Source organism: Dermacentor silvarum, chromosome 6 (assembly GCF_013339745.2).
Source record: "Dermacentor silvarum isolate Dsil-2018 chromosome 6, BIME_Dsil_1.4, whole genome shotgun sequence".
Classification (NCBI taxonomy): Eukaryota; Metazoa; Arthropoda; class Arachnida; order Ixodida; family Ixodidae; genus Dermacentor; species Dermacentor silvarum.
The window spans coordinates 100,357,807-100,481,279 of NC_051159.1; the positions used below are offsets into that span (position 1 = coordinate 100,357,807).

Genomic DNA, 123,473 nt, shown 5'->3' on the forward strand with positions numbered 1-123,473 from the left:
TGAACTGTAAGCGTTCCACAGCAAGCTGGCAAAATTTGAGCGCATTCAGCAGGGTAGAAAATTTCTATTTGAATTTTTTTAATTGCAGTAGAATTGTACAGTAGTCTGGCAACACTGACACCTGCCAAAATGAAGTGTGTTCTGCATGGTCAATGTGTGCTGCATATGCATGCTTTCGTTTTCGTATGTGTGGCTTAGCGATCAGCCTGAGATAGTTTCTGCAGGCATTATCTTGTTTGTGGCCATTCTTATCGCGCAAATGGATCGCTATAAAATACAACTGCAACACCTTTGCTGCATCATTGGGTGCCCGAGCAAGGAGAGTCTGGCATGTGCACACATGGTTTTGGAATGTTTTCAAGCAGACAACACGGCAGTGGCCCCCAACTTTTTGACATTAGTCAAGCCGTGCCAAAATGGTGGTTGCTGTCAGTTCGAGAGCTTACAGGCAGCAATTTCAGATTGAAATTTTATGATAAGATACGCACTGAGTTTTCTTTTGTGTGTGTAACCATAAAAGCCCCTCTACTCTCAGTTACAATAATAAACTGAGAGTAGATTGATGATCATGGTCATAGCCCCTTTATTTGGTTATCATTCAATGACTACTGGGGTTTCCTGGTCATCCTTGTCACCTCTGGAGGCCTCTATCCGGAACTTATCGCACCTCTCAAACACCTGTTCATCAGAGATGCTTTCTGAGACATCTCCGAAACACCTTAGTAATTAGCACCATTGGCGAGTTCTTGAAGAATTAGATCTTGGTACTGATATGAATTGGTTTTCACTTCTTTGATGTCTGGGCTCCTTCCGGTCCTGCGAACTATTTCCAAACGAAGAAAAGAATGCATGGTTTGCTGCTGGCTGTAGCAGCAGCTCCAAACTGAGTTTGAAACCTCGACAGAAAAATAAAAAGAGAGACTGCTCCACACTGTTAGGGATAATCGATTGTCCGTGAGCAAAAAATCGGAACGACATGCCTCCACAAGTGTGATTGCTTGTATGATTCCACCGGGATGGCAGCCCAGCCTGTCACCATTTGATAGTTTTGCATACCCACCAACTGTCCCAAAGTTTCCGTAATGTTTGCAAATTTTGGCCCATTCTATGATTTTGCTAATGTTGCATCAAATTTTACAAAAAAAAAATAAATCTATTTGCAATAGCAGTTTTAAGGTGTCTAAAGATGGGGCGGCGAAGATTGCAAAAACTGCATGCAAAAAAGAAATTGTGATGGTAACTGCACCACCCTTTTTTACCACCCCAAGATACCATATATGGCATTGTGGCAAGCATAGTCCTCTATTTACTTTTTAGTTCCTGTGCCTAAGATTCCACAGTATCGCAGTGATAATGCTGGGGATCCTGTACAGTGCTTACAGTAATGCTGAATGTGTATGGGTATTTAATACTACTGCAAACAATACCTGTTCTTTGGTCTTTGGCCATACTCTTGCAAGTATTCTAATAGTGAAGGGACACCTGGCGGTACTTTCCTTTTGCAAGTTTATTCAAACAAGCTCTTTAAACAGGCGAAATCGGCATCAGCAAAGTCACTGAAAAGGTCACTGGGATGTAAAAACAATGTGTTGCTTGTCATTCTCGGCTGTTCCATGTTTGCTGCTGCTTGTGTGCCACATTTAGAGATAAATCATTGTTAATAAATTGTGTATGCATCTTACAAAATGTGGTTGCTCAAGGCAAACTGGGGAAAAAAATGCATTCTATTACCCTCTCCTGGTGTTGTGTCTGAAGGATTTTTATGAATTTTATGAATAAGATTGGCAGGTATGGTTCTGAATACAAAGTTTCAGTGCTGCTTTCTTCTGTTCCAGTGTGCTGGATGAGGAGCTCTTCAAGGCATGTGGTGGCCTCACAGCACACAAGTAAGTTATGAACATGCAGGATCAGCGTTACTTGCCACCTTACTAACATAAAGAACTCATTAAATGAATTTCCTAATGCAGCATTTGGGATGAAAAATGTTTGACCACTTATCCTTGCCACTGAGAATTGTCTCAGTGTAGCTTTCATCCTTTCTACTGTGCGAAAAATGACTTTTCGGAATGGGATGCATGGCTATGTTTGAATGAAGGCTGTCTTTATTTAAAGTGTCAGAAAGAGACACTTAATTTACAGTAAAGGTAGGGAGGACAACCTGAGTAGGTGCACTGTTGCCTGCTACTCGGCACAGGAGAAGAGGAAATGGGAGCAACCGGAGTGATGAATGGTGACAAGGAGGATGGAAAGAGGGAATGCAAAAGTTCATGACACAGTAGCTGTACTAAAGTTGTGGTGTCCCCAGTCATCTGGCATGTAAAAGTTCCAGCAAGGCTCTCGCTGTCTGCCTTGCAGTTGCGTTTCTGACCGAGGTTGCCTTTCAGTGCTTGCTAGGAAACGAGCTGGCACCCATTGTCCCTGCAAACACAAATACAGTCATTAGTCAATTTTCTGCACACCCTAGGGACTGCGAAAAATGTCCGAAAAAGTTAATGCTTGCCTTTGACTGCCTTCGTGGCGCCGCTAACAAAACCACCTACTGTGGAAGAAAAACTCACAGGATATTTATTTTTTCTCTTGCATTCTGCAGGCAACTCCTCTACCGATATTTGAGCAGCTCGAAGCATTCTCCTGGGGGCAGGCCAGGGTTGTTACTGCAGGTTTTGCAGAAAAACACAGTTTCCTTCCTGCCTCCGTTTGTTTTTCGGTCGCTACAAGCAGCACAGTCCTTGCTGCTTCGGCCTGGGAGCTTGTAGATGAAATGGCTCCTCCCATCTAGCCTTTCCTCGCACTCCTTCCGCGCAGACGGGCCTCGCTTTTAGGGGCGAAGCACCTTAGGGCCGAGCCTTGTCCCTCATAGTCCGTAGCTCTGGTTGGCATGGAGACCGCTATGTATGTATGTATAAGCATGTATACATATATACAGGGTGTTTCGGCAAACACTTTCAAAAATTCGTAAAGGTTGCCTCTGGCAGATAGCACAATTCTAGTTCATGAACTGGTCTACTCGAAGAGGCGGACATTACTTGCACAAGAAATTGAAATGCATAATCGAATAATTAACAAAAATCACTAATTAATTAAGTTTTTAACTAATTACCTGATGGCGCATATTGCAATTTACAAATTGTAGCCGTGGAGTTCGCAAGGCGATCCATCCACTTGGAACGAATTCTCGGGATTACATCAGTTTCGGGATATTAATTCCCGAACTTTGCGGCGAAATGCATTGGCGTTCCAGTTAGTTCCTTAACAAAACGTCGCTTTATGCATTGAAGCACAAACTTAACTGGAACGTCAATGTATTTTTTCGCAACGTTCGGGAATTAATATCTCGAAAGTGGTGTCATCCTGAGAATTATTTCCAAGTGGATCTGCCTTGCGAACTCCATGGCTACAATTTGTAAATTGCAATGTGGGCCATCGGGTAATTAGTTTAAACCTTAATTAGTGAATGTTTGTTAATTAGTCGATTATGCATTTCAATTTTTTGTGCAAGTAATGTCCGCCTCTTCGAGTAGACCAGCTCATGAACTAGAATTGGGCTATCTGCCACAGGCAACCTTAAATAAATTTTGAAAGTGTTCGCTGAAACATCCTGTATATATGTATATGTATAGTATATGTACGCCAAGCTCCGGCTTCCGGAAGCGGAACCGGAAGCCGTCTTCTACTTCCGTTTCCACTTGCGGTTCCGCTTCCGGTTCCACTTGCGGTTCCGCTTCCGTTTCCACTTCCGGTTCCGGAAGCCAGCTTCCGGAGAACGCTTCCGGCGTTTTTCTCTCTCGTCCGTAGCTAGGGGCGCTGCGGTGCACAAGGGCGTTCGTTCCTGATGCGTGCTCTCTTTCTCGTCCGTAGCCGTGCGCTCTCTTTCTCTCTCGTTCCCGACGCGCACTCTCTTTCTCTCTCGTCCATAGCTGTGGTTTACCCAAATGATCCCCCGGTGCTTCGCCCACTCATCATCATTCACTTCGTGGATATGCGGTGCTTTTTTTTTTTTTGGCTATAGCCCTCACGTCACCCACCAGCTGTAGGATGAGGTTGTGGCGGTACTGCTGGTGTCGCTGTTCTTTATCACCATGATTCTGCAGCTGTGTGTGCCTAAAAATAAAGCTATTGACAAAGGAAACCCCTAGAAGCTTTCACTAAATGCACCACCGTAAAACACACACGGTGAAAATGTGGTCATGCTTCTCAGCGAACCGCGCTGCACGTGCAAGTGAGAACGCTCTGGTATCCTGAAGCCATGCTGAACGTTCTGCTGCACCCTAGTGCAAAGAGAAGTAAACTTCAACAAACAAAGTTTATTTATCCCTCAAGAGATGGCGCATCGTGTATACAAAGAATGCGCACGAATCGCAGTGAGAAAAACCGCGAAATTTAACCCCCAAACACCCTTGTCGGGCGGTGCCCGACAGTGGACCGCTACGGCCGTGTTGCGTTGTCAGGCCCTGCCCGACAACGAACGGCAAAAGGTTAAGGAGTACATACTGTGTCCCATGACTATGGCCCCTTTCCACTCTTGGTATGCTTCACCGGAATACATCACGTACACTTCACTGCATAACACAGCTATATTGCGGCAATGCTGACTTTTGGGAACCAGCATTGCGCAATGTTTGACCCTCACTGTGCTTTCTGCGCTTCGAAGCCATCGGAGAGAATGACAAAGGTGGAGTCTGCACCATTGCTGACGACGGCGAATTCTTTCAATGAAAAACATGGCAGCGAACGTCGAAGAAGCCTAGCCTAGCGTTGGCCTAGCGTTTCCAGAGTGGAGGTTATGGCTGCCAGTGGATCGCCATCCAGGAAGCGCTGGTTCGAGGCTGAAAAATAAAAATTACGGCAGAACTCTTCTCACTGTCGATGGTAATGTGAATAGCAATCAAGCTATGTAGCGACAGATTAGATTCTTGAAGGCAAGTATATTTAACACATGTAGTGGTAATTCTGAGACTTTCATTGCTTTGGCTATATGCCACATACTCCGATATCGTTCCACTTTGCTATGGCACTCACTTGCGAAGGTTGCCCATGAGCATGGCGGCATTGACGCCAACTGTATGACAGCAACGCAGTGACGATGGAATGATATCGATATAATGGCAAAGGCATATAACGATAACGGCGCATGACGATGATAAGATGTCGATCCTTAAATTATGACGGTGGTATAATGGCGACAATGAGATGACGACGATAGCATGAAGATGACGGTATGATGACAACCAGATGAAGATGCGGAAATGAGAACGATGGTTCGGCCAAGACGGCATGACAATGCCGGTCTGACAACAGATGCATGATAGCGTCTGTGTGATGACTATGCAATGACAACCATGCCATGACAACGGTGGCATAATCACGATTGAATGATGACAGCATGATTACAACAAAGTGACGTTAATGGATCGACGAATTTGGTTTGACGACAGTGGGATGACAATACCGAATTGATGATTATGATGAAATGGCAGCATGACGATGATGGCATGACGACTTTTGTATGACGATGATGGCATGACAGGAGTCGCATGTCGAAGTTGCAATGATGACAATGGAACAACCACGACGGTATGACAGCAAATGCATGACGAAGACGATAGAGTGACGACCATGGCATGAGGACAATGGGATGACAATGAGTGTATAATGACGCTGGCATGACGGTGACTGTATTATGAAAGCTGTATGAAGACAATGGCGTGATGACTACGGCGTGAGGAGAGTCAGAGGACGAAACTGGAGAGACGATGATGGCGTGATCACACCAGCATTACGACGGCAGGCGGGTGGGCCTCAAACGGCTGAAGCAGGCAATAAATGCCATTCGCATTAATAAAATGGCAGGGATGGTGGCTTCGATTAATGATGTTTTGGACCTGAAGTCATGACAAAAAGTCCGGAATATCAGACGGCGAAGTGTTTTAGCATCAGAAATTCCAGACGTTCTTATACATTGGCCCTACGGGGCATGTGGCAGTGTCGCGAAGGCATTCTAAAATTGGTTGTTGACTGTACACAAGGTTCTCAGCATGACCTTTGTGGACATTACTGCAAGGCGATGCATGCTTGGAGATAAATGCCTTGCACACATAATGTGTCACTTCCTTTGTTTTGCCACGGGTGTCACCTTCTACTTGGGAGCCGGAGGGTTGCACACAGGCGTTACCCTCGTTGGAGGAGAGATATGAGTGGCAGCACAGCAAACAAGGATTTAATATGCACAAGATTGGGAAAAGTACGAGGCACCCAACACTAAAACCATAACTCAACCAAAATGCTGACTCAATACTAAATACAAAACTCCGACTAAATACAAAACTACCAAAAGCACTATCTCGGTCTCGGAGCCTGACTCCGTCTTAATGTCTCTAAGTCAGTCTTAGCCCTGACTCATCAAAGTCTGGCCACCCTAGACTCGGCCTAACTGCGACGTCACAATGCAGAATTGCAGGTTCTTACGGACCGTCGGTTAGAAGTTCCTCTCGTCGAGTCCATGTCGTATTCATTCGGGGTTTCGCTGATGCCGTAAGGGCTGAAGATTCGCGGTTCCATCGACCTGACCAAATACGTAGCTGGTGCCCCGAAAGCCGCCGCTGACGTGTCAATTGCCTGGTTAGGCTTCACGAAGCGTTCTTCGCCTTTCGCCGATCTGCACGGCGACCCGGTGTCACGGTGATTATCGGTTGATTGGGCTCGGCCGAGTAAGAGGGATTCTTGCGAAGAGGACCGGAACCACCGTGAGCTGCAGCAGCCAGTCCCAGGAGCTACGTCTGAACGTCTCAGAGGTCTACAGCCACGCCTGGGCCTTGACAGCGTCACGAGCTTCGTGGCCGGGCTCTCCGCACTCCCGTCGTCAGAGCATAGCTTACGAAGCGACCTTCCAGTCCAAGAGCCACATCGATAATCATGTTTCGTCGCATCTCCCTCGCAGATTACACCTCGGTTCGCGTTCATGCTGAGGCGTAAGGCATTGTGGGAGAAATGAGCGCTGTGTCGCGTTCAGCTCGCACACTGCAGGCTCGGGTATCCTGGCTGCCATGACTACCACTGATGGTGCGCACGCACTAAAAAAAGGTTTCTTAGCTGTGGTGTCATGCCGGGCCAAAGAACAACAGCATGTTCTTTTTTGTTGCTTGTTACATGAGCCACGCAAGCTGCGTAGCACTGATTATGATGGAGCATGACATAACTCACAGTGATGAAGATGGCGCTAAGATGGCGCTACATACATGTTGTGATCTGATTTGTCCCATGTGAATCCATGGAATCCCATGTGAAGATAGCTGCAGCACATCATCAGACCCTTATGTTTCTTTTCTGTTTAGCTGTAAATTTAGGATGGTTTTGTGATAACCTTGTGATTAACCTTCATGAACCTTCTGACATCACTGCACCTGTGTGTGGTGGCATTGCTGTAAATTTTTGATGACCTTGAGATAACCTTTTCTTTAACCTGTGGGAACCTTGTGATGCCACTGCACCTTTATGTGGTGGTATTCTCGTTCATCACTCTCAAGGACACAATCAATTATGCGAGATTTCACGTGGCTAGCATTGGACACATCAATTTCTGTGGGCCATAGCATTCATGGCACTGTGTCATGCCAAGCACGCTGTCGTCTGTAGACACTCACTCTTTTGAGAACCATCCAGCATGTTCTAGAATAGGAAATCTGACAAGGAAAGGTTGAGTTTGAGAAATGGGAAAGCCTTGGTTGCACTTTAGCACTCTCAGACGTGTTCATTGTTTAGATGATCTTACACAAATTGAGTTTATAGGACTGGACTAAAAGTGTCAGGATGTAGCGGATGTATAGATCACATGAGAAGGACATTGTGCTTGTCTAATATATGTGGCGCTTTCAAAACTTTGAGTATCAAATAATCTTAATACAAATGCTATGCTAGCAACACAAATGCTGCTTCCATGGTTTATGTGCTTTGGCAAACGCAATTTTCATGAGCAAGTAGAGCTGTGAAATACATAGTAAACAAACATTTGTTAATTAACTTCTTAGATTTGGCATTTATGGTATATGATCATATTGTTACACACTAGGTGTTTAATGCAGAACCAGATGAATCTGGTTGATGAGCGCGTTTCGAGAGCAGTCCTGAGACAGCTTGGCTAACTGTCGATCTCCTCTTCCACCTTTTCTTCCACCTGGTTATCTGCCTGGCATACGTGGTTCATTGCAAGAGCTCGTGACAATATTCCAAACTTGAAACATAATTCACTTCTCTGCTCTTCGTCAAATAAACTTCTCTGTCTCTCTCTCTTTATTTGTTTTGTTCTTCAAAAACACTGGTGCGCCGTGATATTCATTGTAAAATTTGACACTCAGTATGCTAATTCCGTATTCAGGGGTGGGAGTCTCGACACAAAGACAAACTCCCAGCATTGCATAGCTGATTGCATATACTATGTCAGTGTGGAAGACAGGTGGTGCCCTCGGCAGCATCGCTGCTGCTCTTGTCTGGCAAAAACAAGACACTACCGACTTCTCCCCTTTCCCCCACACACAATGGAGTGCATGGGGGAAGTGTGTGACACCACTGAAGCTGCCATATCCTTCCAAGAAAAAAAATTTGGAAGCCTTTTTTTCCCCGCTTCATCGCTTCATCAAATTGATGCATGTCTAGCAAACTGTCCAACAGGCTGTCTCTCCCAGTTTTATCTATCGGAGCATGGCTTCTGGTTAATCATGAAAAATTCAAAGGCCTTCTTCAAATCTCGGCAACCAGTGTCACTTCGCTGAAGAACCCGAATGAATGTGCTGAGCAGACCCTCAGCAGAACATCGCAAAACTCCAGGGGCAACAAAGTTCACTTGCCTTGTCCTAAAGTGAACGGTATTCAGTGCCTAACGTTCCAGTGATGCCAAACCAAAAAAGCAGGCGTGAACAACTGGAATAATAGCATTTAGCTTATAATTTGCCGTGCGCTGTGCTCAGACATGTGCACCCTAACAGTTGCGCACAACCACTCAGCAGAAACATTAGTGCGTGTGGGCACAACGCTTGTGCTGGAAGTGGAACGCTTCGTTCTGCTGCCGATCCGACTGACCGAGACGATGTGTAGGTGCTTCTGTCAGGTTTATTTGTCATTCTGCAGCCAAGCTGACTGTCCATCACTAATGTCTCCTCGTGAAACGCTTATCAGAAATTCAAAATTGATGTGCTTTTCTGAAGCAGTTAAAGGGACACTAAAGGCAAATACTAAGTCGATGTGGACTGTTTAAATATCTTTCCAGAAACCTTGAAACGCTTGTCTCGTGCAAAGAAAAGACTTAGTTTACGAGAAAATTGGATCTCAATGGTCCAAATACCTTTATTGCAATTCAAATCACCCGCCACGCCAACCGAGGAGTGGTGACGTTGCATATGCCATTACCGCCCTTCGCTGCCATTGGTGAGTGCAACTGCGCCCGACAGATGGCGGTACGGTGCGCCGCTGCAGCTAATTTTGGTAAAGCGACGTAGACCGTTCGGGCATTCCGCGACGTCGCATGGAAGTGGAATTCTCTGATACTTGCAGTCAGTCCGAGGTTCGCGAGCCTGAAAAACAAGCGCAGCACTACACGATAACAGAAAAACTGAAACGCGAAAGTGCGGGCGGCGCAGAGTAGAGCGAACATGAAACCTTTTGACCGCCCGCGTCGTTGTCAATGGTGTAATGTCAGTTAGTTCTTTTTTGTAAATGTGTAATAGAACTGGTGAAGTAGTATTTTCTTTCTTCTTATAATACAGTACAATGATGTTTTTATAACGAGCGGTGCAGTACTAGTGACAGAATTTAAATGAGGAGTGCCTTTCTCATCGGGCGAGTACTTGAATGTCCCGGGGGAGTCTCTAATCGAGTCCTGCATTTACCTCAATTTCTCTATTACTAAGGCTCTGCTCGCGATAATATTGACGCTTTAGAGATACTCGAGCACTAATACATCACTTTAGCTTGACTTAGTATTTGCCTTTAGTGTCTCTTTAAGTGCATGAAATGTGAGCGGGGTGGATGCTCAGCTAAAACTGTCTAGTGGTGCTGTCCGTTTTCAGAAAGTAAAACACCTTATGCAATGGCAGCACATGTGGATTAACTGTATGCCTGCTGGCACCTAGCTGTTCATGGCAGCCTCAGCTTCAAACTATAGTCTCAGCCTGAAGTCAGGAATGCATAAGTTCCTCCCATGGAAGCATACTGCACCTACTCTCAATGCCTCCAAGAATATAGTTCCCCTTCAGGTCGCACAGGCATGAACAGAAGGCAAAACAGTGGTTCGGCAACAGCGAACACACCATGGTCATGCACAGTATTTGGGGAACTCATAGAAGAGATTAAAAGGCAGATATCTGACCTCACGCAGCTTAGAAAGTGTATTGCAAAAAGAGGAACTAATCCCTTCTTGTAGTCGAACGTATGGCTTGTATTCCATGAACACCATTGTCACCCTAGGGTTCCTGATGTGACAGTGCCTGAGCAAGGCAAGCATGGTGTTTATAGCAAGAAGCAAGGGAAAAGGGGTGGACTGTATTCACAGGCAACTTTCTGTGGAAATAAATGGAAATCTACAGGAGTAAGTGTTACATATGGCACTCGTTAGTCTGGCAGAGTTTGACAGGGCTTTCTGTTGCATTTCTCAGAGCAGATGCTGAATCGGCATAGCTTGTGTCCTGTGATGGTTTGGCATTTTCAAAAAACGTAAAAACAAAGGAAAAAAAACTAATTTATCACTGTAGCAATGCATTTTTTGTCTTTATTTCAGTAAGTGCTGTTGTAAATAAGATGTTTGTGTTTTCTGTTCTGCAGCTTAAATATCAATGAGACTGTGGGACTACTATCAGGAGCTGCTGCCATCCATACATTTTGCTTGCACTTTTTTTCCTTCATTACCGCAAAAAGTTGGGCTTGAGTATCAGGCAAGGTGATTCACAGGTGCATGTGTACACATTTCCTTTGAGGGGCATTTGCTGTCAAAAAGAAGTCCGGAGGTTTTCTGACTCTGTTGTGGGTTCAACTGCAGTTACAAGTAACTTTTCTTATTGCAAACACCTATGTTGCAAATCAGTTCATTGTAAGTAGGCTCAACCATATTTTTAGTTGCTGGGTTGCCTGAGTAATTCTTCTAAGTGCGAAGCACTTAAGGGCTCGGACTGCCTGCGTCTGTTGCGTGATCAAGCTCAAAAACAGTTGCTCAAAACAAATGCAGAATTGATCAAAACCGGTTCAAAATAAACTAACATGATTCAGAATAACTTAAAAGACAGGAGTAATCAAGCATTAAGCGCAGTTATTAACAGAAATTCATTAAAATCGCTTCTAACTATCATCAGCAAAGGCTTTGGCTCCATGTGCGTGGTGATACCCACTAGTTATGCCTTAACACAGGCGTCAAAACGGATTATGGATTGCTAAACACGATAAATACAGGATAAAACAAGATAAACACAAGGGAAACACCGGCGAATCACTGCTCAGCACTTCCCCAGCTTTCAGGTTGAGTGGAACTGCATTACCGCTGAGTTTGCCATTGTTTTTCTCTCTCTCTTGCAGGGCTGCGAGGCATGGCCATAAGATGAGTGGAAAACTTAAACGTGTGCAAGAACAAGAATACGGGCTGTTGTGTGCATTGAGCAGTGGCGGGGACAAGCCATCAAGGAAAAGACCGGCACTGATAAAGGACAGCTGCCAAGTTGCAGAACCAGATGACGGGAGTCCAGAGAAGTTGTCCACCCAGCAGCAGCGGCCGGATCGGCCAAAGAAGAAGTCTCGCAATTGTGAGAAGAGGAAGAGAAGATGTATTGATGATGTAGGCTGAAAATTAAAAATATATATTTTTTTTTACAGTTTACTGCGTCACATTATGAAATGTGTGAGATGCGTGCCTTTATGTGCAGTCAAATTGTTTCATTTAATTATGGTAAATAAGTGCTGCAGAAATCCGCAAGGTGGAGAAAGTTTCACGAAAGGAAAAATTGTCATCCACTGAAGAGTAGAATCAAGCTAAGTTTTTGTAGCTTTTTTTTTTTTCTGAGTTTCATACTGCAGCTTGTACACGAGTAGAAGCAGTGGGGACAATGAAAACATTGGCATTATTGTATACTAGTTACATAGTGTGAACATTTTATAATTTTCGTAAATTGTTCCATTCAGTTATGGTCCTCATAAAAAAAATGTGAATGTAACGGTCTGGGCAAACATTCACGATGAACATTCATGTCACATTCAGGGACAGGGAATGTGGTTTAATGTGGTCATGTTAATGTGGCTTAACAGTAAGAAAATTTATCAATGTGCTTACTTTGCAAATACTCAGTTAACTTTGTTTACAATACATTGACGTTATCCTTGAATTAGCAACAAGGCTCTACTGTATATAGGGCGTCACAGCTAGCATTTCAAAAAAAAGGAAGATTGAAACAACACAACGAAAGAAGCGATCTTCAGACCTGTAGTGTTTGTAACCTTCAAACCTCCAGGTTTAATTGTATCTTGCACCGTGTTCTTTATTTATTATTTTTTTTTCATTGGATAGTTTGGTTATTGTTAGCTGGGACGCACCGTATATGCAGTAAGTGTGTGGCCATAGTTGGGGCATGATTCATTATTTCTTGAGAAAGCCCATGATTGGCCATTCTCGATATCTGAGCCTTGGTGTGTAGGTGGTGCTGGTGATAATGTTGCTACAGGTGGGGACGTGGGGTTAGCCTTGCATGCAGACTTGACTGGCAATTGGTCTGCCCGAGTGTATCTTTCGAGTTCAAGTATGTCACCATGAGTAATCAGTCCAGTTTCCCGCAGAAATATGACAAGAGTGTGCAACACTTGCGCACTTTCCGTGAGCCTTCTAGGAAATCCTCATTTTTTCATGCTGTTCAGATGCCTCCTTCTTTCAGAACAGTAGTGCTCAATGTCACCCACTTTGATGTGGTGTCACTCACAACGCATGCTTGTGCATTACCAGTAGAAAAAAAAAAAAAAAGCGATGGAGACAATAAATGTAATAAGTGTTTTAGTTTGTTGTGTGTATTCGTTTGATTCTTTTATTTAAAATGTTTCGGCAAGTGCCGAGCTATGGAAAGGCGATTTTAACGGACGTAGGAGTTCGGCCACAGCAATTGCATTGCGAGATGTTTGCGACAGTAAAATCAAGATGTGCGGCATGGGATGCTGTGAGAGTCGTACTTGCCTCGTGCGAGTCATTACACGAGTTTCTCTACACCGGATGCAAGACGTGGGCGACGATCTATTAGCGTTAACTTAATAGACTCTTTTGCTACCATGCCATCCAGTGGTTTCTCACGCTGGAGGTTTGCACGCGTAGCAGCTGCTTGGTTGGACCGTGCACCTGGTCGCCCGCTACCGCGACTGATGGCGACACGCTTTGAGCCAGAAACGTCCGTCGCAATATTTTAGAATGCGAAGTGTCTACATGTCTGGTCACGCGCCGCCCTTTGCAATAAAAAAAAAGAAAAAAAAAGCAGAAACGCAGAAAACAAAAGATGAGGTCCTTGAAACAGATGCTGCTTCCGGATATTTAATACGTCGACAAAGCTCCGCGACGCAAGTGGTTAACGGTCGAAAGTGATTTGAGCGAAACGTTGCAGCTGGAAGGCGACCATCCAAAAGGCGAACGAATGCCGCCAGGCGTGGTAGGAAGGAGAAATATAGTGCCATTTGTTTACATATGTTTTGGTACACCTTTCGACTTCCAACGCAGCCGCGGCGTGGCTTCGCGTGGAGGAAAAACAGCTGATTGCCCAAGCGCACGTGACCTCATGAACGACGCTGTTGCTACGCGTTCTGCGAGTGGTCGAGCCGAGCGCCTCGCGATTGGTTGGCACGATGCCAGTCACGTGGACATGCGACCTCTAGCGTGCGAGTTTGATCAGCTGTCTGCCTCAGTTGTGTTGCAGAAGACAGTGCAGGAAGCGGCTTGTTTTGGTCTGACATGTCAGGTGCTTGCGAGTCTTGTTCCTACGTGGATGGTGCTTGCACGACGGGAATCGTCTGACGGACATTTCAGACTGTGATGGTTGCTGGAAATCCCTCCGAGCGCCTTGAGGTGAGCACGGTGCGAGCGCAAATCGCGGACCAAGCGCTGTACGCGTAAGCCTAAACCTACCATCACCGTCTGCTACACGAAGTTTATTGTTCACGTCGGAGCGAGTTACGCGTGCGTGTCATGGAGAAAGGTGCACCCCAGGTAATCACTGCGGGCGATTTTGCATTTGCAACCGCTCTGCATGTTCGTCATCGTCGCAATGCGATCGCATCGGTCATTGTTGTTGTTTGACCTCTGACGCGTCGTCCAAGCTGATATGCATTGCCCCTGTCGTGCAGAAAAGACATGCCCTCTTGTGCGTCCACTTACGTAAGCTGAATCAACGAGTGATTTTCTGTTCTTTGTTTTGTTTTAAATGGAAACCATCTGCTATCGTGCAGACTTGCGAGTCGCTCGAGCGCTCTGCAAACGTTTGCTTACGACGCCACTAATGAAAACAAAAATATCCCTGAAGACACAACAATAGAGGCATACCGAGGGAGTGCAGTGGCATTCGCTACGTTATGTACAGCTGTTTTGTAGTTGCGGTACTTCTCGTGCATCCTTTGTCCGTCTCTTTGTCTCGACACACCTCAGCCGCATTGCGGCGTCTGGGCGAACGCTACCGATTGTAACCTTGCTAACATTGTAAACGTGTCCGCGCACGTTTATAGTGAAGGCTGAGGTCGTTTCTTGACGTCTGCCGTTTTCGTTTAGCGTTTTAGCCCTCCCAAGTTTCTGGTCACGGGTGCTGGACGTTGCTGCGGATCGTCTTTGTGACGCAAGCAGCGTGCACTAAAAAAGGCTAGGTCGGTTCGCTCATGAGCACCCCTCCCTTGATGAGGTCACTCCGTTGTCCGTGCATCCTGCGTGCCCCAATGCCGCGGTCGCTGGCATTTCGCGGTACGGTACAGTTGGCCCCTGCTCACGACCCTGTTTTGCAGGGCGGCAGCTGTTCTTTTTGGGCTCCTCCTCAACAACAGGTTTGGTTTCGCCTATTTGCATGTGAAGCGTTGCTCCTCGCAGCGCATGTGTTGGGGCGTCTGTGCACAAAAGGACTCTTTTTGGGGTGACGTAGCGGAGTGTTTTTAATTTTCTGCATGCAGGCATTGCTCGGCCTTGCTTTCTTGGTTTTCGTAAGCGCACACGTATTGTCTAGATGTGCTTGCCTGATATGAGTGACGCGGACAGGGCAGTTCTCGAGACGCTTCTGACGTCTCGATATTATGTAGGAACCTTAGCTGCGACAATGCCTCCTAGAGACATTGGCTGCGATTACCGCTCTCTGGTTTCTGTGATAAGTATGTTTTCCTGTCAGTCGTATTCTCGATGCATCCGTGCTCAAATCAATGCCTAGTGTGAATTAGCTGGTAGCCCCTAATACTGATCCCAGTGTTTATTTTTTTAATTCTTGCATCTGGTCATAATAGGTTTTCATTAAGTGTCATTTTGCATTAAAATGCAGCATAGTACTAGTCTTAATGCAAACATTAGTTTGCGAAAGGGATGATTACATGTGTCAAAGTACATGGTGAGGCCTTTTGGAAGGTGTAATTCTGAGTGATGCATAAATGTGCAATATTCGTACTTCAGCCTAGGGAAGGTTTGTGAAGGTTCCAAGGACTTTGTCTAGATTTCTACATGGGTACAGTTGCAGCATACATACTCGAGCTTGCATGATCGATGCCTAAGCTGTCCCCATTACAGTCGAACTTGATGGGCCTTGGCATCTTTGCATTCGCATCTGTTGTACTTATTTCACCCTTTGCTGCCTCATGTTAACACACACACATTCTGTTGTCGCCATTTGTTCCATTCATTACGATGGTATAGGTATCACTTGTAGCATCAGACATTTACTGTAAATTGTTGCTGGGTTCGTTTTTTTTTTTTTTCTTTTTTACCAATAAAACTGTATGCAGGTACAGGATCATTATGAGCCTCATTCATGTTTTTTTAACCACTGTATCAACAATAAATTTGTAGCCTCCAAGCTACACTATACGCGTTGTGTCGGATGTTCAATTTACTTTTTGTCATTTGAGCTGTCGCTCCTTGTTACCCATACAGCTTCGCATTTTGTTGGTTCAGCATTTTCTCTGCTCGTAACAATTCTTGTTGCACTTGTAGAACGAGGACTGTTCTGGTTTGCAAACCTCCTGTCGGTATAAGCATATTTGCAGACTGAGAACATGGAATTACATGTTACAGGTGCATATACAGCAGGCACAGATAAAAACTTGCCCAAAAATTTTTTTTTCCCTTTGATACACAAATTTCTGTAGCTTCTCTGCACTGTAACCTTGAAGCATTTAATCCTCTCCACCTTGCTGTTTCGTTTACAATTAGGTTCAAGTATGTTAATTTGCACGCTGATTGCCTTTTTTTATGTGTGAAATGTCTCGCATAAATTACATTGATTTCAAAACTTGCTGCACATTTAACTCTGCGCTGTACTTTTCAAACCTTTATGCAACTTCAGTCGTCATTGGTCGTATGCACGGAAAAGATTCTCAGATACAAGCTTGCGTAATTATTGAGAGAGACTGGGACGTGCATTTCTCATAGCTTCAGTTTTTCTTTATTTTTTTTATTTTTTTGTGCCATTGCAGACACCTTAGGCATCCACTGCATTGGATGTAGTGCGCTTCCAACTGAGCACGATGTCACAGGGTTGATTCCCAGTTCTAATGGCTGCATACCAATGAGGGTGCAATGCCAACACACTTGTACATGTCGCAGAACCTCAGGTTGTCGATTTAAATCAACTCAGACCTTCTCGCTAGTGCATCTAGCATAGCCCAGCAGGTGTGTTGCTTTCGGGTGGTAATCAAATTGATCAGTAATAATATATAGCAAATGCCCTAAGCACTTTATCCAGACTTTGAAGCAAGCTGTGTAACGGTAGTTGTAGCTTGCATGTGCTGCACAAATTCGGATGCCTTGTTAACTAAGCAGTCAGTGTCTGTTGTGTGCACCATGCCTTTTACAGGTACTGCCATTCTCTTGTCTTTGTTTGAAATTTAGTAGGGCAATGCATCAGAAAAGATAAACAAATTTTTCATAGTTGACAAGAAAGGTGGAAGACAAAAGAACAAAGCCTGAAAAGTGGTTTATGGTAGTTGCCAATTTCACATCAAGAAGCCATTGTCATTTTTGGTAAGTATGTGGTGGCAGTTAAATTCCAAGAGTGCACAATGTGGTCCTTCTGGCACAGTGCATGCAAAACAATCTTTTTTCTCTACCTCGCCAATTTTTGTTGGTTGCCATTTCCTGCTTTTTTAAATGAAGTTGCAAGAACTGTGATTCAAGTTTGCTCTAGTAGGCTAAAGAAATTGGTGCCCAATATGGCTGATTGTCAGGTACAAGGATGCACAATAAAAATATTGGCATCGTATGACTGATTCTCTTGAAAAGTTTCCTGATCAGATGTTTCGCCTAATTATTGGACATGTCGATAACTGTGTAATATTAGTACACTCTTCCTTCTGCGTGTTTGCAAATACCATCTAAACAGCACTAATTTCGATTTCTTCGCGGGAAATTGTAAAAAAAAAAAAAAAATGCGCTTTTTGCGAGTGTGCAGACGATTGCGCGTCTTACATCTTATTGCAGTACTCAAATGCGCAAGGAAAGAAAAGGGGTTAAACAAAAGGGGGGGGGGGGTAAGTCGGCCTCGGGGGGGGGGGTTACAACCCCCGAATCCCCCCCCCCCCCCCCCCCGTCGGTGCGCCACTGTCTTGAAGCCGTAGGAGAGGCTGCTTACGGGGATCGAAATGTATTTGTGAACATCCAATTTATTTCTATCAAGCCTTTCCTTCCGGTTGGCTCCAGTTTCTGGAGGCCAGACGTCACGTGTCAGCTTCTAGTGACGTCATGGTACCTTTGAGCAGGTGTGCGAGATGATGGCAGCCCTTCCGTTCTGTAATACTCCTGGAAAAAAAAAAAAAAAAAAAAAAGTGGCGCGGTGTCGTGCGTCCGCTCCCCAGGCCACGGTGCACGCATTTTATGCGTCCCTGCGTGCGTGATCACGTTCTTACGCATTTCGCCTCGTAACGTCACAATCGTGTCGGTTGTACTGGGCTCTCCGGTTTGCGAAATCGAAACCGTATTGTGAAAACGCTCTTTCACCCCATTATTTGTAAGTTCTCTTATTGCAACAAATATGGCGTTGCGTTGCTACTGAACACGTCATATGTTTCCTATGTAAATGGAAGCGCAGATTTTTGTTTAGTTTCCACCGTGACGAGGGAAAACGGAATTCACGGTAGGTAGGTGCTTAAGCCCCTAGCAAAAAGAAAATATCTAGCGACTTTGTAGGCGCTACTACGAAATAAAAAGGGTCGCAACATACGCAATGTTCGGATCCGGCGCGATGTTGACGCTTTATTCAGATCAGAAAACGGCATTGAGAACAAGTAAGCTTGGGAACATAGACTTGGAAGAAAACACCACGTCACTGATTGCTTAGTAATCCCTCTAGAGAAGCGGGGGTGCTATTCTGGACATCGTCAAATTCCGCCATATTGTCAGCTCTGATTGGCCCACGCGGTTGCTACGGCCTCTCTGATTGGTTTAACATGCCGCTACTACAAAATTTGGCGGTCCAGAATAGCACTCATCGGATATGTTCCTTGGAACCTCCATTTTTAAACAATTGCTCGAAATGATTGTAATATTAAAGTTCGATGCTTGCTGGTCGTTACTCCGTACAAAAAATAAATAAATAAAACATGCGTACATTAAAATACAGTAGAATGTCCTGAAATAAAATCTCTCGGGGGCGCTGCCGTTAATAACTGATATGTTAGTAAGTCGGTGTGCTTAAGCAGACGGCACGTCTGGCTAATGCAGTCAACTCGCTATCGCAAACCTTAACCATGACCGTTTACTGCGACGAGCCAAGTTGACTATAGTCGGGTACAACTTTAGAAGACAGGAGAGGCCCCGCCCGAGATGACCGAAGCGCAGCAGCCGATTTCCTCCGCGACTAAAGAAATAGTCCCGCTGACGCGGCTCGCCCTGGCTTGAAGCGCGGGCTGCCACGTTCTCCGTCGGCGGGGACACCAGCCGTCCGGCTCATGACGTCTTAGTGCGCGCCCATTGGTGGAGGCTCGTATGCATCCGCCTTCGAGGGAGCAAATGCCGCTGCCTTCTAAAGTTCTACCCGACTACAGTTTATTAGATGTTTAAAATGGTGCCTTACACGCACCACCTTCGATGGAGATTTTCTAGAGCATCACGAAGTATGCGTTCGATTTGTTTCGATGTCAGCCGCTCTCACGTGAATTAGGTAAATGGTGTTTCGTATGCGGAGAGAGAAAACGCATGACGGCGTCGGAACACCACGCTATTCAATAGCGGTGTTGACTGTACGCTCCCAATCTCTTCGATCCGTGTGTGTTGTCCATTGCTCGGCTTGGGTTCGATATGTTTCTCGAAACGCCGCCTCCAGCCGACGTCAAGAATGCAATTTCGGAAAGAGTGTACGCAGTGGGCATGTTGGGTAGGGGCGTTGCAGAATCTTGAAAAGCAAAAGCAAAATGGCCGCCAAATGGCGAAGACACGAAGGAATACACACCCGCTGGGGTGCCTGCAGGCGGAAGTGTGAAAGAACCGAAAGAAATTCGCATAGCTGATATCGGTGTGTTTGTAAGGAAAGAGGTTTGTCAGTTTGTTTTTTTTTTTTTTTTTTGAGGGGGGGAGAGGGGGATAGAAGTGGTTTAAATGCAAATAACAACTTTCACAAAAGTACAGTTGCACATGAAGAAGATACTTTTCCTTTTCTTTGATAATTCTAAATCTATAAAAATTTCGTATGCCTTGGCGTTCCTATCACGTTTCCTTAAGCGTTTATATGTATGTATATATATATATATTTCGATTATATTTCAGCATATCTAGTTTTTGGTAACAAGGTGCCGGCACGGCAGCAGAAATAGATAGATTGTCCCCCTCCCCAATCGTATTCAACTGAACAGTATGTTAGGGGTGGTAGTTGGTATTGGCATTACCGTGCCGAAAATTATAGCGCCGGAAAACGCGACGGACGCAAAACACAAGCGCTCGTGTTGTGTGTCCCTTTCTTTTTCGTCTTTTGCTGCGCTCCAAGTTTCGGTGCCCGATCTTGTCCTCCACTGTTGTGTTCTCCACGACTTCTCCGAACGCCAGGAGTGCGCGGGAATTCTCGTAGCACGTTTGAAGGCCCGGTTGCCTGCAATGAAACCAAACGCCGTCGTCGGCGGCGGATCCAGCAGACGCTCCGTGCATGGGGCGATGCGCTTCTTTCCGTTCACTCGCAGCCGCTCCAATTTCGGGCAATGCCTGTCGAGGTTAGCCCAGCAGCCTCAACGTGTTCTTCCCAGGCCTGCGCAGTCCACCGCTTGGAAACTGCCTTTTCCTGATCAATGCCTGACCTACTTCTATGGCGGCAGGCTTACGCACTGCCGTTGCATAAGGAAGCGACCTGATCTGCGCCTCCTTCGGGTGCTTGTAACGCGTCGCGGTCGGGATTGTATACGCGTATAACGTATATCGACGCATCGCAAATCGCTGCCTCTCAATACGATGTAATCGGCTCGTTCGATGACTCCTTTCACCTCCCCCTATCCGTGGTGTCGTTGTTTTCTCGCTGCGCACGATTCCTTTCGATGGATTCTATGCATTTCGTATCCACCACTCGCAACCTGTCGATCCCGGTGATAACGTGTAGGCGTATAGCGCCGTGCCGACCACTGGCGAAGCACGAAAGATAAACGAATTGGAATAGTAATCGTTACATTATAGCGGGCCTTGTTTCGTGTTTTCCGATATGTGCGCACTTGGTGATAAGGTTTGTCGAATAGAATATTTATCGATTTGTTATCGAATACTTTATCGAGAAGCCGGTCGTTGGAGTCGCATCCGATTCGAGAAATAGATATTACGGAGTTTTAGAAAGCGTCTTTGCGCGTTTACCAGAGCCCCACGGTCGTCTGACGTTCTTAGCCCGGCGGTTTGCGTCCCTCAACTGTGGGTGCGCAATACCTAGAACTCCCCGGTGAATTGGATATGTGCGAACATTCGTATGCAGCTGAATAGTGCAGGATAAGAACGGTTTTTAGTGCTTACCGAATGAAAAAAAAAGAAATACTGCAAGGCCGCTTGAAGCGTGTGTTGTTAATCCGTCTGCACTGGACGAGCGCTACTTGATCAAGGATCTATCTTCCTTACGCTCTCTGCAGATTTGTTACAAATTTGAATCAAATATTTTTGTGAAGTGTTAATATAATCTTCGCACTGATGTGGTATGCTTTTTTATTAAAGGGATATTCGAAGCCAGAATTTGTCGAACATTCGTATTCGAAATGAAAACTCACTATATAAACACGTCTACTGTGCAAATGTGAACGTTGAGTTTTTGAATCAAATCGGGGCTTAAAACAGACCTGTGTACCCTTTCTTAAGTTGCAATTCTCTGCATTTATATATGCTCCTGTTGCTCTGGGAGTTCTTGTTTCAGTAAGGGAAAATCTACTATAGACTTTCACAAATGCCACAGCGCGAAAGCAGAATCAAACAAAAGCAAGCAAATAAAGAACAGTGTGCCAGTGAAACCCCTTCCTTTTCTGCCACGACGTCCAGCAAGATTGCCGGCCGTCGAGGGAATTATAAATTTATTGGGTTTTACACCGGAAGCGGAAGAGTACTTGCATTCCGTCCTTGCCTAAACTAAAGGCCGCCGCGACGAGGAATCGAACCCTGGACCTCTAATAGGCAGTAGAACGCCGTATAACCACGTGAGCGACGAGAAGGCGACAGAAGAAGTGGCATCTTCGGCGAACGGCTTTTTAGAAAAGTCGCCTTTCATTTCACTCGCATCTGACGCCTTCTTCGTCGGACATTAAGGTGCCTTCTTTGTCGGACATTAGTTCGATATCGTGTTTATCAATAATGCACCGAAGCGCAAATGGAGAGATAAGCGGTTGCCTTACTGCCCTCTTATCTGACTTTGATAGCTCGCCACCGATTATTTCGGTCCACGCGCGTATATGTCACGGCCTTCCGAGGCGGGCGGTTATTTATCGCCGTCTTCGGGGCGAAACGAGATTTGCGCCCGCTTCGCTTCCTCTTCCGTATTGTCTTATCCCCTGCCCCGTTGCTTTCGCGGCGACGCTGGCGTGATGCGAACTTTCGATCCCGCTTGTTTACTGCCTCCCGTTTATCCCCGGATTGACGTTGCGAACAACGCAAAGAGGCGTCACGTCTCTCTCTCTCTCTTATCCGCATCGCGATGTGTGCGTACGTGTATAAGCGCTTTTACTTGCTCCCAGCATCGACCGCCGTCTCACGGAGTTCCGTGAGAGCATGATTGATTCGGCGCTGCCGCTTCTGCGGCGGCGTCGCGTTGCATCCCCCGCCCACCCCACCTATACCGCACCCCGAGTCGTCGTCGTTCTCCGGGGACCGTACGTCTCGTTGGGAGAACGCTTCTTCCGCCTTGCTCGGATGTGGAGCTGTGTACGCGCTATAAAAGTGCTCACAGTAGCGGGGGGCTGGCTGCGAACCGACCGGGGAAAAGCGGACCGCCCAAAACGAGGCGCATGAACCATTCCGGCGCCGCCGGGCATCGACCACCGCGACCGAGTGACGTCACACTGCGGGGAAACGAGGGAGCAATTAAGAGGCGCTCTCGCAGAAGCAGCAGCAGTAACGGTAATGTTCATTAAGCGTCGCACCTGAGACGCCCGGGTGATGTGGTCGCCGGAGGTGTGCGTGTATACTTCGTCTGGAAGTACGTACTACTCGCCTTGTCGAGCACGCCGCCGCGATCTTTCGTGATAGTGAATCCCGAGCAGTAAACGGGATGTATTCCCGAATATTTGCGAATCGTTATTTGTTTAAGTGCTGGTACTTAAACTAAAGAGGGCGTTCAGCGCTACTTCCTTCTCGCACACTTGAGTTCTCGCCAGAAGTGCCAGTCAGAAGGTACGGCGCGAGAATTCTGATGTTTGGTTGGTGGAGGGGTTGCACAGTGTGATTCCCTGTTTATGCAGGGGGCGCTGGAGGGTGGTGCGGGATGCCATTGTATTGTTAGTGCTTAAATTACGGGATGTTGTCACTGAAGGCTGTTTTTAATTTGGGTGGCCGCGTACGAAATGCATTTTGCCAAGCAGGTTGAGCCAGCCTTTTTCTTTTGATAGTCGTATAGTCGTTCATTCGCAGCCTCGTTGTGTACGATCCTGTATGTCCCCTTCGTAACTGACGGTTACGGTGTAGGTTCTACTACCTCACCTTCAGCCCGATACCCACTGTTCTGTCATTAGCTTGCATAATTAACCAGGATGTCAACCCACACCTTTCAGGTGGGTTGACCGAATTGGGCCTCGATGCTCGCTCAGTGCGATTCATTGGCGTTTGCATAAAACCGACGACCCATTTTCGGCCTACAAGCGGACTCTACCCGACGTCTATCTTGTTCGTATAAACGTAATTCCAGTCTCTGTAGCATTTTAAAGGGTCTTTAAGACTGTTTTTGTTGTACCTAAGATTACTGTCTAGACATAGACTGTCTGAAATTGTTAGGAGTGGTTAAAGGTATACGAAAGGGAAATGTTAAGTCGAACTGTATTGAATCTTTAGGCTTCTCCAATAACGAATTAGTCGTAGCGAGAACAAGAGCTTTTGTAAGCGAGAAAATGGCGAATAGAAAAAAAAAAAAAAAAGCAGTGGGGCCACCTGTTGCTTCCTATGGTTCCTCTCCCTGTGGCGTCAGCGCTGGCTAATTCACAAGAGCGCGCAAGCTCCATGGGGGGAGGCCACGTGTAGGTTGCGTCAGCTCGCCCGTACTTGCGCAGGCGGTTCAAATTGAGCAGCAGCAGCAGGACCTCCGGCGTTAACATTCTACGCAACAAGGTGACATATTAGCACAGACAAAAGGATGATCGACCTCTGGACACTCTATCGATCTAGCTCGACGTAATATTTTTTCCTTTAGTGTCCCTTTAAACACACCCGAGGCTGCAAGTGAACGGCTATCGGCTGTCAAAATGATATTTCAAAAGGTGCTGATGTGTCGACGTCTGTAGAAAGGCTCTGTAGAACCTAGTCTTCTCTCTGACTGGGTTTGTGCCTGTTTTTGACGGAATGCGCGTCGTGCAACCACCGCCCGCCGTACGCTGGAAAATGTTTGTCCTATATCAGCTTATGCGCTGTACCCCATTGTACTTATCTCTGAAGAGCCCCGCGGTGACATTCGCGTTTTGTAACGCGCCATATAGCTAACAATGCGTCCCGTGCACTCTGCCCCTTGGTCGCAACAATGTAGCGCGCGGCGCGTTTCGTAACGTAATCGGTATATTAACCTGTCGCGACTCGCGAGTGCAATAGCGGAGTCCCTGCGTTGGCTTCGAGCGATGATTTACGTAACGACGGCATATAGCGCCTCAACGGCGGGAACTCGAGAGTAACCTCGAAAAAATTGAGTGGCGGTCAACTTCCTGGGAAGCGACGCTCCCACGGTATTGTATAAGCGAGGTGCTCAGGCTCTTGAGGGAAGAAACGGTGCATAAGTACGTGGCTGGGACCACTACCTCCGAGATCAGGGGATCCGCACGAGCCGCCAGATCTCTGGAGATCAACTAGAGGCCATAGTTTCCTACAGTCATAGCTAAAGAAAAATCTAGCGATAGTGTCTACGGGCGGTGTATACATGGCGGGTTCAGTCAGCAAGGGAATGGTTAATCGGCCGATTTGGCCGCCATCTTTCGCAAAAGTACAGGTAGACGTTACAGTAAGATGGCGCACGGCCACGCCGCGTGCTCACTCCATGCACCATGGAACAAGAGATCCGGAACACAGCAGCCACCGTATAGGTCCAGCTGCTCGGTTCCAAGTCTGTTTGTTCTGCAGCGTCAGCAGCCGACCACTCTCGACAGGTGTTGATTTCGCACTGACGTGGCTTTTCTGAATTTTATCCTTTTTGCCTTCAAACGGCTTTGCGACTTTGGCGAATTGATCGTTTGCAACGAAATGCTCTTGCGTTCTAAGTATACCAATTGGCATTGATTATGCATGCATGTGGGCAGAGACTCGTTGCCATCACGCGTTTAGAAGAATACGATTGCTTAGAAATTTTGAAAGATCAAGCATACACGAAATACCCCCACGTATGAAGCCACGATCACGATGATTTGGACAAATTCATGTAGTACTAACCATCATTTCTATGATTGCACTGTAACGATCGCAGTGCGCCAGTTATGTTTTTAGTAAATCTCCTGGCCGACGTCCATGTACTCACAATCACATGTAACCCCCCCACCTCCCTTTTTCCGTTATCTTCCAGCGCTCTTTGTTAGGTCTATGCTCTGCTTGTTAGGTCTATTTCCTCGCCGTGTTCTGTTATCGCCTCTTCCGATGCGTCGCTCCTTGTTTATCCTCTCGGGACCAGTCTCCGCTCGCGAGGAGTTGGTGTGCTCTTCCGGGAGGATCACGCCAGTCGCCCTGAGCGCAGCGTGTACATACAGCCACTGTAAACTACACATGCTCGGTCCGAGGGTGAGGTCGGTCACTGCGCTTTGGACCCTGATGTCAGACAAGACCATATACAGAAGAGCATCCGGTAGTCCACGCCCTTTCCACAAACCCCCTCACACTGCCTCTGTAAAGTTCTTGTCTAGCTCCTAGTTTGGCGCTGAGCCGTGCTCCCTCAAGGGCTGCAGAAGATAGCGCTAACCTTTCCCTTTCCCCACGAACCACTTACTACTAGCTCCTAGTCTGGACATTTAACTCTGTTGTCGCTTTTCTCAGTGTACTTATGTCTGAAATGCTCGTGGTAAGGAGTGTCCTAGTTTCGTAGCAGTAACTTCAGAAAACAGTCCTGGGGGGAAATCGACTAAAAAAGGAGGGGAGAGAAAGAGAGGGGGGGGGGGAGCCGTATAAGTCTTTTGGAAAAAGCTCTGATAGTTCGAACTCAGTGGGTTGGGGAACCGAGCATCCCGCTTTGTCACTCACAACCGAAGACTAGAATGGTAAATACACTACTGTCCAACTCAGAAATAATTTCTATTGGTGCGCCATCCAATTACGTTTGCTCGTTTCCGTGACGTCACGATGGATGCGAACTTCTTTCAATGTCGACGTCCCTAGCAAATGCGTTTTTCGAGCACCGAGGTGCACAGAGGGGCAAGTTCAGTGCGGTTTTGCGGGTAACGAGAGCTTGTTAAGCACGTTTGAGCGCCGAGGCCTATAGGGCACCCGGAAGTCGGGCGCAAGTGCATTCTGCTGGGCAGATTTTTTTTTTTTATCGAGGCACAGTCGAGAAACGAGCTTTGTGGCGACCGTGCGTTAGCAGTTATGGCGGCTGGCTCTCTGTCCTGCTCTTCTTCTTCCTCTATGAGTACCGACTGGAGAACGGCAAGAAAGATGCGGCAGCTCACCGGAGGTGCCAAACCGTGTGCGCGCCTTGTGTAACGGCGCGTGATATGCCTTCGCTTAGCGGCGACGCTTTTCTCGGCTTCCCCGATTGGCCGAGCCCTGTAACTTCCGTTTCGTCTTCCCCAGTCGGGTGCACAGGGATTGATTGTGTGAGGAGGGTGCCGCCGTCCGCTCACCGGCTGTCTTCTTGCTTTGACAGCATACAGCAGCGGTCTCTCGGCACATTGCCCGCTGCTGCTACCGATGCCTTCCCCAGCTTTCCCCCCACTTCTCGCCTGCCTCCCTCCGGGTATTTGGCGCGGCGGGCCCCGGGTTGAAGCGCGGGTTTTTCCATGCCACGCAGGCCGGATCGATGGGACGTTGCCTGGCGCGGCTCCTCTCTTCAGAAAGGATTCCTCCCCTAACTTGGCCACATTCAGCCACCCTGCTTTGGCAGTGTGCGTGTGTGTAGCAGAAAGGCTTCCGAGCTTTGTCGGGGATGCACTGTTGCACCGGTCGATACCCCGTCCCCCTTTTTGGTGCGCGGTGTCCACGAGCCTCGTTCTCGCCTTTGCCGACTCTTATTTATTATTTGTGTTTTATTGCCGCTTTGTTTTGATTGCCGACTCTTCTGCAATGCGTGCGCTTCGTTTCCGGGAGTGGCATGCTGCGTGAGTCACGTACCCTCAAATGGCTACTTAGGGGACGATAAGCTTTCGTCTTCCTTTCTGTTTACCTGTCCAGTTAAAACGGCATTCGTGAAACTGAACGTAATGTAACGACTCGTTTCCAGTGTATTTTTTATTACATTTTGTTCGTATGGAAGCAGTATGTATCTTTCATAAAAGCAAGAGTGACGTGAGCCTCGAGCCCTGCTCCTTCTCGATCGGGTGACGGCGTGTTACTTGCTGAAGCACATTTCCCGACAAAGTCCAGCGCCGTGCCATGGTGGTTTGGGAAATTCGAAAGGCACGAACGGGCTCAAAATGCGAGCTGTTATCGTTTCTGCATTTATTGTTTTCCGTGCGGTTCCGCCCGATCCGTGCGGTTCCGCCCGAGCGCCGTTTGCCTCCCGTTTCGATGACGCAGAGCCACCGAGCGTGATCGGCCTTCTGGTAGTGTTGTAGCCGCACTTTCAATTTCTCTTATCTGCATGCGTAGAAAGCTTGCGAAGGCCGCTGCACTGCACGCGCCCCGAGAAAAACTACGCCATTGCCCTTGGGACACACGCTGTTGTGGAGCTTATTGTTCATCGGCGCCGTACCGTGTCGTAGACACGCGCTCGACTCATTCACCCCCGATGCGTCGAATTGACACTATACCGTACGTGGCCTCGGATGATCTCGACTGACGCCCTGTGGTGAGAAATCTATACACCACCACAATTATTTCGCCTGCGTGAGCGATTGCGGCGCGGTACTTAGTTGTGCGGGGAGAACCAAGCCGTTCCATGTCCGTATAGTGGCGTGACAGACATTCAGCGCAAGCGAGCCTTGCATGCAAAATAAGGTTGGTTTATACCTCACTTGGTAAACTAACGTGTTGTGTGTTGATGGTGGGGGCAGAGAGGGAGAGGGAGGTATGGCTGTACGTAACTTAGACTTGTTCGTGTTCACTTCGGCGCCTGTGCTTGGCTCAGGCTATATATATAGAATGTGGAGCATTGCGAATGTGGATCATTCCGCATTGTGGATCATTGCGAATGATCTTTCTAGCTTAATTTTACGCGCGAAACCTATATTGTTCCCCTGAAGAATGCAATTGGGTGGCATGAATGATGCTGTTTAGTTCCCCAAGGATGTTTCACGTGTGTACTAAGCTATCGCTTGGCGAACGTTTTTGCACTCCGCGCCCTCCCTGTCGCGTACGGTAATTGTACCGGTGACCTGTGCTTTGCAGCAAAACATAGCCACTGTGGCGGTTTGAAGCATGTATACGCAATCGGTGCGCTCCGCAGATGCACGGGAATTGTTTTTCTTGACGCGCTGGTTGTGGTCGGTTGCTTCCTTTGGCGACTTCCCGTCCAACGTACGTATACTTGCGAGAGAGTAAGGCAGTGGTATATTGTCCACAAATGTGACCATATTATATTTTGTGTTCCTCTCGTGTATTACTAGCCCCTCCTTTAAAAAGAAAACAAAAACGTCACGTCCGCGAAGCGACCAGGCTGCGCTGCCACCCGGTATGGTTGCTGCTTTTCGCTGAAACCAATGTGCCAGCTTGCTTTCTTACAATTTGCGAAGTCCTCCTTGTGCTTCGTAGCTTTGCGCTTGTCCTCTTATGGGACGCATTATTTTAATACCTACTACGTCCTGTTCGTCAGAAGGCATTATAAGATGTCAAACCTTTGACACTCGATCTGCACTCTTTCTCGTTAGCGTTGCCTCCTGCTGCACGCTTCCTTGAAACTTTTGACGACGTCTACAGAGTCCGCCTACGCGATACAGGCGTCTCATTCGACCCATCGCGGCAGAAAGGACGCGTCGCGGTCGCTTGATCCCGGCAGCGGTTTGACGGCTTATTCTCCGTAGGTCAAAGGGGCGAGCCTTATACGAATGCTAAACAAGTGGCACGATCGTTAGACAAGTGTGTGTGTGTGTATTAAAAAAAATTTTAATCAGTAAAGTTGCTCAGCTTTGGCGCTGCTGCGCTGACGCTTATTGAAAGGCCGTGGCGGGGCGCCCTGGACAATGCGTTCGCGAGCGCGGCTGATTCACTAGGCTCTTATTTACCCCCCCCCCCCCCCCCCCCCCTCGCATGCCATGACGTCTCGCGGAAGATTTGTGCGAGGGCGCGCGGCGAAGCTTCGGTTTTGCATTGTAGCAGCCGCCGGTGCAGTCCCCTCTCCCTCCGGTTCGTTCTTCTCTCTTCATCTCCGTCAGAGTAGACGACGGTGTCCTGATTTACGTCCGCGAGCCACAGCTGACTGACGGCCGGCGGCTTCTTCTCAACCGGCGTGTGAGAGCAGTTCGCTTGGCGTTGAATCTCTGCCGCTTCGTCATGCGCTGAGAGCTGAAGAGACGCGACGCACTGCCGTTATATACTTCTCTTGCGAGAAGCCGCCGCTTTTGTTAATTATCGGCCGATTCAGGTGTATGTTTATGGTTCACCTTTACGTTTAAAAAGAAAGAAAGCACGTTTATTTCCGGCCAAGAAGAAAGCAGTGAAATGACAATTTAGGTAAACAATTATTAGTATGATAATTACCTAATTAGTAATTGATTTGTTGAGCTATCCACAACACAAAACTTCTCCAGCATATTAAAAATGCTAGAATGGGCTGAACATTGGGTTTCCAGCGTTTAAATGAGTCTTTAGGCACCAAATTCATCGTATCGAAAATGATACGTTGGACAACGTGGGGTTAAGGAAGCGTGAAGGGACTACGGTGTATAAGCTTTTGCAGCGTCGTATATCAAGGGACCGATACATAGCTAGGAACAAACAAGCTGCTTTTACGCGAACACGATAAAGTCGAGTCGAATCGGCTTGTCGGGTCGGAAACCGGTCGTTGGATTCGCGTAAACGCTAGCGGGTAGTGCCGAGCGAGCGTCGAAGCGAATTCGGTCAACCCGCTTGACCAGATGCACGTGATAAACGTGGTCGGGTCGGATTGGGTCAGCTCGACTTCGCGACTCGACTCGCTCCAGTCGGGTTCGTGTGAACGGAGCGGATACATGGGCGCTGTGTGTTCCTCTGTCCTCGTCTATCGCGCTGGAAAAGCTTGTGTCAACAAAAAAGCAACCCGCCCACGTCAAGCTACAGTTCTGGTCAAATTCGTCTGAAAAAATAAAGGACGAGCGCTTACTATCAGCTGAAAAAATTTTATTCTGCGCTTTCCGAATCTACGCCAGCTCGCCCAGTTCGCCAGGTGTGGGTGCCACGCGACTAACGCAAGCAGCGCTCACCGGGTGGGACTGAAGCACCTCCATACGCGTAGCCCCACCATAGCGGCGGTGGCGCGTGGATGGAGGGGTTTTATTTAGGTGGGACGAGGAAGTCCAGCCTTTTCGCTTTGAGAACTTATTCCAAAAACGAATGGAATAAAATTAATGCCATCACTAATGGGTCTATAGCTTGCCGCTGATATAGAACTTGGTCGTACAGCGAAAAATTCGCTGAACTGGTTGTCCGCTGTGATTTGCGATTCGAGTGGGCTAACGTGATGATAATCAATCGGTGGCTGTTTCTCGGGAGCTGTTCTTGAACTGCAGTATAGTTACCGTGTAGTTTATCAAAAGCTGGATGATCCCAGCTGTATTATTTTTGGCAAAGTGTGGCTAAGAGTGAATAACGGTGCTTTGCTGTATAAGCTGAGGCTGATCGAACACTGGACCACTATGTTGCCATGACAAGCCGGCATTGGACTCATATAACATATTGCTATTTCGAGAGACTGCGTCGCGTATATCGAAAACAAAAATTGGGAGTGTACGAGGTCCTCTTATATAGTCTGGCGTTTGTATTTGTAGTATACATGTACATACATGATAAAGGCCTTACGCTATATACTTATCCAGCAAAATAGAAGGAAAGAAAACGTCGGAGAGGCGTGTTGTCTAGCATCCTTTCGCGAAGTCGAAATCTTCATATCGCTTTGATTTACTTGCTGCCGCGTGGCGGCCGCTCTGTTGAACCACTTCTTCCTCGGTTGCGAGATGGAAATCGATGCGCGACTTCTCGCATTAAATCACGGCTGCTTTCCTCTCCTCTCCTTAAAATACAGGAAGTGTGCGTTACGTATTCTCTATCTCAGGATTATATTTCGGGTTTCGCAAAGCTTTGGGCATGGTGTTCGAGAAATGACCGAGTACGTCCTATAGCACATTTCTCGGTGATCGAAGATTTCCTATATGCGCGGGGTGCTTGCTGCTGTACGCGCCGAAGAAAGCATCTGCGATTTCTTCGTTTCTTCTTCTTTATCTGCCGTTGTCGTTTTCTCGGAACGCATTGCATTCGAGCCGAACGTTGAACCAAATTGCGTCCTTCTCAAATTGCCAGCTGCTGCTGCTTCTCTCTGGCGATCAATGGTATATCGCGTCCCTCTTGCGCCGTTTTCTTGGCTTGCGAGTGACTCGAAAAGAGCCTACGGCGAACGTTACGTAACTGGTACGAATGTCGGGGCCGACGCAGTCACTTTGGTGGTTATGTAATTTTCTCATACGTTTCTGCGTCCCGTTTGCGCAGCCGACATGCCTGTAATTTTTTTTAAATTATACTGCAGGTCTCGGTACGCGTTGTGAAGAACCCTGCGCGGGACCTAAATTAATCGTTGGTGCTCCCATATACGGGCTTTCTCATATAGCCCAAGCGTGTATATTCGGCAGGCAAGATCTCTTCGGTCGACCACACACCCTTAATGGCTGTCGCTGACTATGTTGCCGCCCAGATAACAGCAATCTTTGAGGGCGTCGTTTTATGCTGTATCGTAATATTTTTCGCTTAGTTCAGTGTCAGAAGTGGCAGCAATGTCCCTTCCCATTTCCTTTCGTTCATCCCATCTTTTTTGGAGTCACCGTGTATATATTCTTTTTAAGCACTTGACTCCGTTTTTCTATTTCCCTGGTATTTTTGTGAGGGAACCTAAAATAAAGAAAGCAAGAAAAAAAAAAAAAAAAAAAACACGAGGGAGGAGTCTCGTGCGCTCGTATCAAGAAACCCATTTCTTCAGTCAAAATGACTGCAGCGCGCGTATACATGTACCTTATACGTTTACGAAAGGGCGTGCTTTTGTGTGTGTGTGTGTGGACGTTTGCTTCTTTTCACTTCTTCCTTCCTTTCTTTCTTGCGTTGCCCCAACTCTCGGCGTAAAGGGAAACTCTCCCCCGTCTCGGCCTTCTCTGCTGTCCCCTAATTGTATGTATCTCGTGGTACAGCTGGCAAGCGGTCCTTGCACAAGTCTCTGGTTGTGCAGGAAAAAAAAAAAAAAAAAAAAAAAAAAAAAAAAAACGAAAGAAAGAAAGAAAGGATGCTGACATGAATCGTGGCCGAGGTGCTACCTCCTCGCCATAGCGACTACACGAATTCGCGTATATAGTCGGCGTTGTCTTGCGTCGAACGCTCTCGTCCCCTCCCAATCTCCCTTCGCTTATGCCGTGTGGCTCAATTCGGGATTGTGTATACATGCGCGGCGCGTGTACGTGGTACCCACCATATATACTATAGGCGGGACGAAAAAGATCGACTTGCGCGACGGTGGGCGCGGGATGCCGCGCTTTGTATATAACGCCGGGGATCTCGCGTTGTTTGCCTTTTAGCTTCGCCCGCCGTTGACCTTTATTATCCCTGGCATGTTTGTTCTGTGGCGCGGAAAGAATTTGTCCGGCTTTCGAAAGTGCTTTTTTTTTTTTTTTGTCTTTGTTGTTGACGGTGGAACGAGCCGTGCTGCGGTCTGCGTCGCAACAAGCGTGTCGCGCGATGCTGTGTGTGGGAACTGTGACTTACCGCGACAAAGAAAAAAAAAAAAAAAAAGAAAGCGTTGATTTAACAGTTGGTATGTAGGTAGCGCTCGTTGCACGCTTCCCAAAAGTGTATGCTTTGTCATTTCTTTCCCCCTTTTCCCCCTTGTTTTTCTTCCTTTCCTGTCACTTCTGTTTTTCTTAGTTTTGTTTCACCGAACAGGTTGATAACGTCTCGATGCTTTCGCGCATAAATATGTGTTCTGTTGAGGGCGTTTAAAAAACGCGCAAGCAAGGAAGTAGCTGAATAGAACAGTTAGTTGCATTTATGGTACACCGTTTCTTTTTCTTTTTTTTTTTTTTTTCGATTTGGGGGGGGGGGGGGGGGGGGGGAGTGTTCTGACTGGCTGCTTGGTGTCAAGCAGCGTGTATTACACGTTCGGCGCTGCTGGTGAGCGTTTATATACCGCTACGCTGGCCATTTATTGCAGTCGTCAGAGCTATTATATATAGTCAGATATACTCACGGTTTCGTTAAGATACCGCTAAGCCTCTGACGTCCATATAGCATCGCACAGCGATAAGTATGCCCATAACCGGTATATACGTGGGTGAAATATATAGTGATGACTGCAGACGGTAGTGCGATTGCACTGCGACTGCATTATGTGGGTGAGGCAGTATAACAGCGCAAGTAATTAATGAGAATTTGTCGCATTTTATGTTCACATTGTAGTGCGATGAATCGGTGTATAGGTCCGCTTCCGCGCTCCAGGCTTCACTTTTTCGGCGTTACGCGGCGTTCAGCAGCGCGCTTTGAAGCGCGCACCGCTTTCTCCAAGCACTGGCATCGCTGACCGCACTTCAAACGGATCACCATGCAAGCCCCGCACCTCCGCGCACTTTGCTTTTATATACACCGTTAACTTGCCAATCCACCTCAAGGCCCCTGTCCTATAGCACGGCGCAGTGGGGCCTTGCAAGGTTGAGCCGTTGCACTTGTCTCTGTATCGGCACCGCCCGGCAGTGCTATGGGGGACGTGTTATAATAATGACCCGTTCGGTTTCACCCGTAGGCTGCAGGCCGCCCCGGCCCTCCTGCGGCTGCACGGGGAAAGTCGCGTTCCTCCCTTCTCGAGGGCCTCGAGAGGCGTGTCATATATATGTTGCCTACAGCCGGCGCACACGCATATATCGGTCGGTCGAAATCTGGGGCCGAGGTTAAACCCATTGCGCCGCGTTACGTGGCTGCGCGCAAGGACGGTGGCAGCCGCGCTGTGATGTGTGCCGCCTGTGTAACCACCAGCACCGCAACTACCAGCGCCGCCACCTCTCCGAAGGACGGTTGAGGACGCCGCCGCAAGGTTCGCGACGTTGTGTTGTGGCGCCAACTGCCTTGCGCGTGCGATAGCGCGCGCGAACGGGGCTTGTGGGCGCGTGGAGAGGTATAGATAAGGCGGTTAATATATACTCCTGACCCGGTTCCTCGCGCAGTGCGCGCTTTATGAAGCTTATCCTGCTCCTGCGCAACGCAGGGCAGTCCGCCTCTGCGATGGAGCTCTGTACTTCGATAGTATTATATACTCCCAGACACTTGCATATTTACGCACCACAGGCGTCTCTTAATTGAGTCCCCTGTTAATTGCCCTGCTCTTGTATTCCTGTGGCAATGCTTGTTTTCGCGCATTCTCATTAAGTTATACTACCTCGCAATGGCTTTCTTTCCTTTTTTCACGACGACAAGGCGATTCTATACGAACAGACCGTACTATATACATATCGTATTACCTGCTAGACTTGGAGAACACGGCGGAAAGTTTCACAGACAAGTTTGGTATGTCGTAGTTCGATGGGTCCTTCTCAGCTTAATCCGATAAAGATTACTCCGATAAAGATAAAGATTAATCCGATAAGATTACCCGAGACCTGTAGCGCAGCTTACTGAAACGAAGAAACCCGAACAATGTATGTGTGTGTCTCCTATATCCGTGGGCATTTTAGTTACGCGACTAGCCATGGCCTCTCCGCTGTCGCGTGCTCGCGCTTCAGGCTCACGGTCAGTGACCTCGCTCGGGGTATCTCGCACGGCTATCTGAAACGAACAAGGATCACGCTCTCACTTCATGCTCGAGTTAGTTATACGCATATAAATAGGGATCGCGCGCTAACGAAGCTGCTCGTCTTATCTCTGAAAAAAAAAAAAAAAGCGTTCGGGCAAAGAGCCACGCTTCGCGGTATATACTGTTCGATATACCGAAGCAGATCGCGCCTTCGACGGCGCGATTATAGCTGTCGTGTCGAGAAGCGCTTAAACACGCAGATGAGCTCTTGCCTTTCTTTCCTGCTTTCTTTTCATTGTTTCTTTCCTTGACTTTCTCGTTCGCCCATCGTGCGCGGCTCGGCCTTCCAGTGCCGCTTAATTGTCCGTTCTGCTCAGCGTCTTGTTATTTCTTCTTCCTTGTCAGTGCTTGTTAGGCGTGAAATTAACCGAGCAAGGCGTGCGCAGTCGAGATTGCTGTGTTCGCCACCTTTCCCGTTTGCTCGAGCGTTGCCTCAGGCGCGGACTCAGAGGAGCCTCGTCGCGCTGTAGAAAAAAAAAAAAAAAAAAAAAACAGACGAAAGAAAATGACAATAAGTGTAAAGAGAGCGAGAGAGGCGGTTCTCGCTGGTCATTCAGGCCGTCCACGAAAGAGGACCAAGGTCTCGCTGCGGCCCGACAGAAAAACCCGGTTTCGCTGGCTCTCCGTTCCCGCAGTGCACACCGCGTTGGCTGCTGTGTCCCGCGTGATACCGCAGCTAGGGTGGCTTATAAACGCGGCCACGACGTTGAGAAGAATGGGTGATCCGCGGTCCGTCGGACGGGCCTGCGATGTTTCGCTCGGCCATCTATATGTGCGGCTGTGTGTGCGTGTATATACCGCAAGCCCTATCATTTTGTCGCCACCACCACTACTACTACTACCCTCCATCGCGCAGCACACACTTTCTTGCATGCGTTCCCAAGTTCCTTTCATTCTTTTTTTTTTTTTTTTTTCCTCGTGCCGCCTTCGGCGCGCGGAAGTGCGCGTGCGCGGAAATTTCCACTCGGGTCTCTCCGGAGACGCCCTCACGTTCGGGTTTTGGGGGGTGGTTGTGCCTCGGTCGGCTGCCGCTGCCGCCGAGGCGCGGAGATGGGAAAGTTGGTCGAGTGGGTTCGGGTGCCTCTTCAATGTAACCGGTGCATGTAAAACAATGTTAACTCGGTAATGCCTAACGGAACTTATTACAGTAACTACGCTGAGTTTGATGCCTTAAATATGCTGATTTAAGCGCCGGAAACTTAAAAAAATATATAGTTGCGTTTCTGATGACGTTCGAGCTGTGGATAGTTCTGCTAATTTATAATTAATTATTATACTAATTAAGTTTTAATTCAATTGTTTTCTTTTACAAAATACTATAAATGCACTTTCCATGCCCAGAAATGAAGGTGAACAATTTGTTCTGATATTCCTTTATGTGGGTCTGTGCTTGGGCATACAGGTTTAAGAAAGAGAAGTAATTTGAAGCGACTGTCAGCGTTGTCATATTTTAAAAAAAAAGTTATTGGTATGTGCTTTCTAAGCGTTTCTTGCTCCGGAGCCCACGTTTTGTAAGGGCCTGCTAGTCACCTATTAGAAAAAAGAATGTTTTGTCGGTGAAGATCTACAGGCGAAATGTGTTTTAAGGGCGTGAACGCACGCATAGCAATTTGTAGAGCGATCGACCCTGAAAGATGTCAATCCCTGGTTCGATCCCCGAAACGGCACCAATTTTTATTATGCTTTATGAAGCTTTCTTTTTGAGAAACTCGTGTGGGTTTCTATTGCAGCTTCGTGTTGTTAAACATGTTTTCCTTCCACGAAACTTCCTACACCTTGCGTATTTCCGCGCAGCTGATTTGCTTATAAGGGAGAAGAAAGAAAAGGGTGCACGGTCTCTGTCTCGGCCGTGTTGTTTTTTATACCGTGAGAAACCGCGGGACCGTTACGGCGAGGCCGTGTAAGGAGGTGGGGGGTGAGGGAACGTGGGGCCGCGTACGCGTATAAGCTGTACGTAGGTACTTTCGTCACAAAGGGGACTTTTACGGCGCGTGCAGTCTGTGCCTTCGAACGCTTCAGCACATTCTCTTCCCGAAACAAGGTTTTTCTTCCGAGCCGCTGGCTTCTCCCACAGCGCGTGAAAAATTGTCGAGTGGTCTGGCGCGGCACATGTGAAGGGGGGAATGCTCTGGCGTGACGGCCACCCGACCCTTTGTAGATGATGCTCGCCGCTGCTTCTCCCTGCCACATCCATAGCGAGCGCGGCTGTGACAGTGCTTTGAGTGAGAAAAGAGTTCAGGCCCTGCTGCGTTACGTATGTGTACGCTCTTCAGAAAAGAAGAGGGGGGAGGGGGGGCGCAAAAGCAGTCCCTCATTGTTTTGCGCCCTTCCTTGTTCGCTGCCAGACCTCTCTCCTCCCTTCGCGCGGCGGTCACGCTTTGCGACGGCCAACGCGTACTACGTTATACGTGTACGTCCGTCGGGGAGCGAACAAGAGCGTATTGTGCGGCACCCGCACGCGGCCGACGTGACGACTCGTGCGCGCCGCAGCCTTGGGCGTTCCTTGCCGCCTACGTCATGTATGAAATATATACGTCAGTGCGGCGCGACTTCGAATAACTGGTCGATATGGAGCAACTTTTCTGTGTTTGTGAAAAAGCACCGCGCCTTCTCGCCCATGTTCGCTTTCTATTCAAGATCGCGTCAGCGTGTTTTCTCCGGCAGATTGAGAATTGTGCCACAATGTGCCAATGAGACACGCGAATTAGACCGGGGACTCAGCCAGATAGACACCTGTTCTCAGCTGCAAGAAAAAAAAAAAAAAAAAAAAAAAAACTTGGGATACCTATCGGTGGTGATAGTGATCGCTGTTTCCCTGCGTCATATACCGGTACACTCGTACGGGCAACGTCTCAAATGCATACGTATATGGACATTGGCGTAGATTGACTTGTTAGTAGCACGTTTCGCCACTGATAGGACATTTTAGCATATTGCTGCTGAAGTACACCGTTTTAGCACATCGGTGCCGTAGTATAGCACTTTAGCATGCCATTGCCGCCTTTCGGTGTCTCGATTTCGTTGTCGAACCTTTTAAGCAAGAAAATAGAGCCCGTATTCTGAAACGATCCACTTCGGCGATAGTATCGCCGTCAGGCGCGCGCTGATTGACTGGTTGAGCAAACTTGAAAGACGTCGTGCTCAACCAGCCAATCAGCTCATCAAATTTTGCTAAAACAGCCAATCAGCGCGCGCCGTTGGCCAAGGCGATATAGTAACGCGCCGATGTGGATCGTTTCAGAACACGGCCCTAGGTCTCGACACGTTAAATGTGCCTTCATTGGGAGTGTATACTTTCTCACGGCGGATCTTTATCACGGTTGCAGCGCGCATACGGGGCCGTTGTTGCTTTAGTTGTTTCGCGTGTTCGGTTAATCTGCATTTTACTCAGGCTCGCTGTATTTTGCTGCTATCGACGAGAGTCGAGCCTGTCGGCGCGAGGGAACAAGCGATATTCTGCGTTCTTCGAAAGGGCACCTCATCTTGAACGCCGATGGACGCGCTTTCTCCTTTGTATTCACGTTAGGCCATCGAGCACACGCTTCTATCATTTTTCTTGCCCGCTGCGCAGCCTCGGAATAATTTGACTCGATCCTAATAGTTGCGGTCCCTCTCTCTCTCTCTATAGCGCGCCTCCGTGTATGCTGGCATAGCATACAGGACTCCGTCGTGCGCGCGGAAACCCATCCGTTCTGTGCTGTGGCCGGGCGATGCCTGTCACGACGCCCCTCCGCGCAATAGCGGAGCCCTTTAAACCTCTTATCTCCATCGCGTTACCACCTGAAGACGACGGGCGTCTTTTGCGGGGCCGGTTTTCTCGCCCCTTTGTACGACTCCTTACCTCTCCCCCCTCTATCAACCCTCCGTTTCCCTGTTGTATATAGCTCTGGTCAGACGCGAATGCTATTATCCTTCGGGAAGAGCAATGTAAATGGGAAAAGAAATGTACCGGCAGTAGTCGTTCCGTGGACGCAGGGGAGGTGATGCGGCGCGCCTCCCGTGCATGCTGAAGAGAGCGCGTATAGAAAACGTAGTGGGCAAGGGGGTTGACTGCAGTTGCGCCAGTCGGTTTGCCGACTTCTGAGGCAGAGAGAGAGAGAGAGGGAGAGCTCAGCGACCCTTACGCAACTACGATAGGCAGGCAGGCAGCTTCAATGCTCGTTCGATAGCGTTACACTCTGTGGGCGCCTGCCTAGCTCTGTAAACCCGAACCGGAGCAAGGCCGGTTCAAGTTTTTCTTTCTTTCTTTCTCTTCCTGTCCTCTTCGTCCTCCACGTCTCGCGTACATCTCGAATCATGCATGGTACGCCTGACCGCCTTTCTCTCTCTCTCTCTCTCTTTCTTTCTTAATCCTTAGTTTCTCTCTGTCGTTCATTTTCAATGCGCCGTGGAGATCTAGTATTCATTGGCCGAAGCGAAAGCCCGCGAGCGCTTGCTTCTGTGGTCGCTCGGACAAGAGTGAAAGAAATATTCGAATGTCTTTTCTGCTATGCTTGTTTGCTTATCCTTATACTCAATCGTCGCCGCCGCGAGCGCCTGCCCGCCCGTGGTTGCTGCACACGCAGCCACGAAGTAATTGCCACGAAGTAATCTCCGCGGCCGGGTCGCTTGAAACGCGGCAGTGTGTTTTCGTACCTCGAGGTCCGCATAAATAATAAAGGGCAGCGCCTTCAGCAAGTGGCGGCACTGTCGTAGAATTTGCCTGCCGGCTTGCGAGCTTCACCTTGGCGCGGTGTCAAGGTATACTTCAACCCACCCTTTTCGGTAACTTTTTTTTTCTTTCTCGCTCTCTCACCCTCTAACATTCGCGACCGATTTCTTTGCATTTGTAAGCTAAATGGCGTGTCCTGTGTAAACGTGAGGTGAGAAGCAGACTTTCTCTCTCTCAGCGTGGTTCCATTTCACACGCATTTAAGTCGATTCGGGTTTCAGGTTTATTGATCAATATGGGTTTACAAGAACAGCACCAAGAAAGTCGGCAAAGGAGCCTTTAAGTCAAAACTATCGGGACAACCGTAAAACTATTATACAATATTATAGCCACAAAAATGCAGAGAACTGCGAAAGTACATGACAAACAAGTAACAACGGTTTCAGAAACTCTAATGCGAGCTACGATCACTATAGTCAAGCTATGATTTCATGTGCCCGCAATTGTAAGTGCAATATCGGGGCCCCAACAACATATCCGCAAGTTCTCTGTCGTGCATAACGCGACAGGGTAATCCAGCGCTGCCGTAGGTATAGCTGCGCTCTGCGATTTACTCTTTATTGGTGATGGAGGTTTCGTAGAAGACGGCAACCTGCGCCCACCGCATGTAGGGATTCGAGTAGGCATGCTGTTTGGGTATGCGTACACCGATGGATCTCCCAACTGTGCCGGCTATTTCTCATGGGATTTGGGGTGCGCAGTAGTAGGCTCCCCTCTCTATCATCTTTTTTTCTGTTCTCTTTGGTTGGTCAAATGTAAGTTTGGCAGTGGGACACATTGTGCTTGCAAGTGCTCCTGCAAGTTGTGTCACTGATGCGGCACGATCAGCGTACAACCTTACTTTATAGTGCTGTGCGGATGTTTCAACGCGGTTTCCGAGAGTTCCGGATCTTTTCCGCCACGGCCTTTGCGAACTGTTGGAGACAACCAATTTCGAATTTTGGCTAGCGTAAAATCGCAAGAGAAAGTGGATAGGGAGTGGGTAGATAGGTAGGTTAGGTGTGTGTGTGGCTTTAGAAACTGGCCACATGCATAGCTGGACACCAAGTGCCTGGAATTCGTAGTGTTAAATCTTCTGTTGCTTTCTTTAGGGCTGAGTGCTTTCGGATTTTATTGCATTCGCCCGCAGTCGCGGAAACTTAGTAAGTATAGCGAAAAGAAAGAAAGAGAGAACGAGCTAGCTAGGACGCGGCGAAATCAAACTACACGTGGTGCTTGCGGAGAGAACAGTGCTGCGGCCGCTTCCAACTGGGCAAGGCTTTCCTCTCGGATCGGGCTACCGTTGAAAAAGGCCGTGCTCAATCTGCATGCATTGAGATTGCGCTCAGCAGTGCTGCCCGCGCACCGGTTACAGCCGACTGAACTGCTTAATTGGGCCGGCGAAGAAACAGCGCGTGCTTCGAAGTGCTATCGAGGCACGGATGTATAATGCCGTATGCACGGCACGGGTCTGTATAAGCCGCACCGGAATATTTATTAGCTTGGGTGATGTATTTGCCTTTCGTATATTGCCACGCGTTAGCTTCGTTCGAGTTATAACGGGAGCGCGGGTCAGTGAAGTGACTTCGATCATCTGCAAATCTATAGAACGTCCTAAGGGAAGTAAGGCCGATTTTCGGCTTGTCTTTCTCCCTTTCAAACTTTTCAGAATCGACCCATTGCGCTGCAAAAAAAAAAAAAAAAAAAAAATCTAGCTGCCTGATAAATTTGTTCCATTTGCGTCATTTTTGTTTGTCGCCGAAAAGCTGTATACAGTATACTGAGAGGTGCGATGTCGCCGTCGCATGCAGCGTAAAAGACGTCCTATAATACGCGTTGCCGTTACCTCTTAAAAATAGCTGTTTGCACCTCTCTGCGAGTGGAGTAGATTTTGTCAGTTTCGTCAACTGGAAATATCGCGCGCGCCCAACTGGCTTCGAACAATTCTAGCGAATAAAGGCTGGTTATTTTTTATGTGATAGTCGTTCCTGGCGGAGGAATTAAGCGTAGCTTGAATCCTAGCGTATATATATTGTAGTGAAGAGGAATGCCCGGCGCTGCAGCCACATCGCCAGTCGTCCGGGAGGCGCGAGCTCGAGATTGCCTGAGCTGCTGTGGTTAAGACACGCTGCCTGCTGCTCTCTTGTCCTGCGTTCACATTAGACTCTGGTGGAGGTGCTACGGTTTTCCCCCAACCTGGAATGACGCACTCGAACTCTGCCGTCCGTCATGCCTGACGACCCCAGCCCGACATCCCCACCGGTTACACCAGCCATCGTATATGTACCGGTGCCCAGCGTCAGCGGGATCCTGACATCTTCAGCGGCGCCGATGAGAAAGACGTTGAAGATTGGCTGGAATCGTATGAACGAGCCAGCAACACCAACAAATGGGACGATCTCCTCGAGCTCAAAAACGCCATCTTCTATTTATCGGGCGTCGCCTAGCTGTAGTTTAAAAACCACGAAGCCTATCTCCGCACGTGGGCTATATAGCTTTAAAACAAGCATTGCAGAAGTATTCGGCCGCCCTGGCGTGCACAAACTTCGCACTGAACATCGCCTACAAAGCCTATATATATAGCTTCCGAGGTAGGTTCGAAAAATGACTGAAGGCAACAACGTACTGCGTAATGTTCAATGAGTCGCACGAGGATGTAGCATCGCGAACTATATAGTATATGCGTGCAGCGATTCTTTCTTCGGTATTTCGTTTTCTTTCTTTGTAGCGACGTCATCGTAATGCACATTGCGGCTGCACCCACTCGAAAATTGAGAAATGTGAGATGCGTGAGATGCGGCAGAAGATGAGGAAACGGCAGAAGAAAAATAAGATATCTTTTAGAAAGGGAGTGTTGCCTCGGAAAGTAAGGTGCGCGGCTTCCACACTTTCTTGCAGCGAGGTTGAAGGAGAGATGTTACGCCATGTTTCGCTCAGAGGCGATCTCTGCGAGGACGGGGGTGGATATGTTCGATGCATCTCGCGTGCCGCGCTTGGCCTTCTTCCAGGCCGTCTTCCACCTTCCTTTCATATCGGAGCATGCGCTGTAGAGGTTGCTCGATTAGTGCACGTGACTTGTTTCGATTGCCGTGAGGACCTGGAACTATCGGGAAAAGCAAAGTATAATCCACGCGTTCGCCGCTTCCTTTTTTTTTTCTCTCCTCTTCTCCGAGTTTATGACTTACATATGAGCCCTTCCATTCTCTTCCTTAAGGTGGCTTAACGTAACTCCATTCCGGTGTGCAGTCGGAGATGTTCCGGCTGCGTGCTTTTTCTCCGGTACATAAATTATGGATGACATTGGAATTTTATAGCGTTTCCGCAGTGGGGGGAGGCGCGCTGTGTATAACCACGATCATCCCACCTTCGAGAAGCGCAAGTAATATGCGAATGATTCGCGGAGGCCTCGAATACGTATGCGTATACAGTTTGATGGCTCTCCGAGGCGGACGGATTCGCATTGGGAAGCGCATATCGCAATACAAGTGCCTCTAAAAGGCCTTCTCCGCTGCCAGACAAAATTTGTTGAAGTACAGCAAGTGTGCCCCGTGTGCTGCTGCGAACCGCGAGCACTCGCTGAATGCAGGCCCCAATCGTTCCGCAGCTTCGTGTTTCTTAAAAAGCGTGCATGTTTCCATCTGGAGATGCGAAATCCACCGGGCGTTGGATCCTTTTTGTTATTAATGTATACGTGCTCCTTTGCGCGATGTAATGTGGACGAATGTTCCTAGAAACGTTGGCGCGTATAGACATTGCGGAATGTTTCATAAGGGAACAGATCAAAGTGTTGGGTGTTCGTATACCTTTACTATTTCCGCATGGGCACCGCCGTAGACGATATATAACATTCGGTGTGTGCGTTAAGATACGTTAGGCGCACGGAAACCGTGTGCGTATATACTCTATACTGAAGCTTGCTGACACGAGCCGTGGGACGAACGTATACACTAGCCGTATATGTAACGACGCTTTGTTGTTATATGTTGTTTTGTGTGTTAGGGAAGGTCGCAGTAAGCCGAGTATATGGATGACACAGCCAGCACACCGATATTGCTTTACGCCGGCGTGTGCGCGTGCAAGGCAGTCGCCAGGCTGCGCTCGATGGAAACCGCCTGCGCCCTACATTTTGGGCGATTAGTTCTTTTCCGTTCTGCTGTGCAGGAGGCCCACTTCCTCGCTTCACCCGGCTGAACGACTCGGCAAAAAAAAAAAAAAAAAAAAAAAAAAAAAAAAACTCGCTCGCATGTATACGGCTAGCCTGCCTGTCTGCCTTGTGCTAGTCGGCGTGGGATATTACGCGCTCGCGCGCCGATGGCCTTCTCTCGTCTTTTGCAGCTGTTCATGGTCGCGCTCCTGCACTATAGTCGCATCGGCTGCATCCTCGTCACGTTTATTCTCGACTGTAAGAGATATCGGAGGGGCTTATAGGTGTGTAATACACGTAGCGAGAAACGGCAGTCATCAGGCTCCTCCCAATTGCTCTTTTCCTTTTGATTTCTCGAGCCGCGTGTTACGTCGTTGAAGCCATATAACACGGGCTGCGCGGGAGCTTGGCGCAACCGTGCTGACCTTCTGTGAACGTTGTTTCGGAAAACGCGATTCGCGAAATTTGAGCAGGACTCTTGCGTATATTTGTATATAGGTGAACAACGATGTCACTCAGTAGATGAGTGGCGCTCGGCTATACCGAGCAACGACGTTGCAGGTTCGAATCCCGGGCTGCAGCTCGTTCGCATTCCTCCCGAGTCCGAATGCGAAAACGCTCTTGCGCATCGTGCTTTGGATGCACGTTAAAAGAAGTCCAGGTGGTCGAAATTAATTCCATGCCTCGATCCCCATACGGCGTTTCTTCTCGTAGCCTGTATGTTTCTTTGTTATATCTCCGTAATTTAATTTAGTCGCGGCAGTCGGGGTGCGCAGCAGTGAGAGCGGTACAACTATAAAGGCAATCGGGGGGCAGATCGCATGTGATGATCATTTGAATTCACAGAACGGCGTCTCTGCTCGCTCTAGTTTTCGCGATCCTCGAGCCATCGTCATCGACGTCGGCACTTGCGTGAGCCGCTCGTGCATGCATGCGTGTATCCGCCCAAATTTTCTTAAAGATTGTCATCGGAGAAGGTGGAGCAGCGATGTTTGGTCGTGTTGCGTGGTGCCGCCTCCCCCCCCCCCCCCCCTTTTTTTTTTTCTTCTCTGGCAGCCGGCTTGACTCGATCGGCGCATATCGTATGGATGATATATAAGGGCGAGTCGCAACGGCGGAAGCGCATGTATACTGGCCGATTAGAGGGGCGCGCTGACGTTTGTGTGCTTGGCCACTATATTGCATAGGGAAGAGAATGACCGTTCGTTATCTGGTACTCTTTGTTCCGCAACGCTTATAAAAGGGGCGCAGCAGCGTCGTAAGCGCTCTGTCTCTCTCTACGGTGAGTGAGAGAACTCCTTTTCCGCCTTCTCAGTTCTCCTCCGCCGTGCCGAATGAACGTCGCTGCTCGCGCTCCTCGCTGAAAGTTGGGCCAGGCCAGGCCGCGGTAAGCCGGGGAGGAAAGTAGTATATATACCGCGAAGAGCCAGTTTGATTTTCGGGTGGCGCTGTCGGGCCTGGCTTTTTCCATTACCCCTCCTCCATCCACCTCGGTGGGCTCCGTCGAAGGGGCAAGGAGGCAGATTGCCTGAAACTGCCGGGGAACGCACACCTCACGCAAGAACGAACACTGCATGCGTGCTGTTGCGCCCCACCATGCAGCGTAGGTCGCGCAGTTCCGGACTGTTTCCAGCCCTGGCTTGCATGGTCCCCGTGCGATAATAACGCCGCGGCACAGATCCAGCTGGTCTCATCAGCGAGCCGCAGCCGCTCGCTCGTTCGACGCGTGCGCACGCTTTTAAAGCCCCCCCCCCCCCCCCCCCCCTTCCCGTCGCGCAGCGTCGTGCATACAGGGTTCTTCCTCCTCGGCTGGAGCTCGGGCTTAGTCTCAAGCTCCCTTCCCCCTCCTTTTCAGCAAGGAATGGGACTCGCGCTTCTGGATCGGACGTGGTTGCCCCTTGCGTGTATAGCCTTGACACATTCTCATGGGGAGAGCTGTTTGCATTCTGTATATCAAAGGCGACGCGGCCACCTCGCGCTTGTAGAGAGATGCCGCTGAATTCATGCTGTACGCACATTTGTTTCTTAAACGTATACGCAGCGCCGAGCGCGATCGAGTGTGTTCCATTCTCTGGAAAACGCTCGCCTTCGGTCAACGCAGCATTTAAGTCCTGCGTTGTGACAGTCCACAGTGTGTCCGAGCGAAAGCATCAGTACTACCTGATCCCCCCTCCACTTTTTTTTTTCCTTCCTTTGATTCGCTGCATTGGGCTGCCGTACCATATACTGTCATACCAGGAAAAAAAATGTACAATCATTGCATTCTTTCGGTGTTAATGTATGGGGTAGAAACTTGGGGGATAACGAAGAAGCTTGAGGAGATGAGACCCGTACAGCGAGCGATGAAATAATAGCTTTGTAAAGGCGTTTATTAGGCACCAGCCGTTTGTACCGACGGTTAGTTCAAGGGCCGAGATCAGCACGAGCGGCGTTTCTCGAGGAGAGCGCAGGAGGGATCGACCCACTAGAAAGGGCTGGAGAGCATGACCCACTGTGGCGTTCGTATCCTTCGCTATAATCACCCCCGGGAGCGAAAAGGGAGCCGTCGGGCGACCTAACAGCTGGTCACTATGAGTGGGTCAGAGTAGGCCTTGAGGCGCTCGACGTTGACAATGTCGCGTCCACGCGGGCGCATGTCCGTAGAAGGTTCAACTGCTTCGATCACGCAGTTGACGGGAGATGCGCGTTCGACGATACGGTAGGGGCCTTCATACTTGGGCACTAGTTTGGATGAGAGACCAGGTGTAGCTGAAGGACTCAAGAGCCACACAAGCGCTCCAGGAAGGAAGGTGGGTGCAGAAGTGGTGTCACCGCGTGTGCTCTTCTGGCGCTCTTGGTCACTGGATGTAAAGACCCGTGCGAGATCGCGGCACTCTTCAGCATGTCTTGCCGTGTCAGAAATGGGTGCACATTCAGATGCATCCGGCCGGTACGGTAGAATTGTGTCGATGGTGTGCGACGGGTGCCGACCGTCGCATACAGTAGGGGAAAACGGTGAAAAGCCAGTGGTGGTTTGAGTAGCATTGTTATAGGCGTAAGTGACGAAGGGCAGAATGGCGTCCCAATTAGTGTGGTCGGAGGCGACGTACATAGCAAGCATGTCCCTGAGGGTACGGTTGAAGCGTTTGGTAAGGCCATTGGTTTGGGGTTGGTACGCCGCAGTTGTGCGATGAACAACGTGACACTCCTTGAGAATGGCTTCAACTACTTCGGACAGGAAGACACCTCCGCGATCACTAAGCAGTTCCTGGGGTGGCTCATGTCGCAGGATGAATCGTCGAAGCAAGGAGGAGGCAACATCGTGCGCTGTAGCTGCCGGTAGGGCGGCAGTTTCGGCGTATCGCATCAGTTGGTCGACTGCCACAATGGCCCAGCGATTTCCAGCCGACGTCAGTGGAAGGGGCCCATACAAATCGATGCCGACGTGTCCAAACGGCCGGGTAGGGCAAGGTAAAGGTTCGCAGACCGACTGGCGAGAGGCGGGGCGAAGATTTCCGGCGCTGGCAATCGGGACAAGAGCGAACGAACTTGAGAACGTAGCTGTACATCCCGCGCAAGCAATACCGCTGTTGAAGACGCTGGTAAGTCTTGAAAACGCCGGAGTGCGCACTGTGGATTAGCGTGGAAAGCTGCGCATACTTCGGAACGCAGACTGCGGGGTACCACTAACAACTACTGGCTTCCGTCGGGGTTATAATTGCGTCGGTGAAGCAGGTTGTCGCGAATGGCAAAGTTACGTGCTTGGCGACGCAACGTGCGAGTGCTTGGTTGTGCCGACGAATCAGAAAGCAAGTCTATAGAAGTGAGGCAATCCAATGGTCCTTGCGCTGCTCAGAAGCGATGGTGTTAAGGTCGAGCGAAGAAACAGTAATCTCGGATAGGGAAGAGCAGGTATTGCTGGCGTCCGTTGCGGTACAGCACGCGGATATCGTATAGTCCTGCAAGCGAAGTGCCCATCGAGCAAGACGGCCAGAAGGGTCCTTCAAGGATGACAGCCAACATAGTGCATGGTGGTCCGTGACGACGTCAAATGGACGGCCATATAAATAAGGCCGGAACTTAGTCAGAGCCCAGATGATGGCTAAGCATTCTTTTTCTGTCACAGTGTAATTTGTCTCAGCTTTCGTAAGCGTGCGACTTGCATAGGCGACGACATATTCAGGAAACCCTTGTTTGCGTTGGGCAAGAACAGCGCCGAGGCCAACGCCGCTGGCATCTGTATGCACCTCAGTAGGAGCTGTGGGATTGTAGTGGCGCAAAATTGGCGGGGACGTAAGCAGATGACGCAGCTTTGTGAAGGCCTCGTCGCACTGGGACGACCATGAAGTGAGGGACCCGTTGCGTGCAAGCAGTTTCGTCAGGGGTGAGATGCGGCGAAATTGCGAATAAAGCGTCTGAAGTAAAAACACATACATATGAAACTGCGCAAGGCTTGAGAGACCGGAAGACTGCGATGCGTATTGGAGAGCAAACGGGGGTAGCTCATATTACAGTTAAGATATAGGTGCAAGAAATACAGTTTGGCAGACCATGTATTGCGTAGGGCAGATAACCGGTTGCCTATTATTGTTAAATATTGGGTGCCAAAAGAAGAAAAGCGCAGTTGAAGATCACAAAGAACCTGGGTGTGATAAAATTGGGAAATTTGCAGTTCTACGATGGGAGTCAGCTAACGTAAGACAGAAGTAATATTGCAGGTCACTGGGAGATGCCTTCGTCCTGCAGTGGATATAAAGCAGACCGACGTTGAATGAATGTGAGTTGTATGGCAGCAGCGCAAGTGAGTGCGTGAACCGTACCGGTCTCTAACTCGGTCCACCGTTCGTGTGAGGCGATCCTTCCAAGCCACGATCGAAAAGGCCCTGCAGTATACTTATACTCTAGGCAGAACTTGTAGACATTTTTAAAATATATTTTGTGATTCGGGGTTGATTTTTATTGCGTTAGCAATTATATGGACACTTAAAGCGGATTTGCCGTCGGCGTCGCCGTGAGGTTTCGTATAAAGTCCAAGAGCGATAAAATCGTCGCCGCGCGCCATATGTGCGAGTGAAAGCGCGCGGGGGACTCGCGCTTTCACGGAGAGCAAACGCGACTTCCGTCGCGCGAAAAGCCGTGGGAGTACGGGAGGGAGGGGGCGACGCTGAGCTGCCCCACAAAATGCGTATCTTGCAACCGGGCGCAAGGGGAACTGGCGACTAAATCTGCCACGCGAGAGGAGGAAAGCGGGAAGGCAGCGTGGGAGAGGCGGGTGGACAACTGCGTACATTTGCGCCGGTGCGGGCTGTCGCGTACCGTATCTTGAAAGCGATCTCCATACTGCTCTGACCTTTGTATGCGCTGTGCTTTCGTCGCTCAGTTTCCGTTGAAGCGATAGACCGCACGAACCTTCGCTCGCTGCGGCGGCCGCGCTTGCTCACACCAGCGTTTTGACAGTGGTTGTCTGCGGTCATCGAGTGGGATCTATTCATGTTCGCTTGTGCGCACTGACACCACGCTTGTTAATTCAGTTAGTATCGCGAATGTGTCCAAGTTTATGCAGCCGATAAAACTACTATCTCTACTCCGTATAGCTCTATTTGCTATCGCAATTGATGCTTCGCCTTTCGGGCAAAACTGTGATATTTTTTGTTAATTCCTAGTTCCTTGCTTTTCTTTATATTCTTGTCCTTCTCGTGTCAACTCATACACCTCATTCGAAGTAGCAAGCACTGCATGAACAGGGCCGACATCTTCAGCTTTCATTAAGCTTTTGTATATCTATCTGTCTGTCTATCTATTGAATCTATCTATTGATCTGTCTATTGAATCTGTCAAATCTGTCTGTTAAATATGTCTATTAAATCTACCCTATCTATTAAATTTCTCACTAAATGTCCCTTCATACACAGGGACATCAGAAGGCCAGCAATGCCCACATCGCATAGAAACCAAAGCTCGCGCTTTCCAGCCTGCCCGCTTGAGCGCGCTCAATAAGCTCACGCCGCGTAGCCAAGGTTACCGAGTCAGTCCGGCCGCGTCCAAGGTTCCCGGTGCACGTGCGGCCTTCCCCCTGCTATGGCCGACGTCAGTCAGCGAGTTGCCGTGCGGTGCTGGTTTCAATCACCGGCGCTGTGTGGCTTCGAAACAACGGGTAGATCGCGACCTCGAAAACAAGGCAGCGTGCGGCACCACGTAATTGCCACAGACCCCGTCGCAAGTCGCCGAGTAATAAGCCTTTCATCGTTAAGTATGGGTTGGATCGAGTGATCGGTGAGCCTGACAGTGTTTCTCGAGCTCTATGGACGTATACCTGCAACGCGGATGTCTTTTCAGGCGTGCGGTCGTATCTTTCTATCAATCATACGTGAGGACGAAGCGTCGCTGTTCGCATTGTGTTTCAATTGCAATTTCTTTGGTAAAAATGGGTCGTTACGAGCTTCAATTCCACGCTTGAAGCGTTCGTGCTCAATGCGTTGCTTTCACGTCGCGCGTATACTGCTTGTGCGGTGACCTCTTCTTCACTTACTAAAGGTGAACTCGCCTTTAAAATATTTTTTTCCAGACGTCTTTGCAAAGGAATTTTGTCTTGTCAGTCATTGGAGGTGTCCGCCTCCTCCTGTTGGAAGCGAGCTACATAATTTTGTAATTAAAAATCAGTGTTCTGAACGTGGCGTATTGTTCTCACCGCCGAGCGCACCACGCTTTCACAATGGCGTTTGAAGAACCCGGGAAACCAAAGAAAACATCAGTACTCTGCGCGAATCTACGATGCACCTTGATGCGCGTTCCTCGCTAATACGTTTTTCCGGATATAACGTGGCTGAAGCCAGGCCCCCGTGACATATTTGCAAAATGCTGAGACTGTTCTGCATATTGCTTTTTTTTTCTGACTATGCTGTATTCTATTCCGGCTGTCGCTTGAAAATATTAACTATAATAAAATACCTAAGAGCGGTTCTGCGCGGAAATTCTTTCCCCTTTAATTATGTTTGACGTCGCAGGAAAACTATTATCCAGCCGGTCCTCTTACTTGTTTGTTTGTTTGTTTCAACTGTACCTGTTCCTTTGAGCAGACCATAAGCCTATTTTCCAACATGTAAGTTCAAATTACCATCTATATCGTGCGCAATTCTTCTAGAATATACTTGCGCGCCATACCCCTCACAAAAGTCGTCATAGAAATTATTTCGTGTTTCTCGTAGCTATTTGGTTGCATTTAATAAAACATATTGTACCGATTCACTTGGAATACCGCACGCATGGTTTCTGTTCTAAGGACATGTCCACGTGATACAGCAACAGTCGTGTGGAAAAGATATCGCCGTGCGAACGAATAAAATGCCCCTCAGTGTAGTCTGCGAGGAATTGCCCGGTACATCAGCCACGCGCACCAAGGACCTTTGCATTCGCCGCTGCAAGAATCAGTTACACCTTCACTGGGAAAGTCGGCACTCGATTCTTCGTTATCCATGCGCGTTCCAAGACGGAAATGAGGAATTGTTATTTTGCTCTTCTTGGTAACGACAGTGCGAGTGAAATGACACAGGGAATGAAGTAGGGGACGGAAAGTGAGTTTGGTTAACCGTTCGGTTAATGCGGTCTATACACGACGTTGCCAGTTGGATGGCGTCGTATAGATTGCGAACACATCAGTAGATCTCCACGTTTTCCTTGGATCACACGCTGATCACGTCGTTATAGGGACACACCGTGTATGTTGCACGTTTGGCACTGAGATGCAATCGGTGGAATTTTGATGAACGATGGCTTCCTGCGTTACTCGTTGCTTTTAAAGATAACCTTCAGGAAATGACCACTGCGGTTATTGGCTCTGCTTGCTGAACGGCGTTCTTTTATTATAATTATGATTAGTGAAAGCAACCCAGTGATGGCTGTTGTGGGTGCATTGCGAATGAATCTGCGGTGGAGAATGCTGAAATACGTACGGCTGGAATTGTGGTGTCGTAGATGGTATATAGGAGACGCACACAGCTTAAAAATACATTGCTTCTTATGGAAATTATATTCTTGAAGATGCTATCATTTGTGAAACGGAGCAGCGTATCGTAAGCGCAGCAGAAACGCAAAAAAAAATAATAATAATAACTGGCGTGGCACGAACCATCGACTACGTTTCCAAAGGGGGATACTAAAAAAATTCATCTGTTTATGCAACCGCGCGTATGTTGTGTTTCGCGCGAATTCATTCAGTGAATGAACACGAATTCGAACACTGCCTCCATTGCGAATGGGAACGTTGAAGCTCGCCACCCTTGCAGTTTGCGTCGTTTCGCCGAACGCCGCACTTTTGTTGAATGAAAAACAGAAGGAGTGCGTGGTAGTTGTGCACTGTTCTGCTTTCCTATAAGCTTCGCTCATCGGGTATAAAGGGGGGCAGCTTTCGATCTCTAGGATTTGAATAGCGCAACTTGCTTCGTATACACGATTGCCCTAATGGTTGTGGCTGCCGTACGACGTTCCCCCCTTCTGGAATCTTCGGAGAGAGAGTTGCCTACTCGCTGTCGTGACTCGGAAATTTTCGGAGCTCTTCGCCATTCATTCATTCATTCATTCTTTTCTTTACAGTCCTATTTCTCGTTACAAAAGGGATTCGCTGTGTGCGTTTTCGTTGGTTTATTTGGGGCTATACTGCAATTCTTTTTGCGAAGCTCGGCTTTTCCAGGCGCACATTGGCGGCGCGGGCATCAGAAAAGGAATAAAAAATAAGTAAGAAAGAAAGAAGGAAAGGACAGAAAAACGTTTCATCCATCCGGCGCGAAATGACCTCTTCTTCCGCCCCTGGATCGTCTGCGGCAAAAGCACAACGTCGTTACCACAGAAAGAAAAATAAACAAAACGAAATTGGGGAAAGATAACGCATCCGCGTCTTTCGCCAGATGGGCCGGATTTTAGTAAACCTGTTCCAAGAATGTCGCCCTCTCTCCCCCCCAAAAAGTGCGGTGAAAATTGGCTTCTGTGCTTTACGTTGAAAACCGTGACATTGATATCTTAATGGGATATGAAACTTCCTGCTGTGCGCGTATGTCGACATATTAAAACGAAAAAAAAAAAGAAAGCAGTTATGAAAAATTAATCTTCATTATCATGCGACAGCGTCTTCTTCTTTTGTCGAGGCTCTTATAGACTCTTCATACGATCAAAAATTAATTTCTGCATTGAAAGAAAAAAAAATTCTCTCGCGGAGATTTCGAGTTCAGTCTTTAATGTCTGGACTCTGGCACGGGAGCCCGACGCACGTGTTTTGTGCGACATATTCCGCGCCGCCTGGCAGCAGTCCAATGTCCTGGGATGCGCGCGCCCTGCGATGCGGCTTGTAGACGGCAGCGCCATACTTAGTGTATTCTCTTGGCAATGTGCGATAGCTTTCTGTTATACTTTTTTAGTATTTTTATTTAAGCTTCTCGATCGTCACCCTCTCCGAATGGCCACCGACGCAGGGGGTCGAACCCCCGCCCCTGCGGCAATGCGTATTCGGGAGTCGGATGCACTTAACACCACTCGGTTGTGGCTCAAAACTCTCAACTTGTGGGGGGGGATCTTGCGCGTCACGGAGGCTTTTTAATAGTTGTCGCGTCCGTGCGTGGATTTCGGAGGCTCTATAGGCTGTACTGTAGCGGTTGATGATGACTTTGTGTGCATGGCGAATACCTTATTCTTAATTGGGAAGATGATGATGTCCACTGTGAGATCCTGTCGCAGTAAATGATTTTAGAGCCGAAGGAATCGCTGAATTTTCCAGATCTTTTATTATTTTGTTGTTATTCAGTGAATCGCCCTCTTCCAAATGGCCTCGCCCGTTATAGCCGCGTTTCGAGATCTCGTTTTTCTTTCGCTCTTATCTCACTCTCCGAGAGCGTTTGCACCAACCTGACCAGTACTATATAGTCTAGCGGCCAGTATAGCGTGCTACCTATAGTGGAGGTACGCGCACATGGTGCGCGCATGCGTATAACCATAACGTTGCATCGCACGCAACAGTTCAGCACGCCGCGCAAGCTCTGCAGGTTCGCGTGCCGGCGCTCGCAGAACTCGGAACCAGGTTCTGTTTATATACCTTGGGCTTCACGTGCACGTTGTTTTCTTTCAATTGATTGTTTTTCTTTGCGCTTAACGACACGAGGGATACTGAAAATGCAGCCACAGCTCTCCGTGCTTGTGCGCGTCTCTCCGTCCGTTTGACTCGTTCTGTGTTGTTACACACAGAAAAATGGTGGACCACCAAACAGCCCGAGCGTTTACGTACCTTTAAGTTTGTTGTAATCTCCGCACCTTTCACTGCGGCTCAAGTTAATGTGCCCTTAAAAAAAAAGGTGGCATAATCTGCGCATGCGCGGTCGATGCGACGCATCCGCGCTCGGCGCATTGCTTTATAGGCGATCGCGCATATCCGTGCTAATTCCAACGTTCTGCTAAGAAAAAAAAAAGATGTCTGTGGCAATCCAAAGATACAGTGTGAAATCTAGCGGTGTTAAACTATAGAAGACTAGCCGCACAGTGCATGTTGCAGTGCAATTTTGTGGGCATAGCTCGTACTGAATTATTGGGTTGTGTATGTATAAACTGTGAGAAGAGGGCTCTGGCTCGTGGATATTGTTTTCTTCCGGAGGCTGTTGCCTTCGGTCTGATCATGCTCTGTGCTTCCGCAGTATTGCGTTCACCAGCAGTTAACGCAAGAGGTAGCGTTAAAACTTACACGCAGAAGCACGCGAGAAATAGCTTTGGGCTATAGATTAAACATGCAATGACGCTAGAAATGTTGAGTGTGCTCCAGGTGGCACCTAATTTAATTAATCGCTAATTAGGCGGGCGTTTGATTTCGCGTTTGTGCAAGCGTACGTCACTGCACATGCAGAACGCGGGAGCTGCTATCGACCGTTAAGCGGGCGCGAAGAATGCAGTGAAAGTTAGGCACATAAAGGCGCGTGTGCTGTGGAACTGTTGAGTTGGGCGATACCGGTCTGCAGCCTATTCTTCACGCGGGAGAAAGAAAACCTGAAGTTGATCCTTTGGCAAAAATCTTTCGGGAGGCATGTTTTCTTCATTCCACGCTGGCCGTTGCTTCTTATTTGCACTGGTTTTGTTCAATTACAGCTGTAGAATATGATTGATGGGTAAGGCAACTCGCCAATGTAGCTGGGTTTGCTGTTCTTAGAAAGGTTGAATAGTTGCCTGTTGAGTATAGACGTTCCAGCTCTGAGTAAAGCAACTCTGCGCACAGGTCGATGGCGAGCGCTTTATATATGCTTTTTGATCTGCCTCATAGCCCCGTGCGCCTTTTTGCTTCTTCGCGCGTGACTGTGCGCCCTCCGACCCCCGAACTAGTAGAAACTCATGGCTGAAACATAGAACGCACGTGCTATCCTAACGCTTTGGTGTGGCTTGCGTCCCTTTATCTACGACAACTCTCTATACTTTTTTAACGGAGTAAAATACGACGCAGAGGCAAGTAGTGCATGCACTGTTCGGCTGGGCACAGCTTTGATTGAACGTTAGCTTTTGGGCGACGCGTCTCCATTCCGGACTTTCCATCTCGCGATAAGGAACACTTTCCCCGGATCCCTTTTTTTTTTTTTTTTTAATTGCAAGGATATTCGCGCGCGTCGTTTTTTTTTTTTTTTTTTCCACTCCGTGCGCAGCCGTCATCGTCGTCGTTGCCGTTTCCCGAAAACTCGCGATGGCGGCTGTCGCTTCGTGTGACGACACTCGTTTTTCACTCTTGGCGCGTGCGAGCGAGCGCACGTGAACATTTGCTTTGCATACGCATGCAGAGCCAGATAGGCCTCTCCCCTTGTGTCTGTGTATTAGGGGGGAGGTGGGGGGAGCAGTCGCGCTGTCTCTCGGTGCTCGGTTCGTGTGCCAAGAAGGAAGAAGGTGAGGGACACGAGATAAAAGGCTCTCGCAACTCTTTGGTTTTGGGCTGCAGCCGTGTTCGCTATTTGCGTCCCCGGCGGCGAAGGCCGGAGGAGGTGTCTCCCCGCTGGAGTACTTATACCTGGCGCCCGTATAGCTCTCTCGCGGCCAAGGACGCTAGCGGACCTTGGGGATCGTCCGCGAGGCAACGGGCCGCGTTTCCTCTCCGACCCGTGCCGACCACCGTCGCTTTCTCCGACGGCCGCCGCCGCGAACCGATGTGTGTTAGGGCCAACAATGGCTGAGCGGGGTGGCCGATCGTTTGAGCTCCCCCCTTCTCTCTATCTCTCTCCCATTCTCATTGTATTTATCGCTCTGGTACCTCGCTTGCCGCGGAGGCTGAAGCCGCCGTGTTGTTGTTGGTTGCGCGCGCGCGCAGCTAGCTCTCGGTGTTGTTTTTCTTTTGCCTCCTCCGTCGGGGATCCGTCGGCGTTTTGCTTTTTGCCTTGCCTCAGTTGCGCAAGTCACGCGATGGCGGAGGTCTCCTCTAACTATGTTGATTTGCTTTGCCGTGCTTGACGTCAGTGCGCGAAGCACAGCGTCTTTTTTTCTCTCTCTCTCTCTCTCGCGCGCGCCCAGGTTGAGACATTCGACCGGCGATTATGCAGGTGTATGAAAGGCGCGAATAGTCGGGAAATGGCTTTCAAAGTGATGCTTCGGGTTTTGGTTTCTTTTTCGCTCCTCACCCTAATGACTTCTTTCCGTTCTGGCTTGTGAGTTATCTTCGCACGGGGGAACAGCGTGCTGCTGTTTCTGCGCTGGCTGTTGTGGCAAGGTGTTTATGTATCGTCACGGGCGCTCCCACAGTTGGCAGTCTATAAAGTTGGTCGTTTAATGTTCCTTACATCCTTAGCGCTAATGCTAAATTTCCTTAATGTCCCTCGTTAGCGTTACTTAACGTGCTATGAACGGTGCATGAGCGTATACGTGCGCTTAATTCGCTCCATCTGAAGTGCGTGCGTCTACAGAGAACGTGTGTTATCAGGTCTAAAAGAGCGCACCTAAATCGAGTCGTGGTGCGATGTGTCCGACATACCAGCTGTTTACGTAGAGTACACGAGCCAGCCCTTGCGCCATTAAAAAAAAGAAAGAAACACATATCATCAGAGTACTTGAGCCACAGCCAACGCAACAAAAACCAACGCACATATATATATTTCACTTGTGGCTGCGCTTCTGTGAACGTTGCGAAACGACCTGCAGATGCTAATAACCAGATCGCTCACCCCTGTCGCGCAAGAAATTTACAGGCAGCGCCTGTACCGAGTAGCGCCATCTCGTCGTTACTTGTGAGCACTGCGTCCGCGTTTTCCTGCCTCAATACGAATAATCCCTTCGCCCAACATCAAGCTCTACGTAAACCGTGCACAGGTTATTAGCGCTTGCGAGATACTGTCTGTGGCCCTTAAATCGTAAGAAAGAAGCGGGGCCCATAGGATATATTGTTCTTGCCAGTTCGAAGACGAGGAAGACTCTGTAGTCATGCTTAGCGCGTCGTGCATCGTCCTCCAGCCCGGGTATGTTCCGTGAGATAAGACTTGTTTGTCTCTAGAGTGCAGTTAATTACGGCATCGCCTAAGCGCACCTTGTATATGTAAACCGTGTCGCCAACTAAGTGCAGTGCACCGTAGGCTCGGGCTTGAGTCAAGCCAACGGTGCCGGGGGCCGACTGCGTCTTTCAGAGAAGGAAGGACCCCTCCCCCACTGTGTTCCACTATGCACTGATCCTTCCGTGAAGCTTCCATTCAGTCGGCGGCGCACAGTGGAGGAGCTAGCGCTTCTGATTCTCTGTTCTGGTTAGCATGACGCGACTCGTCTATAAGTTTCTCAGCGTGGGATGGGGTTCGTGATGTATAAGCTAATGAGCCAGCTCGTGTGGGAGTGCGCACGCGTAAATAACGCTGGCCGTATACGATCAACACTTTGGACAGTTGTCGAGGAACAACCTCGGCGTTTTTTTGCTCTGCTTTGTTATTTTGCGCGCACTGATGACTAACTGGTTTCGTTTTCCTTTTTCCCTCATATGCGCAGTTCTGGAGACCATGGCCCAAGAAGCTTTATTCCCGGCCTCGTCAAGTGGCCCGTGCACCGGTTGGACCCTTGAGCCGAGCCTAGACCCGTGACCGGCACACACAGGGACGAGGCGGAACCCTCCCTCTCTCTATACCTTGCTGCTGGCCCGCGTGTGTCTGTCGCGTTGGTTTGACGGACGGGTGCAGTTTCCAGTGGCGGGCGCAGGTGAGCGCGCACAGCCGTCTTCTCTGCGAAGTGCGATATAAAAGCGGAGCAGGACGGCTCCCTTGAATGCATTCTGGGGTTTTACGTACGTGCCAAAACTACGATTTGATTATGAGGTGCGCCGTAGTGGGGGACTCCGAATTATTTTTGACCACCAGGGCATCTTTTAAGTGGCCCACAATGCACGAGACAAGGACGTTCTTGCATTTCGCCCCCATCGAAATGCGGCCGCCGCGGCCGGGATTCGATCCCGCGACCTCGTGCTTAGCAGCGCAACACCTTAGCCGCTAAGCCACCGCGGCGGGTACGGACACAGGCAGCGCTGAATCAGCGCTTACTCGAAGCACAGTTTATTTTGGGAAACGGATGTCGTACATAAATGCACCAGCTGACTAAAAAGAGCTTGTGTGGAACGATGCTTTGTCATTCCGTGATGGAGGATAAAGCATCAACCGATGAGACTATTCAACGATGAATGATGTATGGTTCTGCGCATGCTCATTTTAACGCGACAGCGTTAAGGGCCCCGTGTCGCAGAAAATCTGGCGTCGGCGTCCGCGGCTGAGAAAATCATCCCGAACGTACCACCCCGACCGCCCCTGCCCAAAACGGGCATGCCATTTTCGGCGTGTCATTTCCCCCCCCCCCCTTTTTTTTTACGTTAATTGAATGTCCTAAACCTCTAAGCCTTGGAAAAAATGACACTGGCAAAGCTCAGAGCGCCCTAAATTTACTGCTTGTTTCAAGGACCCAGTTTCGGGTACTCGGAAGGTGAATGCGTCATGGCGTCACGATACGCTGACTCGCTTCGTTCACGCGCAGCACACTTCTTTCTTTTTTTTTTTTAATAAGCGACACCATCATGCATATCCAGATATTGCTACACGATGTCAGCAAACTTATCTCTGTGTCTTGGCGTCAGGATAATGTTGATCACGCCAACTCCGTCGCTTCGAGGTCAATATGAAATTAAGATATCTTACACGGTTTCCCAGCCTTCAATACGGTGCTAAGTTTCATTCATTTACGTGCAAGAAACGTGTGGTATGCAGGGTTTTTACAACTTCCCTTTAAGATAAGTCCGAATAAGTAACTCTACTGTGGAAATCCATTATGCTCACGGCGGGCTAGTGCGGGAATTTGGCGGTGGCGTCGCCACCAGCCTTTCGTTCTTGCTCTGAACGACTTCGGATCAAGGAGGTTTTGAAAACCCCCTTGGCTTTGACAGGAGAAGGGCCCGATCGGAATTGGAGATCGCTGGGAGATTCCTGCGTCCTGCAGTGTACATAAAAATAGACTGATGATGATGATTACAAACTGCATGAGACTTCTCGAGACTAATTGTTCCTCCTCGTTAGGAGGGCCGAGGCGGCGGCGAAATCGAGCGCAGTCTTCGAAACGCTGGTCGCGATAATGCGCTCTTACGCAGGCTTTCTCCCTCGACGGAGGCCGCTTAATTGCTGTTGCTCTAGCGTAATTTACTAGCGCGGCTCAACTCGTTGGTGTAATTATGAACCGATTAGCGCAACTCTTGTTGTGTGTGCAAAAAACCGCGTTCGCAGAATACGGAAGCCTTTCGTTTATGTTTTCAACGAAGAAACACGTACGAGGGCGACGCTATAAGTATACAAAACGTAACGTAATACCCCCCGCCATCACCACCCACTCCCTCGATCGTTTTCATCCTATCTTTCAAAAGATGTTTTCCGTGCCGTTGCTTCCTGTAAGCCTGCGCGTATGTGTTAGTATATTCTCCGGCGTATTGTTCGTTTTCCCCGTTCCTGCCCCGTCAGCTTCTCGCGTTCACGTTAGGTGGGTCGGCACGTCAGTCGGCCGCGCATTACGCGCAGCTGGGCCTCCTCCCCGCTGCAGAAGCAGCAGCGGCAGCTTCGAGCATACTATACCGCGCTGAACAGCTGTGGCCTGATTTATCCGGTGCAGAGCCGGCCGTGAATCGATCGTGTTTGACGAGAATCGCAGTATACTGCCAGAGAGAGAGAGAGACCTTGGTTTCCCGCGCGAGGTATATCAGCACGTCGCGGACTGATCGCGCCCAGGAATCGCCGTGTATATGAAACGACCTGGCTGTGTGTGTGTGTCAAGGGGTCGTCGTAATTGCAGTGCTTCGTGGTCGCGGCGTCAAGTTCGGAACGACCTCCTTTAGCGGACCAGCAGGTCGTGGGCTCGATTCGCAGCCCCTACATCGGGACGAAATGCGAGAACGCTCGTGTATACTGACGTTTCGGAGCACTTTAAGGAACCTCTAAGCCGGTCGTTGAAACTAATCGGGAGCGCCGCGCTGCAGTTTCCGCCAGGAGACAAGCCGCGTGGCTCTGCAGGGAACGTGAAAACCCGTCAGTGCTCAATGTGGCTTTTTATTTGAATATCGCTTACATCGAAAGTTTTAAGGTACATTTGTTTCGCTGTAGCGAAAATTTACTGATCGCTTCGTTTTTTTTTTTTTTTTGTTTTTTTTTCTCTCTTTAATGAACGAGATCGTTCTCTCGGCAGCAGACTTAAGTGAGCGAGATGTGTCCTTTGCTGTATAAACACGTCTCGTAGAAGCCTGCCGTCACGTTCGAGTCAACGCGACAAAATTGCAGGAACATGGCATTATACGTGCGCGTTATCTTTTTCCCGCGCACTCTGTAGCCGAGCAAGAGAGAGGCGCTTACACTGACGTCACTGTCACCGCGATCCTCCCCTTCTGTTGGACCGGTACGTATACTGTGCGGAATGACCTACGGCCGGAAGCCGTGCAACCGTGTACTTGGAAAAAGTGGATTAGGCGGTCGCTGGTATACGTACGAAGAGGATTTCCCAGTGGCGTGGCGCAGCCGGAAACTGCTGCTTTCTTCTCGAACTTCCCCGCCCCGCTTCTGACCGGCCGACTTCCCGCCGGCAAGCCGAAGCCCGTCGGTGTCTCGCCTGCTTCGCTGCGTGCTTTCGTGTATAGTATTACTCGCTTCAACGAAACAAAAGAATGGGACGGGCTGCGCCACAGCGTTCGACCGTCGAACGTGAGTTGCTTTCGGCGATGATTTTTTTTTTTTTTTTCGTATCGTGCCTTCGGCGTTCGACTGCGCACCTTCTTGGCGTCGAGTGTGAGTGAGGCATTTTTAGGAACTGGTGCGACTTATTGTGACTCTGTTCGGTTGCTTTGATCACCTGACTGCACTGTTGTTTTGTGTGTGTGTGTCTGTGTGTGGATTCTGATATAATGACTTAGCCAGTTCGGTAATTCGAGTAACAGTTGCTGCCCGCGAAACCCAAAGTGGATTTCCCTGATCATGCTGATATCAATGCGATAGCGTTAAGGGCCCCGTGTCGCAGAAAATCCGGCGTTGGCGTCCGTGGCGGAGAAAATCATCCCGAACCACCTCGACCGCGCAGGCCCTCAGCGTGGCGCAAGGTGTTAGTGAACAAAAATTGAATTTATCACAGTGAAATCCGTCGTAAAAATGGTAAAGTACGACTTAACCACAACCTACACAGATGATGGCGTCGGATTGTAATTTGAATGTACGAGCAAACGTAATTATGTTACGAGCAAACTCAAACATAAACCCCTTTTCCAGCATTTGTACCATACCAACACCGGCGCGCTCGGGCACGGCCGCCTGGATCGGCGCGCGCGGCGGGCGTCGATCCAGGCGGCCGTGGCTCGGGTATGTTACTTGCGAAAATCCTTTCCAGATGGCGCTCGCATCCTTGGCAGGTCAAATTGGGACACGCGCGCGCGTCGGGGCAATAGCAAACAATTAATAAAATAATAAAAAAAGGTCCTAGGGCCTTCACACGTTAATATAAGACTACTTATATTGCCCCTGGAAAAACGTATTCCCAGCAATGCATTTCTGTATAAAAGTGAAGCCGACTTTAAGGGGTATCGGTGTTAGCTTGGTCTTTGTAAGCTGGCTTTCACACGTTCTGTGTTGCAGTGAAGCCTACTCGTAAATAAAAATGCGATGCGAACGGAGCTCGATAACGCTATCGCTTTCCACTCTTAAAGGCAAAGCTTAAGCGTCCTTCAATTTTTATCCATGTAGCCCGTTTTCCTTGTTCATTTCGTTTAATCATTTTTTTGCACTTTCCATGACTTAACTATCTGGGCTTATTAACTAACTAGCTTATTAACTGCTGGGCTATATAGTTGTACGTGACGTAAGTGCGGCACAAGACGCAGTACACAGATGTAGGCCGAAATAAATGGTCCCGTGAAGTTAGCTGTACCTTTGACATTACAAACTTTCAAGGGGGAATAAATAAGTAAACGACGCTCCTGCATGTGGTTCAGAGCATACTCGATACATAATGACAATTGAATTGCAGATAGCGCCGCGCGAGTGCTCAGCTTGCGGGATATATGCTCGGCGTAAGAAGCATTGTTCATGAGAGCCAGTATACAGGGTGTTTCATTTTATTAGCTGCACCAAATTTTTGAAAATTGCCTGTGGCAGATAGCACAATTATAATCCTTGATCTAAACTACTCGATGAGGCGGCCATTACTTCCACGAGAAATCAAAACGCCTAATTGAATAATTAACGTAATTACGCTAATTGACTTCTTAAGTAATTATTTTTGCGGCACATCTTTCAATCTACGAATTATAGCCGCTGAGTTCGCAAGGCGCAAGACTCACTCGGAACGAATTCTCGGGACTGAACTAGTTTCGAGATATTAATTTTTTCAGTGTCTGACGAAATGCAGGGGCGTTCCAGTAAACTTTTTGAGGAAAACGCTGTTTTATGCATTGAAGCGCAATAATTCGTAGATTGAAAGATGTGCCGTAAATTACTTAATTAAAAAGGTAATTAGCGTAACTATGTTTATAATTCAATTAGGCGTTTTGATTTTTCGTGGAAGTGATGGCCGGCTCATCGAGTAGTTAAGATCAAGGATTATAATTGTGCTATCTGCCACGGGCAATTTTTTTTAAATTTTGGTATAGCTGAAATGAAACAGCCTGTGTATGCGGCACCTGTTTTGCTAATCGATCGTTTTGGCACTCGCCATTTCTCACGGCTGCGACACGCGTTGTATTTATGCGCCTGCTGTGCATGCATATCAAACTTGAGGATGATTTTTGTGCGCGACAATTCTGGCAGCTCTCGGTTAAGACAAAGGGCCTCCTCGCTGACGTTGACGGCTATATGCGCCTACATAGCTGAAGATGAATTGCCTCCCAACACTGCTCGCCTTTGTTATGTATAGCGTTGTACGGCGGGATGTATTACCTGCTATATCACCGACTGCGGATTGCAGGTCACTTGAGCGTGCGAAGCCACTTTGCACAGTCCGTGCACGGTTGCGGTCACACAAGTGTGTTCACCTTAACTGCGAGAGCAATAAGCCTATGTTGTATCGGTTTGACGTTTATACTCGTACCGTTATTGCCTTGACAGCTGGGTGTATATGCGGGAATGGAACAGCTCTGACATGCAGCGACATCTTGCAATGAGCATCTGTCATTTATTTATATGTGCTGGGCTGAATGTAGTGGCACCGAAGTAACATTTATGATTGTCATCATCGTAGCTGTTGTTCCCGTGTAGTCTTAGTGATTTGGTAACGGTACATCTGTACGCCAGGTTAAAGCTGCTCCCTCTTTTTTCACTAATCATCAAGACCCGGACAAGTTTTCGCCGTGTATTCCAAAGCCGTATTTCGTCCACTTAAATATACGGTGCAGGGCAGTCATTGCGAAAATTCTGCAGGCCACTTCTTAACGTGACGGGCGTTGTGAGGCTAACGCGCATTCATTAGGACGACCCAAAAATCTGCAGACGTTAAAGGCTGTGCATGTCGGTGCTACTTCGAAATCGACATTTTCTCGGGACTATTTCGTCAGTCGCGAGGCTTGTCTGAGCATGATTGGCTCAAGTTCAGATGCGGGCTCCTGTTAAGCGGCTGTCACGCGGTGCAAACGCGTGGGGAGTGTGAAATGCGATATCCATCGGTCACCATAAAGCTGGGGGGCATCCAGCTGACACAGGATCTTCTGCGTGTCCGCTGTTCTTATATAGAGATGGGTTTCCTAGAAAAGCGCTAATGGTCCCCAAGATTTGCTCGCCCGAGTGCGCGCACTATACAGTCAAAGCCCGGTTACAGCGAACTGGTTCGTACTCTAAAAATGTTTCGATATATCAAAATAATTGGATACATCGGAATCCGGGTAGAATAAACTTTCATGGTGAGTTCGTTATTCACGGATGGAACAAAGCCGCGCGACAGTGCTGAAACAGTTCGGGGCGACCCGAATCTCGCCGCAGCCTGTGGAAGTAACTCAGCAGCCCTATTTGGACCTATAGTTCTCGACCGTGTTGTGCTTCGTAACGCACCTTACCCGGTCACGTCCGAACATGCCACCAAACCTTCTCAGTCGCATGATCTCAAACGATACTGTAAAGCCGCTGCGGGCCTTTTTATTACGCAGGTTGTAGGTGCTCGGGTGTTTGATATACCCAACGTGTACACACTCCGTTTTAAGGGATTTATCTTGCAGGAGTATCGCTAATAAAGTTTTGCACGTTCTGTGTAGAGCATCATTCGTTCTACCCGGATTCGTTATAATGAATTTCGACTGTATTATATGTTTCTTTGTGAAGCTCACTTCGTCCTGACCGTGTTGCTATCTGCGTTGTTTCCTCAGGAAAGCTCACGTGTGCGTGTCATTTCTTGGTTGTGGCAGGCTGTTCTCCCGCTCCTTCGGAGGTACTGAAGACGTCTCGCAGCGCCCGCTAGCTCGTTGTCGAGGATGAGACCAACGGCGGAGAGCGGTGAGTGCTGTATAACAACCGCCGCGATGTCCCGCCTGCCTTGCAGCGACGACGCCCAAGTTTCCTGTATTGTGCGTCACCAAGGAGTCCCTTTCAGATTCCTTTAGTTTTATAAGCTCTGTCACACGGGGATTTCTACCGGTGTCCGCTGAGCTCGACTTGTAATGAACTTGCTCCTGCTACGCATCGCGCAGAACATCGTTGTAAAGAGGCAACGACCGGCTGCTGCTCTGTTTGAGCTTTATTCATGTATGTAGTTCACCGAGGGCGCATTTTTCGCGATACGCAGAGGGGGGGTGTAATCAATGGCGTAGCCAGTACGTGGCACAACAGACACGTGCCCACCCCTCCTTCCCGAAATTTCTGTATTAGTGTGCGGACTGCCTAGCCCCCATGCTCCCTCTCTCCCTCTTTCCCGGTCAAGTGAGTGCCCCCCCCCCCCCCCCAACTGAAAAGAATTTCTGGCTACGCCACTGGGTGCAATGATATTGACCCTTTTCGCGGAGCATTTTGTTTTAGAGAAACGAGATGGCGCTCACGGCGGCGCGCCATACCTCTCCTCAGCGACCGCGCACGAATACGAAACCATTACCGCGTCTACCTTGCTTCTGTGCGATCAGCTGTCGGAAATGCAACTGAGTTTTCGCTAACACACTGTGCTCCAATCATGATAGATTGAATCATGTGGATTGAAGACGTGTGCAGTAGTTGGTTGCAAAAATAGTGACTGGCATGTTAAGGAATAGAATGAATCTGTGGGGCCTAGTTGGCGGACCGCTGCTGCAAGTGTCGGAACGTGTTACCGGCACTTCGTGATGTACGGCTTTCCTCGAGGATATAGAAATTTGCTCATCCGCCAGCCTTGTATCGCTAACCTTCAAAAAAAGGGCTTCATCCCCAGAACGTTGGCAAGAGTGAGTACCACTCGTTAAACAATTACGAAGGGAGAAGCGCTGCTTCCTGTCATAGTAAGTTTCGCGCACGTTATCTATACACATCTGTCCCGAATGGAAGGAAAACGTACACCCACTGTATCGCCGACGTATCAAGAATAAGTGAATGGGCGAACACTTGAATATATGCGCACTGTATACGCACGGACTACATGACGGACTACACCTATGGCGCACGAATGGTCGAAGCTGAATGTTTCGTGACGGTCCACAAGAGTAAGCGAGTTACTAGCTGTAATATATATTTGCTACAAGGTATTACAATGTACAAAACAGCTACGTTTCAAGCCTTGTGCGCAGCAAGAACAAATCTATCGGAACTGAGCACACCCGCGAGCGATTAGGCAGAAAATAATCAGATAGTGGCCGCACCGAGGAACTTCACCGGAGTCAGAAACTGACAAGCCACTGCTTCAAAATATTTGCCGAATAAATAACAAAGAGCAAAACACACTAATCCTGACTGAATTCATGAGCGGAATGTTTGGATAGCTTGGAATACATATTTAGCCCCGCCTTTAAAACAAGCACCATATTTACGCTGCTTGCGCCGTTTGGACATAGCTTAATCAGCTCCGAAAACGCTTTTGCATGTTCTCTGAAGCTGTGATCAAAGCTTCGTGTCGTCTACCCAGCTACCGTCTACGATATCTCCGAAAACAGAGGTTTTCTAAGCCGCGCCGGCGTCATACACTTCCATTGTAAACAAGGAGGCAACGGAGGCAGTTCAGGCAAGCAATGGACGCGTCACCACGTGATCAAACATGGCAGCGATCACGGGATCGCCGCTAAAAGGGTCAATAGTCTGTTGCGCACGGGTTGTGTTGGGAATATGAAGTGGTGTTTAAAAAGAAATTTTTACAGATTTAGAGAGCGGAAGCGTCGCAAATCGAGAGGAACATAGGAGAGTGACGTCGGTGTTGTGTTTGCCTGTGTTCAGCTGTGTTCAGTTTGCGGGTTGGCAACCTCTCTACGATAGTACTAGTGTAGTCAACCTTGTGCGTGACGGGCGTAGGGTATATAAGGCCCTGACCGGAAATAAAAGCTCTCTTTGTTGTTTCGCCGTTACGACAGTAGTTTCGGGCTTGCCTTCGCCCGGTGTCTTTTTCTTCGCGCCATCTTGCATTGGTGCGAGATACAACATAAAATGGCGACGAGGTAAAACCGCGAGTTCTTCAAGATCGATGCACGCCTGCACTCATCGCCCAGAAGCTTCATCAAGCTCAAGGATGCGAGCTCGAGTTGCGTCGCCCACTCCAGCAGTCTCCGTCGTTCGCGACGCCGCTCCGGCAAGTTAGGCATCGCAGCGCTGCCGTGTCGCCCGCTACTCTTTTCACGCCTGCGCCTCACTCTACGCCGGTAAGCCATGGCTGCCTTATTCAACTGCAACCCGCCGCCTCCTCCGTTTCTTGCTACGCCGGGTCCTGCATCAGTACCGTGGAGACAATGGAAGCTTGCGTTTCTCAACTACTTGGAGGCTATCGGCGGCGAGGACCTCACGCAGCGACGCAGAAAAGCTATCCTACTGAATGCACTAGGCTTGGAGGGGCAGCGAATATATTACAGTTTGGCGCCACTTACTGCGTCGGAGCTCATCAACGTACATATGAAGACTGAGCCCGACTCGGATGTTTTCGACGAGGCAATTTCACTGCTTGACAAGCATTTCGCAACAAGCGTAAACGAGTTGATGGAGCGACACCGCTTTCGACAGCGTCGTCAGCTGCCGGGTGAGCCCTTCGAAGCTTATGCCGCTGCACTGCGCGAGCTAGCCGCAAGCTGTGATTTCGGTGATCAAATGGAGAAAGCCGTACGAGACCAGCTACTGGAGGGGTCGACATCGCAACAAATACGTGAGCGTCTGCTTTTTGAGGGAACAAGCCTTACGCTGAGCCGCGCTGTGGAGCTTGGCAAGCACATCGAACAGACTCTACATGAACTTAAGGAACTGTCAGCTGATTCAGTGGTGCAAAGAATAGTTGACAAGCCTGAACGTAGGAGTGCAAGTGGATTTTCGGCGTGCTACCGTTGCGGGTCAACCAAACATCGAGCGAATGCAAGAGAATGCCGTGCTAAGAAGGTGAAATGCCGAAACTGCAACAAAGTGGGACATTTTGCGTCTGTGTGCCGTTCAAGACGCCCAGGTGAGTCTCAGGGCAACACCGAAAGCAAGAACACACCGGAAGCGACGAATGCTATCTCTGTTCTCAACCTCAGCACTGAAGGTATGCGAGGGAAAGGAATTTACATCGATGTCAATGTTAACAATACTACTCTGAGCCTCCTCATCGACACGGGATCGTCTGTCTCTCTGCTTAACGAAGCAAGCTTTCAAGAACATTTCTCTGGCTGTTCACTTACGGATGCTAAAGTGAGGCTGGTCGACTACTCAAAGCAACGGATTGCAGTCAAGGGATGCTTTCTGGCGAACGTAGCCTACAAGCAGGTTCAAACCTGTGTTCTTTTTCACGTCGTGGAACGTGGTACATCGCTTTTGGGACTGGATGCCATACAGAATCTCCAACTTTGCATTGAAGGGGATACGCTGTCGTGTCTACAAACAGATTCACAGCCTTCATCGTTGCTGCCAGCCCACCTGCGTGGTGAATTTTCGCACCTGTTCTCTGGTAAACTTGGCCAGGTCAAGGGTTTTGTGCACGAAGTCAAAGTTCGTCCCTCGGTGAAGCCTGTAGCTGCCAAGCTACGACGGTTACCGCTTGCTCTCCGTGAACGTGTGTCTGCCGAATTGCGCCAACTGGAACTGTCGGGCATCATAGAACGAGTTGATGCGGCCGAATGGGTATCGGCGATCGTTGTTGTGCAGAAACCCAATGGGACGATACGCCTCTGCGTTGACCTTCGAGAAGTGAACAAGGCCATCATAGTGGATGGGTTCCCTCTCCCCCACACGGAAGAACTGCTGCACCACCTGGTAGGTGCAACTAGATTTTCAAAACTGGATTTGAAAGCTGCGTACCATCAGCTGGAACTGACACGTGAAAGTCGTGAACTAACAACATTTGTGACTCACGAAGGCCTTTTCAGATTTAGAAGAGTATGCTTTGGCCTTGCATCTGCACCTGCAGCTTTCCAGAAGTTGATGTCATCCATACTGAAAGGGTGCCAAGGGGTACTGTGTTACATAGATGATGTGGTAGTATGGGGAAAGACTGCCAGTGAACACGATGAGAACTTGCGAGAAGTTCTGAAACGGATCTCCAATGCAGGTCTCACACTGAATGAAAAATGTGTTTTTGATGTGGACCAAATATCCTTTTTGGGTCATGTAGTGAGTAGTGAGGGCATCGCACCCATGCACTCAAAAGTTGAAGCAGTCACCCAGGCAGCAGTGCCAAAAGATGCACCAGCGTTACGATCGTTTTTGGGACTTGCAGGATATTACGCCCGTTTCGTGCCACACTATGCGGACGTTGTAGAACCGCTCAGGAAACTATTGCGCAAACAGCAAGCGTTCGTATGGGATGAAGCCGCACAGCACAGCTTTGATGCAGTCAAAGCAGCGTTATCGTCATGCAGCGTGATCCACATGTTCGATCCAGAACTGCCGGTGGTTGTGACTACGGATGCCTCCAACACAGGACTGGGCGCTGTACTGCAGCAGCAAGCAGGGAAAGAGCTGCGAACGGTAGCTTTTGCATCCCGGTCATTGACGTCTGCCGAACGCAAGTATTCTGCGGGGGAAAAAGAGGCCCTCGCGTGTCTCTTCGCGTGTGAACACTGGCACGTCTACTTGTGGGGCCGGCGATTCCTTCTCCGAACTGATCATCAAGCGCTGGTGACATTGCTGTCGTCGGGAGGTGCTGGTAGAAGGCCACTACGAATTGCAAGATGGTCTGCCAGACTTTTGTATTATAACTTTGACATTGTGTACCAAAAAGGAAGTGATAACGTAGTGGCTGATGCCTTGTCCAGGCTAGCGGTGACCTCTGCAGCTGAGCCAGAGTTGGACGAAGAGGTGGTGTCCGTGGTACTGTCTTGTATCACCAAAGGGCAGCTTCAAGCAGCTACAGCCGAGAGTGAAACCTTACAGACTGTGATTAAATACATTGCTTCTGGATGGCCTGCCAAAAAGACTTTAGGCCCAGAGGTAAAGCCCTACCATGAGGTGAAGGAGGAACTCTCAGTGATAGACAACATAGTGTTCAGAGGGGACAGAATTGTTGTGCCTGAAACTTTGACATCCGAGTTGGTGGTGTTCGCACATGACACGCATCCAGGCATCACACGAACAAAGCAAAGATTTCGAGAGAAATTCTGGTGGCCACGAATGGATACGGAGGTGGAACACGCAGTCAGAAGTTGCCACATTTGCCAAGCAGCTGACAAGTCGGCAAAACCGACTAATGCACCCCTGCAGCCTGTTGCGTTCCCAGAGCTGCCATGGCAGAAGCTCGCCATTGATATTGTAGGCCCCCTCAACTTGCAGCAGGCAAGTCCGAAGTTTGTAATAACTCTCATAGACTACCATTCTAAGTGGCCAGAAGTTTGCTTCACAAATACAGTGACGTCTGAAGTTGTCATCGACTTTTTAACTAATGTTTTCAGCCGCGAAGGCTACCCAGAGGAAATAATTTCTGACAATGGACCCCAGTTTAAATCCCAGGTATTTGAAAATTTCCTGAAGGAGAGGGGAATCAAGCATGGTGTCTCGTCCGTATATTACCCCCAAGCCAACGGCTTGGTGGAAAGATTCAACAGAAGCCTAAAGGACTTCATTCAACTCTCTGTTTTGGAAGGCAGATGTGTCCAGTCGACTGTAGTGGAATATCTGGCCGTGTACAGAGCAACGCCGCATTCTACTACAGGAGTTTCCCCGTCTGTGTTACTTCACCGCCGCCAGCCCAGGACTCGCCTCGACATTGTGGGCTTGCCGTCCAAGGAGTTCTTCCAAGAGCCTGCATTGGCCATGCGCCGGCTGCGTGCCCGTGTTCAGGCAAAGCAGATGTCAATGAAGACTTACACAGACGAGAGGCGAGCGGCGAAGGCTCCGAAGTTCCGGGAAGGAGATTATGTGAGAGTTCGTACCCAAGCAGCGACGGGAAAGGCGGGACGATCCTACTCCAAGCCCCGACGAATAGTCAAGCAGCTAGGTCCAAACTCTTTCCGCTTGGAGGATGGGCGTACATGGAATGCGTCGAAGTTGGTGTCTGTTCCAGAGCAGTGTCAGATCGGGAGGAACCAGCAGTCGCAGAGCGCCCTGCCCACTGAGGAAGACCCCGACCCGTGTGGTGTGGACGACTCGCAACAGCCTCTGCAGGTAACCACGCCTACGAGATCAACGCCTTTATCAAGTTCATGTCAACCCCCTAACTGCCCTTCAGTGGTGACGTCAAGAGGACCCTCGACTAGGGACCGACGGCTTCCGTCACGGTTCCGGGACTTCTATGTGTGACTTCATTTTTTTTTTTTTTGCGAAGGGGATGATGTTGTGTTTGCCTGTGTTCAGCTGTGTTCAGTTTGCGGGTTGGCAACCTCTCTACGATAGTACTAGTGTAGTCAACCTTGTGCGTGACGGGCGTAGGGTATATAAGGCCCTGACCGGAAATAAAAGCTCTCTTTGTTGTTTCGCCGTTACGACAGTAGTTTCGGGCTTGCCTTCGCCCGGTGTCTTTTTCTTCGCGCCATCTTGCATTGGTGCGAGATACAACAGTCGGGTGTGCGGGTTTGTCGACTAGGGCCTGTAAGCGACCGTCTCACGTGTACAGACTCGTGAGCTTACACTAAGTGAGATTACACTAAGCTTACACTTACACCGGCTCACAGAACGAAAAAAAAAAATCAAAAAAAAAAACAAGAACGTAAGACTTCGGCGTTAACTCGCCGCAGCTGTTCGTGGATTCTTGCCAAACACAAGCCAGCGTCAGTCTGAGCGCTGCTCTTGTATGTAGCTACAGGTACGTCATATGTCGACCGTCGAACTCCTTCGAGCATAGGTAGTGCGCGCATCGGCTACTGTGCTAACAGCAGAGTTTCCGTTTTAATTGACTCCATTTGCAGTAGAGGCTTTCTACAGGAAGCCAGTTGAAAGTGAGCGGCGCAACTCGTGTCTACAGCGAAGCCGCAAGGTCGTCGCGTCTCTTGTTCTCTCTGGACCCGCGCGCAAACGGGTGGGGCGTCGGCACTCGCTTCTGGGAAGCGTCTCTCTCGGCCGGTCGCATTTGACGGATCCCGCAAGAGCGACGGCCTTGCGTCACGCTTGCGACACGCGTGTCTGCCGCGCTCATGTGGCGGTCACGAGGCTCGCGTCTTTTGCTTAAGAAAGGGGGGTAAGGGAACCAGGCAGGCACGCGGCCGGGGTTGTGGTCCTCCTCCTCGGTCGAGGTAAAGAGTCTTCGTAGCTTCGCGAGTCGATTACTTCGCGAGCCCTGTACTGCCGCTACACGTGCGCCGATTCGAGGAAGGGGGAAAAAAGGGGAGCCATGTGACGGTAAAGAATCAATGCAGTGGCGATTGATTTTTTGCCGTGTGTGTCATGCGCCTGCGTTTGTCCCTTCCCACTCTCTCGCGCATGTATTGACCTTCGCGAAAAGTGAGCCGGCGTTGGTTGAAAAAAAAAAGTCACGAGGTCGTGTGTGGTGCAGAGGTGTGTCGCTCATAGGCGCAACTTCGCGCGCGGGGTACATGTATGCGGTTCAGCGGCCTCGATGCGACCTTGAACCGGCGGCCAGCTGTGAAGAGTGTCCCCCTCCTCCTACCTCTGTGCGGCCTCGCGTGCATCAATGCCGTCGCTTTTCTTTTGTGTCTGGAGACGAACGGGGACTGGCCGGTCACTGCTGGATGGGAGAGAGGTGGCGGTTCTGTCGGCGCTGTTGCCGGGGGCTCCCTCCGCCTGCGGTCGAACGGTGTCCGCGGCTCGCTCAGCTGTTCTCGACCCTCCACTCGATCCAACCCTGCTGGCAGCACCGTCTGCGCCGACGGTAGTGGCTGTTCCCTTTCCCTCGCCGAATAATGACGTGCGCGCAGGCGTTTAGGGTCAGCGAGCTCATCACGGCGGTCAGTCCGGTGGGTCCACGCTCCCTGCACTCGTACCCTGGCTCGTGTTGTACTACGTAGCCCTGCCCCCCCCCCTCTCTCTCTCTCTCATCCTTCTTTCCCATGAAGTGACTGCCGGTGCACGTGCCTCCTCGCCCGCCCCGCTGCCCTCCCCACCTGGTATAGCGATTGGTACTGCTGAGTCAGTGGGGATATTCCAGCTTGTCTGGCGACAGCGGTAATGGGCCTTGGCTTCCTTCCACGGAACGACAACGCAGCGCAGTGCCCTCTCGAGAGCGCACCTTTGGGCTGTCCGGTTGTCGCTGAGAATGCGCGCTGGTGACGTGGTCGAAGGGCACGCAATGTGTCTTCAGAAGTGGAGTGAGGTCATCGGGACGGAGAGCGTTTCGGCGATATTATTCAGCTTTATTGCGTGTTTATAACCTAGGCTATTTTTCTAAAAGAAGGAGTGACAGACTCGAAGAGAGTTCACGTTATTCCCGAGCCTCGAGTTTCGGTGTTTCGCCGATAGATGTGCCGCAAGCGACTAGGACCGAAACGTTATACCGGTGACCTGCAGCTGGCAACGCTCGATTGCGACCTCCTTGAAATTATCTGTGAGGGGTAGGTTGCGCGTGGCCACGATAGAGGTTACCAGGGTACTCCACTCCCCAAGAGGAAACACCTATAGCTTGTCACTATTCAAGCAATGATTACTGCAGAGGTGTGTCAAACCTCGTCTAATGAGTTCCCCTATTGAATAACCTTCCCTAGCCATGCCGGCATGCTTTAACTTTTAAAGCACGCACGACTTTCGGGTCTCGGTAGTCATGCTTCGTCGGTGAGGTATTCCCGTTCATTGTCCAGATTCATACATTGCCAGTTGGGTGGCGAACCGGACTTTTTACTTTCGGTTAACCAAACAGCCTTTCCCAGCTCATTTCTCTCTCTCGCACACTTTGTGTACATGACCTTAAGTTTCAAGTTACTCATAGGTGTTTGTACACACCCATATATATATATATATATATATATATATATATATATATATATATATATATATATATATATATATACAAACCGATGTGCGGGGGGTAGGAAGAATGCCGAAGCGTAAACTTTGTCCGCAGGGGGCGCAGTGCAGCTGCGCGCGTCCCTTCCGCGTTGGAGCCCGTCCAGATAGAAGAAGCCTGCGAGCAAACCGGCGAGGCGTGACTGCCGGTGCGGCAGCCACGGCCAACAGCGGAAGCCGCACCCGCTTAGATTCTCGCCGACTGAGCGCGCTGTGCTGTTACTGCTCGATATACACTTTTTGGAGAAAGGAACGGAACCGTGGACACGCAAGAAGGGTTCGGCCGGAGCGAATCGGAAGAGTCGCGAAGCGCCGCGTATATAGCTGGCCTGACGCACGGATGCTGCTGCCTTCTCGCCCTGTGGGTTTGCCGCGCGTGCCTTTAGGATAAGAACACAGCGGTCTGTGCACGCGAATCATTTAATACCACGCTCCGCGCACCCGCCGGCTGTTGCTGCTGCTGGCAACGACGGGCCGAGTATAATCCTCCCAGCGGGCTGGCGGATTCGTTGCCACATCGCTGGAATTAATGAACGCGTCTCTCTAATCACCACCGGGGTCTTTGCTCCGTAGTTGCTATAATCTCATCGTGTACTCCGTTGCCTTCTCTATACGTTGTGTCTCTCGCACTCTCCTGTCATCTTAGTAATCGTCGCCAAAAAGAAAGAGGTCCTCGCCAGGAATTGGTTAACGTCGCTTTAACGGAGCAAGGTATTATGGCAGGTGCATGCAATGCACTTGCTGAAATCAACATTAAGCTTATATTTCTTGAATCGCGTTAAATAAACGATGGTCAAGGAAGACGCGTAGTGCGTGGTGCAGTTGTCTTATTTACAGCATTGCCCGCGCCCCGACTATGTGGAAGAGTCGCCGTTATACGCCTATACTTGACCAAGACACCGACGCCAAACTTGGATAAAGAGGCAAAGAAGTCAAGTCCATGTGCGTACACCCGAGCAACCGTAATGCGATAGCATCTTCAGGATTGCACAGCCTTCCAGTATCGTTTCGCGTCAGGATCAGCCCATCAACTCAGCACCTTTGATTACACATTAGTGTGTTTTGGAAATAGGGCACCGAAAGTTTCGGGGCGCTGGCCAGGCGTACAAGAGAATGCAGAAAGCTTGCGGAGGAGTTGGGGTTTTTGGTATACGCAAAGTCGCTTGGGGATGCTATATTTGTAAAATTCCCTAGTCTCCGGGATCGGCCCAGTTTAAGGTAGGCAATTGAAGTTATGTATCGTCGGGAATACGAATATTCCTGTGTTCTAGCTTTCCTGTTTGCGCTGGAGATGTGCCGGGGGACCTATCTATCAAAGCTTCTTCTACGCGCTTGGTCCCGTCAGAAGAGCGAGAGCCGCCTCGTGGCCCGACGCCGCTCCCGAGGCTCGAAGCGCATAGCTTTCTTTTCCCGGTTCCCACGTTCTTGCGCTGCTTTCGCCTCTTTCTTTTCTTCTTTGTCTTCACTTTTCGTTTTCAATTCTTCTTTCTCCAGCCGATGTGAGCAAAGGCAGAGCCGCTTCGGGAGCGGGGGCAGCATCAGCCCAGGTATGCGAGAGTGTGGGCGCGCGAGACACATTGAGAGAGAGAGGGGGGGGGGGATGCTGCGGGTGCGCGGGCCGGGGTTTGAGGAGAGAGCGGACGGTCGTAATAAAGTTTGGTAGCTGCAGGACCGCGCTCCTTCCCGGAGCTTTGCGCAGTCAGGCGTTGACTATGTGCAATGCGGCGAACTTTGCTTAAAGGCCGCGCGAGGGAGTATAAGGTGATAAAAAAAGGTCGCCTCGAGAAAGATGACACGTCGTACCGGGAAAGATTTTCTCTTTTGGTATTTTTTTTCCCTGCTTTTGGTTCTCGCGTTACGTATTTCTGACATTTGGTAAGCCTCAGTGCTGCCTCCTCCCCCCCCCCCCCCTCTTCCTCCGTTTTTTAAAAATATATTTCTTCTTTCTCTCTCTCTCTCTCGCTGGTTGTGCGGCGACGGCCACAGAACCTGTTCCGTGTGGCGACTGGCCGATGGAGCGTGCTTTTCAGTAGCTTTTGTTTCTGAAGCAGCGCCGGGTGCTATATTGAAGAAGGCATATAGCGTTCTACGTTTGTGTGCTTTTATCTCTTCAATCGCACGTGCTTTCCTTCTCCGCTTTCCCTTTCCATCTTTGTCTTTCCTTACCCCTTTCTCATTGTATATAGGGTAGCAAACTGGATGCTTGTCTTCGGGTTAACCTCCCTGCCTTTCGCATCTCTCCCATCTCCCTTCCTCTTTCGTATTCCCGACCTTTTATGAGGCATCTCCGGCAACGTCCAGTCGCTGTAGGCGCGCTATCTTTATGGCACGCGGCCATTTGGCGTTTACTGCCCGCGCCGCGCAGCCCATTTGATCGCACTCCTCCGGGGTTTCTCCGTGTCAAAGAAGCTTCTAAGGTGGTTTTTATTACGCTAACAGAGGGCGCTGAGCTTGTATTTAGGCTATAGAGTTACTGTATGTGCGGAAGCACATATACAGTAACTCTAATTTAGGCTCACGAGAGTGGAGGAAACCGAAACGTAAGTATAGCGCACTGTGAGATATGAGAGGACAAATTATGACAAATGATAAAGGCTAAGACTGTGGGTGTGTTATGCTTTCTTTTCTACTAGCACTTTCAGGAGCGCCGGAATAGCGCGCGTCGTCTGGGAGCTCTGTCTGCGGCTGCTGCTGTGAATCGCGCCCACGCGTCAACCACGCGCTGCCTCTCGCGATCTCCACATACGCGTCCGCTACGTTTATAGTTTCACGTACGCAGAAGCAGCGCCAGAAGTCCCTGCGTGGAGCCCTCGCATACATACGATGGATGCTTCCGCATGCGAAAAATATACTGACCTTTACCGTCTATCTATTTGCGCTATACACACAACTGAAGCAGCAAGGTGCAGAGGCTTTTGCTGTCCTTGTCAGCGTACTGCGTGAGCAGGAGGTCTGCACGATCGTGCACAGTTCGAGCACTGAACACTTTTACCCTGGCCGCCGACAGCCGCACGGCGATTTCAGTCCATCTCATTGGATGCCGCATCATGTCTTCGAATGGGTTGCACTCTCGAACATCACGAAGTAGATCTAAGTCGTCACTTTTTGAAAATCTTAGGCGCGGAGCACTGCTCGGAGCGTTCGCTTGGTCTGCCGCCATCTTGAAACCTGCTGTCGCTCGATAGTTTCGTAACTCGCGAGAGCGCCCCGTCGGACCGCCACGTACGTAGAGCACGCAACGCAAGCGCTAGTGAGGCAGTCACGCCACACTTCGCTCCGTTTGCAACGTGGCGCACAAGACAGATTGTCCTCGCCAGCCAATATATCGTGAAATGAAAACACTTATAGAGCGGCGCTCAAATTTCGCATTAGGTAGCATCGTAATCGTCGGTGAAATTTTTTTTCTTTTGTAACGCCACAACAGGACACAAGACACTGTATAGTGTCTTGCACTGTCACTCTAGTAGGTTCGCTCATTCGCCGACGTGTAAATCTTCTCCTAAGCGCAGCTCAATTCAAAGGTCAGTCTCTCCAAGGCTTTCACCGCTCCAGTTTCTGATACACAGCGCCAACACGGACGGAAGTTTCAGCTGTGCAGCCTCATATACTGAGCTGGTTGCGGTGAACGCATGGTCCTCAGCCACCGCACAGCTGCGCAACGTCTCTATAGAGAATGCGTATACGCACATACGCCTCTGTCAGAGGACTCGCCCGCCTACTACATGCATTGCACCCGCGCGGCTGTTTCTGCCGGTGCCTTGTTTTTGTTCCGTTACGTTCTCCTTTTCCCTCTTCTCGTTGTATTTTCTATATATTTTTTCTCGCGCCTCGTTTGTATCGCTAGGTTTATCATTTTCGGCCTCAAGGATTTTTCCCCCTTCCTCCTTATGCTGCTGCTGCTGCTGCATGCTGAGTTTGTGACGCGCTCTCTCTGGCCCATTATTACGTGTTCGCCTCTGCGATAAAGGAGGCAGAGAGAGGGGGAAGGGGGCGGAAACTACCCTGCTGAGCCGAGCCTTGTTATTTCGTTGCTCTTTCGTGTGTATACGCGAACGGCGTGACCGCGTATCGCAGCCGCAGACTCTCCCCCCCTTCTGACTTTCGGCCCGAAGTAAAACTACGCTGCGAATATATGGGACACTCGGGTGTTCGGTGTCGCTGTTGCTACGGTGCTACCGCCGACGAAAGAAACGCCAAATATGAAAGCGTGGTTGGTGGGCCCGCGGACATTGCACCACTTTCGAGGCGATCGAGCTTCGCTTGCAGTGCCGGCCGTTGAGTCGTGAAAAGCTGCGACGGTTAATATGGCCACGCGTGTGCTCACGCAAACTCCACATTCTCTATGCATAGTGTTATTTTTTTTTTTTGTGTGTGTGTGTGTGTGCGCGCAGCTGTTACAGCTGTCTGTTATGCACGACGTGTATAGTCGTGCTAGAAGAAAGTTTGTGGGGAAACCGGCGGTAAGCCTTATTGCGAAGTGTATAGCGACTATCGTCTTTTGTGTAGAACCGGACTTCACGAACTATATATATGCCTATGTAGAGGTGTGCATCGTGGGCGCTTTTCATGATAGCAGAGCAGAAGAGGCGTTGCTTGATCTGTACTCCTTCTAGCACTTATTTAGGTCTGCACGCGTGTTTTGTGTGGTAACATCATTAGCTGAGGCAAATGCAAACTGCGCTTTGAGAGAGAGAGAGAGAAGAGGGGGGGGGGGGGGTTGCATTGCACCGATCTTGTTGCCTGCGTCCCCCAGAGAATTGTACTTCGCGCGTGGCGTCACTGCGCGAAACGTGCAGGCATTAATTGCTGTCTATATATAGGGGGTGTACATCTATCAGATCGCGGTATATTATAGCGATTATAGGTTTGCTAGCCGATCAGCGGTAACGGAACGCCCTATGTTTTACCTGTTATTAGTGTAGTCTTGATGGATCAATGAAAAGATCGCGTATTTGCATAGCTCCTGTGCATGCAGTAGAATAATTATGGTTAGCAACCTTCCCGTCTCGACTTTCCTTAAAATGACCCGATTCCCTGCTCGACCCTGTCAGGGACGGCCATATATATATATCTTCCGATCTGGGGATCTATTCGCCATGTATGCGCACTATAAACGTACATCGCAAGCAGCGCGTAAGTTAGTACTATCCACATGCGCTGGCGCCCTTTGAATCTGACTTTTTCCTTTGATGCTCCCTTGATCCCGCCTTCTTTGCGATGTTAGGCACAATAGACTTGGCAGCAACAGAGTTGGCGACCTTAGGCACAACACGGCAGCACAACAGCTGCAACTGTGATGCAACCTCAAGAGTATCTTTCTTGCTCTCTCGCGCGGAACTAGAGGAAGGTGCTCGCGCGTTTCTGACCACCGAGAAGAGAGATGCGACATGCTGACACAACGTAAACAAGCTCGTAAATGAACTGCGCTTTTACCTCAAAGCCGCCTACTCGCGCACACACAGACGCACACGCGCCTTCTTCCATCACGTCTCGTGGACGGCCCCGATAGGGCGTGTGTGTGTAGGGCGAAGCTCAACCTGTGAGAACTGGTCTCCGCTGCACGTTTTATTCGCTTCCTGCCCCCCTCGACGAACGAGTCGGGCGCGTTTTGGGCGCCTGCCAGAGTGAGAACAGCTCGTTTCGGAGCGACGTTGCGCTGTCTGGTATAGCGGTGGAAGAAAAAAAAAATAAATAAAGGAAAAAAGTGGCTCCATCTCCCAGCCTGCGCCATGCGCGGCGTTAAGGGCGGCCGATACGACGGCGCTTGCATACAGGGGAGGCTTCTCAGATCGATGATTCTCGAGGGTTTACGCGAGCGTGCGTCCTTAATTTAGCTTGGCTCGCACTTTTTTTTTTTTTTTTTTTCGTTTGTCGTCGTGACGTGTGCGCAAGAAACGCGCTAGTTTCATTCTCGCCTTGCTGTATTATACAGCCGCAGTGGCGGCGCTGTTCGGCATGTTTCGGAAAGTTTAGCTGCAGCGTGTGTGTGTGTGTGTGTGTGTGTGTGTGTGTGTGTGTGTGTGTGTGTGTGTGTGTGTGTGTGTGTGTGTGTGTGTGTGTGTGTGTGTGTGTGTGTGTGTGTGTGTGTGTGTGTGTGTGTGTGTGTGTACGCAGCCCGCAATGCGTCTGGCGGTGTGGCGGGTTTGTGCGGCGAGGCATTTAGGGCCCCCGCGGCGAAAACGGGCATCGCCAAAAAAGGATTCTTTTTTTTTTTTTTTCCTAGCCCCGTTTTCTTGGGAACACAGCGCGCTTCCGCGGGGGAGAAAACCCCCTGAAAATAACGCTGCTCCAGCAGGCTTACGTGTTTCTCTCTCTCTCTCTCTCTCATCCTCTCTTTATGTGCGTTCTTTTCGACGCGTCGTATATTCCCTTCAACAGCAACTGCGGTGCCGAAAAAAGGCACGCACCGCATAGCGCGTCAGCATACCGGCCCCTCTGTGTGTGTGTGTATGTGGGCCCGGGACAGCGAGGCCATAAATGAGGAAGTGTTTGGGGCGCGGTTGTCTCGGACGTCGGCTGATGGCGTAACACGCTCTCTCTGTGTTGTGCTCTGTTTTGCGTTGGTTGAGCTGCAGGAGCTCCAATTGTTTCCTATGTATGCGGTGTGCGTTAATGATGGCGGGTGAGAGGATATTTAAATGGGCCCTGTTTGTTCTCTGTAGCGTGTGTAATGTAGATCATCATTTTAGCTGCGTGTTTTTGTTTCTTATCGTTATTTTTTCCGAGGCCAACGTTTCGATGATTCGCGAAGCAATCGTATAGAAGACGCATTCTTCATTCGCGGACGCGTAACTGTCGTCGCTTCGCTTTGACAGAGAACGGGCCTGTGTTGAAGTTGTCGTGCCTTTATATCGGCCACTCTTTATTAGTAGTTTAATGAAGTGTTGAAGTCGTCATTCTGAACGGCTATAGTTAGGTGTTTCATTCAACAGCGGCCCGTTATACAGCTCGTAGGTGCTGAAACAAAGCGAGGAAAAAGCGGTTCTCCTCGCGTGGTACTAACGGCGGCAGCCTCTTTCCTTCCCGTTCGTCATTTACCGGTGCGCAAGAGAGAGAGAAAGAAAGAAAAGAAAAAGAAGAGAGTAACTGTTGTTTGAAAGTGGAGCGCGGAGAGCAGCTAAATCAGCAATGGAACAAAAAAATAACAAGAACAAGAATGTGTGCTTGTCTACTTTCGAGAGGGAAGCGCAGCTTCTCTTCCGGCGTCACTCGGAACACGGCTGCGGCCACAAAGCCATTGTGTGTCACAATCGTTACGAACCGAACGTCTGGTATCAGGCACACACAGATAAATATGCTGCAGTGGAGCGCAGGCGGTTCTGGCAGAACGTCTCTTTGTATTTTTCGTCGTTGTTTTGCGGGAAAGCTGCCGCCTTGCGAGAGTATTGCCGGAAACGCGACCGACCCATTCGCCCACTATAGCAACGAAGGGTAACAAGCAAACAAGCGTGCGCTTGCATTGATCTTGAAACAAACAGTTGCGTACAGCCGCCGTCAGACTAAACCCGAACAATCATGGCACATCCCTATAGCGGCCTAATTCAGGCAAACGCAGGCCGTAAGGGTCAAACATCGAATAGGCCTTGGAAGGATGACGCTTTGAGATAATTGTTTCTTATTGTACCCCAACCAGACGCATCTGCAGCAGCAGCCGCAGGAAAAACTCTTTATAAAACGTTTTCGATCGGGGGGTCAAGTGTGGCTGTGCACTTTCGGGGTTCCATGCTATACGCGTCAAGCCGAAGCAGCCGTCCTGTACGGTTTCGCCCAGTAGGCTTTACTGATAACGCGGTGATAACATCGACGTGCAGTTCCGCGCGCGCTCGTATTTTAGGATCTAATTGGCTGAGTCATTAAGCCTCGGGGTGGCTGATCATATAGAATAGCCTTCGTCGTGATTAAGGGGTTGGTCGCGCGCGCGTCGTAATTTCGTATGGAGATTCTGGTGCGGGGCGGCTAAGTGTGTGACGGAGTGTACGTACATTAATCTGGAGAGACAATAACCACCGTGCCCGGAAGCGACCTGTAAAAGCAGCTAGCTTGACGGCACGAAGTCTCAACGTTCTCCTTTCTCTTTAACCACCCGCGCCGTCTCTTGCTGTTTCTCTGGCGCTTCGCCGTAGCTTTGATAAAGCGCTGTTAATGACCAGGCTTTACGCCGCATGCAGTTTCTCGAGGTATTCATTTTAATCGCCGTCCTTCGACATCCTTTGTCTAGTGTCTTCTTTCCGAGTGTCGCTTCCGTATAGTAACAGCGCGTCATCGCTTTCAGCATATATCTTAATGTATGCCGTTTTGTCAATCGGCGCATACTGCGTGATCTCGTCTATGTGCCATGGCCATTCTTATAGCGATGAAAGGCAACGTCCTTTTTATGAGATGTTGTGGAAGGTGACCTTGAGTAGAGTACTTCAAATGTGGTATACATGCATATGCAGTAACTCTATAGACTGTCGGTTTCTTATTTTTCCAACTTTCATAATTTGAAATTACGCGCCAGCACAGAGCTGGCATTATTCGCCCTGCAGGTGTGCGCACCCTGTGCTATCTGAAATGGTAATGTCGTGTATTCGTAATGCGAACCATTCTTCGCCTCATTCCAGCTACTTTGCGGTAAACATGTACGTACGGTTCCTGTCTCGCTTCGTTTCGCGGACTTCTTCAAAATAAAGAAACGTGTGGCCGGTGATGAAACGGTTCCTCTAGGACTTCGGGCTCAGTAACCCGATGCTCTAACCATTAGGTCACAATTGCCCGCATACTTCTGTCGTGACAAAGCCAACTATATATATAAGCCGTTTGGCGCGTACGTGACGTGCCACTTTCTCGCATTATTTCTTCGTGATAGCTATAGCGCTTTGATAGTCTGTGTTAGAGCATTTGGCATCGGCCCACATTCCCCAGTCATTTCCTCGCAACAACTAACGCTATATAGAAGCTGTGCAACATTTTACTGCCTTCGTGATCGTCCCATGTTAGAACGACTATTTTCGTCGTTGTTTTGCGGGAAAGCCGCCGCCTTGCGAGAGTATTACCGGAGTATTCCCATGTTAGAACGGCCGGAGTACAATCGTCGTTTTAACATGCACCACATGACGTATACAGGCATGATAGCACTTATAGTGGCACATGACGTCACACACTCTTGTGTTTCTCTCGCTTACGCCCGTCCAGTACCTATATGCAGAACCCAACAATCGACGTGTCGTGAATTAGCGTCGAATGGCCGCTGTAGAAACCATATGCCGTCGCCGTAATGCGAACGTTGTCTCCGACTTGCCGCTGTCGTCACACACCCGCGCGAGTCGCACACAACTGCTCGCACGTTGCGGTCCAGCTGGTAACCCGTAACATTGACTCCCACAGTGCGTGGGAGCTGCAATTATTATTATTATTGTTGTTGTTGTTGTTGTTGTTGTTGTTGTTGTTGTTGTTGTTGTTGTTGTTGTTGTTGTTGTTGTTGTTGCGATACATTTCTGCGCAGCGCAGGGTCAACGACGCCGATGACAAAGCAAAAAAAAAAAAAAAAGGAATGCTGCATTTGTTTGATTATTTCTATTCGACCGTACACGCTCCTGGATACCTGTACAACTAAGCGTCTCCGTCGTCTCTTTGGCTGCGTGATCGTCTCGGCAGCCACACCGCGATCGTCCCCATCAGACCCGCTCACAGAATAACCCCCTGTCCCCAATGTCCCCAAACACGCACACACACGTCCATTTTTAGCAGCGATGTTGGTTGAAGTAACCTACTGTGTAGTCGGGAGTCATTGTCGTTTAGTCAACGTCGTTTCCCTCGGCGCTAAAGTTCCGCGCATCGAGGCCCCGTTTGCTCGCGAGATAAATAGAAACTGACGCTGGCTGCTTGGAATGCGAGCGCGCGCGCACCCGCGCGACAGGTGTTTTAGGATGATGTCGCTCGCCGTTTTTTCACTGACGTCAGGTTTTGCTCGCGCGCTTCGCTTGCAATTTCAGGGAGCGGCCGCATGCTTAGTTGTATCGCTTTCAACAAACAGCGCCCGCTCGTGTCATCGACATATCCGGCCGTTTAGCAAATTGAGCCTGCAAGGAGGGAGTCCGCTTGTTGTTAGCCTCTCTATCTCTCTTTAATGTGTGTCCCCAGTTTCAAGTGGGGAATGACGAGGCGACCCCGGAGGTCATCGCTCTCTGTTGGGTGAGGTGTCGGCGCCCGGGCATCTTTGACGGAGCGGTAACCCAGACTGGGTTCCATGACCGCTATAATGAATTTGTCGTTCAGTTTAAATTCAAATCGCGTGGCAGCCTGCGATCGTTTGTTTCTTCGCTTCAGTTGTTTCTACGCACAAAATTGTCATAATATGACCGACAGCACGGAACCCGGCGCGGTACCTCAGTCACTATGGCGTTGCGCTGCTGAGCGATCGAGGTCGCGGGTTCGATCCCGGCCACGGCCTCGTGCATCTGGTTGCGATGGGGGCTAAACGCAACAAAAAAAGAAAAAAAGAAAGAAGAAAATAAAAAATGGTTAGTGGTCCTTTAGATTTAGGTGCACGTTAAAGAAACACGGTTTCTTTTTAATTGAATTGAATTCTTGGGTTTTACATGCCAAAACCACGATTTGATTATGAGGCACGCCGTAGTAGAGAACTCCGGATTAATTTTGACCACCTGGGGATTTTAATGTGCCCCCACTGTACAAGGCACGGGCGTTCTTCTTCTTCTTTTTTTTTTTTTCCCCATTTCGCCCCCATCGAAATGCGGCTGTCGCGGCCGGGATTTGTTCCCACGACCTCGTGCTTTTAGAAGCGCAACAGCATCTGCTAAGCCACAGCGGCGGGTGAACCCCCGGGTGGTCAAAATTGATTTGGAGTCCCCCACTAGGGCGTTCCTCATACTAGGCTTGGCATGCAAAACATTGGCACGATCGTGGCTTTGGCACGCAAAATCCTATAATTTTCAATTTAACCCTTCCAGTTTCGTTTTTCTTTTTTATCATATATTGTAAAACGACCACAGTGATTTATTTTTCGGTTATTCAGAAGGGGGGAAAAATGACATGGATAATGACAAATGCACTCTTAGTACGGTTCTCATTATAGAGAATATAGAACGTACGGGTACGTCAGTGGCGTGGTGGGACAAAAACGCGGAAACGCACCGGTATACGTCAGTGACACTGAAAAGGTTAAAACAGCGCAAAAAGGTGTCTAGATATATGAGAAACGGACGGCAAGGCGTACGGGTCGTCGGTTTCTCTAATCTTAAGACCAGTTTGTGCACTGTTTGCCGTATTATATCATCAGACACTAAACACGGTCAACAACCATGTTGCAAAATTGATAGTGCTCCGGGTACGATCGATCACGAATACAGTCGTACACGAGAACAGGGGACACATAAGAGCTTGCGTGCAGTGCTGCCCCTGATCGCGCGTTTTACTTTTTACTTCAGTCACTTACTCGTACAGTTAGGGCGAAAGCCTGCGTGTTATTTATTTATTTATTTTATATTGTCGCTTCTTATAGCATCACCAGATCGATGATCTGCTATAAGGTATAACCTGTCTACGGTCGCCGTAACCTATGTTGACCTGTTCTCATGGAGATCTCTAGAAAATACTTTATAAACGTGAGTAACAACGTATATACGTAGCAACTAAGAGCGTTAAATTGCACATTTTGTTTGAAAAACTCTCGCCGGTGTAACGAGAGAGGGATTCGTATGACGTGGAGCGAAAAAAAAAAAAAAAAAAAACAAACCCGTCGCCCTGGATTGCTCGAGAACCGTTCACTTCTTACGGTAGTTTTGCCGCCCTGTAACGCAATCGCTCCAAGGATGGCTGGCAATCGGCAGCTTTCGATTCACTCATCGTTCTGTTTCATAACTATTACTATTTTTTTTCACCACTTATGGCGGGACACGCAAGTCGTCTGAAATCTTGTTGCTGTCCTACGCCTCGAGTTTCGTCGCGTCCATCTATTGTGCATTGTGTCGGCATTATTCGCAAGCTCAAACGCGCATATGCATACCCCTGTCGATACCTCTTTGGCCGTGGCAGGTTGACAGGCTCGCCGGAAATGCGCGTCCGTGAGAGTGACAGCGCTTTGACTCCTCTGAAGCCTGCCGCGACACCTTGCGGTCGGAAGCCGCGTATAACGTGCGCATTCCTGGGGCAGGAATTCATAGGCTAAACGAAGAAGAAAGTAGCTGGCTGTAGTATCGAACTCATCTGGGCCGTCAGGCCGCGCGGTTGGCGCTTTCGTGATGCAATTCATTCGGCAGTGCGTTTGGTCTCCGATGATGGGAGACCAAACGTTTCGTATAGCGTTTGTACTGGGCAGTTCTTCATGATTAGTTTTTTTTTTCAGCGGTAGCTGTTTTCGCTGATTTGGCTCTCGGTACACCCGTACGTTCAGCCCCACGCTGTGCCAGGAAAGCATCATCATCATTATCGTGTATACGTTATACCGAATGTGTTATACTGAAAAATTATATGCTAAATGGGTGTTGGGTTGCTGTGCTTTGTGGAGCTTCGACACTGTCAACATTGATCATATTGTCAAGTTCCACTGCTTGTTTTTTGGGTCAATCGTGCATAGCGTATACCAAAAACCTTTGAACCGAACAGAACCAAGATTGCGAATCCTGCCAATATAATTCCGTTATATGGCGGAATATGACTGTCCAGAATAGCATCCCCGGAATTAGCGGTACGGCGCCGTCACAAGAGGGTCGAAGGTTTGTTGATCGAAGAACGCAAACATTGTATTGCTGCTGTATTGAGAATTTAGGAGCGTTGGTATTGAGTGAGATTTCGGGCGTCTCTGCGAGGACCCATCGCATTTTTTTTTTCAAATGTCATGGCGTGCTGGCTTTAGAACACGAGGAACTCGGCGCTTAATGCCGCGGGGTAAAACCGCGCTTCAGCGTACCCTAATCTAATGAGTGAACTTCACGCAGTTGACTCTCTAGTTATCGTTTATTGACTCTGTAGTTATAGTTGATTGCCCTTTCTGCTGTCCACCGAAAGATCGTCGTTTGCGCGAGACCTGCTTGTTCACTGAGTTAAATTAGCCCCGGCCTCTCTAGCTATCCGCCTGTCTCCATCCTACGTATTGCTTCTGCGGAGAGAGTTTTTCTCCTTTTCCCGTCTCTTGGCACGGACCGGTTCTTGGTGGCGCAAGCCGGTCGTGCACATCTTCGGTACTTCAGGTCGTCTTACTCCGTTGCCTTATTAATTGAATTAAGGCGCACCGACATACCCCTTTGAAACGCACATCTTTTTTTTTTCTCGCCCTCTCATTTAATTCTTCATTGCATTATATCATACTTCATGTTCATCATGATCTGGTTCCGTTACTGAATCTGTTTACTTTGGGACTAATCCGTCGCTGAACCCGATTCTTTAATACCGAGTCCGCCGATTTCCACAGTTCGCTCTATCTGACTGCCTGAGGGTCTAAAAGGGGTTGGAATAGGGAGGACTTACATCACATCGAGGTCGCCTGCCCCATGCTAGAAGTATTCAGGGTTCAAGGTATGGGGTCTCGCGTGCGTCACTGCTTGCGTTGACTCCGCGAGGCGCTGGCCCGAGTTCGAGAGCCAGCTGTCGTTGCGACGACCTCCCCCACCTCCCGAAATAAAGCGCGACGAAGGCCTGCTGCTGCAGCATCCTGTCGGGGCCCCGCAGGCAGAAGGCGAAGAACGGAGGCGGGGAGGGCAAATTCGGTGCTCTGCGGTGACACTGCGTGCCCTTCGGGCTCTTCTCTGCCTGCCCGTTACGTAAGCTGACTCGGAAAGGCTTGACAGCGAGCGACCTTCCTTGAGGGTTCCGGAGAGTGAGTGCACCCATACCCCCTTCGGAAGCACCATGGAAGCTTCGTTGAAGGAGCTTACGTTGACGGCTCTCTTTTGCGTATACTTGATGAAATCGCGTTGGCCTGTGCTCTATAGGAAGGGGCGACTGCACGGCTGCGAGAGTGGTACGTTGTTGGCACGTTGCACAAGTTCTTTTCACCCTTTGCCAAGGGGCCTTTATGCTGCACCAAGTTCGCAACTGTAAATGACCGATCAAGAAGGAGAAGCTCCTCGCGCAAGAGAGTGCAGCGCCTGCTCTTCGTTCCACCGGGTGCTTTACCTAAACGCAGAGGAAGTGTCCCAGTGGTTCAGCAACAACGAACGCGCTGTGGTCACTCAATGGCTAAGATGCAAGTGCAGACAGATAAGGCTTCACAGCATGTACATCGCTCTACTGGAAAATCTGAGAAGGGTTTTGGAGGGGGAAATCTAATCTCGCGCATATCGCCCAGAGAATTTTCTTGAGCAGAGCTGGGGAGGGGCACCACAAAATGTGGATCTCTTTACAGACGGGTGTATCGTTCGTAGCTGATGAACACCGTCGCCACCGGAGCGTTCACGGCACGGCAGCGCCTGAACGGGGCGAATGCCTGGGCGACGTGATTGGCTGGTGCTTTCTGCGGCAGCACATGTCGCAGCTGGGAAAAAGTTGCACAGCAGGGGTCACAGCTCCTGTATCCTATACACGATGTGGTACAGGGACAGCTGCCGCGTTTCGACATCTCGTGCCAAGTCGCGCCTTCGTTGGCGTCGGTGTGGCCCATTTCGCCGCGGCTCACGTCCTCCGCAGTGTCTTAAACGACACTCCGCCAAATCTTGCGCGAATCGACCGAAGACGTGTCGGATCGGCTTGGAAGCTGGGCGGCGATACCGGTCGAACGTGCTGGACGGCCGAACGTGCTGCAACGTATCCCAGATTTGCCGAATTTAGACGGGTGACTCTGCAGCCTCCGAGGTGGTCTTTGAGGGTCGTGCACGTGGGCTGGGGGGTGGGGGCTCTTGGTTTTCTTCTTAATTCTAAACGGCGGTTGTCGCCGAACCATCTATAAGAGAGAGTGGGCGCGCTCCGGGTCCGCAGCACCGCGGGGCGTCCCCGGCCCAGTGACGAGGACGCCCAATCGGTGCCAAGGCTCGGCGGCCTTCCTCGTCACCGGCAGACACGGCACGCGGGCGGCGAAGGGCGCCGGTCATTGTGCGCGCCCTCCCTTGCCTTCCTACCTGCCCGGGCGCTTCCCTCACTGTGGCCGCCTCGCGCCCGTGTCGTAAGAGGTCGGCCCTTGGTGCATGCTGCCTGTGCAGCAGCGCGCTCCGCGGACGCTCTCTCTCGCGCTGCAGCGGCAGCACCGTCCCAGTGACCCACTTGCACACCGACGTGCGCTGCCGCGTCGCGCTGCCTTCCCCTCATCTTCATGCGACACCCCCCCCCCCCCCCTTTTTTTTTTTTTCAACTCCCCTTCCCCCTTACCTTTCGCGCTCGTTTTGATGTTGCTGCACGCTGTCGCCTTCCAACAACTTTCACCGACCTTCTCTCGTTTCCTGGGGCACGTTGTCCCCCTTCCTGGACCGACTGGCCCTGCTCGTCCCGTTACGTCGCCGTGCGCTTCGGTCTTATTACGCGGCTCCGAAGGACCTTCTATGGCCGTCGTCATGGTCAGGAGGAGCGGCCCATGCAGCTCGAAATGAGGAAGTGGGCAACTTGTCCCGTTTCGTTTTCTCTTTGATTTCTCTTTTTGTTGATGGCGCGTGTGTCGGGTCGCCCCGGTTGCGTTGTTACGAGATCAGCAAAATTGCGTTTTGACCGCAGGATCCTTAAGACACCGCAATAAACACGCTAGGCCGAATATCTCGTACGCAGCTACTTGCTCTCGAAGCTTTTTATTAATCTAGCTATACTTGCGGCAAGTGCGTTGATCGTCTGTAGGGTCCATTTACTTAACTCCACTATATGCAGTTACCCGTCTGCGCACTAAGATAAATATAAAATGAATAAGTGGGACGGGGTAGGGCTCTGTAAAGTCCCGCAGGCTGCCCAATGTTCGCTGCATGTGGATTGTCGACGCGAATCCTTTGGTGGGTCACCGAAAAGGCGCCTATATCTTTCTCTGTTCCGCTCGGCTGATTCTCCCATGTACAGAGCCGATGCACGACGTAGATTTCAACGTTTCGTTGCCTTCCTCGTCTTTGGCAGTCTGCAGTTGTCGTTACGGCCTCTGCGGCGAATGCGGCAGAGCGCGCGGCGCTGCGTCAATGCGAGCGGAGCAGCTGCTGGACCCCGCGCGGTCTCTCCCTGCGCTGGCCGTGCTGGCCCTGGCCCAGCCAACGCCTGGCAACAGCCGGGTGCTGCAGCGCACCACGCGCGGCCGTGTTCGCTGTCGTGTTTGCCGTATAGTGCGCGTATAATACCCGGAGGCGGATAGTTTTTTCTCTACCTGCAGCGGCGGCGGTGGGAGGAATCGCTTCTCCGGTGCGCGAGGTTTGGCGACGAGTAAAAGTGTAGCGTGCGTGACGCGATGGTACACGGACGAGATGGGCGGGAGGGGGGCGGGAGGTGTCCTCCCCCCCCCCCCCTTGCTATACGCGGGGTTACCAGAGCGCGAAGCGGAGCGCCGCGCCATCAGCTTGGCTCGCGCTCCTGTGTGCCAGATATCCCCCTGGCCCATTGGATTTCTAGGTCGTGGAACCCTTTCCGGAGTAAGGAGAGGGGCGGGGGGGGGGGGGGGGGGTTGCGTGGACTCCGCACAGTGCGTCGTTGTGCCTCGCGCGCTTCCTGTCCCCTCGAGGCGTGTGCTTCGAGGATAAGCGAAGACGTTTCGGGCGGGTCCGTGAGCTGCATCTGGCATCTGTTGTTATATCAAGTCCGCGCGCTAGCCCTCCTTTTTTCCCTGAAGCTGCGTGGCTGCATGAGCTTAAGTCGCAGTCTCGGTCTCGAGTCCCGACGGATATATGGTGCGGGATGTATTGTAGTGCAAGTCAACGGATTCGTCCCTTGATAGCCTTGAGAAGGAGGGTGTATTTCGTTGGAGCAAACGGTAAATTCCTCTGGAGCAAACAATAAAACAACCGTGACCACAGACGCTAGACAAAGACAAGGACCGGGCGCTAAATATACGCGAAGCGAAAGTGCACGCCTATATATCTGCTTAAGTGGCACTGCGGCTACGAATAACACTTCACTATACGAAATGTCGTCCAATTGCACGTCATGATGTCGCGGCCGCCATGTTCAATGACCACTAGAGCAACGAAAGCTACGTTTTTATTTTTGGCATTCAGTGACGTCATATTTTCGAGGCGGCCGAAGTTCGCAGTCGCGACATGCTCACTGTCTATCGGATTCCAAATGACGTGCCCAACATTCCAGGGCTGTTTCTGCGTCGTCTAAACAGAGTTTACAGTCACAATTTCGGTCGTAGCAGTCATGGCCATTGAGCGCTACCTGACGTGTCGTTGGGACGCTGGTCGACTGCCGCCCCTGCTGCCGTTTCGTTGCTGCGAAACCCCGGACGTTGTTAGGCGGAGAGCACTCTCTTTTATTGCGATAGCAATTATATGGACACTCCAAAGCAGATTTCTGCCGTCGCCGTGAGGTTCCGTATGACGTCAAAGGCGATGAAATCGTCGCCGCGCGCCGACAGCAACCTCCTAGACAGCTTTTCAAAAGCTTTCTAGGAGGTGTTGGCCGAACGCTGTATGTGCGAGTGAAAAGGGCGCGAGGACGCGCGCTTTCGCGGGGAGTGAACGCACGGCGGAGAACAAACGCGCGTTCTGCGCCGTGCTCCCTTAAGGACTGTAGAATTAAGCGTCTATTTCCTTCTTTACAATCACCATATATGTAGAGCAAACGCGACTTCTTCAGACACGCGAAAAGCCGCGGGGGGGGGGGGGGGGGGGGGGAAGGGAGGCGACGTTTAGCTGCGGCACAGAATGCCTATTTATATAAAAACGTTGTGAGGCGAGAAGCTGGTAAAGACTTCCGACGCTGCTCGACGAGTGTCCCGTTCTGATCTCGTCGAAAACCTCCGAGCGGCCCCCAGAGGCTCCGGCAACAGTCACCAACGCCGCGCGCGTTTTGTGCGAACGCGCACAAAACGCCGACGGTGTCGACAACAGTTCTGTGTGTTGCCGGTGCTGCTGCATGTCCAAGTTTGTACAGCTGATCCTTACTATCCTTACTCCGTATAGCTCTCTACAAATTTGCTATCGCAATTGATGCTTCGCCTCACGGGTGAAACTGCGACAAATTTTTTCCGAAGCTCTCGGAGCAGCAGGCTATACTACAGTTCCAGCGACTTTAGGCAATGAAAGGCTTGGCCCACAAGCCCTGTGGCCAATAGCAGTATTCTTACAGCAGGTCCCGACAACCACCGGCAACTGTCGCTCGATTGCAAAGTAACTTCGAAACTTTCGGCACGGACTGCACATGACAACGGTCTAACGCGCGCGGTCGTGTCGAGCTCACAGTGATAGATGCTTAGCGCTGTAGTCGTGACCATGGGAGCACCCCCGCGGCGGCGAAAGGCTGGGAAAGGGCGGATGCGCACGCCCGCGCTTCTACGTGTATGCTGTCGGGGGGGCATATCGCGGAAGCGGAACGAGTGCTCTGTCTGCACGTGGCACGCGCTATTGGCAGCGCTGCTAATTATAACACCCGGCCGCGCCGCACGCTGTTGCGCGTCCTGGCTTTGGTGGTGGCTGGCGATGGTGGCGCTGCTACGTGCGGAAGCCCGCTTCCTGGCCCTGGTGGGGTGTGCTATGCGGACCGTGTTAGTTTCAGAGCGTGATCGAGCGCTTCCATTGTTCGAACGCCGGACTATTTCAACTTACCCGTGGGCCTCGATGCTTTCCGCCACCAAGTATCAGCAGCGGTTGTCGCTGACCAGGGGCGGTATTCTGTACGTCTACCTAGTGGACTGTCCATTTCGGCGACCGTTGGTTGATTCGCTGCTGCTTGACGTGCAGGAAGCAGACTGGCTGGCACCTTCCTGCACGTCAAGCAGCAGCGAATCAACGGTCGCCGAAATGGACAGTCCACTAGGTAGACTGTTACAGAATACCGCCCCAGAGCCAATTCTTGGGAGATAGCGCTTCCGGCGTACACGCGGCTGGTCGAGTGGATTTCTGTCGCTGAGCATGATATCGCGGCCACATTCCTATAGGTGCGCAATGGGGGAAGAAAGAAGCATTGAAAGAAACAATAATTTAGGGCAGTATTTTGATTCCTTAACCAAAGTAGGTTACCGCAGAAGCTGCGGCCGCTGAGTGGCATAGCAACACTGAAATTAGTCAGACAGGTTTGCAAGTATTATGGCATTGAAACGTGTATCAGCACATGGTCGCCGATCTACATAATTTGAGCAACTAGCCCGCTTCCAGGGTTCCTTGCTTGTTATGAAGGCCCTACTGGATTCAGTCACACGCTTTCTCTGGTGGTGCAACCTAGAGTGCACCATTGAATTCTTTGATGCAGCCATCGCTGCTGACGGAGGTATGCAGACACGCGCCACTGAAGCATAAAGTTTAGTCACGAGAAGCTCACAGATGCAGGAACATCAAGATTCATGAAATATCTCTAAAACTGATTAGACATGTCCAAGCGTTTATGCATGAGCGAGGGGAGCATATTCGCTGGCGTATGCTGCCCGAAGCAACGCCAATCCAAGGCAATGGCAAGTGCATGCTGGCTCAAAAGATAGCAATTTCCCTGCAATGGAATGGTGGCACCATCTGTCACTGATCGGCGTGTTTCGCGGTGGTCTTTTTTTTTTTTTTTTTTTGCCGTAGTGGTGACACATGGCACTACCATTCCCGGAGCCCCCAGCCATATGTGCAGCATCCCTCATAGTAAACTACGATGTTTAGACATAGAATCCAGTTAATTCCTGGTAATTAAGTCATTCTTTCTGGATGTGTAAGTGAACTTTAGATGATAGCAAAATACCCTGCAGTTACATGTGCTTTGTTCTGTCAGGGCAGTGGCTAGTGAGTCAGCTAGGATGGCTTTAATAGAACATTTACAAAATATGACTCTTGGACACATGTAGAGAGATGTAGAGATAGAAGTGGTATCAGGGGAAATTGTTTAAAAATACTAGGCACATAAAAACAGCTTTAGAGATGGGAATTATTTTATGGAGGATAAAGACCCTTATCTCTCTATAAATTTTGTCCTAAACTGTACAGTGTATTGTTTGCGGATGGAAGTACAGGTTCTTAATAATTTGTGCAGTCTTTCCTTTCCCACCCCTATAAAAATGGGAAATAAATGCCTGAATGGTGTGACTGCGAAACGTGATATAAGTATAACTGCGTCGAGGCACATCTCTCGGGACTCTCACAGAAACCTTGCAGCAATTTTGCAGGCGTGACTCTTGTACTACAAGCACCAGAAATGCTGTTGTAATCAATGAGACTGTTTCTTCTGTACTGCAGAGATGCACCCAGCAGTGGAGGAAGTGAAGATTGAGCCATACGAGTTCTTCATCGATGTGGGCAGCCTGGTGCTTGAAGGTCGGGTTCCATCCCGCTCAGGCAAGGGCTACACTGAGGGCCTTCACTGTCCACCCACCACTTCGGGACAGGCACGCCATCAGTGTGACCCCACATCAGTTGTTGAGGTATTTGCTCTCTCTGATTCACTATCATACTAATTGGAGCGCAAATGCAGGAAGATTAACTAGAAAGGTCATTTTGCTTTCTGTACCCGCTGGTATGTGCGGAGGCACTGGTGTGATTCCAGCACCTGTAATTAGCTTTGGGGCAGGGCCATAACTGGGGGGGGGGGGGGGGGGTGCTTTAGGGGGCCCTGACCCATGGGGAACCATGGTGTCAAACACACGCCGTGTGGAAAACTGTTTTGTTCATAGCTTCTTATGTATAGGCACGGTGCATGGTAACAGCATGGCAAAGGCAGTTAGCTTTTGTTCATGAAACAAAGGCTGTGGTATCTCTCTGGCTTTGGTGGTGTTTTAATCCAAACTTTTACTCCTTGCCTTAGCCAGAATTTAAATTTAACACATTTTTTTTTACTTATTTAGGTACAGCTAATTTAAAAGTAACCTCTAATTATTATATGTAAGTGATGTGCTTGATTCACACACAAAAATAAGTCAGTATTAATCTTTCAAGACAGCCACCATTCTACACACAAATCTCTCCCCCCCCCAATTGAAATTAAAATTCTAAAAATTCCTGGGTACGGCCCTAATCTGGCAACAAGTGTGTTTACACCCATCTATGCCATGATCACTCATTACTTTCGAAATAGTTAAGCATACATAGTGAGACATTTTATTTCTTCCTGTTTGTAGTATTTCATTTCGAGATGTGTTAGCACAAGCGAATATGTGACTGCAGTTTGATAATTGCTGCCATTGTACTGGGGCTTTCAGATACTCAACTGGTTCAAATCCTCAAGCAATTTTTTGTAACCACCTCCAGTATCACTTGATCAAACAATGTCATGCAAAATGCAGGTTGCAAAGATGTTCATATTTCACCTTTACCCAAATTCTTTCCACTCTAGCACTTCGAATATTGCTTCCCCACTCAGAAGATGGGGAGGGTTGGGGCAAAGTAGGCCGTTTGCCCCTCCCACTTTTGAAAGCTGGCACTGTCTGCTGTATAATAGCAAATCCAACACAACAGCTGAGGTCGAGTTTTCTTTCAGAATAGCGCCCAGGTAAGTATGTTTCTTCTATTGCGTATCCCCTGTTTGGGCCGCTATGATTGTCTCTTGGGCCTCACCACCACACCCTGTAGCAGACAACGATCCGCTGGCCTCTCTAAGCAGTTGAGGGTTACGGTTCCTCATAATACAGGCCACCTGCAGGACCTGCCTTGCCCACCTGCATTGCAGAGGAGGCTGTCGCTGGGCAGTCAGAAACAAGTTTCACTTTCCATCACTTGCATCATCCCATGTTTCTTGGGGCGTTTTACCTAACAAGCTTTGAAAACATTAAATCTGCTTTGCTTTTTAATCAGTATTGCCATGTTAGCAATTTTGGCGCTAGACTTAGCAACTTTCTTGTCTGTTGAATGAGAAATTTTTCTGGTTAGCGACCATCAACTTTTTTTAGGGACTTGGAAGTTAGCAAAGTTACTTTAACAATGGCCTTCTAGAATGCAGTTTATTATTAAAAAATTACGTGTAAGTGGTCGAAACTTGCAACACATAGGCTCTATGACCACATGAAGCCGCAGTCGCCTTGCATTGGTAGTCTTCACATTGTGATTGTGCTTGACAGCATGGTGGTCATCACAGACTTCACATTGAGCTCACGAAATTGATGTTTTTTTATTCTTTACAAAACCAATTTTAATGGGTTTTAAACATTGCGGGTTCTGCAGTATCACTAAATACATTCTATTGCTGAACGTTTGCAAGCGTAGCAGTAAATTAATTTACCAACACCAATTGGAATAAATGTTGTGTTCAGATTCAGAACACAGCAGGTGTATAAGACAGGTCGACTGCATAGAAAGATGCAGATATCGGAGCGACTGAGTTTGTTCATGCGAATCTGAACGGGTCACGTCCATTTTTCACGGCTTTTGGACCAATCAATATTTCACGGCAGCTTTCAGATAGATGAAGGATAGAAGCGTAGTATTTGACCTCTACAAAGCTCAGGTAATTGTCATTGCAGTGTTAACAACATGCAGCCAAGCACGTTTCGCAGAATTTAGTTTTATCACGAACATCAAGAACCAGAAAAATTGAGGGATAATGAAGACTGAGTGCCTTTTCTTGCTAGGAAAACTAAGCTATTTGTGATGTTTTGAATCGTGATATATTTGTAACTGTACAATCTGAAAGTAAAAGCAGAAGTTAAGCTCCCATCATCATTTATGTAAATATATTGGTAAGGTAAAAGCCCTCTACACCCTGCTGGTAAATTCGCGTTTTATCCGTCACCTGCACAGACATTTACAAAGCATGAAATTATTTGTAAATGATTTACTTCACGTTAGCTTATACATGGTGTTCTATAACACTTACATTATTTAAAATCCACTTGAGAATTTTAGACACTTTTCTGTCTCACTTCAGCAACAGGCTTAAAAAAAATTTGGCAACGCTCAAGTGTAATGGTTCATTATTTGTGATTGATAATCAGATGTGTCAATGACAAAAAAAACTCTCACTGACATATTTTACAGCTTATTTTAATGCAATGGTAATCAACAAATTTCCTATTTATCTATACCAAGTAAATTTAAATGGGCTTGCCCCCCCCCCCCCCCCCCCCCCCCGCTCAAAATATAGTTGGCGCGCCACTGCCCAAGTCATGATATGTCATCCTTGAATGTACATGGTCTCTGTGTTATGTCAACTAAATTCTGGGGCAGAACTATGAGAGTTACATGAAGATTTTAAAGGAAACTGAAGACTTCACGAGTGATGAAAGAGAAACCTAGAAAGACAAAACGATAGGTACATACTCTATGAACTGGAAGAATGGCTTAGTGGATTAGGGGTAAAATGTAGGTAGATAGCATTCTAGTTGAGAATAAGATGTGGTGAAGTTGGGCATGCCATATGACAGGTTTTCAATAAATGTGTACTTGTCATTGTTTTCCACATTTACTGTTAGTACCATAAACATATTTATATGTTGAAGTAGCATGCCAGTGCTACACTTCTGTAAACCCTTTTACTTTCTTTGAGTGGCATAATCCCTTTCCCTTTGATGCTCGATTCTTTGTGCCACTGCATTTTATTTCTTTTCTTGCCTGATCTTGTTGCACTAGTGTGTTCATCTGCAATGAGCTCAATCTCATGTGCAGCTCGCTTGTGCTCAGTGAGTCAAAAACGGTGAAGTGCGCATTTTACCATAAAACATTGAGGGAAAGAGAAAGGGCGCGATACATTGTGATACTATTTGTCCCATCACTGGGATAGCAAAGACAGATGCAGTGTTCTCTCTAAAGATGTCATGTTGTAGCTTTCAGGGGCTTTGTAATTCTGCTGTGCCCAACATTTCTATAATCTTTCCTGCCGTTAAACCTCATTTATCTTTCTATTGTAGCCTACAACTGCCTTTGAGCAAAGTAACCTGCACTGCTTCGCAGCAGGCTTAGCTCAAGCGTACGGCCTTTTCATTGCAGTGCCAGCGGTATGAGGTTGCCCTGAAGCACATGCTGATGCTCTGGAGGAACAGCATCCCAATGTCTGTGGAAGTCCTGCTGTCACCGGACTGCACCCACTGCAGCAGCATGGACCACACAGGTGGCATTGACATCTCCTCAGCACCGGATACGTCCCATCTTCTGCTGGAGCAGTGGTACATCCAGATGCTACCCAGACGGTGAGTGCGCAAGAAATAAAAAAGTGTGGGTGTTTAGTGAACCAAAATGGCAATGACGCCTTGTCTGCACAGTCTTTCAGGTGCTTGCTGGTTTTACTTAAGCTGGTTGCACGCATTGTTAAAGGGATTGCACTGCTACAGTAGATTTACATTAATTTGACTCCGGCTAATACAATGTTTTGCTTAATTTGATCCCAATGAAAGGTCCCAGCCAAGGTCCGTACATTTCTATGGGCCCAAACTTACGTTATTTTGATCCTGAAATTGGCCTTCACCGGATAATTCGAACTTGGCTGGTCAGCATGCATGCACCTGACCCAAATGGTGACTCCAGTAGTACAGTGAATGCATCAGACATGCGTCATCTCCCGTCGAGAACACCTATCTTCAGCTTGTTGCAGGAAAATTTTAAGGCGAAAATGGTAGCTTACAATGAATATTACAGTACTTACCCGATTCTAATGCACACATTTTTTTTTCTGGACAATTAGTTCGAAAATTGCCTGTTGATACAAAACCAAAGCCGTGTTCACAGCAGTCTACTGTTAAAGTCAGGCTACCCAGTATCATCACCATTACCACCACAAGATGGCAACCATGGAGGGCGACAGAAAAACTTCTGGCATAGCATGACGACAATGTGCTGCTTTCAGTCTGATTATGAAAGCACATTCAAACGATAAGTTAATTTACATATTAAGCTAACCGCAACAAGTTATGCCACATGTTCTTGGTGTTCTGGAGAATTGCATGCGTCACAGGACAGACTGGCAAAGTAGTTAGTCTAGGCATGGGCCACCATCCGGTTTGCGATTGTTGCAGAGTCGTTTGAGAAATGCAGAGCATCAAATGCGCTACAGACCGTATGGAGGGCATGTCGTGGTTCTTCGTAGTCGAGTGATAAAGTGCTGTCTGAGAGCAATGAGGATGGACATTAAGTAAATAAATTTACATTCTGTGAAGCTAAAGTTCACTGGTATGTTTGTTTTTTTTCCCCCTTATTGCCAGAACTAGAGACATGGTAAGTTTTTTTTTTTTTTTTTTGCCAAGGATTGGGTGCGCGCTCAATTTCTAGTTTGTGTAGGAGCTCAATTGTCATTTCTATGTTGTTGTTTTTTTACCAATCGAAAGTGGTGCGCATACAATTTGGGGGTGTGTTAGAATCGGGCAAATGCTGCCAAATGAATCAGCGATGCGTTTCAACGTTTTTTTCTGTTCATTTCGTCGATCCTGTCAGGGTTGAATTAATGAAAATCGACTGTATACACATTTTGTAGCAAGTTTTGCCATGCTGCCAGATGTTCTAGCTCGTCAGTGGGCTGAATGACAATTATGGTCGGAAGCACAGTGGGTTCTGAAGGTGTCATCTTACCTTACACTTTCCTTCATCACAGTGCAAATAAGTAACCCTCTGGGAGTGCTCCATTGTTTGTGACCCAGTGACACCACTGGGAAAGCTTGCCAGCAAAGCCTTAGATGTGGCAAGCTGCAGAGTTCATCTCATGTGTTGCCTCTCGAACCAACAGAGGGCACACTCCTAACGTCAGAACTGGTCATTGCCAGTCATTAGCTGGTTCCTTAAGTGGAATCTAGTAGTTGCAACTTGCACCAGTTAGTTGCAATGCTTTGAAATCGTGTAATCACAATGACATGTAACTTATGTGGTGATGCAAGTCCATTCCTGAGAATTTGTCATGTCAGGTTAGGTGTCATTGAAGAGGAAATTTGGCCTGAAAAGCTTCTAACCAGTTCTAGTATATTGGTTCATCAAAATACCAATGTTTGCTGCAACTGTATATGGAAATATATTTTATTCTTTCATTTATTGTCTGATGAGTGGCAGTATGGGCAACACGGAACTGGCATAAATTCAAGCACCTAAACCCAAGAGATTTTAGTTAGAATTATGAGAATGTTTGATTTCATAAATTCAAGCACCTAAACCCAAGAGATTTTAGTTAGAATTATGAGAATGTTTGATTTCATCACGTTTAATAACTTATGGTTCAAAGCTGTATGATAAATTACTGCAGTATGAGTACTAGTATGTGCCACACTTAGTTGCATTCAGTAGAGATCTGTGGTGTACTACCCTGTGTTTGCAAGCTGCGGGGTCTCGCACGTGCTCTTGGGACAAAGGAATGACAACACAGTAGTGTAAACAATCACAAGGGCATTCATTTCACCTTTCATACACTGATGCAAGCTAGCCGAATTACCATGCATAGAACATTCACATGGGTGCGCAACAAATCAAGGAAGTCCGACTCACCGCGACCGGATAGCGAGCGAGTATGTTCGCCCCATGCATGCTAAGACACCATCGACTAGTCGTTCACGTGTATGGCCATGCGAAGAGTGGCGAGTTCGAACGATCGTGTTCGTCCATACTGGTGTCCTGCTCCTAAGCCTTCTCGGGACAGTCCCGCATCCCCACAAAGCATGTAGGCAGCTTTGGTGTTTCTTTCTTGTACTGGCACTTGTCAACACGTATAGCAACCTGGATGTCAAACATTTTCATGTTTCAACTTCGCTTTCACATATTGGTTTCGTTTTCCCTGCCCTGAGATTCAAAGATATTTCACTTAACTGAAACTCTTGTTTGAATTAAGTGACTTCAGAATTCATGGCAATCATAGTGAGCTGACAAATCTTTTGAGACTTTTCTAAGTTAGCAATTGAGAATATTGATTTGCAAGAGTGAGAATTGCTGTGAATCGGGTGTAGTTTCACTTTCTACATGGCAGCTTTGATGGTGACTCTTGTATGTGAAGCACTTGAAAAAGTAAAAGTAATTATTGTTGTTGAGCTGTGCGGATACACCGCTTTCCATTCCGGAATTGATTAGCAAGTTTGTCTCCTTTGCTTTTCCACAGGATCCAAGAAGCGACAGCTGCACCCCGAAGCCTAATCCAGGCAATGCGGTCCTACCTCCACTTTTCACAAATCAGTGCCTGGTACAGTCTGTCTGGTGGAAGGAATCCTCGGAGAATCTACTACAGGTGTGAAGAAACCTTTTGCTTCTGCTATATTCATGGTGTTAGCGAGCAGTAGTAGTGAACTTAATTTATACAAATTCTTGTGTGGCATTCTGTCATCAATTATCTCAAATCACTTTTGCCACCCACCGTGCATGCAAGAGGGATAACCTAAACATTGCAGCATTCGAATGACTGACATGTAGTGGAGCCCCAAAGAATTGCTAGTTCGACAACTTGCTTATAAAAATCACGTGGGGGGGGGGGGATAGAAAAGGCAGTTGCATGCAATATATTTCTTTACTTGTCACTAAGTTTAGCTCATCTAAAGCTCCAATAGCCAGTAGTTAAATGCGAGAGCATTTATTTGGCTACCCTACCCTACTTTGGTCTGTCTGTCTTGCCTTGATACATTGACATTGCAAAAAGAATTAAGGAAATCTAGCCCTTATAAGAAATTGAACCCAGACCTGCACCATGGTAAGCAAGTACACCTATCCTTGGTACCATGCCAACAGTTGAAAAGGGGCACAGAATATGTGCAAGAGTAGAGCGAAAGAGTACCACTGCTGTCATGCTGTCACGATATTGATGTGCACGCATGGCTCGCACTTGGTGGTCAGGAGGCATCCAGAAAAGTGCAGTGCATTTGGCTGGAAAATCAGCAAAGCCAAACAAAGGCACTGTCATGCTTCGCTCGGTCACCTGTAATGGAATTTTAATAATGTATGTGCACTGTGCGAATGCTCCCTCATAGCTTAGACGATCATCTTAGATGAATTCTGCTGGAATTAAAAATTTTTTTGGTTAACTACTGTTAATTCTGCTTGGATAAGTTATCAAGGTATAGCCTTAGGCCATTTGGTGATGCATGTGCAGCTGTAATCTACAAAGACATTAATTGAAAAGAGCAGAAACGACACTGGCAAGCAAGAAGGTTGAGATGAAGTGTTATACGTAGTAAAGGCCTGAAATAAAGTAGAATTGTAAGCCGTAGGTCTGGGATAGATTGCGATACATGTTTAAACTGCAGTACACAAGGACACAGCTTTACCATGTTTAGCCCGAATATATATTGTACGACACCGGAATTTCAATGAATCATTAATTCACAGCATCCAAATGCTTCATTTGTTGTCATTGGGAAGGATGTTGTGAATAAAGTGAAGTATGCATCTTCGTATCGCGCTGTATTGAGAAACTCCAATGCAACGTTGAATGATGGCAGTTAATGCTATAATGGTGGAAATACACGTTCACATTTGAGCCAGCACATAAGTTCCACATTTCAAACTTTAGAAGAAAGTACCTATTAGTCTTGTTTGTGTTAAATGTTATTGCTTGAACAATTAAAAACGTTTTTGAGGACCCGTTGATGTACAAAATTTCATACAAATAGCTTGTCTATATTCTGGCTTGGCTGTCTTGTCATAAGAGTTTAAAGGGGCCCTGAAGCACATTTTATACCCCTGAAACACATTTCTTACTAATCGTAGAATGGCCTTGCTCACTATTAAAAGGACATTGTCTCAGAGATATCCTGCCACAAAGTGTTTCTCAATCCTTCAGGTTTAAGTGGAGTTGTCGCACTGATGCATGACTTTCTCTCTCCCTTTGCCTCCACTAGTGCGCTGGAAGCTACACAAAGGGTATGACGAGGGGTCAAGGCATTGCCAAAAAGTTGGGCATTCTCATTCGTTCTTTTTCTTTACGACGCTACTTCCGGTTCAGGCATGTGCAGCACTCTCTCGATGTGAGATATGAGCTTGGGTGCCTGGAGCTACGTCACTTATAGAGATCAGTCAGAGCATGCCATTATCAGGGCATCTCGCCAATGAGGGGCTTGTCACGCCACCCCATGGCGGCCGCGGTATCTATGCTACGCAGCATGCCGGTGCAATCTCGGAGGCCACGTGCAGCAGACACAGCTGTGCGCAACTGCCGTGTGTAGACCCGAAGTACAAAGATGAAATACTCATGTATTTTTTCATTTATTTAGCTCAAAATTAGCAATGGTAGTATTACTGAGAATGTTTTCACCATTGCGAAATCCACCAGTACCCGTTGGGCCTGCTTGCCTGCTTATGACGTAGCTTCTCACAACATTGCGAAGGAGAGAGCAAGCAATATTTCAGTTTTTGACATGAGATTGTAAATTCCCTGCTGCATGCAGTGCAAAAATATTTGGTTCGCATGTTCACAGGAGCCTCGTCTACAGTTCGACAACATTTTCTTATTATGTTCAAGAAGTTTTCAGGGCCCCTATAGCTTGTGATTTTAGGGAAGAAATTGCAAGAGAAATAAAATTGTAAAGAGGAAAACAACATTTAGAAAGTTATTTGGCTGTTGCTTGTCTTCATAAATAACCAGCTGTTTTCTCCACGAAGCCCTGATTGAATGTGACAGTGACATGTTCATCTGTACAAGTAGTGAACATCGTCTTATTTGTTTTTGTGCTCTCTGCAGGATCTCTGTGCCAGGCGAGGCATTCTCCAGCAAGTTCCTCTGCAGTCCTCACGTCCACAACTTCCCTGTGTCAAACCTTGGGCGCAATGCTTCCATCAAGGTCTCTGTCAAGTCTGTGCCCAGGTGTCCAAATGGCATACCGGCAATTGCCTGTACCAAACATCCTGCTGTGCCTCCCACGCCCACGACTCCTAGCGAGCCATTGGCTCCCGCCGTCACTGCCACACTTCGGAGCCGGTCCAACAGAGACGCTGCTGACGATGGGTTCAGGAGAAATGAGGAGTCAGTTGCCAAGCGCAAGCCGAAGAAACACAGCAAGGGGGATTTGTCTGCTGACCTGCTGTTGGGAGAGAGCCTTCTTGATCCCCCACAATCTCTGCAGATGTACCCCAAGCGCTACCAGAGCCCGTCGCGATCTGGGAGCCCAAGTGTTGAGGCACCTGAGCATCTGTTGTTCAGGAGCCGAGCCCAGTCGCCTCTGGAGCCAAGCGGAGAGGCCCAGTTGGATTGCAACCGAGGGAGAGCGCCGAGGCGCCCTGTCATCGAGCGCTTCCTCAAGAAGAGTGGAGAGCCACTGCCCGGTGAAGTGTTCGCTCTCGATGCTCCCACTGCCAGCCCAAACCGGGCACAGTCGAGAAAGGAGGAAGCGACAACACCTGCGCCTTTCTGGCCAAACCAGCAGCACACTCGTGTGAGGAGCCTCGTGACACCTTCGCAGGCTCCAGAACGGCAAGCACCTTTTGTTCCAGTTGCACCACAGTCGTCGCTTCTCCATGGCGCTGAGCGGGTCGTCGCCAATGCTAACGAACTTAGTGAAAAGAAACTGCCAGACAAATTTGCTCGTGCTGCTTCGCCCGACCAGTGTGGATTGAAGCAGAGTTTTGAGGACATGAGCCTGTGTCACATCACCAAACCGTCTGCCAAGCACAAACTGATCTCAAGCTGCTCTATTTCAGTGTTACATGAGCAGCAGCCGGCTGCCAAGCCTCATTTGCAAAGGACATCAGAGCCCAATGTGAAAAGCCAGTGTGGGGGGAGTACCGTGACTGACAATGAAGTGGAGCATAGGACCGTTGCGAAGGAAGTGGAAGCTAGTGGTAGCAGGTGTGGTGGTGTTGCAGCTCACAAGGAAGAAGCGAATCATAATAAGCGAGCTTTAGGGCACAGTAAAACCTGGAGCGAAGGTCTGTGTGACCTGAAGCTCAAGGATGGAGTGGTTGGGAAAGGCAGCCACATCTTCAGCAACCTCATTCACAAGCACAAAGTGAGGCAGGTGGGTACGCACTGATGTGAAGCCTGGTGCCTCGTTACTTCTGCTTTGACCTGTTCTTTCTATGCTTTAGTTGTCTCAGTACTTGTGTGTATAATGTATAGAATCTCAGCTCTTTACTCTAACTTGTCTTGGAATAAAAACGTTATGTTGTTGTTTGCCTCTTCTAGCTCTCTGCTTGTTTGACCATTTATCTCTTGTTCTTACTTTCTTGCATATACATATAAGTACTCTCGCTGAAAATTGTCCCCAGGTCATATGTGCAGTGACTGATGTGTGCCACTACACTCTCTGCCAATCACTTGTCAGGTCTCTGAACCACAGACATGCTATATCGCTTGTGGAATTTGTGTCCTTCTAGCACACTCTTAAGTGCACTGCTTTGAAGTTGGCCATAACGTCTAGTGTCTGCAATAGAGGCCACGAAAATGGCTATCAGTTTTGCCATGGCAGATACTAGTTGTGATGCTCATCAAAAGAACTCTGCATTCCCAATTCCAAAGCATCACTTTGCTAAAGGATGGGAAAGCATGCATGCTCACAAACAATGTAGGACACACGTGTCCCTTTCTGTGGTCTTGAAACCTGGCAAGCTACCAGCAAAAAAAGTGGAGCAATTTGCCTCAGTTGCTGTTTGTGCTACCTTTGTCAAAAGTTCTGAAGTCATTGCGTGTGTGACAGGATGTGTTATCAGGGATTTCTTTAGTACTGTCACTGCTCCAAAGCCCTAGAGATTGAGTGAGACCATTCTCGCTACCCTGAGCTACTGAGCATTAGGAGTCCTGAAACAGTTCACAGCGACAGATCTTGCCACTTGCAGAGTGGCTTTGAAACTTTTGACACAGGCTGTACATTCTGAGGACTTTTGTTTGCGATAGTACATTTATAGAACTTTTACAGCCTTTATTTTTAATTTGTTGTAATTTTCGTTATGCTGAATATGTTGTAGTGTAGTTAGGTGTGTTATGTATCTGCATTGCAGTTTGGAGTATGCAGTCAGAAGTGATTGATTTGTTGTTTAGCAGTCGCCTTGCTTCTTTGCCTTAGTTCCTTAACAATGAATTCCCTTCCCCTACAGAACATCCTTAAGTGTTGCAGTCGATGAAGATTGGGAACATTTTGCGTCTTCATTCTCACCTCTAGGCGGGCAGTTAGCATATTGTACGCCGTCTTAGTAGAGTTACCTAAGTGAGCAGCCGCTTTTGTAAGTTACACAGTCGTGTCTTTCATACATACCTAATTATTCAAGAATAGATTGTGTTAAACGCAAGCTTTGAAGCACCATTTAGGCTTTCAGATTATTATGGACTCATTGCACTCATGTGAAGTGATATATATGATATTTAACATCTAGATAAAACTGCTTGTTGTTGTAAAAAAAAAAAAAATTTACGCATTCGTAGCTCTAGCAACATCTATCATCTGAAGATAGGCCATTCTCTGTTCTAAACAGAACTTTGAGATAAGGAAAACGTTAAATTTATCATTGGCAGAATGTTAATGCAAGAGCTTATACAGCTCTAAATTTATTATAACATTCAGCACATTACAACTGATAATTTATTATAATTCTGTAACTGTACATAACTTGACATGTTCACATTACGTATTTTCACTGTTGCAAATCGCCATTGTTACCAAGGAGATTAGGTTTTAACTAAAGCTTTTCTGCAAACCTTGTAACTATACTTGTAAACATTGGTGTAAAGTTTCACTAATGCTAGCTAGAACTTATCAAAACTGGATTGTAATCTTTAGTATCAGTATTTAAATTGGTTAAGTTGTTTATTGCATGCAAAGAGTAGTGTACTTTAAGCTAAAGTAGACATTGGTGACAATAAAGTGCCATTTAATAAAGATGCTGTGTCATTTTTGCTGCTGCTTTATGTTTTGTATGCTTTCATTACATAAAGGACATTTGGGTAAAGCTTCATACATAAAGCAATCCTACTATTACTAAATTTACTGACGAGGCTGAAGGCTACTTGTACACAAAATTTGTTATGGGTAAGCCATGTTGATGATTATTTGATAGCCTGAACACCTCATTTTTTTCTGTTCACATAAAAATCTGTATTTCACCTATTAAAAAAAAAGTACTCATATTATGACAAACATAGGCACAACAGGGAAGCTGGATATAGTTTCTTGGTTGTCATGTAACCACATATCTCTCGGCAAGAATTCAGGCTAATTAATCGATTTTAGGTGAATTATGCAATTATTAAATAACCTTCATTATGGAAGCTGTGAGAGCCTTTGTTCAGTGTGGAACATTTAAGTTCTTTCACAATTGAACCTTGCGCATAGTCGAATATGTTGCAGTGTCACAAGTCTGCCCTCTTGCAGTTCATACAGCATTCGTTTCAAAAACATTTTACGGTGTGTTTTCCAAATTTATCAACCTATAGTAATAGCATTGTGCTGGTTATATTGGAAAGCTGCAAGACATGTGTAGACACTTTTATAAACTCTTAATTTTGACATCTATGGTGACGTCTCATTTACAGCTCATGGTGGCCTAATAAATAAATAAATAAAAATTTTGTAGTCAGATTCACAAAATTTATATATATTTTCGTAACCATGCGAGTTGTGCTCTTGTAAGAAACCCTACCATGTCTTTTTATCATTGCCAGGTCCATTTAAGAACAGAGAATATCTGGCAATTTGACATACATTACACAATAACACACAATGCCTTGCTCACTTAGGTAAAACTTGGACGTAGTAAAACTGTTTTCTTTCTATGATGGATATTGAACTTAGATTTTTTAAAATTTGGATCTTTTCTGGCTTGCAAGCGTTAAAATTGTCAACTAGGAAACAAGTGAATTGGAAATATTTGTGAGCTAATTAATGGTGCTGTACCTGAAGGAGGAAAGGCTGAAGTTAAAGAAAGCTTAGGGAAGAAAGGTGCACCAACACCAAAAATTCTCGCGCTAGCTACCAGACTGTCGGCAGCTTTCAGCAGCTTAACTTTCTTAACACGCCCCCGATTTCGCTTAATTCATCGCATGCATACTTTGCAATCACTCGCTGCCTACATTTGGGGCCATGCTTTTTCAAGCACAGATGTAGGCTGCCACAGGTGAATTCGTTTACGCATTCGGCTTCCAAAATGTGAGCCTTAAAGTGATTGTCATTACATTCTCAGCAGCAAGAATGCCACAGCTTCTTTCAACGCTACTCTTTATAGAATGGTGCTTCATCTTCAGGAAGTTCTCTCTGTCCTTCCTTTTCTACATCTGAGTGTTTTCTGCCTGTCTTGTTGTTCACTGGTAAGTAAGGTGACTGAGACACGCATGTTTTACGCCGCGTCATTACTCCTGCTTCAGATGATGTGCAAAGCACGGAATCATCCAGTGCCTACAGCGGCGGAGCGCGCTCAGTTCCGCCGCTCTTTGGACAGTGCCACCTCAATGGTCTTCCATCAGAAGACTGGTCTGCCACTAACTTCTAGTCCTGTAAGTGTTCCAAGGATGGTTAGTTGTGTGCATGAAAGTTTTTTGACTCTGGGTTGCCTAGTCACAAAGTAAGAAAGTAGCCACCTAATTCCCAGTCGTACACACAAAATTAGTTAACAACCCAGTGCGCGGATCAGAAAAAAAGTACCCAAACAGAGATCTAAATTGTCTGAAAAGGGTTCTATTCTGAACAAATTCAATCATATTGCTGATTTCATAATCTTGTCATCTCTGACTGGCTCACAGGGCAACTATGCCCTTTCTCACTGGTTTGAATTACAAACATGGTGGAATCTGACCGTGTCCAGAATAACACCACCAGGGATTCATTCTCTATGCTGCCCATCCTGATAAGAGAGGCATGTTTGAATGATGGCTTAGTATTCTGACATCACAGAAAGAACGACATGTTTAGTGTAGCTGATTGAATATGGTCGCACTGCTTAAATGTGGCCGTTTACTTAAAATTTAATCAAAATGTAAATTTTGTGGTACTATTGCAATACCAGATATTGATTCCTAAACTAGCCATAATGTTGCCTAGCTGTAGAGGAGGTGAAATTTTTGCAGTAATAAGCCATTAAACTAGCCATCTTGACACAAACTAGTGCTATCTGGCCACCCCTGTTTGGCTGCTCTTGCGAAAACCAATGTAAACAAGTTGTTGCGATGTAATCAAGCGTCATCTTTTGAAAATGCGACTTCATTTATTAGGCAAGGTGAAAAAGCTGAAAATTCGTTCATATACTGCTGGTCGTATGATACAGATTATGAAAAACATATTGCCGGAAACATGGAGGACAGCAAAAAGAAAATGAGAAGTGAAGGCTTTGACAATGTCCGATGAAAAGGAATATGATATGCATCCCATGTACAGAGAAATATGGTAGTATGAATTGGAGATCAAATGCAGAAAGATAATATTCTGGTTGAGGCTCAGGTTCTATTCTGTTTGAGAATGGTTTTAAGATGAAATGAAGTTGGCCAGTTCATGCATCAGGCAGATTACCAGTGATCTGTGAGAGCAACAAAAATTCAAGCAGCATAGTAAGCTGGACCGATGCATGTCCAGTGTTGGGCCAGTGTCCCGTAATAACTCTTGTCGGCCCTACGTTGGCTGTGCTTCTTGTGCTGTTATATATGCAGGGCTGTGGCCCATTCATCGTTAGCTCTACATTGGCTCTGCTTGTGCTATTATATACTCGTGTGGAAGTTTCTGTGGCAATGAAGGAAAAGTTACAAGGGCAGAGTCCTCTGCACATGTGTTAGTCACCCATGTAGTCCGGCCGAATTCAACGGCACTTCCTGTGTCAGCACAGCAGGCACGTGCCGCCCCTTGTCTATGCCTCTGGCGAGCTGTTGCAGTAGCATCATCAGGGTGTCATCGCTACCCATCTTACATTTTTGCATCTTTTCTGACTTGCCAACCCTCCTCCATCAGTGACAGAGATTGTACTTCTTTTTACTAATATAGCTAAACTTGCATTCTTTCTTAAGTGTTGCTTTAACTGTTTGTATGATTAGCATTCCACAGTAGTGCCCTCACTACTTGCTATGACGTGTATCTCAAGAAAATGCTTATCACTTCTACAGTTGCATGCAGAACTGGAAACGGTACACTCGCATGCGCTTTGCATGTCTGATGCCGGCAGCGAGAGTTGTCCTTTAATGCAAGTGCAACATGAAGTTTCATTGTGCTGAATTATCGATTTACTCTTTCTCAAAAACGCTCTTTCCTGTTTCAGGCTCCTCTTAGAAAATCTGGAGCTAGTTTTGATTTCGACGACAGCCTGACTTCTGTGTCTGCAATTAAGAGGTCAGTCTACTTTCTATGCCTACAGCTTCGATTACTTTTATTTAGGGGTGTCTTGTATTCTTATCTGCGCCGTGCTCAGTTCACAATCTACCATAGAAAAATTGAGATTTGATTTTTCATGTTTGATGGAAGAAGTTTCAGAGTTCAGCTACTAAGTACGAAGTCATCGCGAGATCAAATCTTGGCCGTGGTGACAGCGTTGCAGTTCATTGGGGACGAACTGCAAAAATGCTTGGGTACTTATGTTTAGGTGCATGTTGACAAGCTGCAGATGTTCACAGTTAATTTAGAGCCCCTCTCTATGCTGTTTCTCAATGCCCCTTATAGCTTGGAATGCAGCTTCAGGATGCAAAACCTCAACAATTACAAATGTGCTGCTAGGGCTAACTGGGTTCTTAATCTAGCAAGAGCCTTCAGCTTCCTTGCAAGGATTTGCAATGCTTTTATTATGTTTGCTTTTTGCGTGTAATGCCTGTACAGTACGATTGAGCAACGCATCACATGTCAACTTTTCTTTTCTTTTAGGGCATTGTTTGAGAAAGAACCTGTGGAAGAGGAAGCGTCTCCAGGAGAAATAATTAGCTCAAGTGCTCCAGCATCCACCACTACGAGCAGCCTCATTGTTAACTTTGAAGTAGGTTGAATTTTAAGTTAAGGCATTTGGAATTCTGCACATGATAGTATCTAGTCAAAGGTTCGACGAACATTTGTCTGGTCAGGTGACATGATAATGAATGTGTGACTGAGGAACTCGTACGGGCTCCGAAATGTCTCTTGGCTTGGTCAGTGACTGCAACTTCTTCATCAAGATAGTATCTGCTCCAGTGCTGAATTTAATATTTTACTGTTGGTACTTTAGATATACCTTGCATATAAGGACGAACCAGGCTTAACATGTCTGATCTGAAATGCAATATCAAAGAATAAAAGAAATTAATTCTACAACATGAATCTCAAACACACAGCCTGTTATGCCTTCTTAAGTGTTCAGCCCCTTGTTCCTAAGTTGCCGAAACCTTGGGACAATTCTGTAGCCCCGTTGCTAAACAGTACACAATGTAGACCACAGGAAAAAGGTGTGCAATACATGCAGCCCGTTAGCCAATGCGAGTTTGAGACCCCTGTACTACATTTGCTACAACTGTGCCCTCAACCTTTCCTGCGACATTTATCGGCAAGCTGCCATAGATTTAGTAACTTGTCAGTGGCCCTCTCTCTTGATGATCTTGCTGAATAAGAAGGTGTATCCCACATTATCCCAGTCAACTCCCACTTTGCCTTTTCTTCACTCCTTGTCTGCTGGGTCAGTGGAAACATGACTGACATGTTTCATGGTACATGGCACAAACATGGTACAGAACAAGTGCTACAAACATGGTACAGAACAAGTGCTGCCTTGTATAGTGACTGCACCTTCCATCCTCAACAGGTGGTAGTATAGGTCAATATTAACGAACTTGTTCCTTTAACTGAATATGCTTTGGGAGGATGTGTTATAGTAGTCTCACGACATTTTACTAGTCGTCATGGTGGCTTCACGATTCTAGTGTTCTCCTACTGAACCTTAGCTTGCAGGTTTGATTCCTAGCTTCAGTGGTTGCATTCTCTGAGGGGAAGTTAAATCACCCATGTGCTGATATGTCCATTCATGTTGAAAAGGTTCAGGTGGTTGAAATTAATCTATTCCCTTCTACTACAGCATCTCCCATAGTCCCCATTATATAGTAGTTTGCATATTACTAATTAATTTGTCGTGATTGCTTCACTGTGCTGAGGCCTTAAGCAGCAAGCAGCGTGCGGTCGTTTGAAAGGGAACAATCCATGAATCATGTCTTGCCTCGTCTGAATGTACTGAACAATCCTTCCTCACCCTAGTGACTGTACAGAAACAGCTAAGAAAGGTTGACCAAGTGTTCTTACACATCTGCTCTTTTGCACTGTTTTAATTCTCCGTCTCCCTTTCATTTATAGGAGTCAGTCTTGAATGGCCGACTGGAGCCAGTGAGCACTGTGCAGGGGTTTGTCGCCGAGATTGGTGCCAGTGGATCCTTCTGCCCGAGGCACATTACGCTCCCAGTGACGGTCTTCTTCTACTCGCTGCATGACATCGACAAAGTAGTCTCGCCTTATTTGGTAAGACCCGAGAGGAAACTTGAACTTGAGAGATGTGTTTTTCCATTTCTGTATATCACTGTGATGCAAAAGCATATCCGATGTCCGTGACATTGGTCATGAAAACTTGTGTGGTTGTGTTGAGCTATGCTGTCATGTTGCATGCTGTGATCTTCTTCAGGGTGGCACTCAATCTCTAGCAAACAGTGTGGCTACATATTCACAAGCCTAACTGCTGCTGGACAGGGGAGAGCACAGCTGAGCGTCCCGGACAATTGCGCTCTAGCTACCAACTGCATGAGCACCTTCTCTCAACAAGGCATGGCATAAAAAATAAAAAAAGGCCACCTCGAAGGGGCGGTAGCAAATGGTTAATGTAAATTGCTCCTCTTGGTGGAGAATGAGGGAAACTTCCCACATTAATACATTCATCATCAACTTCCCACATTAAGGTTATGTTAGGATCACTCCCAGCATCTTCATGGCAAAAGATGTATGGAATACAACTTTGCATGGCAATAAAAGTTCTGCATGTTGTTAAAAACAGCCTCACGAAATGTTATTGCTACAGCTCTCCATTACATTTCGTCACAACATGCATCAAGCCATAACCCAGATGTCCCATTCAGTTTGCATGCTGTATGTCCTACAAGCCTTTGGCAGTATGTGTGGCATTGAACTGGATGAAGGTATTAACTCAGGTTTCAGATATATATTGTTTACTTCCTTTTTCTAAATATGCGCAAATAAAGTCGGATAGTTAACTAGACCTTATTGTGTTTTTCAGGGTCATATTAACCTTGGCATGAAAGGTTACCATGTTCCAAAGACAGGAACAATACAAGTGGTGAGTTTGTCATGCTTTTGTAGAGATTTCAACTGTATCCTTTTATTTCTTTCTGTTGATTCTAGATGTGTGTTTACTTACTGTATTATTGCTTTGTGTGTTTTTCAGCAGAATTGCTGAGTAACTATTTCCATTTCTTGTGTTGAAGAGCCTTGATACTCCATCATGTGTTAATAATGGTCTTTTCCTTTTGTAAATGTAGCTTTTTTTGTGTGTGTGTGTGTACTTTTTTCCCCTAGATATTGTGTCTGTGACTATAAGCATTTACTTAAACCATCATTTGACAATGCCTTAATAAAACCGCACCTTCTACCTTTGATGTCAGCATGTCAATTTAGGCAAAGGATAGATAGTATTGTAATTTTTGGTAATCTTGTCTCTGCTTACTAAGCTGCAGCTAACTTGACTCATGACCACCCCATAGAGTTATTGGCCTGGTCACTAGCGACCTATAGCTTGCCAAGTCTTGGGTTTTCATTGTGCCAACATTCCTTGTGTGGACAGTTCATCAGCAGCCTATAGCTTTCCAAGTATCTCAGAGGCTGAATCCATTGCTTGCAGACAAACAGCTTTCAGTTACGTCCTGTCTCGTGTTTTCATTGTGCCAGCAGACCTCGCGGGGAAAGTTCCACTCTTTATTAGACATATCGGACGGTTTACTCAGTCTGGTTCCAAAGCTGGTCCACACTGCCCAATTACAACACCAGCACATGTTTGGTGCACGGTCCATCCTGCGGAAAGGGGAGACGATGCACCTTTTTCACTGTCACATTTTCACTTGGAAGTGATGTACATAGCAGGCAGACAAGTGATCACAAACTGAATCAATGTAAACTCCCTAAAGGGTGAACTTTCATCCACTGAAGAAAAGTGGCAGCACAGGGGATGGTCGTCGTTAATGATATGGCTTACAATCAGCTATACTAGTTTCGAATGTACTGTATTTGAAAGCACTGAACATTGGTACACTTATCTGTGATGAAAAGGAAGACGTGCTACCTGAAAGCTTCGTACTGTGTCGGTTTTGTGCCTTCCACAGTAATTCTTGCAACCTAAAATCCAAAAACCTAAAATCTGAATCCTAAAGGTCTGAAACATAGCCACCATGCTTGAAGTATATTTTATTTAATGCATTATGGGTGACTAATTTGAAGGTAAATTGAGTCATAACTTCACTGCATTCTGTCATAAATTTTTGTAAACTGTGAATGTTTCTCTATGCTCTTCTGCTACAGACGCTGTTCAACCCGCATAACACGGTGGTAAAGATGTTCGTCGTCCGATACGACCTCTCGGACATGCCTCCCAACTGCCAGACATTCATTCGACAGCGCACTCTGTTCATGCCCACTGATGGCTCAGAGACAGACCCCGAGGCCAGCCGCTGGCTCCGTTACCTCATTCACCTCAGGTGTGCAGATTACTGATTGCAAACCAATTGACTCATGAGCTAGAGCATGAGTTGGTTGTATCCACTGAATAGCAGTGGATACAACCAACTTAGTATCCCACTTGTGCCCATTTACTGCCAAAACATTTCACGAACACACAGGATTTTTGGAGCTTATTTCGCGGCCAACGAAAAGCATGTTCCAATTCATTCCGATTGTAGTGCATTCACTTTTGCAGTCTTATAGGCCAACTGCAGCAAAATTATTCACTGCATAAGAAGCCTAGTTTTAGGTTGTTTAGATATAGAGCATGCAAAATTTTACAAGTGAATACTTCACGATACGCTCGGGACAGTAGTTATTTCTGATAGCGAATCTAGAAAAAAAAAAAGCAGCCATGATGGCTCACCTGAGTGATGGATAACACAGAACGTTGAGAACCAGCATGGGTCCTTGGCATGGCTTCTGAGATTAAGTGGCACCTGTGGTGCATAGAAAGATCTCGGCAGTTATGTGTTGGGATTTGCATTGTATCCTCTAACCACCAGGTGCAGGCTTCACCTGCTTAGGTTCCAAGAATTTAAGGCTGCTATAACGAAGTTTGACATTTGCCAGCCCTGCAGTTTTACCAAGATTGCTTGAATAACATATACTACAATGAACTTTCGTTAGTTCAACCCTGACAGGACCCACAAAATTGATCTAAATGTCCTGTGGGTCGAATTAAACAAGAGGCAGAAAAAATATTGAAACCTAGTGCTGATTCACTTGGCAAATATCCTAACACACCCATGAATTGATTACACACCTGCCTCTTATAGGTTCAAAGTAGAAAACTAATGTAGAAATGACATTGGAGCTCCTAACCAAAGTACAAATCTAATGTGCACCCTATTTTATAAAGAAATGGTGCGTGTGTTCGATTCTGGGAATAATAAAAAGATGAAACCAGTGAACTTTACCGTCACAGAATAGAACTTTATTTACACTTAAAATCCACCGTTGTCACTCTCAGACAGCACTTGCATCACTGTCTATGAGTCGCAACATGTCGTCCTCCATACGGTCCACTGTGTGTTTGATATTCTGCATTTATCGAATAACTTCAGCAATATTCGCCAACGGCGTTGCAGCTCATGCCTAATCTAACCAATTTGCTAGTTCATTGTGCAACACATGCAATTCTCCAGACTGCCAAAAGCATGAGACACAACTTGTTGCCACTAGCTTAGCGTGTAACACAACTTATCTTTTGAATGAGCTTTTGTAATTGGACTGAAAGCAGTACATCGTTGTCATGCTACGCGATCACTTTTTCCGCTGCCATCTTGTGATGGCAGTGGCAATGACGCTGGCTAGGCTGACTCTCATGGTAGGCTGTTGTGAATGCATCAAGCACAGTTTTAGTTTCATATTCGATTGCACCACGCAGGCAAATTTTCTTGGAAATATAGATGCACAGTCGGGTAAATATTGTAAGCATTCATTGCGAGCTACCGTTTTTGCTTGAAATTCTTCCTAGAGCAGGGCAAAAATAGCTGTTTTTAGGGGAACATGACGTGCTGCCAAGACAGATGTTGCTGCTATCGGGTTCATCGTTAAAGGCCCCGCTGGGGTCAGGCTAGTGCATGCTGAGCAGTCAAGTTCAAATTATGTGGTGAAGGCTCATTTCACCACAATAACAAAACCACCTAGGGCCCCTGGAAATGATGTATAGGTGCTGGCCAGGGCCTTCGGTTGGAATTGAATTGACCAAAAAATTTAAATAAGCGGAGTCAGTAGTCTAAAGTACTACTTATTTATAACCAATTTAGCTGCAGTGAAAAATTTTGTTGCAGTTGGCACAGGTGACAGCAATAACAAGGGATGAAAAATAAGGCAGACACAAGCGCTCACCCACAACTTAAGGTATACTATTTGGAGCTGTGACACTGCATGCACGCACCCACACACACGTACACACACACACAATTTAAATCCATACAGACAGGTGGTTAGTTGCACCTAATTTCACAATCTCAAAGAAACCTTTTTGTGCGTGATATCTCTAGATAAACATGCATTTGTGTGTCATTGATTGTGTCCATCTGCCTTAATTTTGTTTCCCTTGTTGTTACCCTAAAAAAGAATGGCTCCCGGACAACTAGCCTAAATATTGCCTCTTTTATCATTTTTCTAGGTTTGCGAGCTCAAAGTCTGGACGCATATATCTGCACACGGATGTGCGCATAATTGTATTTCGGAAGAGTGACTTGGATGCAGCCACCATTCACGGCGATCGTCCGTACGAACTTCGCTCCTTCACCCAGTGCCCTGTCAACCCGAAGTTCTCTCCCTGCGAGTGATTTGATGCCACGGTCGATGAAATAAGAGAAGCTCACTCTTTCATGCCCACAGACAAAACATACACACATGCTGGCTGTCTCTTGTTCTCGTAGACTTTCATGCCAAGATTAGTAAAGGGAAACACTGGAACTGTTCGAGCACTACGAGAATTATGGGTAGTATACATGAATTTTTCCATGATGTTAGCTTGGCTTCACCGAGGAAACAGATTGCAGCTTCTTATTGTTGAATGCTCAAATGTGAAGCATGTATGCCTCTCAACGAAGTTTCACTGGAGCGTGGCTAACATTCACAGCTAATGCTTTCTGTCGCGTAATTTTCTTCAAATAAGTAAATGACGGGAGTTCAGTATTTGTTTGTAAATGTAGATGACATACCTGTGACAATTCGGTTTTCCACTGTAGTATTAGTTCCAGAAGCACTCAAATGAATTCGATAAGTAGATAAATGAAATGAATCCAATCTTTGCTATTTAATGAACTTGCAACGAGAAGTTGGATTTGAGGTTGCAATACAGTTGATCCTCATTATAACGAAGCTGCATTCGATGCAAAAATGTCTTTGTTATATCGAATATTCATTACTAGCGTGTATTGGTTACATGCTGATATCACTGAAAGAACGTTTAGATTTACTTAGTTATATCCTGGAATTCGTTATATTCATGTTCGTTATATTTCAATTCGTTATATTCGAATTAGTTGCATTCGTGTTTATTATAACTCGTGTTTACAAGAGATGACAACTCTGGAAACCAGAAGGGCAATGTCGAGGCAAATTCGTGGACTTCGCATGCACACACTGGGGCCAGGTTTCCCTCTAATAAGCTTAGTATGACAGTCTATGAGTGTTCCCCCTTATTGTTTGGTTTGAATAGAGTGATCTCTTTTATTGTGGCTGCAGATTGAATAAACATCTGTAGAGCATGCATCTCCTCCCAGAAAACCACCTGGCCATGTGTTTCTCTTTTTTCTTTTTTTGCTTGTTGTTGAAAGTAAAAACAAAAGATATTGTTCATGTATGCTGTTAACTTATTGTCTAAGAGACTCTAATAAATCACTAGGAAATATGTAGAAATAAATGTGTGTTTCTTGTCATTACTGTTCCATTTGAGATATCCAAGCTGGCTTGGCACTTCCTGGTTTCCCATGTCATTTACCACCTTGCAGGATGACTTGCTGGAAATAATGTCAGCCTCAAGAGGCTCTTCACACTTTGCAGATGAATATGCAGACCAGTCAACTCTCAGTATCCGAACTGCAATACACATATCGCAGCAAACTAATGACGATGTGCTTGGGAAAGTCTTGAAGGATGTAATGGGCAGGTTTTGATGTGGATTGGCTGCTGTCTACTAGACCATCAAAGTTCCCTGGAGTTGTTAGTTCTTCGAATTTAGGATCTAGTGTTGGTGTGGTTTTGGATAGCTGACAGAGATGAAGACCTAATGTAGAATAGAGAGAGAGAGCAAGGAGAGGAAAGGCAGGGAGGTCAACCAGAAGAGCGTCCGGTTTGCTACCCCACACTAGGAGTGAGGGAAGGGGGGAATAGAAAGAGTAAAATGGGGAGAGAATGAGTACTGAGTACATGTGGGACGATGTACAGGGACACTATAGACGGTCTCTTAAACCAGTGCACTTCAAATACTGTACTAATGCACTCATCGCTTTTTGTGCCAGTGAAGGGTGTAGCCACGGTCCAAGTATCTTTGACTCGGAGAACGGTCTTGAGTCCAGTCGGTTTAAAGTGGTCCTGAGAGAGAGGCGTTGTATGTCGTAGCGAGGACAGGTACACAATAGGTGCTCGATGGTTTCCTCGCACATACAGGAGTCGCACATCGGGCTCTAGGCCATTCCCTTACGGAATGAGTAAGCGTTCGTGAACGCCACTCCCAGCCACAAGCGGCACAGCAAGGTTGTTTCGTCGCAGGAAAGGCTAGATGGCAGTTGTAGACGTAGCAAGGGGTCCAACTTGTACAATCGGCAATTGAAGGCACTTGAACTCCATAAAGCTTGTGACTTTTTGCGAGCAAGCAGACGAAGTTCCCTGGCAGTGTCCGTCCTCACCAAAGGTATTGTATGCGTCTGGGTGTCTTCATGGGCAGATCGGGCAGCCCTGTCGGCAAGTAGAATAATTTTCTTTCTTTCACCATAATGCCATACTGTAGGGACATGAATAGCTTATTTGCTTTTATTCTACTTAAGAATAATTTTCATAAGCACGCCCCCTTCGTTTTATGCCATACTCTTGCATTTGTCTAAGACAGTGTATCATTAGTTGAAGATTGCAGTTATAGTGGCAAATCGTTTCTTGTAATGTGTTCAAGAAATGTAATGCCGCTGCAATTGCACAAAGGAGGCCTCTTCCACTGTCGGATGCAAGTTCTGCGAATGGGGTAACTGTTGAATGAGCATGTGTCTATGCAGAAGAATGTTGAATTATGTTCACATATTGGCCCAGTTATTAAAATATGAACGGCGCAGTTAGCTGGGAAGATTTTAAAAGTGGCCGTATATGAAGCACAATAGTATTGCGCAGCATATTGCTTTTGACGCAATAGCCAGAGCACGAATTCTGCAATGTTAATTGATAGTTCTGTGGGTACACTGTTCTTAGAATGAACACACCTCTAAATATAGTGCTAGGCAAAGTATCACATGAAAATTCCCGACAAAATCGGATGCTAGATGGTGTTCTTTTTTTCCCACCAAGTTGCTTGCTAGCGAATTTCACCCCCCCCCCCTTTTTTTATTGGCCGATCGAAGAGCTGCAGTTTTAATAGCTTCGATGCAGCTTTTTTAACATACTTATTTGTTCATTGCGTCCTGCCACAATTCTTGAAACATTCGCATAACAGTGGAATCTCGATGATACGATCACGGTTAATACGAATTTCCGGATGATACGAATTTTTCTGAGGTCCCGGCCGAGCCCCATTACTTTTCAACGTGCTAGAGAATGGTTGTTATGAATCGATTTTCGACCCGCGTCGGTTGATGCGAATAAACGCCGCCCCACCGACGGCCGCGAAAGGGAACAACGTGCAGTCACGCTCGTTTTCCCTTTCTCTTTTGGTGCGGAGGCGCGGACGCGGCGCCGGACAGCGCGGAAGCCGCGACTGGGCGCGAAGAGTTTGAAGCGGTGGCGCTTTTGTTGCTTTTGTGCGTTTATTTTTGTCTCTTCGCTCGCTGCGGCGGCCGCGCTTCCCCACGCACGGCCGCCGCAGCAAGCGATGGTTCGTGCGGTCTGTCGCTTCAACGGAAACTGAGCGGCGTAAGCACAGCGCATACAAAGGTCAGAGCCGTGTGGAGATCGCTTTCAAGATACGGTGCGCGCGACAACACCGACAGCCGGCACAAGCGCAAAGTTGGCAGAGTAGGAGCCGCCCCACTCCCTCCCTCCCGCGCTACCTTCACGCTTTGCTCCTTTCGCGTGGGGAGATTGCGTCGCCAGTTCCCTTGCGCTCGGTTGCTTGCAAGATACGCATTTGGCGCCGCAGCACATCGTCGCCCCCCCCCCCCCCCTCCCTCCTATACCCCCACGGCCTTTCGCGCAACGGAAATCGCATTTGCTCTCCGCTGTGCGTTCGCTGTCCGTGGAGGCGCGCGTCCCCCGCGCGCTTTCACTCGCACATACGGCGCGCGGTGACGACTTTATCGCGCTCGTGCTCCACTCGTGCTTCACGTCTCATGCTCCTCCTCCGCATCGCCCTCGTTGATCTCCACTCCCATCGGTGGGCGCACCTCGTGCTCGCTACCGCCCTTGTCGGCGACATTTTCTCGCGGAAGCCGCAATTTCGTCTCACGCGGCTGCACTGTAAGCGGTATGCGTACACATGGAGTTCTATGGGAGGGTAAACGGGAGTCGGAAAAGGCCGCGTTGTAGCCAGTTCTGCACTATAAACGGTTACGCTATAAGTGGTCTACACTGTAAATGTTTTTTACGTACGTGTGCCTGAGTGAGTTCACCTCTCAACTCTTTAATTTAGCTAGTTTTAATTGTGTTTCGATGATACGAATTTCGGCTAATACGAATTTTTTGCGTGACCCCGTGAGATTCGTATCATCGAGATTCCACTTATTCGTTTTCGAAATGTCTTTGTCTCATATAGCACGTTGCAAACTTGGAAAGAAAGGAGTTTGGGATACTACTTGTCGCATGACGCGCAAGATTAAACATGACTAGGTGCTGTCGGATCAGGAATACTTATTGACTTTTTTTTAGCGCTATTCCATCGCGAATTGTATTCCTTTCATCTGCTCATTTCGGTGGAGTGGAGGGCGCCAGGAGTCTCGCAGGAGTGTTCGCATCGAGTGTTCTACATTGCTGGATTATCGAGCCGTATGATGAGCTAGTGTGCACCACTTTAAGCTTCTCGGCGTGTGAGCCTTGTAGCGCAACTGAGGTTCCGGATATCGGCAGCTTTTTGCGGAGGCTTCTACATAGAATTGGAGACAATTCACAACTCTGGGGTTAATCATTTCCTTAATATGAACGTATATACGTTCATAGCCTCTAAAGGTCGCTCTACCTCTTTACTTGACTATCCTGATAACCGGCGACTGCATTGTTTGGACAAGTAACAATTAGCAGTCTCTGCTTCTATCTTCATATCATTTAGAAAATTGGAAAATGCTTAACGATGCGATTGCGGTAGGTAACTGCAATTATATACAAATGTCACGGCCTAACGTTGTGCGTTTTGATCGAGCGGCCGTGCAAACTGGAATGTCCTCAAGCAACCACGGATATCCGTCGGCCGTCCCATGGATATCCCTTTCCGATATAACAGACCTCCGATGGACGTCCGCAAATCTCCAGCAGACGTGCATCGGACGTCCGATGGATATAAAAAAAAGGACAACAACAACAACAACAACAACAACAACAACAACAACAACAACAACAACAAATTTGTACATCCATCGGACATCCAAAATGGGATCCTGTGGCGGACGTATTTCGGACGATATATATGTGTCGTGTATGTATGTATGTATGTATGTATGTATGTATGTATGTATGTATGTATGAGTGTGTGTGTGTGTGTGTGTGTGTGTGTGTGTGTGTGTGTGTGTGTGTGTGTGTGTGTGTGTGTGTGTGTGTGTGTGTGTGTGTGTGTGTGTGTGTGTGTGTGTGTGTGTGTGTGTGTGTGTGTGTGTTTTACATCACCTTCACCGGTGCGGACTGAACTCCTGAATTCCATTGAACGATTCTAGCACGGCGGTTATATAGCTTCCACAGGCGTTCTCGCGCTCACGCTGTGTGCCTTGCGATGTTTGCCGTTGTACAGAGGCAGCATCAGAATTTTATGTGGATTGTAGCATGACGCGAACCCCGACCTCAGGCTCGGCAGCAATATGCTGTAGCAACTCACTTGCGCAGCGGGCATTAAATATTGTTATGCATATGTTTATGCATGTATATGTTTATGCTATGAACAGTATTCATGTGTGCTTTGTGGACTTTTTAACATAAGGTGGCAGTAAATGATTGGTATTTTGAAGCTTGCGTGGGCGCATTTTTTTTTTTTTTTTTTTTTTTTTTTTCAGCATAGCGGCGACAGTGGAGTGCATTGAAGCAACTGACTAGTTATCTCTCTCGACTCGCCGGGAAGGTCTCTCGGCGCGCGCGTGTGTTCTCTCTCTCTCCCTCTCTGGGTAACGTCGCTTCGTCGAGGTTCTTCTAGGGCGCGATCTTGTACGCGTTCCAAAATGGAACGGAGGCGTTCCGTTCCATCGAGCCGCACACGATTGGCCAATTTCAACCGCGACGTTCAAATTGACCAATCGTGTGCGGCTCGATGGAACGGAACGCCTCCGTTCCATTTTGGAACGCGTACAAGATCGCGCCCCTAGTCGCTTCGGCGCCGTTGGTTGCGTTGTTATTTGAGGCGTATGCGCTCTCCTCCTCTGTTGAAGTTGCCGCGGGGCCGGCGCGTTCTTTCGCAGTCTTGTGTGACACGCGGCGCGCGCTTTACCAGACGACAGGAAGCCCCGCCTCCAAGCCCCTGTGCGCCTGCGTCGCTTAGCTTCGATGCGCGGCCGCTCCGTGTGCGCTGGCCATGGCCATGGAAGGACTCTGCCATGGCGCTGGCGCTCCGCGAAGCGCGGCCACGCTGCGCCGTGTTCGTACTAAGAGTGGACGACCCTGTACATGTACATGCACCGCTGCACCTTTCTGGATTTGCGATTTTTTCGGCTATTGACTGCTAGCTGCCGGCGCGAGAACCGAGATCCGAAGTCTTTCGCGTGTATGGCTTTCCCCTAACTTTAGGGCTTGATGGCACCTGTGAACAAAACACGCACATATACTCCAATGGCTCAAATAGAGATGTAGCTGTCACACCTCAATAGCTGAGCAGGTGACTTCGGGCAGGCTGTGAAGATGGCAAACGAACCGACACTGCACCGGCGCTTCACCATAGGCTTCACCGCCATTAAAATGATGGACGATGGCTGCAACTTGGATTGGATCGTCGAAGTGTCGTCGACGATCCACTGTTGTCGAACAGCACGCGTTGCCAAGGCTTTCAAACAAATCAAAATAAGACAGTGAACTATCTACTTGTTTTGGGAATAATTGGCGTCTAAAAACCGAACGTCTATGACGTGATTCCGGCTCCAAACTTGCTTACGCTGAATTCAAATAGCAATATTATATCAAAAGCATAGCCTTAGAGATTGTCTACCAGTACGTGGCGTTTATTGAGTGTTCATGCAGCCAGTGAAAACATAACCTTTGAGATCTGTTATGCTTCATGCTGCAGTGGTTTGCCCAAATATTAAAATCTGTGCATAACTGTCGTCTTTAAGTTCCAAGGATGCGTCAGCTACTCGTTTTTCCTTGCAAAAGTAACTCAGATTACGAGTGCAGAAACATGAAAATGTAAAAT

The 123,473-nt window shown here is 48.1% G+C and overlaps 1 protein-coding gene across 1 annotated transcript; it reads left to right on the top strand.

Moving 5' to 3' along the window:
• Positions 1–13,873: 13,873 nt before the first annotated feature.
• Positions 13,874–117,659, top strand: LOC119455772 (protein FAM214A). Its single transcript, XM_037717232.2, has 14 exons — positions 13,874–14,065; positions 57,737–57,943; positions 64,638–64,725; positions 94,008–94,192; positions 97,686–97,885; positions 100,762–100,887; positions 103,330–104,602; positions 107,938–108,066; positions 109,812–109,882; positions 110,408–110,516; positions 111,854–112,015; positions 112,782–112,841; positions 114,077–114,252; positions 116,412–117,659. The coding sequence occupies exons 3-14, from the start codon at positions 64,704–64,706 to the stop codon at positions 116,575–116,577; spliced, it is 2,679 nt and encodes an 892-aa protein (XP_037573160.1). The 5' UTR covers positions 13,874–14,065; positions 57,737–57,943; positions 64,638–64,703; the 3' UTR covers positions 116,578–117,659.
• The last annotated feature ends 5,814 nt before the right edge of the window (positions 117,660–123,473 follow it).

Coding starts and splice junctions, on each gene's coding strand:
- LOC119455772 (XM_037717232.2), top strand. CDS start 64,704: ATGAGACCAACGGCGGAGAGCG. Junction 100,888..103,329: donor CCTCGGAGAATCTACTACAG/GTGTGAAGAAAC, acceptor TGCTCTCTGCAG/GATCTCTGTGCCAGGCGAGG. Junction 112,016..112,781: donor AAGTAGTCTCGCCTTATTTG/GTAAGACCCGAG, acceptor TGTGTTTTTCAG/GGTCATATTAACCTTGGCAT.